Below are 124,922 nucleotides of genomic sequence, written 5' to 3'. Positions count from 1 at the left end.
GACATCCCCTGGTCCCCCTGCACCCCGGGAGCAGCACAGGGTAAGCAGACAGAAAGTCAGGATCTGTGTTGCATAGCAGAGAGAAAGGAGGGAAAGGCCATAAGATCCTGTCCAGAAGGAAGAAAAGCAGCATCAACAAGCTCAGAGAGATCATTTCTGTGACGCATAAATGTCACACTGGCTTTAAAATACTTGGTCAGCTTTGTCCAGCCAGCTCGGCTCTGGCAATAAACACACAGTTCTGCTTTTTAATGTGTTTCCCTCAAACGATGCTCTAGCAACAAAATGTGTTCAAAAAAAAGCTCAGCAGTTGCAGTTCAAGATTTATATTAACTTTTCAGAAAAACAAAACCTCAGAATCAAAACAAAAAGAGCCAGAAGGGACTGTGGGAAAGTTTTTCCTAGATAAACGCGAGGTTAGATTATTCTGCTCCTTCCACCCTGCCAGGGCTGTCGGGATGCCACCCGGAGAGGATGGAGGATGTGTGGTCTAATGACTAACAGGGCCAGAGGAGTCTGAGCCCAGACATTACCAACATACAAAAGCACCTCAGGCAAATCGCTAATTGCCTGTGACTTATTCCCGTTTATCCCGGGGGCAGCAGCTCACTCCCGGGAATGCGGTGAGCATTTAATCAATTAGGACTTGATTGCTGCTTTGAAATCCTGGCTTCCAAAACATGCCGAGGTAATTGCAGAAAGTCCTTTATTATTCCCAGCAGCAGGGACCATGCCATGTTTGCACATATGGATCAGACCCTTCCTAAGCCTGGCTGGTTCCCCCTGCACATCTGGGTGACCTGCTGATGTGGTGGATCAATGCTAAACCAGGATGCTGCCCACCATTAGCTGGAGCTTGCTCTGAACCCCACCACATGGAGCTGTGTGAGGTGGAGCTCGGGCAAGCTGAGCACAGGCAAGCAGAGAACTGTGGCAGTTGCTGCAATGATGACAGAGGACATCCAGTGTGCAACCCCATCCCCAAGGGATGGCACTGGAAGGGATCAGGAGACATGGCTGTGTTCCTGGGAGGAAGGAAGGGACTTGGCATGGAAATGGAGAGAGATGGAGACGGAGATGATGGAGATGGAGATGGAGAAGATGGAGATGGAATTGGTGCAGGCTAAGGTGCCTGTGACCAATGGAAATATCAGTGGCCTTGTCCGAAGCCACTGAAAAAGCAGAACTGTGTGTTTATTGTCCGAAACCGTTGGTTCAAGCTCCTCCTGCCTCCGCTTCGACCGTCCCTGGCTTTGCTTCCCCCTTTGCCTTCTTTCAAGGAAGAGAGAAAAAAAAAATGTTGAAATTGGAAGTCTGCCAACGGGACTGAAATTTCATTTTCCAGAAGCCTCAGTGGCCACACCAAACCCTGCGGGGCCCTGGTGCCCCGTGAGGGTGTGACCCGTGGGGACAGTCGTGCGGCACCGCCGGGCTCTGCAGGGGAATGAGGGGCTCCTGGACGAGGCACCAAGTGGGGTGGCTTTTCTACCCACTCAAGGAGGAGTTGTGGAGACTGGGAGAACTATGGTAGGCACCCTCCTCTTCCTCTGGGGGTTGCTCAGTCTCGAGGGTGTTAGAAGTAAGAGGATGTCTCCAGAGGGGCTCGATTGTTTTCCCCCATTGGCTTGTTGCCATTTACTGTTGAAATCAATGACCTTGGCTACATGGGACTGTTGCCCACCTTCAAAGCTAGCACCCAAATGCCCAATGTGCCTGGGGCAGCCTCATTTTGGGAAGTGCCCAAGGAAGATGACCCCTTTATCTACTACAGAATGTCCTATGTTATATTTTGCCATGGCTCACCGTGTCCAGAGGAGACAACTGAGTTCAGAGCCCGTGCTGGTGACTCAGCCACATGGTCACCACGGCATCGAAGCGAGGAGCTGAACTTGTGGCAGAGGTCTTCAGGCCCAACAGCATCCATGCTCCACCACACATGCCCGAGGTCAGTGAAAATCAACCTTTCCCAGGAAGCTGTTCATCCAGGAGAAAATTGTGCCTCCCAAGAAGAATAAAGCCTCGCTCCTCGCAGGCAAGCTGAGGTGATGTGGGAGAGCTCAGGTGAAGCAAACACTCTGTGCTGCCAGTGTTTTCATGGCAGTAACACCTCTTAGGCTGTCAGGAGGTGCCAAAAAACTGTGTGTGCCTTTGAAACACCATAAACGTCAGGGCCAGGCAAGATGCGTGAATGCAACAACTTCCCGTATTGAAGCGCTGTCTTCCTGCCAATCCCTGTCCTGCTGACGTCTGACAAAAGCCTTGTCAGACAACCTCAGGTCTCAGCCTATGGCCAGTGGAGAACACACCTGCAGGGTGAGTGCCTGGTCGCTCCATCGCCGCAGGCCTCGGAATGTGCGAGTGCAGGAGCAGGGAGAAGCCAGACGAGATCTCCTGGAGAACTGCAACAGCTCTCCGGGGAGTGTGCAGCAGGGAAGTGCCATTGATTCATGTTTCCTAATGAATGGCATTGCCACACGACTGAAAAAAGGAGAAGTGGAACTGTGTAGAGGTTGTCTCAACACCTTCTCCCCGTTTCTCCTCTTCCCCAGCTCTCTCCAGCTCATCCCAGGTCCTGTCTGTTGGGATTCATTTATTTCTCCCTCTTACCAGGCTGTGGCTGCTACTGTTTCTCGTAGGGGAAGAGATATGTTTTAGGATGCCGTTTACTCCCTATTAGCTTTAGTAATGATTCCCCAAGGCACAGAGGAACTTTCTCCAGTAACACTCTTTATTCCAGCAGCTGAGTCAGGACACCTTCACAGCCACGATCAGCACCAGGACCCACCTGAGGGCATCCCTCTGCTGTGACCATTTTATGCCATTCCCTCACCCTCAACAGACCTGTGTCTTGCCAGGCCTGGGGGTGCCTGGGAGGTGGCTGTGTTGTCCTACCTTGGGGAGAGGCACAGCTCCTGCATGGGGGTGGAGGTAGCTGGATTGCCTGGAAAACAGCTGGGAGTTTGAACTTCTCCAAAAGACTGACTTCTTCTGAGAGCTCCAGGCAATCCTCACATGCTCCAAAGCCTCTCCAATGCTGTCTGTCACGGGGGGGGTGATGCAGCCTGGTCATATTTAACATGATCCAGTAAGCAAAGGGGGAAAATAGTATAGCTATGAATACCTCTGACAAAAATGTCCCAGTGTGACTGCAGGCCTTTGTTTCTCAGTCCCTTCCCTCTCTTGTAGCTCTGTGCTAGAAAACCATCCCACCTTTTCTGTTTCCTCCTAAAGGATTGCTAGATGCCTCGGTGAAGAGAGGATTTTGGGGATTCTTCTCGTGGAAGAATCCTTTCACTTTTAGGGGCATACCACAAGCACAAACAGACATGCCATATATATATATATATATAAAACATAATTGTGCACTCAGCTACCCTTTTCTTTCACCTGTAAGCTCACTTCTTCCACACAGTGCCTCCTCCTACAGCTCTCCTTTAACCCAACTCACTGTCTCCACGGGGCTTCCTTCACCAGGATACAGTGAGACTGAACTGAAATGCCTTTGAAAGCCTTTAAGGAGTATCACTCTGCAGTCTGTGGGGTGAAGGAGCCCAAGTCCTGGCTTGTCATCCTCCCATGTAGGTGGGAGACAACAGAGATTCAAAAAAGTGGTGATGAAAAGCTCCCTTGCAAACTCCAGTGCAGTGAATGATGTTATTTTCCATCGGGAAAGGTGCTGCCAGCCTGCTAACAGTGGGAGAGGACATTTACCACCCACAGGACCACCCATGGAGCTGCCACCCCGTGTTGGAGGCATCCTCTCCCAGCTGGCACTGAAAGTCATGTCCTGCCCCCTCGGATAACCCACCTGGGATGGGCCAAGTTCCGCTGTGATCCCACCAGGAGATACTGCAGGGAGGAGCCCGCGCTGGGAAGAGGCTGTGTTCCCACAGTGCCCAAGTCAGCACTATAAAGCCACTCCTCAGGGAAGATTAATAATTTAGGAATAAACTGGAGCCTCTATTGTGTTCTGAGGAGGCTGTTTTATTTACTTATCACGACAATGTCTGAGCCCCTTCCGGTAACGCAGTCAGATTTCTGATGGACATTTGGCACGTTCTCTTGTCCTGTCCCCAAAAAGAGAAGCCCAATTGCTCGGACAGCAGGAGGCACTTGCTCAGGTGCTGTACCCCGTGACTCAGATAATGAGTTAATCCTATTAAGGGTCTAATGTAGTCATGAACAGGGGCCGCTCATGGTCCATCGAAAGCTTAGGAACACAAACTATCAAAGAAAGAAGCCTTGTCAACTGATTTGGTATCTCTCTCTGTAAACTCAGATTTGTTGAATCCACATAGACCACTGGGACCCATTTATCCTCTTCAGTTTTCCTCAGTGATTCCTGGAACTGCTCTGGGATAGCTTTTCCTGGGCAAGCCTGTGTGCCAGCACCCCTCTCCCAGAGTACACATGTGACCTCAGTTCATCCATTTTGGTTGAGGCACCCAGGAGTAAATACTGTGCTTTAAGTTCACGGCTGTCACCAACACCAGATAGATTTTCTGTGAAAAATAAGGGTGTCCTGAAAATGTTGGTGGTCATCTCAATTTGCAGCAAAGGTGTAATAACACACAATACAGTTCAGGAGCAAGATCAAGCTATGAACACAGGTGCAGAATAAGATTAAGAGAGAGATGTGCTTACCTTCCTGTTAGCTAAACTGAGGGGCTGCAACTCCTACGGGAAGTGCTTAACAAGAAAGGAAAGAGTGATTGAAATCCAATTGAATCTGCATGAGGCATCTTTCATGAAACCAGCACACTGAGAGATCCCTTCTGAGAAGCCTTGAAATGGGATGACCTGAAACTGGCTGGTTTACAGGAATACACAGTGCATAGCAGTCTCTCCATTAGCTGGATGGAGGGAACAGCTTAGTCACCCTTAGGGGAACCATTCACGGAGAGATGAAACCTTCACCTCCTGTTGCAACAGAGGAGCTGTTGCTTTTTCCTTGCTTACCATTTATGTCACCACTTGCGCGTGGCAGGTGACTCTCCCCCATTTCCCAACGTGCTTTCCGTGCCACTGAGTCACACCATTGGTGTCCCTGTGGGGAGGTGCCCAAAAATTAACATCTCACAGGGCACGTTGCAAGTACCTTGGCTGAGCAGCCACCGCAGCACAAGAGAGTAGGTATCCATGGGTAGATGTTTGAGTAACTCTGCAGTCTCTTACTGAAACTGCAGCTCTTCACGAGAAGCACATAAGTCCTCCAGGGGCTTGACTCAGTGGCCATGAGGTAAATGCCTTTCATCAGAGGCCAGCTGAAAAGGATACTCATGCTGATCCCAGTGGGTTTTTATCCAGAGGTTAAGGGTGTGGGGTTAGGCTTGCAGAGGGGTTAAGATGTTACTTCTGAGTGGGAGTTAAGGGTGGGTCCCTCCTGTCAAAGTCCTCCTGGCAGCAGCACCCTTGTGTCCAAGGTCTTGAGAATTGAGACCTCTGTGTGAAGGGATTCAAACCCTCATTTCCCACCCCATGTGGCACAGGGTTGGAAGAGATGATCTCACTCCCTCGTGCTGAAGCTGTTCCACTTGACACAGATAAATTAAGTATTGATGCAAGTATTGATTACTGTTGTGCTACGTATTGGAAAACTTATCCTTGTCCTTTCATGGACGTTTTTCCATCTCACTATAATTAGATGCCCAGGCGGATACTCGTCCCCCTGAGGAGATGAGGCTGGGTTTTCACCACGTCCTGTAGGTCTGGCCTAGGGCTGCAGGTGCTGGCTTGTGTTTAGAGACAGTTTGAAGAGCACAGTGAGTGCAAAGGAGGAGGAGATCCTCTGAGAGGCTTACTGTGCATTGGAAATCACTGGCTGGGACTGGGAACACCTCAAGTAGGATGTTTCTAAGGAAAAGATGCGGTCTGCAGGCACCTTTTGGAAAACACCTTAATGCTTTTGCATTTTGGAAGCCCTTCGTGTGCAGGATGCAAACAAAGTAGAGTCAGAGAGTCCTACAAATACTAAAGCCCTGAAACCAGAGCAGAGCAAAACAGTTCCTCCCACTTTGTGGTTTGATCTATGTTCTTTTCAGATTTTGCTCTGAATCACAAGGTTAATGCAGGTCTTACAGCAGAGAGCCATTTTCAGTAGAAACTGAGTAGTTTCAGTTAAAGTGACGTACAAATGCAATGGTTTCATATCTATGAGGCAAAATGAAAAGGAAGTGCATTTTTGGTCAAAATAGCTGCTGGATCTTTTGACCAAAAGCAGATTTTCCAGTGAGGCTGCTGTTAAGGTACACCTGCATCAGAGGTGAATCTGCCTGGGCTACTCCAGAAGCATAGCAACAGTCTGTCCTGCAGTTCTGACCTGGTGTAGTTGGTAATCTCTGGGCTTTTTGACACAAGTCACGGTGCTGTGTCCCAGTGCTGTTCATCGGCATAGGGGGCATTGCCTCAGAAATAGGAAGCAATAGTACAGCCAAATGTTACTCACAGACAGAGAAAATAGAACTTAAATAGAACAGGTTTTTTGTAACATCATGTAAACTAAAGCTCCGTTGTCTGTCAACAAAGTCATCCCTGAGTAATGGCTGGCACCAAGGGAGACAGCCCTTACGTTTTGCAGTTTATCAGCCTCTCTGTAGAGTGAATATTTGCACAAGATAAAGCTTTTTTCTTTCCTTTTTTTTTTTTTTAACCTTTCCCGAAATCAACTGAGAAATGCATGATTTCTCACTAAAAACAACACAACATTCTGCAATTCTGCCAGAATCAATAGATTCCAGCAACGCCTTTGATGTGGAGATGTGCTAGTGAAGCAAACTCACTGCAGTCTGGTTTTAATGCTTTCGGTGTGTGCACTCTCATCAGAGGAGAGTGGAGAGAGGGAGATGAAACAAGAACACAAAACGCATTTTACATGACACCTTCTCCCACCCAGAAGCAGAGAAGCACTTAAACCTCACAGTTCCTCTCTGGATAGTGCTCCTGTCAACAGCTTAAAGCAACATTGCCTAAAGTGGCATTTATCTTTGGGGCTCTCTATCAGATTCCTTTCTGATTTTGTTACGTGCGCGTTCCTCGCTGTTTATGCCATACATGGTTAAAGGGAATCTTTGTTGCTTCTCCACAGGTTACTGCAAGGTCAGGACTGAGCACTGTACATCCTTTCGTGTTGTAAATGTTGGACACTTAATCCCAAAGGCTCTGTCTCGGAGGTGCAAATGCACCTACAAGGGTACCTTCTCTCCAGTCCGCACATAAGGTTACCTCCGTGCGCAAAACCCGGCAGCCACGTGGGATTCCAGGCAGAAATGAGCCAGTTTCTCCCTGCTTTAGGTTTATGTTTAAAGAACTGGTGAGAACTGATTTATCCTTGAGCTGACCTATCTCTGGGAGTTCTGAGACAGGCTAAACAACCAGAGCCTGGAGTGACGGGGATGGTGGTCCCAGCTCTGGCCAAGGGCCACACAAGATGCCCTTGCCAACCCACAGCCCTGCTCCAGTTCCCCCAAGCTGTAAAGGTTTGTCTTGTTTGCTGGACAACTTGAGAACAGTCCCACAGCACTTACACATAATTCATTTGCAGTCCATTAAAACAGGAAGGCAAATCTCTGCTGCCTTTGGCTTGTCAGTTGGCGAGCGTCGGCTTACCTGAGGTGGCAGAGGGAGGTGATGTGATTTAGGTGTTCAATAGTTTCTTCAGCCCAGCTCATCAGACAAAAATCAGGGCCTTGGTGAGCAATACAAACCATTTCATTACAGGTGTTTGCAGGCTAGGCCTCCCTTCCCTCCTCTGTCCCAAGGAGCATCACAGCAGTAGCTGAGGATGCCAGCCTGCCTGAGGAAGAACTTGGGAAAGATGGAGCAAGCCCACCCTTTATGCCAGCACACATGGAGCTGAGTCTGTGTGGTGAGTTCATCCTCAGAAAACCTTCTGTCCTCCACCACTGAGAGGCAGAAAGCCAAAGAAGCAAAGAGCAGGACAGGTGGTGCTTTCTTTCATCATAGAATGGTTTGGGTTGGAAGGGACCTTAGAGATCAGCCAATTCCAACCCCCCTGCCATGGGCAGGGACACCTTACACTAGACCAGGTTGTTGCAAGCCCCTTTCGACCTGGCCTTGAAGGGATCCTTCCAGGGATGGGGAATCCACAACTTCTCTGGACAATATGTTCCAGTGATTCACCACCCTCAGAGAAAAATTTCTTCCTAATATCTCATCTAATCCTAGTCTCCATACAAAAACTCAGGATACCAATGAATTGTCACAATGGGGGAACTGAGTCTAGTTTTTAGGGTAGGAACTAGACTTGTGATCCTCCAGTTGAGGAGATGGAGGAATAACCCACATCAACAACAGATCTGAAGAAAGAAATTCAGAGAAAAGGAAAACACCATGCTTGGTCAAAAGCCTGCATGTTCCTCAGCCCTCAGAGCTTCTCCATCTCCTTGAGGGACCATGAGAGCTTGATTGATTCCTCCAGCTGCAGGAGAGGAGGTGACCAGGGAGCACTTTAAATACCTGGTCAGTCAGTGACCAGTTCTGGTTTGTATCTCTTGAGATTCAGAAGCAGCCTGACAGAAACAGAAGGCTAAGTTGCTGTTTGTGGCACACAAACAGATGTTTGAGAGGAGAAACGTCTCTGCAATGGATGAGTCTGCTGTAAAAGTCATCCCTAGATTTTTGGGAATTTCTGGCAGTTGAATCCCTTCTGTACCAGAGCTGTCTGAGCAAGGCTGAGTGCAAAGTCACACACCTCTATCTCAGACAGATGCCTGTAAATCTGATACAGAAGGCAAAATTAACACCAGGCTAACTGAATTAACTTTAATGAAGTCACTTCTTATTTTCGCCTGTGCACACAGGAGAGAAATGAAGACCTGTAACATCTATTTTACCATGTCATGGTTTTGTAACACTGGAGAAGATGAATATGCAGTAAACCAGGGACAAATGTCTGTGAACAACTTGATGGATAAATGGTTGCATTCTGGGCTGATTTACAGTGTATGTCAAGAGACACAGTACTGCCATTGGTGTTCTGATACACATTTTATACTCATACCAGAGTAAGCAGAAGCAAACAGTGTCCAACACCATTGGCCAAACATCAAATGAGCTCAGACATTCCTGCTCCAAACCTGATTGCAGAGGATAACATTTCCAGAAATTCTGGTTATTCACCCCTGTGCAGTAAGTTTCAAAATAGAATAGAATCATTAAGGTTGGAAAAGACCTGCAAGATCGTCAAGTCCAACCTTTGACTGATCACCACCTTGTCAACCAAACTGTAGCACTAAGTGCCACGTCATTTCTTGAACACTTGCAGGGATAAATCGTGTATGAGCCATTGAAATCTGTCAGTGGGCAGCTGACAGGCTCTAACAACACGGGATGACTGTTATTTTGCATTTAACAAATGGGTAACTGCTAATCCACACACGTCATGGGGAGGAATAGCAGCCTTTCCCCTACCTGAGGAGTCTCCAGGGTTTTTCTCAGTCCTTTAAATGTCTCTATGCACACTGACGTGCCTCTATGGGTGTGCAGTCGTGCCTCTCCACAGAGTGGGACACTCAGTGAGACACGTCTTCATTGAAGACAGGGTCACTTCTGAAGGGGTTGGGTTGTTTTAATCCCTCCCTGACCACAGCAAACATTTAAGGACTGTGAGAACTTCCTTTGTTACTCATGTGCCTGGTAAGGACACACTTCTGAAATAATAACTGCAAGGGATAATAACCCCTAATGGCTGACAGCTGTGCCCCACCAACACTCTTTCCTTCTGTTCTGCTGGGGCAGTCCTGCTCTGGGCACGTTTTGGCACTTTGGCTTTAGCTGCTTCACCCTCCAGAAAAGCCAAGACACTGTTCTATTGCAAAGCCCTGTGCGTGCCTGTGGGTGCACAGCTGAGGGAGACTTCCTTCTGGTGGGAACTCGGAGCAGGATGGGTGCAAGAGCTGCACAGCCACGTGATCAGGGCTTGTAGGCAGGAGGAGGGCGGTGGGAATCAATAAACAGAACAGGGGCACAAATGCACATGTCCACGCTCCCTGGAAATCCCCTGGCTGCCAGTACAGCCTGCCTAGGGAAGAGTTAAAAGCAGAGCTCTGGGAAGTTTGGCCAGATGACTTCCTGATGGAGTTTATACAAGTGTAGCGTGCGCAAGGACGTATGTGCCTACGTGCCACTTCTCCCGGAGCAGCCTGGCCTGAGCAGAGGGAGGAAAAAAAATAATGAAAACATCACAGATGGGTCCAGGCTGAAAACAACCATCTGATGAATGTGCAGGGTCATCACATGCCTCTCATTACAAACCTGCCAGACAAATCTGTATGGTGCCTCCTCTGCTATGTGGCCCCTTTGCCACAGAACAAGGGGGCAGGGGTAGGGGTGAGGTAGGGCAGGGAGGAGACAGAAGAGGACATTAGTGCCAGGAATTCACAGTATCCCAAACCAGATGACAGTTGTTCAGCTCTAAGGACATTCCCAGTATCCAGGGAAATAATGCTGTCATCTGCAGTCACTGGAATTCCAGGGTGAAGCAGGGGTGATGCAGAGTTGATGCCAGGGTGATGCCAGGGAGATTCCAGGTGATGCCAGGGTGATGCCTGTAAGTGCAATCAGGAGGTGTGATGGTGTGCAGCTCCACACATATACATGTATTGGTCTCATAAGACTTACCCTGGATAAAAGTATCAGTGAAACACTAACACAAGCTTGTTTGCATGGATTGTACAAACCTAGGCAGGAACCTTGTACTCAAACTGTCCCCTCTTCCTTGCCATGTGGTGTCTAGATGGCAAACCCTCAGGGTTGCCTTAATATACTCACATGCATGTCCTACTGTGGAGCTGTGACATCCAGAGCTGCTAATCCTGAGGGAAATAGGCTTGTCTGTGCGCAGGAACTTAATTCTCACTGCCGTGATTCTTCCAGGGAAGGATTTGCAAAGGTGGCTGATAAAGGCTTGTTCTGCCATGTGCTGAGGGGGAGCCCTCTGGCCTCCTAAAAGAGAGGAGTGGGGACAAATCAAGGACCATGCAGAGTTGCCTGATTGACCTTCTCTAGACAGAGAAGGCAAACTCCATATTACTTTCATATGGAGTAAATCAACCTTCCTCTCAATTATGTCATTTCTCTAGAGCACATGTGCCTCCTCCTCCTTCAGAGCAGGGTGAGAGGGCACCATCTACGAAAGGATTAAGCACCAGTCCCTTTAGGGATGCTTAGTCAGTGAATCCGTGCTGCTCACTGCATACTTTCAACCTGCTGTCATTTGATAATCTTGTGGAAGGGTTTGCAAGTTTGTGCCGTCTCAGAAATTCCTGCTTGTTCGTTGCAGCTCAGAGGGGATGCTCTGTGCACAGCGAGACCATGGCTGATTTCATCAGGAGGTCAAAAGGAAGGTCTTCTAAAGTGCTACTGTTACAAACCCCACCTGCATTCTCAGGGTCAAGCCGGGTTGCTTGCAGAGTCATCATTAGCACCAATGGGTAAAAAGCTGGAGATAGAATTTACACAAGGTAAAGCAACAATAAATAAAAACAAGCAAGCAAACAAACAACCCTTTTCCCAATAGTTGAGCTGACTTTGGAAAGTAAGACTTGAAAATAGTGGAAACTGGTCATATAGGTAAAATAAGCATTTTATTAATTGATTTCTTTTAGATCAGAATACTAACACTGAATACTCTCATTTGACCATTCAGATTTCAAAAGTCATCTTATTTTATTCACCCTGCCCCTCTTAATTTTTTTTTAATTGAGTCCAAAAATTTATCTTTGACTGGAGCCAAAACAAATCCTAAATTTCAGAGTGCAATTTTTGGAAGGCAATTTTAAGTTTTTACTTGCTTTGTCCCTCTTCTGGATATTCTCATCTTTACATTTCTATCCAAGATCTCAATAATTTCTCATTAGAGAAACATCTTGTTTCTCTAATGCCCAGAGCAAAAGAAACCTGTGGTGTTCCAATCCACAGTGCAGGTAAGGGAATTAAAAGGAAGATGTGTTACATTTTGCACTGGTAGCAAGAAGCCTGCTGAGATGAGAAGCCAGGGAGTTGAGTTTTGCAGTGGCAGATTCAGAGCTTTATTTTCTACCTCTTTGCATTTCACCCTCTCTGCAAACTACCACAGGCTCAAGCCTGGATGAGTAGTATTAGGATGAAGCAAGACAGTCGAAAAGAAGTGATTTCGTCTCGATGCAAGCATTTCACACTGGATTGTCTCCCACTTGAGCTGATGTGTTAAACAGAGCTGTTTACCAGTGTGTGGTATACTTAATTTACACTGCGTACACAGCCTGCATTGCACAGCAGCCAGAAGTGTCCCTGCTCCTGGATCTCTGCCTGAACACAACCTGAGAGCACAGAGTGTGGTTCAGACTCCCTACCTGAACGACAGACATCTGATGCCAGCCACTACAGTAATGCCCCTGTCTGGATGGGGAGGACAGGCAGCACAAAACAATGTGTGGATTCATACCAGATTTATCCCAAAACCAAAGAATCAAATCCATCCTTCCTAAGAAACAAGCTCCCTTTTCAAAAGAAGAAGAGTAATTCAAGGTCAAATACTTCCATCCCAAGCAACATAAAATGAAGAACAGCAGAATTTGGTTGGCATCCTGCGTGGTTTATGGTTTACCAGCGGTGCCTTGGTCTGGGGGAAGAATGCAATGTCCTGCCTGCACATTGCAGAGGCCAGCAAAGCCCTGTCGCAACAGCGCCCGGCAGCTGAGTGACACCAGGTCACATTACATGGGAGCATGCCACACAGAAAAGGTCATACCCTGGGCTCCAGCCCAGCCTGTCCCACTTGGAAAGCAGGTTCTGTACTGGGCACTGACTGTCTTGTTCTGGAAAATGCCTGCTCAGGCTCAGCTTCTGCCACCCGAGCCGCCGACAGTGGCTGATGCCAGTCAGGGAAGCTCTGAACACGCACAGGTGGTAGGGAATAAAAAAAGAAGCCTAAAGGGAGGGGTTGTTTCTTAGAAAGAAAAGAGGAGCAGGCCATTCCTAGTCTGCCCAGGCAGCACAGGGTGTTTCACAAACAGACCTACATGAACTGAAGTGGCTGCCGAGAGCTGCCCAAAAATGAGCTTGTCCCTCTTAGCACAACTACAGCTGACAGCCTCCCTTGCAGGACAACTTCTCCCTCTTTTTCTTCCTTTTGGGGTATGTCCTGAGCCTCTGCAAGCTAAACATAGACCCACAGGGGCTGGCAGATACCATCAATGCCTGGCATTGCCTCCATAGCTGTAACCTGCCACATCTGTGGCCTCCCCAGGATTTGCTGTATGTTACTGTGTTATGAAGCCTGTGTTGTAAACCTGTGTTACTGTGTTATAAATCCTTTGCTTTTTAACTTCTTTATGACTTCTCCCTGTCCCTCGCCCATCCATAATCCACTTTGCAGCAACAGCAGTGAGGTTGGTTTCTGCCCAGCTCCATGAACCCCTGGGCAATGGTGAGCAATGTGGTCCCCGAAGTGTGTCTGCAGGGCACAGGCCAGCATTACCAACCCATAATGGTCTCACACAGCCCTGAAGTGAAAATCAACCTTCTCAGGCAGGAACTGTGCTTGATTTCACATGAGATATACAGGCACACTCTGGCACCTTCTGCAGCCACTGTCACTGGTAGCTGAACTGGTGTTCCCTGGTGGCACTGCACTGTCCTTGCTCTCCCTACCATCCAACCATCAGTATCCAGAGGAGTGTGTCTCCAGCCTCAGAGGGACTCTGCCCTGCCTGATTTGTTAGTTTTGTACCACCAGAGTCTTACTGAGGGATTGCATCCAAACTAGGCTCTGGCTTATCCCCAATGGGTAAAACCCCTACCGGTTTGGATTCTTGTAGACCTGGTGGTCTTGCAGGTTGAAAAGGGAAGCATATCCTCAATTTCCCTGGTTTTGGGGGCATAACCAGGCTTGTGTGGCCAGCAATGGGGTCTGGCACATCCAAGGAGTGGTGTGGTTTAGTGCTCAAGCTGTAACATTCAAAACTTGGCTTAGGGCAGGTAAAAGAAATGTAGCCACTAAACCACTTGGCACTGCCCATCTTTAAAAATGCCCCGTGGCTTCCTCCCCCACACAGGGTGCAAGATGGGCATTTGTACCCAGTAGTCAGTGAGGCAGAGGGGGAGGCACTTGAGCTTCTCACAAGGGCACGTTTCTCACCCAACTCCACCCACCCAAGGGGTGTTGCCCTCTCAGACTGCCAGGCTCAGTGAACAAGCCATTAAGGGAACATGGTGCTGGGACCATAAAATGAGATTTCAGCTCTACATGGGCCACACAATCCAGCACCTGCTTCCACACACGAGCACCTTCCACATCCCCTCCCATCCTTCCTCATGCAACCGCTGTGGCCAGCACAGCTTCTGCACCCCAGCATCCCAAAAACACCTGCCTTCCCCCTACAGACATTTGGTCTGGGACACTTGGCTCAGAGCTTAGGTTGCTTGAGCTGGGCTGCAGACAAAGTCCTGCCCCTACTGAATTCAATGGCAGCTTTACCTTTGGTTTAAATGTGGAGTAAATTTTGCCCTCTATGGTGATAACTTGCTGAGCCCATATCCATTCTCATGCCCATCCTACTCTGAAAAGCAATTTTTTTCATGCCTCACTTTCCCCCTCTAAAGGAAGCCCAAGTTGAAAATGCACCTTCCCCTTCCTTATGAAGTTCTTTGATACAGAGATCTAAAATACAACATAAGAGCCAACACTGACCTTCACTTTCCTTTACCGTGACCAGACGCATTTAGTGCCTATTTATGGCAACCTGGTCATTAGCACTATAAGAACAAATTCAGCAGAAAGAAAGCTTTAAACCACAGAATTGGGGTGTGCCTGGCTGTCAGAACACTATTGTACGCTTTCCTCCTCGCCCTATCAAAAGACAAAAGCTGCATTTGATGACTGAAGACACAGAAACCAGAATAGCAACAGGAGCTCCTCCAGCAAAAAAAAGGAATTCCATATTTCCCGAACCCCACATTTCTCCTTTCCTCCACAGTGCTTGGTCCCCTTGGACCTCTCCACAAGGGGATCAGAGCAAGGTTTTTTCCCCCAGTTTTCAGTTCACCTCTTGCAGTGAACTCAAGTCAGACCTGGGCTAAGCTATTCCAGCAGTGCCAGAATAACTTCTGACATGAGCATTTTCTTTTTTTTTTTTTTTCTGTTTTCAGATAAACAAAGGAGCAGACAGATGATGTGAGATGTGGACAGTCTCTTTGTCAGGCAGGGAGCTGCTGCCACTTGCTGGCATCCCGTTATGTACAAGTGAAAAGGTTCTTCCTTCTGCATTTCATCCCATGGAAGGTTTCAAGGGTGAAAACACATTGAAAGGAGGTGATGCACCTCCTCCTGAGTCCAGAGGAATTTTTCATTTATGGTTTCAGGTTCCCTCATAGCTCTCTTAGCACCCATGGGCCTTGCTAGTGCACATTTCCTTTCATTTTCTCCCTGTGCCTCTTCCTGGAGCAGGGCTGCTCAGTTCTAGCTCTAGAGCCAGAGGAAGACCAGATGCCTTTGCCTCACTGAAATCCAGAGACAGTGAGAACACCTGAGTTAACCAGATCTTTCACAGCTCTCCTTCTGAACTAAAATCAGGCTGGAACAGAACATTCATGTTCAAATGTGGACAACACTGAGATTGCCTCAGGGAGAAAAAGAACCTGAGAATCCCATTGTGAAAACATAATGCCCTGATAGGCTTAGTTTTAGCGAAAAAAATTGGGACAGCAGCTTGATATTCCTTGAAAACACATGCACAGGCAGCCACTGTATGTACTTGTATGTACATTATATATATATATATATATATATATATATATATTTATGATGGAAATGGAAATCCATACCTTCCTCAAAGAGGCACTAGAGTGGGCGAATAGATGCAGCAAGGGGGAAAATATAAGAGACTGGATCTTACCAAGAGAGCCCTTTACTCCAGGTGCCAGATCCTGTGGATGCTTGGAAGATGCTGCACAGTCCAAAAGGACCTCTTCTGGCCCCCACATTTCCTGGAAGAAGAGGCTTGGGGATATTTTATGGGTGACACAAATAAGCTGTGAGGAGGAGATTCATGACTCCCAGAAAGTGCACCACAAAGTGACTGGGGAACACCTTTCTGCCTGGGAGGTGAAACTGCTGTGGACCACATAAATGCACAGGAACTCCATCCTGAGAAAGCTCTGTTTGTTTGTTGACCATCGGTTCAGCTGGAGATGAGATAAAGCTTAATTAATGCAGTCCAGTTATGCTTTCGAGGTTAAATTCTTGACACACAGATAAAAATTATTACAGAAAGTCACTGGCTTACTCCAGCAGAAGTCAAGGGAAGAGAGAACATTTTAACTGCTAGCTCAAAGGGGCATTTTTACAAAACAAACCTTATTAACGAGTTGCTGTTGGCTCCTTGCTCACAGCCTCCATTGCTTGGCAGACCAGTATCACCCTGGGAAAACCCAAAGAAACAATCTCTCAAACATGCCCTTTTGTGACCACAAATATCTATTTTCTGCATTCATTTGCAAATATTCTGCAACATGTAGTCAGAAAGAGATCAAATGGATGTACTCGATGATCTTAAAGGTCTTTTCCAACCTAAGTGATTCTATAATTTTAGGATTCTGTGTTGGAGTCGGCCTTTTATCATTGGGAAAATGTCAACTCATTTACATGTATGTCCACAGAATAACAGTGACTTTGCAAATGTCTTACCAGAAACCTTCAGGGCCATGGTGTCCTACAAATACATATCAACAGCATACTCATTCACAAAAATCTTACCAAAACCTTCCAAGCAGATTCTGATCAAAAAAAGTAACCCATTATGAGCCCTTCTTGTCTTTCACCTGATCTACAAGCACAATGCTGTCCTCTGAGTCACAGAAAATAATTCTTCTTTCTGTTATACTGATCAACCGAGTTCCCAATGAACCCAGAAAAACGCCTTTTTATGAGTCAAATTCCTGCCTGCTTATATCCCTACAGCTGCCAAAATTTTGCATGGTCAAGTGGCAGCCAAATGGAAAAGAAATGGACTGAAATAGGGATGGTGACCGAGGGAGAGAATAATACTCAGCAGTAGGGATGACCACCTCAAGCTCCTCAAAACACCTCTGGAAACAGGACTAAATAACGAAAAAGGACCTTGAAGTTTGAAACACCTCAAGTTTATGAATGGAAGTAGCAATGCAAGGGAGAGGAATAGCTGGTGTAAGTGAAGGGAGAAGCAGTTTGCTGAGCCCTTCCCCAGAGAAAGCAAAGCCCAGAACTCGAGGCTGAGGACAGTGAGGCAAAAGGCAGCAGAAAGGAGAAGAGCAAAAGGAGAGGCTGTGTCCAGAGCTATGGCCACAACGTCAATGGGAGCAAGGCCAAAATGACACTAAATCTGCAGAAGCATCATCAAAATAGCATCCCCCTGACCGAAGCACCACGAGTCTGAGGGTCAGCTACAGGCCAGCTACTGCAGCCGAGTCAGGCGGTTCCCAGGGGATGTGTTCCAGCACATCCAGCTGACCTGGCTCTGGCTCCATCTCCTGCTGTCGCGCCCAGTGCTGTGTCAAACCATCCAACTGGCCCACAGCGCCTTTCAGCGGGACAAGGGGATCACTGGAAGAGCATGTCTGGTGCAGCCTGAGCCAGGGGCCACGTACAGAGTGCCTGACAAACTAGCCCTGCTCTTACCCTGCTGCATTTGTAGCCAGGGAGCTGAATGTGTCCCTCCAGGCAGTGAGGGCTCCCAAGGAAAAGGAGTGGCTGAGAAGAGGAAGGAGTTCAAACCAACCCAAGGATGCTGTCTGTGGAGCTGGCCAAGGGAGCAGAAAGGGGAAATGGGGAGAAATAATGATCAGTTTTGTGACCATTTTTGTGATCAGTGTAATGATCAGATTTGTTTTACATGTGGAAGAGAAGAAATGGAAAGGGAGATAAGTTATAGGTATATAACATATATAGATATGCTAGGATTGCAAATAGTCATTTCCATTTTTCATCTATAACACACACACCCTCTCTCTCTTTCTGCCTATTTTCCTAGGGAAACAAAACACTCCCACCCCCTCCCCCTGACTTTAATAACTTTTGAACTTATTGGCCAGTTCTGATTAAATTTACTAGGAGCCAATGATGTCAAAGTCAACTTCATTCCTGTGAGAGTTTGTCAAGTCAGACAAGGAAGAGAATTTTTCCTATTTGAGGGACTAATATAAACTCACCATTTACCAAGAAACAGAGAACCCATGGCTGCACAAGCCTCTTCAGGGGTGAGGAAGAAAGAGGATGAGGGAGGTGTCCAAACACCAGTAATAGCTCTGGCCAAGCTCATATGGTTGTGGACTTTGAGGCCAGTCAAGCACTAGACACACTGTCATGCTGGTCTGTGTGTTTGGGACACATTCTACTTGCAATGGCATGAAATGAGCTCTCCTTTTGCTCGTAAGTAGGATAAATTATCTTCTTTGCCTGGTCAGAGCAACTCTTGTGGGAACGAAATCATCTTTGATATCCTTGCCTCTCATTGCCTGCCCTTTGTCCCTGGGGGCAGACCCCTTTCCTGCCTCAGAAGCACGAGTGAGCGGAAGGCCATTCGACATGGGTGCTCTCCTCCTGCTTTTTGTGTTGGATACAGGCACTGCCAAAAACCAACCTGCACAAGCCACCGGAATAGGAAAGGAAAGCGTAACAGAATGATCATATGCCTGGTAGGAGGCCAAATGCTAACAGCACACAGCCTGTACGGGTTTGTTAACCTGCTAAAATAACGTAACTCTTTCCCCACCAGCACATTCATACACAGCTTCTTGCCACGACAGGTCAGTAAAGATTTATTCACCAGGTCTGCGGCACAAAGGGTAGGAAATGCTGGCTGGACACTGCTGGGAGGCTGGGGAAAAACACAGCAAACCCTTGTGCTGGTGGTGACCATAAGTGCTTTGTTGCTTTTGCTCTTGCTGAAAGCTCCAGTGGTGGCTATAAATCTTTTGCTGTCGCTTGCGGTGGATATTTACTAATTACAGCATCGGCACGTCTCGTACCAGTTGTGGGTCCTCGGGATAGCCTAGCAAAGGAGCAGAAATAGTTTTGCAACCAAGGCAGGTTCAAGGAATGAATGCCTCAGCACTGCTCTGGCAGCAGTGCTGGGAAGCCAAGGATCACAATACAGAAAACAAGGATGTTAATTCTGCCTAAATAACAGACCGCATTTCCTCCACCCGGCTGTTCTAGGGAGCTAATTACACACATTCCCAAATCAAAGAAATATGAAACAGTCTGCAAACGACTGCAATGTTGATGTGTTGGCAGTCCAAACCATGACATATGGTCCTTCACTTTGCATCCCAGAGAACAGGCTCATGAGCAACGCTCGTTACGCAAAATTATGTCGTAAATAACAGAAAGAGGCTGATTTTAGAAACGTATTTGAGGTAGCCTCCCTCCTTAGCCCCACGAGAAGACAGTCAGTGTTTCATCAGAGCTGCTGCCAGCCTGGTGATAGGTTCCCAAATGTACCTCCCTTGAGGGGGAAGGAAGGTGAATCATATCCAGGCAGGATCCCGGCTCAGTCAATACCCACACACAAACTTTGCTAGGACACCACTCAGGTTGCAAAGTCAAGATTTCGGCACCGACACTCGCTGAGCACCACGTGCACCTGCGTGTGCCACCAGCCCTGATTTGGGAGTGCTCCACTGTGCTCGTCAGCAGGATCTGGACCTCAAAATTCATCACCTGGACCTCCACCGTGGACCTCACGGGATAAGGGATGCCTGCACAGACCACCTGTAGGCCAGGAGGGCAGTGGGGTGAGACATGAGCACCTCAAAGGCTTCCAGACCCGCAGCAGCCACGTGGAGGTTTGTCGATCTGCGGTCCCAGCCGAGGAGGTGAGCGTCACTCCCCGTGGCACAGGTTTTGGGCCATTCCTCAAAAATTAGACTCTCCTCCCTCCTCCTCCTCCTCCTCCTTCATACTGCCCTTGCCTGAGCATTTCCTCTTCCTCCACTGCAGCAGTGCCTCGCTTCCTACCTTTACAACCTGACCTGCTGCCACCACCCCACCTTGGCCCCTGCTCAGCCCCCCAGTTCATTCTCTGTCCCCCATGGACACCCTGGTGCTGCCCAGCAGGACCCCTGAGGACCAGACCAGAGCTCCTGCCTGGTAAGCACAGAAGTGATTTTTCCCTGTGCAAAGGTTAAGGACAGAGCTGATTCGTTTTCTCATTACCCTTGGGACTACAAAACTCAGCTGCACAGAGCAGCATCCCTGCACTGAGCACCTCAGGGTACTGAGATCAAGATTTTGGCCCAGAAGGCAGGTAACCCCGGCTCCCCTGCCTGCATGCTCAAACCATGCTCCTCCTGTCCCCTCAGGACCACAGGGCAGCAGGAACAGGCAAGCAGGAGGGTGACCTGCACCACTCCTCCCTTAAGGTCTTCATTTTGGGCTTGTAATCCTGGGCAATGGATTATTTTTATGTGCACAACACATGATCTGGACACAAATCATTTGCTGGGGAGTTAATTAGTCAAGGAAAGGCTAAAGGGGCATGGTACCTTTGCACTTACCTGCCTTACTGCACACTGAAATCCCAAAGTCTGGCATGCCAAGGGCCACTGGTTGCCCTCCTCTCACCCTGCCTGTGTTTGTCCTTCAAATGGGCAAATATAACTCAGTTAATGGCATAGAGGAAAGCCTGGAGAGGCCACAGGAGCATTGTGCCTCTTGGGAAGGAGACAGCAGATAAACAGGATCAAGGAATTTTGCATAGCTCAACCTGCCAGTTTTGTAAAAAGGAAATGTAGGCAGTGCCTGCAGCCCTGATTCAGAGGAGAAGCCTTTGAAATGCCTGCCAGGCAAAACGTGTTAAGATACAAACTGCTTTTCCTCCATAACAGGGCAGAGTGCAGGGAACAGCCCTCCCTCTGTGGAGCCCACCCTGCGCCAGGCACAGTTTGTGGAGCTCAGTCGGATGGCAGGAGCTCTGGGAGCCAGGCAAAGTGGTCCTCATCCTGCATCACAGGCTGGTGCTGGTGCTGGGATTCAAACAGGGAAGTCCCCTGCAAGATATTCTGTTATGGACCAGACAGAAAGATTCCACTGAGAATTTGTTTCCCAGGAAAATCTTGATTTTTTTCACCCCTCTTTGTTGTCGTTGTTGTTGTTGAAAAGTGAAAATATTTGAAAGGGGGTAGGAAGGGGCTAGATTTGGGATTTTCTTTAGAGAAAGTGTCTGGATTTTTCAGGTTAGTTCTGACACCTGGTCACACAGCAGCAGGTGTATTCTGCTGTGGCTAGGTCTTTGCCCTGCAGGAATATGATAAGAGAGGGGCCACCCTGACATCACATAACTCTGCCCTCAGCAGTCTTGCTCCTCAGGAAGAGAGGACAATGCCTGTAAATTGCCTCTGCTCTGGGACAAGAGAAGCTGCCAGTGTGTCTCCCCAAAACCAGAGTCTTTAATATCCTCTCCTCGCTCCTGGTCACAGCACCAGAGGATAAACGCTGATTTTTGTGAGCTCTCTGTGAGCAAGCACACAGTGAAGCCTGTGAGGGCTCTGCTCATTAAGCCAAAGAGGAAGATATTGGGAGAAAGGGCAGGAACACTGTGAAAATAAGTTGCTGCTGTGGGATCAGCTCCATGGAGCACCAGCCCAGCTCGTATGGTGTCACTGGGTGCCCTGTTGGTGCTCTCACTGGTGGCTCTGCCTTTTTGCCCCTCAGGTTTGGAAGGGAATGGTGCCTTGAAAGCACAGAGCCAGGTTTGGGCATTTTAGTGCAGCTGGGGAGAGGGGGGAGATGAAAATCAGAGCAGAAACCAGCAACAGCCTAAGCACTCCCAGTTTTGCACAGCCATAGGGGAGCTCTGATAGGAACAACAGCAGCATCCACCATCCCAGCTAGAGGACAAGCAGCCTCTTACATGGAGCCAGAAATCCTCAGCAGAGACCTGGGGCAGGCACGTGGGGACAGCAGCTGGCACAAAATGATGGAGCTGGCCCAGGGTTGTCAAGGCAGGACCAACCCCTCTCTTGGAAACATGGACAAAAGGATGAACACAGGAGGTGTGCAGCAGGAAGTGTGTCCCCAGGGATGGGAATGAGACAACCCATGCAAGGAGTGGTGGTATGAGGTGTTGGAGATTTCCTGAGTGCCCAGAGTGCTCATACAGGGTTTGGCCTTGTCCCTATAAGTGAAGGGAAGTGGGGCAACCCTTGGACAGCTTCCAACCATGGAAAATGAGGCTTGTTTTCCTCAACGGGAGCTCCAGGTTGGGCAACCCGGTCCCATCTTTGCAAGAAGGTTGAATCTGCAGCTTTTGCACCTACAGGGCCAAATCAAACCCCAGCATATATAACCACAAAAAAATGTTGCACTACTGGAGTAGCCATTTCTAACCAAGTCCAGCTAAAATGAAGAAAAATCTAAGCTTTTCTTTATTTTTTACTTTTAGGGTTTCTTTTTTAATTATTTATTTGCAGGTAGAGATTCAGAAAAGCTTTTTTCAAAGTTGATCTGGACAACCTTCTGTTAAAACTTACTCTTCTCCTGCACAATTGTCACCCACCACTAGCAAGTTATAAAGAGTTAAGTGAGGAGTCATGTCTGGTTTTCCCGCATCTCATCTGAATTTTGTCTCTTTCACGTCGTATTATATTTGTTCTATCCCTCAGGGTACTCCCATCCTTGGATGAGGTTTTAGTGTGGCTGTTGAATCCTGTTTGGATGGACTTCCAGGCAGACCCAGACAGCTGAAGGCTTGTCTGCAGGGCACATGAGAGGGGACCATTTTGGGGCAGGCACGGGGAGGAGCTGCTTCTTCAGGTGAGGTCTGACATGTGAAGGGTTATTTCCAAAGCAGCCCACTCCTTCCCAATCTCCTGGGCCTGGAGGGCTGTGAGCAACCTGCTTTGCTGGCCCACTCCACAGAGCCCTGTGTCCTTCCAATTGCCCAGGTTCACAGCCCAGCCATTGCAGACCTGTTGGCTCTCAGGAGCCAGCAAGCACAACACCAAATCATCAGGGGTTGGCAGCACCCAGGCCAGGAGGAAAGTGGAAGACCTGGGGTGGAGAAAGGGGTGGTCCTGAGAAGAAACTCAACAACCTTTACTAGTCTTTCTCTCTCAGGTACACTGTATATCGAGTTACATCGTGGCTTAAGACATTAGAGATAGGCAAGAGAAGACGTAAGTTTGGAAGATTTGTCAAAGAAAAGTTAAAAAAAAAAAAATCAAATATCCCACAGCAGTCCAAAGTAATAGCTCAGCTGCTAAAAAAGGTGGAATTAAATAGGTCAAGCTGTAGAGCTGTGCTACTTTATGCCAGCTAAAGGAACTAGCTTCTCATCTGCTAGGCTGTTTCACCACTTGCTGTTCCAAGGATCCATCTCTCTGCTAGTAATGATGTCAAATAAATCTCCACTAAAATGTAAAAATGTTTATGATGATACTTACTGACCCGTTCCTTTATTAAATGAGGACAATAGGATGATGCCTTGATATTTACTAATGGGTTACTCCCATCTAACCTTTTCTTATTCATCCAGATCATCTGTTTTCATTTCATCATTCAATGGCTGCCAATAAAATTAAGTCAATTAAATTAAAGGTCTATTATGTTCTTTCATATCAGGCTGAGGCCTGTTTTCTTTCCCCAGTCAATACTCTGAGAAGAGTTTTGATAGGGCAGCTGGGAAATCTGGAGCAGATTCTCCTCTGCTGGAAATTGGTTTAGTTTTTCAAAAATCAATGGAGTAGCATCAGTTTACCCCAGCTGAGGGCCTGAACCCTGATGTGTAGGAATAAGCCTCAAGCCTGTCTTTGGGCCAAGATTCATATCTGGAATCACTCCCTCATGCAATCTCAAAGACCTTGTCTACTTATCAAAGTGTTAGAAGTTCCTTATAATATATGTGGTGCAGTTACACCATCATCTCCTCCCTACAGAAATATTCCAGTATAAAAATGGCCTTTTATATTTGACTTTAAATGTGAGCTGTTCCCAAGAGGCATAAGTGAAATCAATAAAAGACTCTAATGTCACATAGTGGTGTCTCCATGAAGCTGTCTGCTTTGGTTTTGTGATATAAAACAGTTTATTTTATTTTTTTTCCAGTGTAGACAAGACTTTAATATCTCATTCTGTGATCATTTAAATAAAAAAGCCAACAGAGGAGCAATGTTCTCCATCCAAACAAAATCCCAAGCTCTAGCCTTGAAATGCCATTCAAGTATCTCAAGAACTAGTGGTGGGTATTACATTATTTATATACATTTATTCCTCTGCCTTATTGTGGGACAAATGCTTTGGGAAAAGCTGAACATGCCCCCAACTTGGGATATGGAAGTGAGGGGAGCTCCACTGATTCAAATATCCCCAGCATGACTCATGGCTGGTGGGGTCCCCAGTTCTGCCTTATTTTCTGTTATCTCAGTGCCTCTGGCACGTCTGATAAAAACAGGACAGGGAATGGCCTCTCCTGTGATGGAGCAGGATGGATGTCTCCAGTCAGCCAGTGGGAGATGCTGGGATTGCAGCCAGGGGCTCCGACCCATCCAAGGGAACGCAAGATGTACAAATCCACTTGCACCTCCTAAGTAGTTGCAACTGGGAGATAAGCCATTAGCGGCACTGGGAGCACAGCTTGGCAAGGTTTGGGGGCTGCGGTGTGAGACCAGGCTCTCAGCTTCTCAGGAAGCCTTGGACTGCAACTTCCAGCAGCAGGACTTGTGGCCTGCCTTGGTGGAAACCCCGCACTGCAGCAAACACAGCGGGATGTGGGGATGGGGGAATTCCTTTTCCAGGCACAGGTGATGGCAACTGCTTGTGCAAAAGGCCGTGTGCTGGCACGTGGTCATGGAAGAGAGGGGAAGCTGCCAGAGAGCTGAGGACAACCAGGAGGAGACTTCCCAAAAGGTGTTGGGCTCCATCCCACAGAATCCTGGTGGAGTGAAGGACACCAACTGGAACTGCAGAAATGGTTTTCTTCAATTCTGTCTCACTGGGTGGGGATGAGACCTGCCTCTCTACAGTCCAAAACAACAGTAAGACAAAAGGGTATTGTATCTGTCTTAAAGGCTCACATTGCCCCAAGACACATTTTTCTTCTTGAGTTTTAGTGTCTTGTCCCTAATAATAAAGAAGGATTGCAGATCTTTTCTGTAAAATTCTAATAGGACCAGCAAAAATGTCAGAAATAAACCCAACCAAGACAACATCACCTAGCTCAGGTGACAATCTTGAATTGCTTTTTTCAACTTAAAAGTGGTGAACCTCCCTTAGTGCTCCAAATGCTTTGTCAGAAGTCATCTGTAAATTTTTAAGTCATCATATCTGTGCTGCTGTTATATTTGAAACTCCAGCCCTCTGTTAGCAATCATCTCAAAGTGCACAAGTAGAAAGTGTTTTGACAGTCTTCCTGCAAACTTGGTGGCAAGGTTAGCACAATCCCCACCAAACCTAGACAAACTGTGCTGTGAAAGGAAGGCAAACAAAGACCTGGAAGAGCCCCTTCACAGAGGTTGAGAGAAGAGACAATGTTTACCCAAAAATCGTAAAGCAAACTTGGGAATTAACACTGAACAGCTTTGTGGGTATTTCCAAGTGAGAGACTTTGTAAGCAAAGCTTTATTTGACTCTCTGCTGTCACAAATTCAAACTGTGAAACCTCTTCTAACCCTAATTAACTCAAAATGTTTGACATCTTAGGAAAGCTTTGAAGCACAGAAGGGCTTTCTATTAGCCAAACCTACAGTGCAGTCCAGAAGTTCAAACTTCAAAGTTTTTCAATTTGCATCAGGCATTGTATAAACTACAAGGCAAGCTCACACAACAGCCAGCAACCTGTTTGGCTCCTAGAGTGCATATCTCCAGGATAAAAGCCTTAAAGTGATCTACAAATTTCTAACTGTATGTAGAAAAGCCTCTTTTCAGACCCAAGGGGCATGAATATGAATACAAGAGATATGGTCACATTGTGAAAAGGCAAGGCAGAAATATCCCTTGCATGGTGTTGCAAGGGGGATAGGATAAGAGTTCAGGGTCAGACCTTCCTCTGAGCTAATCCCTTTGTCACTGAGCAAGGGATGGACCTGAGATATCCTAAAGTTTCTTGCCACAGCAGTCCCTACTCAGTCTAGAGACTGGCTAAGGGTAGAAAGTTTAACACTCTGTTTCCTCAAAGAATCCTGTCATTCATTTATGGGTTTCCAGCTCTAAGTGGTCTCTGAAACGATGCAAACAAGATTTGGTTGCCCATTTCCTCTTAATGACCCTGCTGTGTGCAGTTCCATCAGCTCTGTGCAGAGCTAATTTCTGCTGAACAATCACAGCTCAGCTGCTGGAAACCCACATGCCATCCATTTCAAGAATTGTAAAGGTGAACTTCCTCCTGGGAGATCCACACCCCTCCTGTAACTGTCGAATTAATGGAATTACGTTGGGGTAAAAGTGATGCAAATGAAGAGAACACTTACTTGGCAATTTATGTGCTGCGTCAGGAAAATGTTATCACTTCTGACCTGTCAGGGGTATTCTCTGTTTACTGATGCCTTTGTAAACACAGCAGTCATTTCGATGAAATCCTTATGTAATGATTACATCAGGAGAGTTACACCACTGAAAAAAAAAAAAAATCACAGCATTTTCCATCTCTGCTGCACATTAGATACCAGCAATAATGACTTCCATGGCGTTATCCTTGTGCAGAACTGAAGCAGAAGAGCTCAGATTCCTGCGTTTTTATCAAGGCAATGCATAGGTTTAGTTACTTCCAGTCATTCACACTGAAACAGCATCTTGAGGTGCTTTTACTACATTACAGCAAAGCAAGCAGTGTTAGTCACAGCGGGGCCACAAGTCACTAGTGCTTCTCATCGGGTGAATGCTGAGAGCCACAGCCAGGAGAGCTTGGTGTTGGTGAAAGGGGAAGGGAAGGGGATGCTTACACCTGATGTGCTCACAGAAGGAACAGGAGCAGCAGCAGAATGACTTTTCCATATCCAGACATGCATCACCACTGTGACTCACTGAATCATTCACAATGGTGGGTTTTAACAGGAAGGAGGAGAATAAAAGCAAGAATAAACTTGCTGAACAAGATAAGTTTGTATGCAGCAACCTTTGCGATCCACCTACCTTTTCCTTAAAGGCACCTTTCCATCAGCCAAGCAGCACCCCATATTTGCTGAGGAAAGATCTTGCACGGTATCCCTGGCCTCTCCACTTGGTTCTCTTCAGGCTGGAGCTGCCAAGAAGGTCAGCTGCCTATCTGAAGAGATCTGCCTTGGTTGGTCTCCTCCCCAGGCTCAGTCTGGGCCCTGCTGCATCTGGCTGTGGGCACCTCTGTGTGGGGAAGGGAGCACAGTCCCTGAAGGCTTTCCCCTGGAACAGCAGAAAAAAACCCAGGAGCTCTTGGCAGGAAGGCACAACTGTAAGAAAAGAGAGTGATGAGATAATACATGGGTGGTGGTGGGCGTCAGTGAGAGAGAAGAGCAGTCATTTGTCACTCTGATTTATTGAGCAGGGATTATTTACAACCGTATCCACAGTGCAGTGATGGAGCTGTGGCTTTCATGGGGGTGACGTGTCTGAGTTCAGTTCTAACTGCCTGGGGGTTCCCAGGTCACAGGTCCTGGCTTTCCTTTCCTGCCAGGTAGACGTGACACCTGAAGTGCTTTTTGTTCCCCTCCCCTTGTTTGCCAATGGAAAGAGGAATTTCATTGCGTTAATCTGGGAGCAAAAGCCAAGAGAACAAAAAGCAAATATTGAAGGACTGGCAAAAATCACAAAAGCTGGTAGCACTGCCTGGAGTTTGTCTCTTTGTTATCCATTCTAGAATAATTGAGAGAGACTTAACCAACCCACTGGCATAGACAGGGACACACGGTGCCTTGTAAAGCTCAGGGCAGAGAACAGAATACAAACACAGAATTTCAGTGTGAGAGTCTTGTGGATCTAGTCTCTCCGTGTGAATGCCCTTATTCCCTGCTGTGTCCCCAAAATCCTGTGGATTTCAGCACAAACAGGTACTCTTTGAGCCTTCTACCAAACTGCAGGGGAAACAAAGTCCAAATGACAGGCACATGCACATGAATTAAGAAAAAGAGTTTATTAACTGCAGGCAGTCGCCAAGTCAGTGTGTTTAGACTGAATCCAGTAAATGCTGCAGACCAGCCTTGATTCCCACTGCTCCTGGCATTTCAGTGGCAAGAAGCATTTTGTGGTATAAACTTATCCTTAGTTCACTCTTGGTTCTCCAAGACTCTCCTGGGACTTGTTTGATATAACGTGATTGTCTCGATGTCACCACAGTAAGGACCTGTGAGCCACATCCTGCGTTCCTCAGGCATCTGGCACTTTCAGGACTACAGAAATATCCACTCCAAGGCTAACAACTCTAACAAAAAGTTAAATATGCCCTTTCAGAAAAACACCACAGTTGGAGGCTTCAAGTTTTCTCTGAGGTCCGAAACTTTGAAACCAGTTCCCCATAGGGAGTCATGGTTTCAAGGAGGGCAACAGTTTGCATTGTTAAAAATGTCAAGACAAGCAATTTTCCAGGGAATCCCATTTCTGCCTGCTAAAGGACAGCTGTCTTAACCGGGCACAGGTCAGACCTTTCCCCAAGGAAGCACACCAAGCCTAACATCCTCCAGCATCCAAGTCTCCTCTCTTTCACTCCAGTTTGGGTTAGAAAGCATTGGAAGAGGCTTGACTGATGTAAAACTGTAGGAAACAAGATATTCTTAGACACAGTGGTAATGGTAACATGGTATCTTTCCAGGACAGAAATAGGGCAATTTGTTTTGGCAAGAGCTAGTAAGAACAGCACCAAAGATCCTGGCAAAACGAGAGTGAGAGCCATCAGGCAGAGGTGATTAAAATACAGCATAAACCAAGACAATTCCAACAATGTTGTGGGTGAACAGAATGGGTTTTTCTCTGTCTATACATAGACACACATCTATCTATACAGATACACACACACAAATACACACATTCAGGTAGAAGCATTATTCAAAGAGGGGTTAATTTTAAGCTGATGATGCCCATTAGTGCAAGGCACAAGCAGGAGTTTGGAAGCACTTGGAAGAGTTTCCTTTTGTGGGTGTAGAGCTGCTAAGTTGCAGTGTAGAGGCAGCAATGACTTTCTTTCAGGGAGACTGTGCAGCACAGCCCCAGAAGGAAGGCTGGTGCCTCCACTTCCCCACATACCTTTCATCACGAGTCAGAGATAGGCTGCAAGGAGGATTTGCTGCCTTATCACCTCCTCCTCCTGCACCTCTCATTGGAGTTTACATCAGCCTGGATCTGGCCTGGCTCATTTAAACAATGCCATCAAAGAAAATATCCCTGTGTTTTCCGAAGCACAAACGGATTTGGAGAGCCCAGCACAGCCAACAGCCGTGTAAAACTCACTCGCCTGACAAGCACAATATCCCTGATGTAAACCAAAAAAAAACCATGCCAAGGGAAAGCTTAATAGTCACCTGGAAAAAACATTAACTTGAGCTACATCTATTTTTCTAATGGCATATTGTGCATGTAAGAAAACACCCACAAATAATTTTGGGACCAGGGATGTTGCCCCTTCTAATTGTTTTCATCGTGGGGGCCGACAGGGCTCTTACGTGCACTTTCGACTGCCACGGTGAAATATGTGTTCCCTGTTTGTTCTTGTTCTGCCTCTGCAGGAAATCAGAGACTCTGGCTTCCTGTAGGCTACAGATGCTTTATTCTTTGTATTCCCCAAATAGGAAGTCCTGGGGTCATTCTGCCAAATATATGGAAACTTAATTTCATTTCAACACAGGATTAATCACTAGGAAGTGTCAGGACATTGATGGTCTGATAACAAGACAGTTACAGCAGAAAACCTTTTATGGGCACCAGGGTTAAAGCATTTGGCAGCAGACATGAAGCTTTAAGTCTCTGCATCCAATGGGGAAGGAAGGCAACCTGATGAGAATTAACGCCGGCAATTGTGATAGCGGTGTTTTCTTAATGCCCTGTAAACCTCACCAAACTTTTAAGCCTTTTTATATTTTAAGAGGAAGGTAGATGATTGTATTTGATGACTAACCCCTGTTTTTGATGACTAAGCTCTGTGTTTTTACTCTACAAATCAAAACAGTCTGTGATAAAGTTCCTCTCCTTGCCACAGCCTGGCAATGGCACAGCTCCACTCAGTTGAAGGAAAGGCTTCCGATGTGCACCCTTGGAATCACAGAATCATTAAGGTTGGAAAAGACTTTCAAAATTATCAAGTCCAGCCATTAACCCAGAGCTGCAAATTCCACCACTAAGCCATGCCCCTACAAACCACATCTACACATTTTTTTAACATTTCCAGGGATAGTGATTCCACCACTTTCTTGGGTAGCCTGTTCCAATGCCTAACCACTCTTCCACAGTGAGGAAATTCTTCCTCATATCCAATCTAAATTTCCTCTGGCACAACTTGAGGCCACTTCCTCTCACCCTGTCACTTGTTACCTGGAAGTCACAGATCAGTCCCTTACTGCCACTGCATGTCAGAGGGGTTCAGATTTCTGAGGCTAATGGAACACTGGAAAACCCAATTGCTAAATTCAAGTCCAGGAGCAATTAAATGGAGTTCCAAGAGTGCTCAGACTATCTGTTTTAAGCACTGTTTAAATACAGACAATGCCACACTGCTGTGAGGTTAACAATTATTATTATTCCCATTATAAAGGTAGGAAAAATTAAGTACAAACACTGAGAGCTTGATCTGTGCCCACAGAGTTGGGCTTTTTGTCAGCACCCAGAGACTAACAGCATCAGTCATAGAATTAAAGAATCATAGAATGGTTTGGGTTGGAACAGACCTTAAAGATCAACCAGTTACAACCTCCCCTGCCATGGGCAGGGACACCTTCCATTAGACCAGGTTGCTCACAGCCCCATCCAACCTGGCCTTAAACACTTCCAGGGATGGGACATCCACAACTTCTCAGGGACTTCCAGGTCTTTCTTGAATATAATGTCACCTCCTACTGTAGGGGAAGAGACCTGTCTAAATCATAGGACTTTGTGAGGACAGCATGCTTCTAAAAACATCATCAGTTCAGCATTTTCTACAATGAGTAAATAGGGAGTGAGGAATCTTTACAGAAAGGAAGATCCCCTTCACAGAGACCAGCAGGCCTGTGGTGCCCTGCCCAAACTGCTCTTGTGCTATGTACAAATGGAGCTATCAACTCCTCACTTTTAAAAACACACTGCAGCGAATGTTTCAACTTCTACCCTTTTTTGAGCTCATGTGACATCTGCTATGGAAAAGCTGTCAGATCAGCCCATTGTGCTTCACATGCGTCCTCCATCTCTACTGTCTGAAGCAGAAGATGGGAAAAACTGGGTGTGTAGAGGGATTCCCTCTGCCCACCACATGAGATCACCCAGCTGCCACCAAGCTTCCCACGCCAGCAGAGCTGAGAGGCTCACCACGGTCCTGAGCAACCTCACAGGCCATTTCACCAGGCAAGTCCAACACTACGAAAATGTCCCTCCATGAACAAGACTCTAATATCAACACCGTGCCCTCGGGATAAACTGTGGGATGCACAACTGAAGGAGAGGGAAGCCTTGGGGCAAGACTGCACCACTTTTCTGTCTGAATTCAGCTCTGCAAAGCTCCCCTTTCCTTGTAATTAATCCCTGTCTCATTCAGTGATGTAGTGTGGACATTCACCTAAATCCGTTAATAAGCCGAGGGATTTGAGCATGAGTTTAATATTAAACTCACTGTTAAATGTTCTGCTGAATAGAAATGGAGCCAGAAATTGGCTTATGTGCTTTGCTGAATAAGAACAGCTTGCAGCAGTTCAGCATCAGTGGTGAAGGGAGATTACTCTGTGAGAATGATTCACTTCACTCAAGCCCAGACAACTCGGAGCTCCACAAGCCAGATCCCACCCTGCTTGTAAAGGGACTCGAGAACACGAGAGGCTGGAATTGAGCAAGGATGCATATGATGAGTGCTGCCACAAGACACCCAGGATGTGAAAATAACAAATGCAAAAAAGGTTCACTGCAGAGCATTTCTCCCTTGGGAGTCTTCACAAACCTGCAGAAATGCTGCATGAAGAGAGTGGTGACCTTATCGAACTGAGGTACAGCAACTGAGCCAAACCTCCAGCACTTCAGTCAGCTCCACTTAGCAGCTCTTGTGTACACTACAAAGCCTTTACCAGCACCTAAGATGGCTGATTTATGTCAGCAGACTCAGCTTATATTTGGAAGGGGGTGATTTGGAAGATTTATCTTAATGTCCTCCCTGAACAAAAGGAGCTGTGTTCTTCTGCTGCTCTAAATTCTGCTTACTCTGCTTGCTTTCTTGATCCACCCAACCTGGTTTGGGAAATAATGTCTTTTCCCCAGAAAAATTTCAGAACACCAGCTTGATCGATGCAGTGGCAAACACACATAAAGAGGCGAGTCTAGGAGAAATGAAAAATAAAGGTGACAAGAGGCAGGAAATTTGGGACAAAAAACAGGCAAGGAACAGCTTCCCAGTGGTAAATCATTTTTGTTACAGTCAAAACCCAAAGGAAAAAAACCTAAACAGCTTATCACAGAAACAGTCATGCTAAAAGCCTGTCACAGACTGAGTTTACATTAGCAGATTAAAAAAAAAGACACGAAGAAATGCATAAAATGTTGCCCTGAAGGACATGGCCTTTACAGAAATGGCTAGGCTTTGAAGGAGAGAGCAACTGGGGATGAGAAAGAAGCTGAGAAACCTAGATCATAGAATCAAAGAATAGTTTAGGCTGGAAAAGACATTGAAGATCATCGAGTCCAACTGTAAACCAAACACTGCTTGGTCCATCACTAAACCATGTCCCTAAGCACTTCATCATCACATCTTTTAAATACCTCCAGGAATGGTGACTCCATCACTTCCCTGAGCAGTCTGTACCAATGCTTGACAGCCCTTTCCATGAAGAAATATTTTCTAATACCCAGTCTAAGCCTCCCCTGATGCAACTTGAGGCCATTTCATCTTGTCCTATCCCTTGTTACTTGGAAGAAGAGACCCCACCTGGCTACAGCCTCCTTCCAGGGAGTTGTAGAGAGTGATAAGGTCCCCCTGAGCCTCCTTTACTCCAATCTAAAGACCCCCAGCTCCCTCAGCCAATCCTCACCACTGGGCTTGTTGAACTTCATGCTCTTGGCCCCAGCCCATCTATCCAGCCTGTCCAGATCCCTCTGCAGAGCCTTCCTGCCCTCCAGCAGATCAACACTCCCCCCCAACTTGGTGTCGTCTGCAAACTGACTGAGGGTGCCTCAATCCCCTTATCTGGATCATCAATAAGGGTATTAAACAGGACTGACCCCCTGACTGAGCCTTGGGGACACCACTCATGACTGGCCGCCAATGGGATGTCACTCTATTCCCCACCACTCTCTGGACCCAGCCATCCAGCCAGTTCTTAACTCAGCAAAGAGAACACCTGTCCAGGCCATGAGCAGCCAGTTTCTCCAGGAGAATGATGGGGGAAATGGTGTCGAAGTCTTTACTAAAGTCCAGCAAAGACAATATCCACAGGCTTTCCCTCACCTATTCAGCGGGTCACCTGCTCACAGAAGTAGATCAGGTTTGTCAAGCAGGGCCTGCCTTTCACAAACCCATGCTGGCTAGACCTGATCCCCTGGTTGTCCTGCATGTGCCACGTGATGGCACTCGAGATAATTTGCTCCATGACCTTCCCCAGCACCAAGGTCAGGCTGACAGGCCTGTTTTTCCCAGGATCCTCCTTCTGGTCCATCTTGTAGCTGGGCATCACATTTACTGAGTTCCAGTTGACTGGGACCTCCCCAGTTAACCAGGACTGCTGGTAAATGTTGGAAACTGGCTTGATGCAAGCTCCCTCAGTACCCTTGGATGGATCCTGCATAGACTTGTGCATGTCTAAGGGATGTAGTAGGTTGCTGATGATTTCCCTTTGGATTGTGGGGTCTTCATGCTGCTCTCTGTCCTTGTCTTCCACCTCAGGGGACTGGGTACCCAGAGAACAGTTGGTCTTACTACTGAAAGCTGAGGCATAGAAGGCATTAAGTACCTCAGCCTTTTCCTCATCCTTTTTTGTTGGATATTTCCCCCCACCTCCAATAAAGGTAGGAGATTCTCCTTAGCCCTCCCTTGGTTGCTAATGTATTTATAGAAACAATTTTTACTGTATTTCCAGCAGTAGACAGATTAAGTTCTATGTGGGCTTTGGCCTTTCTGATTTTCTCCTTGCATAATCTCAGAACATCCTTGTAACCCTCCTGAGTCACCTGCCCCTTCTTCAAAAGGTTAAATGCTCTTTTTTTTCATGAGTTTCAGTCAGAGCTCTCTGTCCAGCCAGGCAGGTCCTCCTCCCCCTCTGGCTTGTCTTTTGGCACATGGGGATGGCCTGTTCCTGCTGCACCTTTAGGATTTCCTTCTGAAGAATCTCCAGCATTCCCAGACCTCTTTGCCCTTCAGGATGGCCTCCCAAGTAATTCTATCAAGCAGGTTCCTAAATAGGCCAGGGTCAGTCCAAAGTGGCAGTTCTGCTGGCCCCACTCCTTATTTCTCAAAGAACTGAAAACTCTACCATTTTGTGGTTAAAGGATCCTGCTGAAATTTGTTGAGATATCTGTTTCAGTATTTAAATTCTGAACTGGAACAGCCCCCAAAAATTGAACAACATTGTTTCTTCGAGCGAAAGGTTTCACCAGAAGCCCTGTGAAGATTTATGGTGGGCGTATGTGGGGGTACAGCCCCTGGGGGAGGGTGTGAGTGGGTTCCAGTTGACCTCTGAGCCAGCCAGTTTGAGCTGTGGCAAACAGAGTTCTCCTGAGCACAGGAGCTGGCACCAGTGAGGCACTTTCAGGGCCAGACCAAGCCCCAAGGGAGGGCTGTTCTTGCAACGCCACCACTATCTTTGTGCAGCTGTGCAGAGCTGGGATCAGGGAAAGGGGCAAAGAGGCCAGCAGGGGATATACTGAGAAAAAGATGACCAGCGAGCAAGAATTGCATTTCACAGAAAAAAGAAAAAAAAGAAAAAAAGAAAAAAAGGATTTCAACACTTCTTCCCCACTCCATGTCACAGCAGGAATTCGATTTTGCATAACCCCATGAGGAGAGGAGAGAGGAGAAGGGAGTGGGAGAAAGGACAAGGGGAAAATGTGGAGAAAGCTGGGGAGAAGCACCTCACTATCAGGCAGCTCAGGGTGGGGTAAAGCCAGCATGCCTGAGGTCAGACGTGGGGAGCACTTAGTCCTCTGCATGGCTGTTCATTTCCTCACTGTTTAAAAAAACACGTTTATTTACAGGACCTCTCAGGGAAGGGAAGTTCTGTGAATCAGCGTCTGACTATTACTTGCTGACCCAGATGAAGGCACCAGCAACTCGGAGTGCCCCTTTCACGTCGGCTCCCCAGGCATCCTGTGAGCTGTGTGCCATTAGATCTGACCTCACCTGACCCTGCAGCACTGTCATGTTGACACTGAGCTAGTAATGTCTCTGACAGAACTTAGCTGGCCTTGGGGGCCTCTGCTTCCTGCCCTGAAACTCTTCATTCGAGGTCCTCGGTTTGCTGAAGTGCAAAATTTTTCAGCTTTGTGATAGAAAATTCTTCAAAAATGAGGTGTTTTCTTTCTGTGCTTCACTATCCTTGGAGCTTCTCACAGCAACCAAGTTAGAATTATAGCATCACAGAATGGCCTGGGTTGGAAGCTTTTGCTTTTCTGCCATGGCCACTGGAGTCCTGAGACCTCCTTCTCCTCCTACTTGTTCTCCTCCTCTTCCTTCAGAGGCAGCTCCAAAGAAAGGAGGGCCAGTCACTCTTGGAGGCTGGAGATACATGTACTTAAAACCCCTTGGTTTTCCCACCTCTCCAAGAAAGGAAAGGACATCACAGTCCCTCAGTCCTCCAGGGCCTGCCCCTTCACCTTGTTCCCATAGCCCTCTGCTTGTGAGCCCATCTGTAGGGTTGGGGACCCTGAGGGTTCCTTCCTCAGGCTGCCTCTGCTCAGAGGTCTTGGAGCTCAGAAATACCTGGGATGATCTGCACAGGAGGAGGGAATCATACCAAGCGTCTTTCAGAGTGGAGCTGGGGCTCCTTTGAAGAGTCTGAGACCCCAAATCAGAAGCTGGTTGTTACTATCACAGGTGAAACACCTCCAAACATCCCATACCAGCATCCTTGCAGTTACCATTGGAGAGGTCCAATGTGGAAAATGGAGGTGGAAGATGGATAGGGAACAGGACATGTTCCTATTCCATGTCATCCAAAGACTTTTCTTTCAGTGGTATGTGAATACAGTCCAGGTATCCATCAGCTGGCAAAACTCAGTCACCCAAGTAAAATGGAAAGTTATAGGATGTTTTGCCAGAAAAAAAAAAAAAAGGAAAACTTAGGTTCAAGTGGCAACAAATAATTCAAGCAGTAACACCGACTACATTTCAGCAACTTGCTGGTTATTCAGCAGCTTTTGGTGCTATTTTTATTAGCCATAGAGGATGGAGAGGTTATATGATCCTATCCAGGCAACACAGTTAAACACAGCAAACCAGCCTTTTCTGTGGCTTAATTACATGGCCTTGATCCAAACTCCACAGAAGTCAATAAGAATCCTTGCCACTGACTTTAAAGATTTTGTACGACTGAATACTCCCAGTTGGGCTTTAATGGGTAAAAAAGACCAAAGTTTAAGCTGCAAAATAGAGGATATAATCCATACAGCAGGAAAGCTGCAGAAATACTTCCATGCCACAGGCAACTATCCTTGATGAGAAAAAGGAGATTCTGAACTAATGGGAGAGTTTTAGTGTTTGCACCTTCAATTTTTGATTATGGACTTAGGGGATGCTTTGGGATTTACATTAATAATAAACACAGAGGACCAAAATGCATGTCTGTGCATCTGGGAGAGGTAGAGCATGTTGGCATCCAGAACTTGTTTTCTTATTGTGTCAAATCTTGATTTGGTTGAAATGAATGAAAATACTTCCACAGGCTTCAGCCAGACAGTAATTTAGTTTTTTCCTGGAAAGGGCTGGCCCTACGGAAGGAGCACTATAGCACACTCAGGACTGACTGAGTCCTTTTTATAGCTGCTTCTTATTTATAAGCAAAAGTACTTACACTAATGTTGCAAAAACAAATAGTCTAATGTTATTACATTTTAAGGGCACATTAACTTGACAGAGCAGCCAAGTTTGTTGACTAAAGTGATTTACACAACTCTAAGGCCACTAAACAAGTATTTCTCAATGTCTCAGCAGCAGCTCAAGGGAGCAGAAGCTAAAAATGCCACAGCTCAACAAACAGTTCTGTGTTCTGCTGTTGATAAGTACATCATGTTTCTTTGCAAATAAGACTTTAAGGGACTGCTTTAAGGAAAAAAAAAAGAACCAGAAAAACCCAACAAACAAGCCATAATTAAATAAATAACACAAATTTCTAAGTACATACTGTCCTCTTTCCCTCCTTCCATTTCCCTCATATAACTCCATCACGACAACCCCAAAAATCGTCTGCAGTTTGCCCAGGATTCCCTAATTACCTTCAAACTGGCTGCTGACTGGCCAAGGAGAAACCTCAAGGGTGGCCTGTTCAACAGAACAGCCCTTTGCTTGGCAGGGACAGGAAATTCCAGGTGTCACTAAACTCCATTTACACAAGCTGATCATCCAAGGGGCACAGGTTGCCCGAGAGATGCTGAATGTCCTCCACCAGCAAGTGTTTTGGAGGGAGGTGACTGCGTTCAGCACCACACAGACAGGGTCAGCACCTCAAGGGGTGTCAGCTCTAAGAGCATAAAGCCCCCACCTGGCCTTGGGGCCTTATGCATGATTCCAGTCACAGATCCCTGGAATAAATCCCTGTAAAAGGTCACCATTGATTCAGAGTTCAGTCAGGATCTCTACACAGCTCACCAAAGGGAAATGTCCAAGTGCATTGCCAAGGAAGCCATACAGAGCGGAGATAATTCCTTTACATTTAGACTGACAAAACTTCCATAAGAGACATCATTCGACCAAAAGTTCTTGTGCTTTGTATTTGGAACTGGAGGATAAAATTCAAAGTCTTCCATAATACAAAGGTCAAGCAAGGTGATCATAGAATCACAGAATGATCACAGAATCACAGAATGGCCCAGGTTGGAAGGGACTTTAAAGATCAGCCAGTTCCAACCCCCCTGCCATGGGTGGGGTCACCTTCCACTAGATCAGGTTGCTCAGAGCCCCATCCAACCTGGCCTTGAACACTACCAGGGATGAGGCATCCACGACATCTCTGGGAAACCTGTTCCAGCCACAAAGGATTTAAAAAGATTGAAGACTACAAATGCAATAATTTAAAAGATTTGAAAAGTTTTTGTCTCTGCCAATAGTGTTGAAGAAGCAGAATGGGAAACTGTGCTCTGCAGCTGGGCCACAGACAGGGAAAAAACGAGGCAGCACTACACTGTGCTGCCTGTTTTGGCAATTTCTATGGCCGTGGTTTCCAAACAACAGAGATCCTCACTGATGTGTTGACTTCCAGCAGGACTAGCGAAGCATGAACACAGCCAGATTTCACAGCTACAGAAAGAGATGAGAACCAGTGGTTTGTGTCATCCAGCCACATAAAACATAAATATGTCCTAATGGAGGCATGCAAAGTACTTGTCTTACTTCCTCTCCTAAGCCAGCTGAAAATACGTTTTGCTGTTGCAGTAAAAATGGCCAAACCGCTGAACGTCACATTCCAGGAATACATCTTCCATCATATGTAGCCCGCCTATTCCCCTGGGTTTCCTTCTCTTCCCTGTAAGGTAGCAAGAAAGCTTCGCTGTAAAGAGACAGAAGTCTTGCAGACTTGATTCTCACTCATGTCCTTACCATGCATATTCATCACACACCTCTCTCCTGCATAAAGGGACTGCTGGTCTTTCGCCTGCCATACGATCATTTGCCAGAAATTATTTTAAATAGAGCAGATCCTGTTACTTAGAAATGTTTTCTGACAATTATATTCTCTCATCCTGAGCCAAAGTGATACAACATCTGTGCTCAAACTGTTGCTGCCTGAGCCCCGTTTTCCCTCTGAATATGTGGTGAACAGTGAAAGACAGGGAAGGAAAACACCACTTGGAGTAACATTGGCAGCATCTTTATGATGCAGGGAGAAGTCCAGGAGCTGAACTCTCCTTACGTAAACAGCAATAGGGGATAAGTCAGTGCTATTGAAATCAGCATGTCACCTTATTTCAACATCAAACTAAAGATTGATGTGAAAGTTCAGTCAGAGCTGAATCTGGCTCCACGATTTATGGTGTTTTTTTTAACTTAGGAGCCAGCAGGATAATAAAATGTCTCGGATACCTCTTTAATCTGGATCGTTTACATCCAAAATTACATTTAACTTTTGGAGGACGGGAAGGAGGGAGAGTCACAGTTTGAACCAGGTTTTATTGGTTGCATAGGGAACTGCCTCTTGGATGCCTGTCCTGGGGAACAAGACATGGAGAGAGGTTCCAGAGCAGGGATGAACTCTGGCCTTGGAGGCCAGGGGAGATGCAGGAGATGAGTGGGGAGGGAAAAATATGTCCATACAGAAGGGCAAAGGCACTTGGAATTCCCCAAAAAATGTATGCTACAGGGCAGGAGGCTCAAATGAGGAAGGCTCAGGCCAAGCTTGGCACAGGAGACAGCTCGACCCACTGCCCTGCCCTGGAGGGAGACAGGAATGCATCCACAGGCAACACACAGGGTCTGCACAGCTCAGCTCCCTCCCCTGCTCCCTCCTGCTGTGCCCGAGGCCACTGCATCTCTTCTGCAAAGGGTACAGCCCAAAACCCAGGGGCCAATCTTGAAAACTCCGAGAGCATGTAACCCCTGCTTCCAGAGAGGCTGCTGAGGGGCCAGAGGGACACAGGGGGCACTGAACACCCCCAGGCATTCAGCATCTGGCTACTGAGCCACACAGAGCCCCTGATGTAAAGGTCACTGTTATTTTTGGTTCATTAGTGACTGGGCTGAAAACTGCTTCAGTACAGAATTATATCCAAATCATCTTCAGTTCAGGGTGGGGAGGGAGCAAAGAAAATCTCAGTAAATTGCTTACTTCCCCTGTGGGACACACAGCTTTGCACTTGGGTTTTTAAATATCAATTTGCACATTATCTACAGTAAAAACATACACTTATACACAAATATGTATAAAACTCAAGACACTTTCTTCAGCGTAGCACAAAGTGGTCTCGTGTCCCTTCAGGCAGAGCACTGAAATTCTTCTCATGGCCAGATGGTATTCCCTGCCTTTCTCTGCTGATGTTTGGAGAAAGCAGTGGAAGTTTGTACTTGCTCAAGAGCTGGATCCCCTTGGGAACTGTCGAGGGAATTGTGCTACCCACCTCACGCAGGGTCGGCAGGGGATGGACCTGCCAGGGGTGAGGTGAGGCCAGGTGGCCCCAAAACAGGAGTGCTGCTGTGTTTCACACAAAAAAAAGCGAGGCTGTTACCCAGAGGGTGCTGCAGCTGAAGTATTTGGGTGCAGTATCAGGTCTGGCACATCCCAAAGCAGCCACAGGTCCCCACACAGATGTGCTGGGGGTGGCACAGGCACAACGGGTGCGCTCGGACCAAAACCGCACCCACCCACAGCTGCCATGTGGAGTGGTTTGGTTCGCTGGGATGTTGACAAGAGCTAATGAGGCTTTGCTTTATCCGCTTGCGTTTGCTTGGTCTTGGTTATCCAGTGCCAAGATCTTCTCCAGGACACCGTGACAAATACCTTGTCTAATGGCTCCTCCTGAAAAGCCAGGGTTTCCTGCGTCATCACCAGACAGTCTAGGAGGCAGATCCGAGTGATTCAAACAGCGAGCAAATGCCAGAAAGGGGATGATTTCACTGCATTATTGAACACATATTGGACAGATAAGCCTAGCAACAGGGACCCTGTCTGCAGGCTGACTCCCAACAATCAGCCACTGCTGTGTCTCCCTGTCACTCAACCGCATGAATAAATAAATGAACTCCTATAGCTTTTCTGCAATAAGCGGAATATTAGCAGTGGTTCTCAAAACGACCTTTATCAAGGGAAGCAGCATTTATACTGGAGAAATTTATCTAAAAATAAATGATTATCACTCGTGTATACATAGAAATACCAAGGGCAAGATACGACTTTCTATAATGTGAAATGACTCATTTTCCCCCCTGAAGTTTTAGTGAGTGTGGAAGATATGTACTTCTGAGAGTGAATCACTCCAAATGGCCACTGGGTGATTGGCTGGGTCTGAACTAATCTCGGGCAGGAGAGCTGACGCAAGGACCAAGGGCTGTGGGATTTGGAATGCCTCGGCTAGTTGCAGGGCAAGGATGGCAGACATCAGCACTCAGTTGTCACTTGCAAATCTCAAATTGCTTTGACAGGTGGCAGATTGCAGGAGGTGAATGGCTACAGCTTCCAGGGGAACACTTCTTTTCATGGAAAGTGGGATGAGGCCAAGGGAACGGCCCATATTTCTTCCTTTTTTATATGTGCTTGCGTGCACCCTCACGCATAAATTGCTGTGAAAAATAGAGCACCTCTTCTATGGATCAGTCAACTAACCTCAACCCTCATTTATACTTGCTAACTCAACCTCTAAGTAAGAGTTCAAGCTTTCTGGAATTGTAGCTGAATTTCTAGCCTCCAGAGCAAGCCCAAAAATATTCTGGTGAGTTATCCTCAAACTTTGTCAGCACGAGAGAATTCAACGACTCTGCAGATATTCATGGGGGTGTGTGGAGCCTCCTCTCACTGGGTTCAAACCACTTCTGGAACAATCAGTGACCACAGTAGGATGCCTAAAGGATTTATTTTTTTTCAGTCACCCCAGTGAGGTTTGTCCTCTGTGTCATTCCCAGTTGTGGATGCTGATCAGCAGCCCAAGAGATGGCACGGGCCCTGAGGAGGGGTGGCATTCCCTCTCTTCCTGCATGCAGCCAGCCTGGCCAGTATATTAGTTGTGACAGCACCAGGGGAAGAGCTTTCTTCTCTCTTCCCAGTGGCATAAATGGAAATTGAGGGTGGCAGGACTGAGGAGGAATGGCTGCAGTGTGCTAACTAGGCACACAACAAATCCCTGACTCACTTAGGAGTGCCTTCCCTAGGGCATAGGCATTACACATACATAAATATCAGCTTCATGCTGGAGACATGTCCAGAGGAGGGAAGTGAAAGAGAAGAAAGACATGACTTTACAGATTAGCTCGCAGCTTTTTGCAGTCTCCCTTTAAACCATGATTAGAGCAGTCTGATTGCTGAGGGGGGGCAGGATCCCCAGGAATCTCTTGCTTCCAGAGGAACCCTGCAGCCTCCATAAGCAATGTGAGTACAGCTGTACTTGGTGATAGCAAATGCCAGCCATGCAACGTGTCACACAGTTAGAACGGGCTGAAACAGCAGTGGATCAATGCCTTGGAAATGGCTGCACATGGAAACTCGTGCTCTACAATCCTCTACATCCAGATCCCAGCACCAGCCCAGCGCCTGACGCGTGTGCAGGTTCCTCACACTCCCTGAACTCAGAGGCCCACACAGGCTTTAAACCTTTCTGAGGGACTGGGTGTCTTTCATTTTTCACTCCCAGAGGGAGCAGCCAACACAGCTCGCCCTGTGTTTTATAGGAACTTGGTGAAAAATGGTTACGCTGGGATAAAAGCGCTGCTGTGGCTATAAGGCAAAATGAAAATCAAACCAAACCAACTCAAGGAAAACTTGTTATGAAGACATGTTTCCTCAGGTGACAGAGCAGCCAGGCAAAAGGTCTTTCAGACAACAGGAGAAACCTCATTTGACTAACACAGTCTGCCAGAAAAGATGAAATCCTGGAAGAACTTTGACAATGAGAGGGACATGTGGATATTTCCAGTACAGCCGCAGAGATTTTGTGTGACTTTAGTATAACCAAAGTGGTTTAACTCCCCCTTTGAACTCTAACTTCTTCCTTCCTCCAAAGGCAGGGAGATGACAGGAACACCTGCAATTCCTCCCACTCCTAAGGGGCATCAGTAAGGCTAAAACACAGGACAAGTAGGGATTTTAAGCAGATGTTATTTGCTAAAAACACTCATTTCCACTTTGCTAATTATTCTCATACCTACTTGGATGACTATAAATTTGTACATGATTATGAAACAAGAGAGGGATGCAGCTGTAGTTCATCCTGTATGCAAACCCTTTGCACAACAAGGATGGAGTCAGCCCTTCTCCCACTGCAAGAGCTGTGCAGCTGCACAGCCACAGCCAGCTGCTTCTACGGCAGGGAAAAGGGTTGGGATCTCTTAGCCAGCCTCACACAGGAGTTAAACAGGAGTGTAAGCCACTCATTATTTTGCTGCCATGGAGTTTTCCAGTTGTACGTCTCAGTCCCATGGTACCTGATGGCCAAAGCTACAAGGAAATGTCAAACTAAACATAGGAACCTTCCGAATATTGATATATTTGCAACTTACCTTCTTGAGAACAGCCTCAAAAATCCCATATAAAACCCTCAAATTAGTGGAGTCCTCAATAGCTAGTAACTCATATGGTTTCTAATGAAATTAAGGTTTCTGGGTCCTTCTGGGACAAATTTAAACCGTTCTGCTTTTACACTGATGCAGCTTCTCTAGAGAGAGAGAGATATACTGTATAAAAACCCAGACGAGCTGGCTGCAAATCCCACTGCACCCTGGCTCTCTGTAATTTCAGAAAAACTGGGTAAGTGTTAACTACAGTTTGCATTTTCCACCAGAGGACATTCAGAGGACGATTATACCAGTGACTGAGAACAGCTCATAAATTACACAGGTGAGATCTATAACCATTTGCACAGGTGAAGCAGGAGACTTGAACATAACGTGCATATTTAACAGAGACAGGTTTCCTTTCTTATCAGAGGTCACAGCTGATACCTGAAGAGCAAACTCTTTCATGAAGAATTTTGCTAAATATCCCACTTTCAGTGGCTGAGATTCTCCTTTGGAGAATAATTAAGTATGCAATATACGGTCTAAAACAGCCAGGAAAGAGGTTGAAAATGTAGAAAATTGAAAGGAAATTATTTCAAACTGGAGTGCTCTGGAAACTAAGTTATAAATGCTTTTGAGAACCTGCATTTATTACTTGCAATAAATAACTTTTCTTCCAAACACGCCTTTGTGTGAGAGATTAGCAGTGCAAGTGGAGCATATTTCTGCTGTGCAGAAGTTACTTATTTTAGAATAATGGACGTCACAAATTGGCCCTGCATAGCAACACTCATTGGAAAAAGATCACAGCTCCACTTAACACAAAAGTGCAATCTTGAAGCCCATTGAAACTGAAGTCTCTTCACAGGGCAAACACTGAAGTAGCTCCTCATTTGCGTAAAGCCGGACAATTGTTCCACTTCCATACACAAAAAATTGCTTAGATATCTGCTACGCATGGGGAAAGGCTCATTAATCACATTACAGCAAGTGAACATCCCAAGGTTAAATCCCACTGCTGTGGAGGACTTCAGTGGCTTATAAAGTCATCTAAATGGGATTTATATCTACAAATCTTCACGGTGCGATGAAGATTCGGAGCTTACCTTAAACTCGAGGCACTTTTTTTATTTTTCCCCTGCAAGAAAAGCACGGCTCTGAAAAACAAATTTAGATACATGAGGTCTGATTCTCCACTACATTAAGCCTGTTTCACAGCTGTGTCACTGCAGTGAAAATCAAACGAGTAGTACTGGTGAAAAAAAAAAACAAAACAACATAATGATGGTGAGAACTAGCCCAGGCTCTTTTAAAGGCTGCTCATGCAGCCATTCCCTCAGGTGTTCTTCAAGTCCCTTTGGATAGCTGCTGTGTGACAGGAGGATGTAGGGGGAAAAAAGGCTGTGAGATGGCAAACCTTTCCACCCTCGTTTGCTTGTTTTATGGCATTCCTCTCTTGCTGCCTTTGCATCATAACTCTGCTTTCCTTCAAGGAAAGGAAAACAATGAGACCTAGATTTATCCTCACTAAGCAAGATGCCTTTCCTCACAGTTTTTTTTTTTTCTGTGAGAAGCAATTACACCTGATTTCATTCCAGTGCTGCTGACTGCCCAGGAGGATGGCTGGGAGCACGGGATGTTATCCAGCACAGCTCTAATGGGACCAAGGGGATGGTGCTGATTTACACCCACAGAGGATCTGTCTCAGGAGCTTTGCTATCAGGCATGTTATTTCATTTGTGGAGTCTCCACTGGCAGGCACTAAGTTCCCCCTCAGAAATCAGTCAAAACTGCTCAAAATCTCACAGACCACTTCAAAGTCACCTTGAAATCTCCTGTGAGTGAAAAGGGGGCAGCTCCTCTGCTTGTCACCAGTCACATGCTCCCCTGACAGTGCCCACTGCATCCCAAGCAGCCCACACCAGTTTTCCCACACACTCCTCTACAACACCCTGTGTGGGGTCAGATCCACTCTGTCCCAGACAGAGCCAGCTGACAAGTCACACGTGTTGGGCTTTCTCCTTATTCATCACCCCAAAAGCTGCTCTTATGTGGCTGGGCCCCAGACACAGGAAGTCTGAGCTCCTGCTTAAATTTGTTACAGACTCCCTGCACGAGATTAGGGAAGACAGTTGAGCCCTCTGGCTCTCAGTTGCCCTTTTCCCATGCTGACACCACAGCTTGTCCTCTCGTCCACCCTCTCCCTGGTTCATCTGCTTTTGGGGACACAGGTTTTTTTACGTGGCACCCCTGGTAGGACCTGCCCCATCCCAATTCACAGTGTGAAACTCCATTCAGAGCTTAAAAAACAAAGGTGAGTTGCACACCTGTGCCTATATTCTGTTTTCCAGAGTTTGGGTATAATGAGGCCAAGTGGCAGGAGAGCAGAAGGGGGGTTGGGACTCTGCTCAGTGCCAACAGGCCGAGTTGAGAGCTGTGGAGGAGGTTGGCACAAGACAGTTGTGAGCAAGGAATTACCTAAGTCAGGGGAGAATCTGAGGAAAAGAAGGTGTGCACAAACCTGCTTAAAAGAGGGTAGGCCACACCTGTGGCCATGTCTCTGGAGAACTGGGAAGGGGAACGAGGTAGGATGACTGAGCAAAATCCTGTGGAAGAGTCGAGAGTCCTGTAGGCACAGAGCAGTGCAAACACCAGCTTGAATTTTTCACACCTCTCTGATTTAGCTGAGAAATGTTATCCCTCCGAAGCACTTTGTGTCACACGGCTGCAGTGCTCTTTTGCCCAGGACAGAGTGCTCCAAGCCCAGATTTGCCACCTCCTGGGCACATGGCCCTGCAGCTGGGGCTGTGCCCATGTTGGACACTGCCCTGAGAAGTGGGAGCAGGGGTCCCTGTGCTGAGGGTGGGTCTCTGACCACATCTCCAGCAGGCTCTGCTGCAGCTGCGATGTGTGAGCACGGCTGGCACAGCTAAACCACCCTTCCTTAGATTAACAACCCAGGCAGCTGTCGTATCATCCATCCCAGCCCTGGGGTCAGACCCTTTAATTTTAGCAGCCCCACATGCCTTCGGGGCTACTTACGAGGTTAGAAACGGGGGGTTCCCAAGTGAAAGCTGTGGGCAGCCAGACCCACCCTGAGCTTCTTCATTCCAGAGGTGACGCAGCTATAACTGGACATCAGCAGCTGGAAGGCACAGAGGGCTCCATGAGGCAGCCAGGAGGCATCTGCCTGGGGTTTCTGATTTGATTTCCCTGTGGAGGTAAAAGTGAAGTGCCATGACTCCCAGTAAAATGACAAAGCACAAAGATGAACTGCAGGGATTCAGCCAGTGACAAGGTAACGAATGAGGTAGGGAGGAAACTCTACGTGGAGGACTCTTCTGTTAATCTGCAGCTGAATGAATTATGCCTCCCAAAAACACACCCGGGCTGTCCACTGACATCGGGGTGGGCTTGAGATTCTCTGCAATGTCCAACAGAGTACAAGATTCAGCACCAGTCTGAGGGGATGTGGGGCCAGGTAAAGGAATGAGATGAATAAATCACATATTAGGAATAAAACAGGGTAAAAAATTAACTTTGTCAGTGGTGTGGCCAGAAGGAAACACAGGTAAACACAGTTTCTAATTCAGACACTTCCTTCCCTCAAGTACGAGGAAGCAGCCAGACAGGCGAGTTTACCCCACTCCTTCCTTACCATCTCCCACCAAGCTACACTGTATTACATTTAGTTGAACAGCCAGCTCCAGCACTGACCTTTAAAGCACTATACAATCCTTTCTAACCCCTCTGTAAACAAAAGAGCCTTCTATCCTAAGGACAGCCAGCTGGAGACACCCAGGCCATGTCCATAACAGTGCATCAGATGTGTCCAGGTCTGTCCTCTGGCACTAAGGCCAGCCACCATGAGATACTCCTCTTCCAGACTAGTGAACTTCCTTATCTGCCAAAACAAGGCAGTTTCATCTCAAATGTCTACCAAGAATGGTCTCGAGGCCCTGCTGACTTCCAAGCCACGCCTGGGAAACATCTGAAGGACCACAGATGTGCTTTGGATAGATGACTCAATCTTAATGTCTGGGAATGTGCCCTGACATCATTTAATTAAGTTGCAGAGAAGTAGCTTGAGGTGCTGAAGTACTGCAGTTCCAGCCAAAACCAGGGGACAGTTTTAGGCAGCCCCTGGCAGCCAGTCCTTCAGTGGTTTGAGCATCCCAGCACACAAGAACAAAGCAGCTTTCTAAAGATGTGTCAACATCAGTGCCCCTGGAGCATGTCTTGGATGTCTCTTATCTCCTACTGGAGGATGGTGTGGGAGGGAAACATCCTTTCTCACATCCCCATTGCACCCTGGTTCCCACACAGAGGAAACCTGAGAGCACAAGCTGAGCTAGACCCGTGTCACAGCACAAAATGTAGATGCAGCTACAGTGACCCAGAAGAAGAAAGGGGAAACATCCTCCTCTCCTCACAGACTCCAAAGAGCTCTACCTCGCCCTGCCTCTTGCCCCAGCTTTCTGGCCAGTCATCTTCTGTGGCTGGGCCGTGGAGTCAACCCTGAGCTTAATTGCAGAGATGACAGCAAGCAAACTCCCTAATTAATGTCAGCCACGTCAGCCTGCTCAGCAGGGAGCTGCACACATGCCATGCATTTTTGACATCCCTCCGTAAACACTGGTGATGAAACATGATAAAGAATGCCAAATGTTTAGCGCTGATAGGATGCCCAGACAGGTTTCAGTGCCTCTGGCAGACAAGGGAGAGGGTGAGCTCCTTTTCTTTGCCATCACAATAACCCAGCAGTCTCACTAGAATCGTATCTGCAAGATCTCAGAACTAAGCAGGATGTCCTGTTCATAAATCAAATCCCAGCAGACCTCTCTCTCTCTCTCGACAGGCTTTTCCCTTCCTGGACTGGACTTTCTGGAAACTTAACATTTGAAATTCTAATCCTGCAAACATTTGTACGCATGTTTTCCTACCTAGAGGCCCCATTATTGAGGTTAAATCTATGCACAAATGTTGACAGGACAGTCCCGTGCTTGGAACAGATTTTGTAATGTTTCTTTTCAGCAAGTTACCGATTTCTAAAGAAGTATCTGTATTTTTCCACATGACCTCATAACTCTGGGGCAGAAAGAGAACTGTATACACCCACTGAGTGACTTTATAATCAGTCGTCTTAGCTGCCTTGCCCTGCACCACATTTGGGATGTGCCCTATGGAGTACCTCAGATATTTTTTGCTCAAGTCAGTTGCACTTCCCTCCCTATTATTTAAGCAATAATAGCTGATGGGGAGGGTATTTCCTGAGAGTCATCTGGAGAAAATGAGGTCTCTGCCTGGGGCCCATAATTCAGCGAGGAATGTACCGCCAGGATGTAAGTCCCACCCTGTCCCCCTGCACTGGGCCCATCATGTTACAGCAAGTGGCTGCTTGATTTGGGGTTTTCAGGTGCAAAAAAATACGTCAGACCTACATTTGCATTCTCTTTGGTGAGCTGCTTCTCAGGTTTCCAGAGTGACTGGTGATTTTGGAGGCACAGAGAGATGCTCCACTTCCACAAAAAGGGAAACTTTGCCCCGAAGGGTCAGCGAATCGTGGGATGTCAGGCTGCAGGAGGGCAGCAGTACAACAGGCACTATGTGCAATATACAACAGACAAGATACACAGTGGGTGTAGTATTGTTCTCGTGTGCCATGTATTGATTGCTGGGGTCTCCACAGGACACACAGGAAGGCTCCATGAGCAGTGGGGGCTGCACTCTGCACTTGAAAATAGGGACAGTTCTGCTTTAAATAGGGACAAATTTACCACTCCGAGCCACTGCTGTGAGCCATAAACTACCATCCATAAGCAGGGTTTCTGGCTATACTGAATTCCCAGAAAGCTGCACAGCAATCAGAGCACACAGAGGAATCTGTGTAATTATTTTATACCAGCATTTCTTTGACTGATGTGTTTTTTTGCTTTTCACAGAACCTTTTCTTGCTTAAAATTGCTAGGAGAACAGGGCTTATTTCTTCTTAGCAGTTATATATATATACACACACATACACATGCATATACATACACAGGTATGTATTTTCTATTTTCTTTTTTCCTAACAGAGAAAGAAGAAATTAAAAGAAGCCACGTGGATTTTTAAAACCTTGGATTCAAATCTGGAAACACAGCAGTAGTGGATAAGCTGGGGAGAGTTTTATTAGCTTTATTCGTGTGAACTGTGAGAAAGAGAAAATATTTTTGCAGATCTGTACCTGTACAAAGAATGTAGAAGAGCTCCAGCAGCCTGCAGAACTCATTGCCATAGGATAGGAACCTGTTCCCTGTCTGTGTAGGATTGATGTGGAGTATTTGGAGCTATGGGATATTCTCTAAAATCACTAGTTGCTGCTGCAAATTAGCACACTTCTCCTAACTTTACCAGAGAGATGTTGCCAACAGGTGAGGTTTCAGCTGCAAAAGGTTCCTGTGGACACAGGGACCAGGACTGACAGGCCATGGTTTCACAATACAAAGCCATCAGCAGCAATGCTGGCTCAGACAATTAACACTGCCCTCCCTTCTTGTCCCCTGAGCCATCCCCTCACACTACCCAGCACCGTATTCTGAGGCACCACACTTTGAACTGGCTTAGGAAATGGATCCAGCAGAAAAGTTATTAGGAAAAACCCACAGTAAAAAATCCTTGGGTTTTGACCCAGTTTAGGTGTCTCACCTGCTTGAGAACAGTGGCCAAAAGCAGGTGAGCAGCACGAGAGAAGGCAGCTGAGCCCCAGTGCCAGGCAGAGGTGAAGAGCTGAGGGCATCCTGTGCTGCCGAAGATGCCACAGGGCAAAAGCACAACCTGGCCGAGCTCCCCTGGCTCACCATGACCAGGGCAGCTGCATATGATGCCTCTCCTGAATGCCCTTCCAGCCCGCAACCACCTGTGTCTCAGGGATTTCCTGATCCAGCTGCCACGTCCATAACCCTTCTGGTGACGCTCAGTGGATTCTCCTCCACAAACTCGTCTAAGCTCCTCCTGGATCCACACAAGCTTCCTTAGCACCTACAACACCACCATAAGGGAGAGAGCTGCTCCATCACCAGGTCATGGGATGGAACCACACAGCTGTGTGGCAGAGGAGTGCCCAGGCAGGAAATGTGTTCCTCCTGGAGGACTCAGCAAGGCCCTGCTGAGGGCAACGTGGCACAGACTATGGGTCAGGCTGGTACCCCCACTGGGCACGATGGTGGGGGTTTTTATGGGACAGGAGAGGTGTTGCAGTGCTTTCTCCAGCCAGAGCACAGGGCAGTGGCCAAGGAATGTTTGGCAAAAGCCAACGGGCCAGCTCATGCTCCAGAGTACAGATCAGAGCAAACAACGGGGCTCAGGAACAAGTGTTCCATCCCCCTCCTCCTCCTCCTCACAAGAAAAGTACCTATTCTCCAGACTTTCAGCACTTTCCTTGAGAGCATTTGCTCTGCTGGAGACATGACTCTGGCCTGTGGGTTGTGATTTTGCCTGATACAGCTGCTGCTGTCTTTGCACAGTCCCCACCACAGTGGAAGCAACCTGCCTGTGGAAGACACAATTCTTGCTGTTTCTTTAGTGCTGATCGATTGCACATTTTGGGTGGGAATGTCTGGATTGCTGCTGATGTGAGTTATGGCAGAGTGTCAGGTCATTAAACATCCAGAAGGTTTCAACTCCCTGCACCTGCCACTTGAACAGCAAATCCTGGCATTTCACATTTCCACTGGACAAAACTTTAAGCCCTTTACAGAAGTTGAATTTTCAAAGAGACCAAATCCCCGTGCATGGCAAAACCAGCAGCATTTCTATATGCACTTCAGTTTGTCTCTCTTTATTTGAAATTGCATCTACACCCTAGAATGGCTGAAACTCTGGATGTACAAATCAGTTGAAACTGAGTCACTGGGCTTGATAAAAGCAAACAGACGTCATCATAACGGGAGAGAAGCCCCACTTCAAGCCTCAACCATCCTGCTGAGTTACAAGATTAATTAGAGGAATGTATGAAACTGAAATGAATAAAGCAACCATTAAACATGCTGCTAATATTTAAAGAAACTTGGCCAAAAAGAAAAACCAGCTAGAGGACTAATGTTTAAACTGTAAAATGTAAATTTACAGTGTTAACTTACTCCAGAATGAACAAACAAATATTTTAAGCAGGAAAGAAAAAAATGCACATACTTTCAGCAAACATTGACATCTTCTCACACTGGGGAAATTCTTGTCGTGCTTAACCCAACTGTGACACAATGCTTTGTAATAATTATCCATTGCTGAAGCTTATCAGGGCTTGCTGACAGCCTGGTGTTCCTGTAGCACATAGAGAAGTGCATATTTCACCCCATTTATCTTGGACACCAAGCGTATTTAATCCATCCACCGCCTTAGGAGTCCCAAGTGCCTGTGTGCTCAGCATAAACCAGTGACTCACTTGGGGCTACAGTCAGTCTTTGTGGAGCTGACAAATCTATCAACTCAGACACCTAAAGTAGGGCAGCATGAGTATTTACTAAATATCCATCTCAGGAGCTGAGGGTTTGGTTCCCCACTTCCAGTTTCACCACCGGGAAAGCCCCTGTAAGTGACTTCCCACAAATACTCCAAAGATTACCCAGACAGGAGTCAGGGTTTCTTTTAAATCTGAAAATCTGTGCTGCCTCACAAGCTCCAGTGCTGCTGGAAAGTGTATCCTGTGCTGAGACTGGGGAAGAGGAAGGGTGGATGGTGATGATGAGGACAAAGCCTCTTATCTGGGGAGTTGTGACACAATACTAGGCTCTGCTTTCATACTCCCAGGGAAAAGCAGAGGAAATTTTGTCTTAAAACCACCTTCAGAGCCCATTAAGAGTTGTGCCAGTGCCCACAGCCCCTTTCATAGCAGGGACACCCCATCTTTCTGGAATGGACCAATATGAGCCACAGGAAAAGATTTTACTGGCAAAATCATGCTGTGCACTGAAGCTGTGGTGACACCAATATTCTGACTCTCAAAGATGCTCTTCAGGGCAGCTGGAAGACTTTTTCTAGATCGAATTAAAATGTGTCAGTGACCACAAAATACGTGGTACAAAGAGCCAGGCAGATGCTGATGTTCCAGCAAAACATGGAAGTCTGGTTTACGTGTAGTTATTGATGCAACAGGCTTGATTCAAGCTTTACCTGTTTCTGCTCTTTTCTGTTCAGAGTTTGTTTACATCAGGTTACATTAGTGGGCCTGTCTTTTGTACTGATGTAAAGAAGGGATACCACCTCCCACTCATCACAGTTCCTTTTATTGGGAATAGCAGTTAGAAAGTATTATTTATCCCCAGAGAAAAAAAAAAACAACTGTTATAAAATCTCAGCAGTAGAACCTGAAGGTCTTTAGTTATGCCTCGAGCTCTGGTCTGTAGTCAAAAAATTGAAGAATATTATTGAACAAGTCAACTGATGCATGGGGAACAATGAGGAGACAGGGAAGAGAGTAAGGAAGATAAGCAGCCATGTTATACTCTTCTCAGTTTCAACAGATCCACATATTCAAGCCTCAGAATGTAATTTTCATGCTGTCTCTAGGCATAAGGATAACTGCTCTTCAGGAGCTACTTTGTGTGTTAAACAAATATGACATTTACAGATTGTTTTCTCTCAGTATTTATTTGTTATGTCCTGAGCTAATGACCTTAAAATTTGCTCTCTCTGATGGCACTAGTGTGAGACGATTTCCAAAAAGCATGAAACTGCAATAAACTGTCAAGTTTGCACAGGTGCATTAGAGATTAAGAGATCAGCCACAGAGCCATTAAGATCTGTGGCAAAACGCCCAATGGGACCAAGATCAAACCTTGAGAGTGTTTTTAAAAATGTCATCATTAGGAGAGAGATGCCTTGCCCCGCAATCCCAGGAGCTCAACATGATGCTGGATTTTAACCATACCCTTCTGCAGCTGCCAGAATTTCCTATTCATCTCAAAATAGATGAAGGAAATATTAATTCTTCTGGAGCAAGGATCAGTGGCACATTTCCACTGAGATGCTGGTATCCGCTACAGAAGCCTTGAAATTCTTTCTCACCTGCAGGAAGAGGCTACCTTACAGTTGCAAGAAACCCATTCACACTCATTGCACAGGGATATATTTTTACCTACTATGAAAGACTCTGAGGAGCCAGGTCTTGGGAAAAATCACACTGGCCACCAAAAGGTGGTTTTCTCTCTGTGCAGACACATGAGCTTCATCCTTACCCTACTACCTTTCCTACATGGAAGGACTCTGGCCCAGGGAACTTCTGCTAATGGTGTGGCCAAGGGCCAGGGTGATCCCCTGAGGTGCTGGTCTGCACAGAGAAGGTGAGAAAAGAAAATAAGCAGTGTTCAAAATCTCCCACTGCTTTCCCTGATCTTTTCCTGGAAGGACAGGCAAACTTCATTTTAACTGCCTGGGAAAGAGCTCCAGAGCATCCCAACTCCAGGAGCCTCCAGGCTTGCATGGGCAAATGAAGAATCCTTGGCGGAGCAGGAATGCAGGCAGAGATTTGCTGAGCAGTGCTCACATGTGGGGTTGACTCTGCATACGTGATAGGTAAGAAGCAGAGTGTTTGTAATGGCTTGGGAATGCCTTCTCTGGAAAATTACATCATTGATGCTGAGGTTACATTTTGCTTCAGTTCTCTGTTGGCAAAATCCCATTTCTGTCCTTTTGTGCTGTTAGTCTTGCTCTATATCATAAGTCTTAGCCCACAAAGGACAACAAAGAATAAAACCTAATCCGACCTTTTTTTCCACCCCAAACTTTCCACATTGCTTTTCTCAAGAGAAAACCTGGGATGTTCAAAGAAACTCTCACCCTGTTGAGCACATACTTTCAGTTAGCCGTCCAAATATTTTTGTAAGATAGAAAAGCCAAGCAGGAGGCGGAAAAGACCAGACCTGAGGGCACACATGCTTAGCAAGCTGAGTCACCCCCGAAACCCAGCCAGCTGCCTGCACACAGCTCCTCTGCTGCCCAACTGCAAATTAGTTCTGGCCTTGTGCAGAAAATTTGCTAAACAAGACATAATAGGTGCTAATTCTGTAGCATTTTATTGTCACTGATGTTGTCCTCATCTCCTGCCACTGTGGCACAGGACCTGAAGCCCTGCAGTTGACAGTGTTATCTGCATGATACTGAGGGTGCTCTCTGCATGCCCATCACACAAGTCCAAATCAGATCAGCATCAGGTCTAGCACTGCTGACAAGAGACATCTCTATCCCAGCCAACACAGCAGTTTTCAGACTTTTTTCAATACAAAGGCCCAAACACATTTTCTAGTGCTTAATGGCCAGGAGAGGAAAGAGCAGAACAGAGGGAGGTGCCTGTCTTCACAGAAAGGAGTGAAAAGGGCAAGAAATGGAAAAATATTCCCATCATCAGACAACTATGAGAACTTCTTCCCCATCCCTGTTGTTGCATACTTGGCCTTGGCTGCTATTCTGAATTCAAGGACACTGAGATTTTCAGGGTAAAAAAAACCCAAAGCATCCCCTGCAGGGCAGAGGAAGGAAGGGAACCACTGTGAGCCCTTGGGACAGGGTCTGGATAAACAGAAACTCGCAGCACCTACCTGTCTGCCTGCCTTCCTCTCTGCAGGCTGTGGACATGGGGCAGACAGAAGGCATCCTGCCACAACTGGGCAGCTCCTGGTGCCCTGGCTCTGCTGCTCTAGACAGACCAGGTAACTTTATGTAGCACTCAGGTCACTGCTGCTGCTGTTCTCCCTTCTCAGTTCTGCTCTATCCCCTGCTGCAATCCCACACTCACTGCTGATGTAGAGAAGCTGAAATATCAGCCTGGTGGGTTAAGACAGGATTTGCAGCCCCTGCAATAGAGGGGAACATCACTGCAGTTCCCCTGCTGTCAGTTTATCAGAAATACTGCCCAAAGGTACCAGCAGCTCAGAGGGATGGGGAGGCTGCTCCAAGACCTTGTGAAAGGAAGGAAGGGATTTTTTGAGACCCGACAGGGAGATGAGGGCTGCAGGGGCAGCACAAAAACGTGCTGTGTTTGAAGGCGGCCTGGGAGATGTGCTGATCCAGAGGCAGAACAATACTGCAGACTCCAGCAGCTTCTCCAGGCTCCTGCTAGCAGCAGGAAGAAAATACATGGGACATTTTCCAGTTTCTAAGACACACTCCAAGTCTTAGGTTGCCTGCTCCCTGACCATACCTTTGCTTTCCAAGGAAGTTGAGTTCCTCAAGAATGAACAGATTCAATATTCCAAAAGCATCCTGCCCTGACCCCTCCAAGGGAGGGAAGGGAGTCAGGTCTGCCTGTGCTGTGGCACAATCAAGTGGACACAAGGGCCTCCCCAAAGCCTGGCCCACAAAAAGCAGAGCATCAGGGCCACAGGCAGTGCAGCCACAAACAGTGCTTCTGCTCTGGGAGAGAGCTCCCCAGGGAACAGACCAACCTCTTTGCCCTGCTCCAAAGGATGAGCTTTCCTTGACAAACGCCTGCTTCCTCCCCCCCTCACTTCCTTTCTCTCTTCCTCTGTAAATGGAATCTCCTTCTTTCTACGTCACTGTGCTTAAGGGTTGAATCCTTGAAGCAAGTTTCTTTTTTTCTCTTCCTCTTGGTGCCAGAATACCCTTTGTCCTTTTGTCTTCCCTCAAGATATCCAGAAAGGATTGCTTCATGCTCATTTAGCATTTTACCTTCTCATTTAGGATCTTAGGATCCAATTTAATTTATGTGAACTCTCCTGGGCTCACTCTCCTTTTGGCATCTACATAATGCTTTCATAGCATGAGCCCAAGAGAGTTTACACAAATTCAGACTGCTGTGTGCAAGTTGGGCTGCAGATGGGCAGGAACAGCATGCCCAGGGCCTTCTTTTCCACTGAGTTCTCTGTAACCTGGCAGGAGCAACATCTCCTGGGTTGGAAAGGACTTGCAGAACCTTGCAAAGATGGGTCCTCTTGGAAGCTTTCACAGTTTTCCCTCAGTACCACGGGTGGACTATCAGGTCAGTACAGGCCACATCACAGCTACACAACCAAATCCAGAGCCAGTGGGAGGCTGGGAGCAGGAGCTTAGGGATCCTCAATACCTCTGGCTCCTTCTTCTCCTTCCCTCTGACACCCAGTACTTCGAAAGCAGTACTAGCCAAGCAAGATGAGAGCCTCCTCCTATCTGCCAGACACTTTAGTCACTGATCACAAAGACTTTTGCAATCCAAATAAAAGCAGTCAGACTAAGGCAGGAAGGCGGAGAGTTATCAGGAAAAGAGAACCAAAGCAAAAATCTAATTTGGAGGATTGAACCTTCCAGCATACTCCCTCTGAAATCAGGAATGCTCCAACAGAAACTCAGCCCCTGAGCAAATTTTGTTCATGTGGCTTACCGGGGTACACAGGGAGTCTATGACTACACAGGGAACTGAATCCACACCCCCTGAGTCCCAGACAAGCCCAGCAGCTATACCCTCATCCTGCAGGGCTGCATCTCCAGCCCCAGCAGGAACCATGGAGACAACATCTCCTGGCCACCAATGGAGCACAAGCTGTATGATCCTGTGCCCACAGAAACTGAAAGGCAGGTCTAAGAAACTAAAATTTAGTAGCAGCAGAGCACTTCAGTGGAAATGCTTAGTTTGTGTAGTAATCATTGCTTTTTTTGTGGCATTACAGCAGTGCCTTAGAAACATTTTCCTGCCCTTTCCTCTGTGCTTTTCTTGCGGCAGCGAAAACCTTTCATCAGTGAGAAGGTTGCCGGTGGGCCACCCCCTGCTGCAGGCAGCCGGTACAGTAGCAGCTTCCTATCACTTCAGAACCCTCCATTATAATTAAAAATTAATGGCAAATGCACTTTCTCCCTTTCTCAGTCCTGAAAAATGTGAATCATTCCGGGGACAAAAGCTTGTGGGATACCAAACGCTTTCCGTTAGAGGCTCAGTACGTCGCTCCGCGGCAGCTCCCGCATCAGCGTCGCTGTGCTCTCATGCCTGTAATGTGCCCTTGAAACCTCCCCTCTCCCCACGCCACTGACAGCAGCACTATTGTTTTTAGCAGCCCAGCTTTTCAGCTGACTGCAGGATCCCCAGAGGCCATCCCCTTTTTCCTGACTGTGCTCCAGGTTGCGGTCTGTGCCGTTTGGTCCCTCGGCATTTACAGCCAAGAGGGCACCTCCTTTCCCTTGGCTTCCTCCCCTGAGATCTGTCTGCTGCCAGATGAGCTGCCTGGGCACTGGAGACGCTGGCTGTGCCTGACAAGCAATCTCTGAAGGTTTCCAGGGCAGTATTACACGCTGTCAGCTTTGTTAGAGCTGAAAGCTCGGCAGTGAATCAGGACTGCACAGGACACCGTTGCTAGAGAGGCTTCCTGAAGGGGCTTCCTTACTGGAGCACGGGTGAGTCACCACACTCAGCTGCTCTTGTCTCCAAGAAATTAAGCTGCTGCTGCACCAGGGTACTGGCGATGTTCATGAAAATCATCCTGAAGGAAAAAAAAAAACCAACAGTTACTGCGACACAAAGAAGAGAAAGGATGTTTGGGAAGAAGAGCCATCGCTGTCGGTGGCTTCTTGCTGCTGAACAATTTCGGAGTGCATGCAGAGCTCTGTGTCTCTGTGTCAGGCATGGGAAGAAGTGTCTGCTGCATTTTCCAAAATCCTAGTATCCCTGGTATCCCACATTTTCTGGCACAGGTAAGGCCCTGGTGCTTTTGGTCATCCCTCCAAAGTAAGGCAGCTCTGGACACTCATTCAGGTCCATGTATCCCAGTGCCCCCCAGCTGAGCAGAAACATGCTGCCCCACAGCTGAGCACTGCTCAAATCCCAACCATATCTGTCCCCAGCCCTCCAGTCACATCCTCAGAGACTTCACTCCCTCTCACCACTGGCTCCCAGCCCACTCTCAGGCAGAAGGGGCCAGCCACAGCCTGGGGTCAGGAGTGCCTGGCTGTTGGCTGTGGGCTTCCCAGGGCTCTGCTGGGTGATTATGGCTTGTCTAACCCTCTTCCATGGCCACTCATGCTGTGGAAGCAAGAGATGTTTGCCTTGAAAAGCTCCAGACAGCCCACACATGACACAGCCCTTTTGCCAGAAAATCTCCCTGATGTTTCCTCCCAGTGCCATCATCAGCTGCGTGGAGGAGCTGCCCCCAGTGTGCCAAAGCTGTCTGGCACCTGCTCAGCCCAGCCCTGTGGCACCTGCCCAGCCCAGTCACGTTTAAAAGCAGCTGAGGAGGCAGAAGAAGACAGAGTGAAGTCCTGTGGGTCCTTGAAGCCACACGTGACAGTTCCTTGCTGTCATCCCACAGCTCCCTCCAGGCCCAGCCTGCTGGGGCTCCCTCCCCCTCCACCAGTTCTGTGGAAACTCCCCTTTCAGCAGAAGCTGCCTTTCCACCCACCCAAAATCAGTCCCTTCCCCATTCACTGCACTCCTCACACCAGGAAGCCCCACTGGGAGCTCCACAGCCCTGTGGGCAGGAAAGGCACTGCCTCGAGGGGCCCCAGTCCTGCCTGCCCTCAGCACCCCAGAGCTCTGCTCCTTGCCTGGACTGGCCTGGGGACCCAGCCCCCATGTCTCTCTTCCCTTGCCATCACCATGGCATCACCTCATAGTTCTTCCTCCTCTAATCCAATGTTCTGGCACATGCCTTGGAGTACTGACACAGATCCAGACTCCCACCACAGGGACTTGGAGGACTTCTCACCCCATCAGGATGCCCTGACTGTCCCTGGGCTTTGGACACCCACCATCCTCTCTTCCCCAAGCCAGCAGGTACCAGAAACCTACAGCCTGAAGAAGTGCTCCTGAAGACCTTGTGCTGCACTGAAGGCCCCAACCAGCCCTACAACAGCTGTGAAAACACCATGAACCAACAGCAAGTCCTCTGGTAATGCTGCAGCACACCGCTGAGCAGCCAGGGGCTGGTTGCATTCACCGGCTTTCATACACACCATGGCTAAGCCAAAATGCCCTTGTGGTTGCCCCATCCCTGGAAGTGTTCAAGACCAGGCTGGATGGGGCTCTGAGAAACCTGGTCTAGTGGAAAGTGTCCCTACCCATAGTAAGGGGGTTGGAACAAGATGATCTTCAAGGTCCCTTCCAACCCAAGCCACTATGTTAATCTATGAAATTTATTCTGGACACCATAGACCCTGCTCAGGAGGAAGGGGTACAGATCCAAGAACTGGGCTTTTTTTCCTACATTCTCCATTTCCTGTTCTGTGCTAGTACAAGGTGGCTGCTGCACTTTATTTGACGCTGGCGGTGATATAACCACAGAATCAAGGAGGTATTATCTCTGCAGAGAGCTTCAAGCAGCTCACTTGCTCTCCCAACACCCAACCCATTCTCCTGCCTCAGTTCAAAGCAAGACTCAGGTGGCATGAAAGCTTCTTAGGCAGCTCAGTCAGACCTGACCTGTTTCATCCACCTGGCAGAACCACCCCCCCCAGGTCACACAACACCTCACCCCACGCTGAGGCTCACACCAGCCTTGTCCTCAGGGATTGCTGCCTCTCCTGACTGCAGCCCAACAGCACAGAAAGTGAAAACCATGTGCATTCAGAAGAACTCAGCACCTGGCATTTGGAGAGCTTTAACTGCTGTCGCGCCCACAGTAAAAATTATAGTCCCATAAATTACACGTGTAACTACAGTTTGGTCAAAGTCTTTTCAAGGTTTCCGACCGAGCAAGTTATAGGTTGTAAAGGTCATCATAAAGCACTGGAGAAGTTAAAATCTGTTTTACCACAGGAGTTCTCTAATGACTTTTTATCAGCTGTAACTTGTAACTCACGTATACGACAAGCAACCTGCAGTTGCCGAAGTTCCTGCACACAAACCAGGAAAATTACAGAACACCACAGTCATGGCCAGATGGAGCTGCAAATGAGATGCTGTGAAGAGAAAGAAAAGGGGCAGCTGTGCTTTGCATATCTCTTAACTTGTAGTACAAGCCTTGGGCAGGGGTGACAGAGGAAACAGAGGTTCCCAGTAAAATTCCTTTCTCCTGCATCCTTGCAGGACTGGAGGCTGTAGGGGAGATGAATCATACAATATTGCAAGACTTGTAAAATCTTATCAATTCTGAAGTCCAATTTGTGCTAATCAGTGCATATCACAAGTGCAAATGATAACTCAAAGGAGCAGTTGAATGGTGCAACCAGCTGAAATTGAATCATCTGAAAAGTTCACTTGTGGCCACAGGACCAAATCGCCACCGCTTTCCATTATTCCTCCCATTTTTCCTTAAGAGGGACTTACTTCCCTCTCTTCAACAACCATAACTGGGCAGCTGATTGCTGTTCCCATCCAAAATCTCACAGTGCTCTTTGGAGATGCCAGGCCACTCATGCACAGGGCACAGAGCCACAGGGGGAACTCTGCCTTCACACTGGGCCTTACTTTCTTCTGCTGAGCTTTTCCAGTTTCTTTTCAGCCGGCCAAACATTGACCTGAGATACCACACAAAGAACTGGTGGGGCAAAACATTACATAGCTAAATTTCTTAAGTTACAGGAAAAAAGTTTAGTGGATCCTAATTTATTTTCCTTTTGCATCTGATTTATTGCCAGCACCAAATGTGAAGAGCCAGTACCTCCCAGGAGCATCAGCATGGACATCATTTCAGTGCTCTGTATATAGACTGAAAGGAGCCAAGGTCAATTTTAATCATGCAGATAAAACTGTGAGTAAACTCTTTCTTCTAAGAGTTTACAAAACAGATTTTTCATCTTTTGAGATAGCTCAGCATGAGAGTCAAACTTTGCTTTCAGTTATGTGGGTATAAATCTGGAGTAACTCTGATAATCTCAAAGGAACACCAAACTCACGTTTTCTCCTTCACTGAAGGTCTGAGATTGTGCAACAGAGGAAACAGTAATGCTAGATTAACTCTGGACTTTGAACACAGCTACTGAAACCAGAGCTTTGCCAGTGTGAACCCCCTTCACTCCTATGAGACAGTAATGCAGTTAATCAATTACTACACAGAAGAATCCTAACTTTTCAACAGGATCTAGAAAAAGCAACACTCCAAAGCCGGTATTTCCCAAAGCACAGGCTGAAATCTTGATTTCAAATGGGTAAAACTTCCTAATGGTCCATGGTTTCAGACTGGAGCAAATTAAAAGTTGAGATTTACACTGCATGTGTTGACCAGTCTTTAACTGCAGCAGCCCTTTGTAGTGTCATATTGTGTCCTGTGTGCCACCCATTGTTCAACTTCATACATAAAGCTTTGACATGCTCCGAGTTTTCAGAGCTTCTGTATCTAGAGACTTTCTTTTATTCATAACCTGTCAAAAAAAATATGTCTTTCAGGGGAGAGGAAGATTCAAAGGAGATCCACAGCTATTTTACAGCCTAATTTCTAGCACTAACCACACGAAGACAAATTAAGCCTTTAAATACTCTTCTCCTCTGAACAGGGATTTCTTGAGTTTATCAGCACACAAGATAATGGCTCATGGTACAATCTGCCACTAGTAAAATCCATCTTATTTCACTAAAACATTTAAATATGAGACACTTTGATGATATTTCAACATTCTGAAATGTAAAGGGTTAATTAAGGCTTAACCCTGACTTCTATCCACTCACCTTCAGCACAGTTTGACTCCAGTGACACTTTTTTTCTCCAACCCAAAAACTATTATGAATTTGCTTCCTTGTAATAACAAGTTGCCCTCCCCAAATGTTGTCTTTTTTCTTTTCCATAAACCCACGTAAAGAATAAAAACTATAACATTAATTGTGAACTTTTTCTTATTTATCAGTCTTGCATAAGGATACACTTGGTACAGAAAAAAGACTTTCTCAAGGTCAGTGGATCGTTTGACTCTGAAGAAAAAGTCCTGGCAAGCTACACCTGAAAATAAATTCACCTGGGAGACACTGAAAGACTCATCATCAGACCTCAGCAGCTTGCTGGGGAAAAACTGTGGTGTCTGAAATCACCTATTTCAGCACAGCTTTAAGTGCTGACCATGCACTGGGCACACAATTAAAATGAACAGTCGTGATGGTTCTGTTTCCTGATTTCACAAGGAAACAAGGTGCAATTGCACTGCCAGTCCCTCTCATAACACTGGATTTGTCAGTGGCCCATCACCCCAGCTTACTAACGTGGCCATCCACACTGACCCTTGTGTGGACTTGGTTTCAGGATGGGAAGGGCAGGGAAATTTTCAAGAAATATCTCAGGGCCACAGGACGCGAGGCTTCATCAGCTCTTCTGTTCACAGAATTACTTTTTTCTTTTTCTGTTATTTACTGGCTTCCAAAAGTTTGATGAAAGACCTTTGTGAGCAGATAGCAATTAAATGGAAAGTGGATGCCCTTCAGTGTTTCTTAAAATTGAACACTTTCATGAGTTGATATTCCAGGAAATTACCAATTATCATTTTGATCCCTTTAGGATTAAACTCTAGGAGGATTAACTAGGATAGCAAGATAAGAAAACAAATCCAAAGAAATCATGCTTTACAGAAGATTTAGAGCCTTCCAAAAACCTGCACTTGGTAAGTTCAATGCAGTGTTTAATCAGACACAGCAGAACCCCAAGCAACCCGCTCATGTGTGTGAGATCTCTATCTTAATCTTCATCTTACAGCCCCAAATCAGACTGCTACCATCTGTAGCATTTGAGCCAAGTAATTTTAAGCTGATTTGTTACATTTCTAACTCTGAACACTCATCATTCTGCAGTCTAATGGGAGATGCCCTATACCTTAACTTACACATTTTACATTGGTCTTCCTCCAAAGCTGTCTGTCAGTCACAATATTTAAATCCTAAGTGTTTTCTATGTATTTGAACTTCACATTGTATTTTGTTAATACATTTGTTCCCAGCTGAGGTGCAATAACTTTAGTGTGGAAAAAGGTGCTACCTCAGCACTGCACTTCTCATTTGCTGTTCCCTTGAACAGCCTCACCTAACTGGTCCTGTTTTTGTCATCACAGAAATGGATGCTATTTTTTTCTTAACAAATTGTGAATTCCACCAATGCCAAGTACACAAGTGTTTGCATCTACCCCTGAGGCAAGAAAGCTCTACTCAGAGGCTCTAACAAACACCACGGTTGAGAGAGGAAGTGATGCTGCTCACGACAGAGCAGCAGTTCATTTCAGTCTCTTCTCAAAACACAACTACCATGGGCAACAGCAACTTATTTCCTTTCTCAGGACTTTTCTAAAAACAACAGCTCAGTTTCTAGCATGCCTGGCAGCCACAGATCTGGGTAACTTGCAGGTAAGAGTGGATCTGAATACAAATTTTGAAACCAGAATCCATTACATGCTACAGAATTTCAGTTTTCTTTTATTAGAATAACAAAAGAGAGGTGAGAAATAACAACAATAAAATTGGAAGTGGGGTCCATTCTGACACAGAAGAGTTATGAAAGGCAGCAAAGTTTTCCTCCCAGTACAATAATTCTTCAGGATGGACTAAAAGGATTTTTATCACTGCCATAAACTATGTATTATCAGTGAATGAGAAGACTCTTTTACTCCCTCCAGACAGCAAATTGACAACATAACCTAGACCATTTTGGAAACCCATCATCAACAAAATCCTACTCAAAGAAATTAAATCTGTCCCATCTCTACCAGATCCCCTAAGATTATATTTGGGCAGCTAAAACCCAACATGTTTTCTCAAGTGTTATTTCAGTTGGGTTACCTAATTTCCAAAAAGGATTTTGTCAGAGGAACTATAGGCAGTGGTCTTTTTTTCAGTCAAGCCCATCTCCAACAACTCTTGCAGCACAAAAATATAGGAGAGACGTTAGCAGTTGGTGCCATAAAGCCCTTCTACGCTTCGTACTCAAATATTTTAAGATCTTCAAGTAGTTCTTTTGCAAGTGCTTGCAGATCTGCATTGCGGCTCTTTGACAGGGCAAGGATGCGCTGGAATGGCAGAGTATCCCTCATCTCGGGAGCTGTCCTGGCCAGGACTTCTGGCTCCAGGATCACCGACTGCAGGAGCCTCAGAGCATGAAGGCAAACTTCTGTGTCTGGGTCTAAAAGCAGGAAACAAAAACATCCAGGGTTTGTTACGAGTCCAAAAAAGCAGCATTAAAGGTCTGCAGTGCCATTCCTCGTGACCCACCAGGCGGACAGGGAATAACCCAAGGGTCATAATTCCCAGCTGGCATTTGGTGCTGGCTGGTTGGCTCTAAGAGCAACCTGAAAACAACATCTTGATCCTCTCTCAGCAGCCTCTGCTCAGCAGTGTTTGGGAGGGAGAGATAACCAGGAACCTTTCCCTTGTTTTTCAAATGCTGAAAATACTATAAAGCAGGGAATTTATCTACTTGGATTTATTCAATCAGTACCCAGGATGTACTGTTGGATGGAATCCAATTTAAGAGCAGAACAAGCTACATCCCATGATTATTCAAACTTAAAAACCAAACAGACCAAGGAATCAAATCTGCAGTAAATCATCAGGCTTTTCTTTCATTCCTTTTTCTGCGAGCCTTCAGATTTCTTCAAAGCTCAATAAAATATTAATCTTCATAAAACTTTTTAGTAACCATGTATCAACCTTCCAAGTATTTAATTCAGTCTACACAAAACTGAAATGGGTACTGGAGCTAAGCACTGCTGCTCAGGAATGCAAGCAAAGACCTTTGACTGACTTAAGCCAGGAAGACGTGCAATAACTCCACTGCTAAGAACACAGGATGCATTTTTAATTAACTGAAACATTAGGAGCATTATATTTTAATCATTCACAACAGTCCATTTGCATTACGGCTTTATCAAAAGCACGTGGGAGAAAGACTTCTCTATTCTGTATATTCCAAATGAAAATGCCTAATATATTTTTATGGCTGAAGTAGTTATTTGCCCCACGTGCCCTGCATTTTTAATGTGTTTTTCATTAGCATACCTAGTCTTCAGCACGCTTTAGAAAAAGCATTGTGCAGAAACACTGAGAAAATTAATTCAGATCCCTTTGTGCACAAAATCACCAGAGAGGCCAAAATCTCACTGAAGGAGCACAAATGCAGTGCAGTGATAAACCACTCTGCACTGAGGGTGAAGGAAGCATTTGTTGGGCTGAGGTGAGTTCTTTCCTTTCCTGGCTTATTTAATACCTAACACTGGTGACCTGAAAAAGGACTGAGGAGAATTATTCATTAAAGCACAAGGGTTGAAAGCACCCAGGGGGCAGAGAACAGAATGTGATGGACAGTGAAGAAGACTATGGCTTTAAGCATGACTGCTAAGATGGGGATTTTTAAGTAATTCTCAGTAGCACATGGCTGAAGTACAATAATAAAGATTGTGACATCTGATCTACACCCACAAGCCAGGCACTCTCTCTCTCTTCCTCCATTTTCCATCATAAATGGAAAAAATCAACCCCCTAAGAAAGGAGTTCTACTTTCTTTTGGAAAACCATCAATAAAACCCCAATGATAAGTGCTGCACACCCCACAGAAGTGGGCACACCCATGGTACAGCCACTCCTATTGCTGACACCCAGGCTGAAGGCTCCAAGGAGTCTCTTTCCACCATCATCTCCAGCATGATGTGACTTTCTGAGTGAAAAGCAGCCACAACCCAGGGAGAAATGCTGCAGCTCAGCCTCAGAGACAGCAACACTTTATGTCCAATTTTCTGGGCAGCAACACTTCAGTGAATCCTTTTAAAAAAACACTTGAGTGCAAGTTTTGGCTTTCAGACTTATTCTGAACTAATCAAAATATGACTAAAAGCCTCAAATTCATTCTCTCATTCCTTCCATTTTTGTCTCCATACCTGTCACAGTTTTTTCAGTTTTTAATGCCTATTTTTTTGCCACATATAATGTTTAAACTCTGCACACATCACCTACCCCCTTTTTCTGTACTTAGAATTCTATGTTTATTCACCAGAAATAGCAGCCACAAACTAAAGCCCCAGAAGAAAGAAGTTTTGGGGAGTGAAATTTACGTAGTTCATTACAATCTTACTCCTTGTGACATTATTCCTCCACAAAATAAAGCCATTAATACTTGTAATGGCTTGCAGTACTGCTGGGAAGCTTCATATATGTAAGATGAAAAGAGGTTTTTTATTAATACTGTTACAGGCATCAATGTTACTTTATCTGCAACTGTTTGAGGGCTGTAGAAAGTAAAGAATTGATCAGGGAAGAAGCGTTAGCAGGGGAGCCAACAAAAGTGAGGAATTGTAGGAGATCAGGAAATGATTTCCAGCTTGACAAGCAAGGACATTTTCCAGTAAGAGCAAAGAGGTTCTAGGAAGAACCTCCAGCAGCAGCCAGGGAAGCTCAATGGCTTGAGTCACTCAAATGAAGAACAGATCAGGCACGTGGGCACACAGCAAAGGAAGGAAATGATCGTGCACCAGAGGATGACTTAATACACATTTAACCTCAGATTGCCATTGTTTTGAATGTATTCTGAGATGTTCCCAGTTAAATAAATACATATGCCTTAAAATACACTCCCTTAGGATTACATGTGGTTTTGAGAATACTACTTATTACGGATAATCATGTTTCCTAAGAGGATTTAAAAAAAAAAAAAAAAAAAAAGGCAAACCATAGAATCCTTTCGCTTGTCTCCAATATCATTAGGGACTTTTTCTAAAAGCCCTGTCTACAGAGCACTCAGGAAAATGTAAGGAATCTTCATTATTCAGCATTATATTTATCTCAATAGCTTCCAGATTTAGTCATTTCTACACTAGCTGAGTAACATTTTGTTTGTACAAGATCAAAAAAAAAAAAAAATCCTTTTAGCTGTAATCACATCACTGCATCACATCCTCCCAACAACCAGCACACGCATCTCCAGTTAAAATTTCAAAACTATAGCCGTTATTTCTGGGGAAGAGGGGGAGAAATCAAGCTGCTTGCCTCAGCCAGGGATCACAAGCGTAGCACAAACCTGCCACCACCACAAGATGCTGATGTAATTTTACCAAGGTGTTGAAACTGCTGGAGTTTGCTGACGTCCTGCCAGCTGCCAGCTCTACCCTTTGATGTCACTGGCTGTCACTCACTGACAAAAGTACCCGATGGCGTGGACAGATTTTAGTCACATCTGTCATTAGCACCAAGCTCTCAGATGAACCGTTCCCCGCAGCAGGGTTTAGGTAATGGCATTACATCAGTGCTGAACAGCTTAACCACAGTTGCCTCTGAGCTGTGTGAACTCAATTTACACGTGGCCACACCACTCCCTGGCCACCTGAATGCAAGGTTTATTGCTGTTTACAGCTATATCTGTGCAAAAGAGCAGAGGAGTTCACAAGGCCAAGTGCAAGGTTCTGCACACGGGTCAGGGCAATTCCAGGCACAAATACAGGCAGGGGGATGAATGGATTGAGAGCAGCCCTGAGGAAAAGGACTTGGGAGTGCTGGTGGATGAGAGACTGGAAATGCCCCAGGCATGTGCACCGGCAGCCCAGAAACCAATGGTGTCCTGGGCTGCATCCAAAGCAGTGTGGGCAGCAGGTGAAGGGGGGATTCTGCCCCTCTGCTCTGTCCTCTGTCCTCGTGAGACCCCATCTGCAGCGCTGCATCCAGCTCTGGGATCCCCAAAATAAAGAGGAGGTGGACCTGTTGAAGTGAGACCAGAGTAGGGACATAAAGATGATCAGAAGGCTGGAGCACCTCTGCTGTGAAGACAGGCTGAGCTGGAGCTGTTGAACCTGGAGAAGAGAAGGCTCTGTGGAGACCTTAGAGCCCCTTCCAGCACCTAAAGGGACTACAAGAGAGCTGGACAAGGACCTTGTACAAGGGCATGTAGTGATAGGACAAGGGGCAATAGCTTTAAACTGGAAGAGGGTAGGGTTAGATTTAATATTAGGAAGAAATTCTTTGTGTGTGTTGTAAGGCACTGGCACAATTTGCCCAGAGAAGCTGTGACTGCCCCATCCCTGGAAGTGCTCAAAGCCAGGTTGGATGGGGCTCTGAGCAACCTGGTCTAGGTGGAAGGTGTCTCTGCCCACAGGAGGGGGGTTGGAACTGGATGTTAAGGTCCCCTTCCAATTCAAACCATTCTGTGATTTTACAATTTCAAAAGCTTCCCACCACTGCTGTAGGTGTCATTCAACTCATTTACTGTCTGATTCCAGCAGGAAGGGGGGGATCTGCCATTCAGCCTTTCTTTTTTATGAGCCTGTCACACTTATCTGTGTTCACAGAATATATCTAACACAGACAGCCAGGGCCACAGCTTCCCCCAGGTGAGTTCCCTTTGCTTTGCCAATGCTGAAGCAGCATCTGCAGCAGCAGAGAGTTTCCCAGGCATTTTTGTACTGCTGATAGGTCTGAAGAGATAAGAAATGTTGCAGTAAAGATGCTCTGTGGGGAAGGAGCAGGGAGAAAAATAACAGGTTGAAACGTGGCAGAAAAATAACAGACTGAGCTTTGCTGCTGTGATTCCTACAGACACAAATGCCCTTTCTCTCTGCAAAATATTTGCCCCAGCTCCTGTGTGACAGCTGGGTTTCCTTCAGTCTCCTCCCTGGCCAGGTGCCTGCTCTCACGTGGAGCTCAGCTAACAAGAATTCCCCACTCTCCTGTAAGGACAGCCACGCTGCACCCAGCTGGAGTTCCATCCAGGCAAGTAGCTGAGTATGGAAAAGGACAAGCATTCAGCAAGACTCCCCCTGGCCTCTCCTCCAGCCTCTCAGCTCACTGTGGCTCGGGGCCTTCCTGCGTCAGAGCTGACATCTTCACATTTACAAAAAGGGATGTGATTTAAAGGGCAAGAAGGCAATCCCCTTCTTAAGATTCATTGCATAGTCCAAAGGGTATGAGAGTGTTGAGCACTTGAAAGACTGGAAACCTGAGGTTTTGATTTATGAAGGAAAATTTGTTTTAATACAGACATCAGTTTATAAATATGAGGGTTCTGTTTGTCCAGATGTCTTTTAAATAACATGCTGCCATGAAAATAACCCGAATTTTCAAAAAGTCTCACAGCCATAATGAATTCAGGCAGAAGAGCAAGGCATTAGAAGCCTTCAGGGTTAGTCATGAAAAGCAAATATTGAAGGGTGCAGGCAGCAAAATGAGAATGTGCTTCATACAAGCATTTATAATAGAGACCATCATTTGCAAGGAATTTGGATAAACGAGGTTAGATTTCCATGTGGAAATGTGGTGGAGGAAACTCAAGGGCAAGATCTAAAATTAGTCATACTTCTCTTTTTGTCTTCTGTTTAATGAAGTACCTGGAGCAATTTCCCAGCTACAGACCAGAAATGTCACCAACATAGTGACTCTGAATTCCACACTTTCTCATGCATCCGAAGATTTTTTAAACTGCATTCAAAGAAATGGAAAGTGGGAAAAAAAAACAAAATAAAGATGCACAACAATTAAAAAAATACAACTAACAAAAAAACGCACCCAAATGAACAAAGCAGAGAAGAGCCTAGACTCCTTTTCTCCAGCACTCATTTGTTGGCAGATGTTCTGCATGATCAAAAATGAAAAATCTGGTCTTTATTATTAATACGTGAGCTGACTGTGTCTTCTTATTCTTCAAAAGATCCTTGGCAAAGTCCCAGTCTACCTCTTTGGGAATTACAGGACGGAAGTCTTATTGCATCTATAGATGGAAAGCACCAGAAAAAAACCCTGACAAATCCCAGGTGGATTTCTACCCAAAATGATAAAGCTTCTTTTTCTGTTGCTGAGGATGGGGCTTCTTTAAATCTGAAAGTTATGTGAAACCCTCAGTCAAGACATCAACACAGGGACAGCAGCTGATGGAGGAAACTAAAGCTGCCTGTTTTCTCCAAGATGGGAGCAGCTGCTCTGCAAACAAATGGTGCTCCATGAAAAGAGAACTCTGTTGATGCCACAAGCTGCTCCATGGACAGAAATCTGAGTCATCATTCATGTGTTTTATGCTGGCACCAGGCTGGGAAGATGTAAGGAGGCATAGATGATACCTACACAGAGGATATTCTTCAGTGATCAGTGTTGCTTATTAAAGGGTGCCCATCTTTTAGATGGTTTTTAAAAGGCAGAAAAAAACAGAAGAAAAAGATAGCCAACTTCATAAAGTGCTAAAACTACAGAGATCTGCATTACCTTCAAAAAGTGTGTAAAACATTTGGTTTTCTCCTGTGATCAGTACAGCCTCCAGCGGAAAGAGCTATTAAGAGTTCTTGTTAGTGGACATGAAGCCAGCTCATCCACATTTTCCAAAGACAGTAGGACAGTTTGCTGTTCACATTCTTACTCCACTAGAAGCCTTTATTAGATTTTTTCTTCCTTTCTCTTCAATCCATGTATTCAACGTCAAGGCATGGTTCTGTCTCTTCAAAAAGCCTGCGAGACAACTTGAATCAAATCCCTCTTTGCTTCAGACACAACAAGGGGAAATAAAGAATATCGAGTCAATTATTTGCTCTCTTTGCTCAGTGGGAAGGACATTCTTCTTGGGGGACAAGGATGGGCAGTCTGAGAATTCCAAGAAGGAATTTGAGGGATTTATCAGCTGCGTACAAGGCAATGGGAGAAAAATGGGTCTGATGTATCTGCTGAGGTCACAGACACTTGTAGACTGATGATGGAAAAGCAAACAGGATGATTCTCTGGAAATGAAAAAAAAATAAAGCAAAGGATGATTTCTGGGGCCTCTCTTAGTGGGAATGCTGATAAAAGCGTACAAAACTGTGGAAAGCTGAGTCATCTCATAAGCCTTAATCAAAACACTCTTTGAAGAAGCTTCCTGCAGGCAGGCAGCATGTACAGGATACTCTGCCAGCACAGTGTAGAGCTCTGCTCCTGCGTGGAAAAAACAAGATCTTATGCTCTAGCAGCTCCAGGTGTTTATAAGCTGAATCATGGCCAGCAGAGGCTGAAGATGCTGGTCAGGGAAACAAGACTGGGAGGAAGCTACTGAATTTTGCAAGTTGAAACATTCAGAAACAGATTAATCCTAGAGAAAGCTACGGAGATCCCATACAAAATGATGGGAACAAGGCTGGGTCTTGGATCTGACCTCTTACCTGATATACTAACTAATCACCTCTCTCTCCCTTGACAGTAAACAGACTTCCTCCAAAGTCAGGAATCTGAACCAGCAGAAGTGGTTTATCTGAGAATCTCCCTCCTTTGTTGTAACTCGAGAACTTCATTATCAGAAAGTGAAGGAATTAGCCATGCCTGTCTTTCCTTTCTACAACCCAGCCATACCCAATTAACACTTCCAAATTGCAGAGAAGCCTTTCCATTTCTTATTTGCATTAGGAGCTGCAAATTAATTACAACTGTGCCCCAATTTTCATCCTCTTGTGTGACCTAAGAGCCCTTTTCAGACAACTGACTGCATCAAATGATTATCTCGTTTCATCACAACATTTAGAAGGGCATCTTTAGGAACTCAGACAGGATTCTGGAGGGAGTTTTGGATTGGTATTTTTTGACAGAACAGCTTATGAATATATTAGCCAACATGAAGTAAAAGGAAAACCTGGACTAACTTATGTTAAATTTCTAAGCACAGCTGAACAAAGGACGACATATTTGATGTTCTCCGAGGATATAATTTTCCTCAAAATATATTTAAAAATTCTATAGAGTTGGTGTTTTCCCTTACAAGGATTACTTAATTTCCTGAGACCTCAGAAGAGAGAGCCTGTGGCATTCCACAGCAGGAAATTATTTGATGAAAAGCATGAGTAGCTACATTTTCTGTAAAATAGTTATGGGAACTGTGAGCAATACAAGTAGCTTCCACTTTAGAAACCCAAACCAAAGCTTCAGTATCAAAATAATTTCTTCAAAAAGCAGAAGCAACCCCTCTCACTCCAGCTGCTGTTAGTATTTTACCAGTTGGATTTTAGCAGGGTTTTGCATTGCAGCACAGAGAGATAATTAACCTCTCCAGCCCTACGAACTGCACACCAAAATCTTCCCACAAAAACCTGAAAAAGTCAAGACAGAGCAACTCCAGCAGCTGTTCCTAGGCAGGAGAGTGTCACAGCTCTGTCCTCACTGCTGTCCTTGCTGTCCATCATGAGCTGTGCACACACTGGCAACGTCAGTCTCTGCTGGCTCCTGCTCAGGGATTTCCAGCCTCCCAAAGAGCAGAGCCTGGATGTCACTCACGTACCTGACAGAGGCAACACGAGTCCTTGATGTCCTTCAAGTCCTGCACTGGCCAAACACAGCTGGGAATAGCACTCAAGCCCTGCAAACCCAAATCCTATGAGAGCACAGGGCCTCTCCTCAGCTCCAAAAGGGTCACTTTTGCAATGGGTCAGTGTAATTACAGAGTTGGTTTCTTTCCCCAAAACGTGTACATTTTTCTTTGTTAAATGCTAGTGGACTGATACGTTGTTTCCCCTCAGGGTTCATTTTAAAGTTGGTATGTGAAGACACAGGTGGCTTTTTTTTTTAATCCACTTAATCAAATTTCTCCATTCCCTATTTTTTAATTCTTCCACCCACAAATTTTATATTAATGGAATGTTACATACAATGCCAAAAGTTCTGTGGGAAGTGCACACCTCCCTCCAGCTATTTGCCCTTTTTGTTTACTTTTAATCTGTCACAAGCTAAGCAGGTTACAGACATAAATTTCTGGTTTGTTATTTGCAACACCTATTACAACTCTACGAAACCCAGAAAGTCACAGTTCAAAAGGTTTTTAGAGCAACTTACCATTCAACAGCCACCAAAGCAAGGGAATAAAACCTGGACTTTCACTGATGTACTTCAAGCCTTTCAAGTTGATGCTCACATTGTAAAGTGACATTAGCATTAGCCTAGAATTGAAAGAAAAAAGATGTGAGGGCCTTTGATTTCTTTGCATGTTTTAGCATTTTTTGCCACTTGTGTCAGGCACGTACTGATGCAGAAGCCCGTGCTAATAATTTATATTTTGGTAAAGGAGAACAGTTTCAAATCATATATAAGCAATGTTGTGCTTGTTTCTACTGTTTCTACTGCTAAATCATGTATTCCAAACACATGGAAAAATATGTTTTTCACACAGCCCCTGCAGCTCTTGGCTTCCAGAACACAAGCCCTGACAAAGGAGCACAGTCATAACTCCCTACAAGCAGGCAGACTGGAAATGCTCAATAAACCAGTATCTTATAATGGCAATGTTAACATTTCTTGAGAAGGTCTTTCACCCTTAATCTGTCTGACATTTGCAGTTAGAAATAAAGTGACGCAAAAAGGTACTGCTGTGTTTGTATTTTTGTGTCACTTGTTTGCTTTGTGCAGACAAAAGGGACTGGTGGTGGTTTTCCAGGGAAGAGCTGAGGTTTTGGAGTGTTGGGAGATGACATAACCCACCTCACAAGCCAGTGCAGTAGCATATTAATATCTAATAGCATATCTAATCAAACACACTCTCCTGGGCACAACATAGAAGCATTTCCAGGCCCTATATACCACCTTCATCTCTAGTACCTGCACATTTTAGTGAGTATTTTTGGCAATAATTATTGCAAAAGTGCTTATTGAAGCAAACCCAACACACATAATTATGGGATAAACAATACTTTCTGGTTTGGGGGTTTTTTTTAACATGGAGGGTGCCTTAATCATGCACTTCATAATCTTCCTATTTAGGCAAGCCAAATTTAATTAACATCTTGTACTACTGTATCTGTCAATCCTTTCTTTAAAATCTATAAAAGCACAGCTAAAGCCCCTTCTTGTCTGTCTAATACATGGGATTAGTACATAAAACGTGCTAATATCTACCAAAGTACATATTTCTTCTGGCTACTTTCAACAGCTACATAAGCAAAGTTAAATGTTCTTAACTATTTAATTATAGCAATGAATAATTACGTATATGTTTACTGACTAACATTTACAAATGTTGACCAAACCCTACACCAATGAGAAGAAAACCTGAAGTCTTTCACATCACTGCTATTTCAGAAAGGCAAGGACACCCATGAGATTCCAGTCCCAGCACTCATGTGGATGCCTTGGATATATTTATTCCATACGACTACAATGGATATCCTAGCAGTTTTGGAATAAATCATAGGTTCTCCATGTATTTTTTTTATTTATATATTTGTACAAGTAAAACACAGGATTGCTAGAACTACATAAGAGAATTCCTCTTTATCAGCTTGCTCTGATACTACTGTGTGTAGAATTAGAGTCACAGTTTCCCCTGATTTGTCACACAGCAATGAAAAACATTTTTTTAAAATAAAAGCTAGAAAACAATTGTAAAACCTCAAAACTAAGCAAAGGCAAACCATAGCCTTTAAAATAATAAGTCAAATATTCTTTTTAACTGATTAAATTACAAGTTGATGTCCTCCCATGTAACACCATGGTGTTTTTGAGAAAAATACATTGCATTTCCAAAATAATGAACAGACATTTTCAGCTGTGAGGTGTAGTTTTAAAAATGTGTCTGTCTGTGTGTATATGTATATAAGTGTATGTGTAAACATTATTTATGATAATTCCAGAGTCCATCTTCACATAACTTAGAAATTGCACTACAATTTATGGTAATTATCACATCCTTATCTCACAACTGTCCTTCATTTTGTCCTGCCTTATATTCCTTATGGTAGAGAGAAAAGGGAGTTCTACTGACATATCTGCTTACGAAAATGCAGATTAAGGTTAATAAGCAGCTAAAGAAACTTAGAGGCAGAGAGTAATTTAAAAACAAATCAACCAACTCCCCAAACCCTTCTTTGCTGGGCTGGGAGACTATAAAATTCCCCAAAAGGACAAGAAAAAAAATCCAGTGTTAGTAACAGGTTTTTAGAACTGAACAGTGACAAGACACGCAGGGAGCTCACGGAAAAAAAGGAACCTGATCATGGACATGAAAGGCAAACACAGAGGAAACATTTTGCACCAAAAGATTTGAGCAAATTAGACTCCCTTGTTCAATGACAAGGCCATGAAGAAACATCCTTTCTGGCATTTGCTCTAATGTCAGAATACAGCAATTTTTTTATCACATGACAAGTTCAGAGCAAGAAAAGAAAATGTTGGTTCTGTGGAATATCAGAAAACATTATCACTGCACTGAATTCAAGCTACTGTAACATATGCTTAAAATTTCTCACTTATCAACTAACTTGTGCAACCTCTTTTCCAAGCTTCCCTCCATTTGTTAGCCCAAGAATCTGGCCTGTGTTGAATCCCTGGTCCCTGCTGAATCCCTCACAGGATTGTTTATGTTATGTATATTTTACCAGTAGTGCTGTATGGCAGCCAAGTTTATATCACCATGTGTAATTCTTCTGCAAGGCAGGCAGATTTTGAAATATAATTAAAACCAACCCAAAACATAAATTCAAAAGAAAGGACCTCAAAATCCAATTACATCATCCAATTACATTAATACAAACTGAAATGATAAAGAATAGTTTAACTGGATCCATATGCACATATTCAGTTGAAATTGAGTGTGTGTTTGTGAGTGTGTGTAGGAATACTTTCCTCTCCCTTCTCTCAAAGTCCTTTTTTTTTTAATTTACAGGTTCTGAAACAGTATAGGTTCTCTTTTCATGGTTGGTTTACTGTTTGCTTTCTTCTGTTTCATTTTACACAAATTACCTTTTCTTTCTTAAGTGGAGGTTCTCATACAAATATTTCCATTGAGGCTTAAAAAAACCCAACACCTACTCTTGACCTTCAAGCCCAACACTTGGGAAACACAGCAATTAACTGATCAAGCCACTACCTACAGCACAGGCTGTTCAGCTTTCCCCTCAATACCCAAAAGGGAAAGACAAACACCTCCAGAGGGCAACTTGGAGGTTGACCCCCCCTCACATGAGCAATCACCTGACAGCACCATCTCCTTCCACTGACTGTGGGAAGAAGCCCAGGCAGTCAGCAGATGTTTGACATCTCCCTTTCTGATAGCTGGGGTTAGGCCAGATAAAACCTCTCCAGAGTGAAGACTGAGCCTGATTCCGTGCCTATCCCATACAACCTGCCTAAATGTGTGCAAGGACGTGGTCAGGTTACTGTGGCTGCTGTTTGTCAGCAGAGCTGTGACAGCTGGCTGGGGTATGAATTGTTTGTGTGTGTGTGTGCCTCATTTATGAAAAAACATCACAGTGGCTTAAACCACCTTCCTGACCAAATGAACCAGGTGTACAGGACCAGTGCCCACAGTTTAGCAGATGAGCCACTCATTAAGCCAAGGTAATTTGCTCAGTCAAGGCCATATACCCTCAGCTTGTAACACGTCTGTGGAAAAGGCAAAGAAAGTAATTTATTTAATCTCTTCACCAGCTGAAAACTACTTTCCAGGATCCGAACTGTGTAACACAGCCTTGCCTTTATGCTGTATCATGAGGCCCCTTTAAAGGAATTATCTAACTTTTAACAAACTTTAGCTTGTAACCCTTACAAACTAAAAGGTGTGGTGAGTCTGGCTACTAAGTAGCCTAAAATAATTTAATTTTTGCTCTTAGCAGATTCATAACTCACTTTCTTCACAAAGCAGATGTGGCATTTTACAGTCTTCATACTGGAAGGGAACAAATCTGAGTCCCACATTTCCCACATATTCTGTTTTCAAATTCACATCTTCTTTATCTGACACTCAACTCACGACCCCCCTCCCAAGGTAGAAGGGGCATCCCCGCTCATCTTTACAATATTACGGTGTTTAAGAAACTTCCAAAGAGACAAAAAAACTGGATAAAGCCTTGTAGCCAACCCTAGTATAGCTGCAAGGAATGCTACCAGGAGAAGAGCTTCCAAAAATTATGTTTCCTCTCCAGGAAAGGAATGATGGGAAAGTGGGAAAACTACTGTAATCACTGTGACCTACACTGCAAGATAATGCATTTCACTTGAAAGGGAAAAACAAGAAGTCATCATACACTTTAAATTTGTTACAGAGTCCTGGCTTCATGTCTCCCAGGAGGTGCATCATCGTGTCCAGTAATTCCTGACTTGAGCTAACCAAGAACTCACGGCCACACGCCAGCGCGGCCACATCTGTGAGAGAGCACAAAACAGCACCATAAAAACCACGTTTCAAACAAAGGTTTATGATAATTATCAGGACTGCTAAAAAGATATGCTGCTGTGAGGAATGAACTATGGCATTTATATAAACTTCAAACTACATTCACATGTATAGCAAATACTGAAGCAGCAAGTTACACCGGTAGAGCTCCTTCCTAATTCTACTTTGGTAATTAAAACATTTATTCAGAATGGCCGGTGTCCTAATAGCAACACAGGGAATTATGAAACAAAAGGCTCTATTCACCTGCAAATAACGTGGAACTGAAGCAAAGCTGACCATTACAGGTTCCACTTCAAAGAAACGAGATTGCAGATTGTTTTACAATTGCTCGATTCAATATCCTCGGCACATTACACAACCAAAGCTCTTTTCCCACCTCTCTGCAATTGTGGCATTATTCTAGCACAAACCAGAAAACAAAATTATTTCCAACTACTGCTCCAAAGCAGACTTGCCATTGGTATTTTTCCCTTACACCTGCCCCATACTTTAGGGCATCCTTATGTGCAAGAGGTGTCTTCCAGCAGCCCGAGCTCCTTCGTGCCGTGCAATTGGCCAAACCTCCTCCAAAACCATGAAGCAGAAGTGTAAGTAACTAGTGACAGAACCTGGTAACCAGGTACCTGGTACAGCAGATTAAACAGGTTCCTGTTCCTGATTCCTCCTCAGATAGAACCCCAATTTCCCCTCCCCACCTCTCCCACTCAGCCTTTAAACACCTTCTTTTTTCAGACTTTACTTTTGCTATCCATTTCCCCCCCCCCCCCAATGAAGCAGTTTGAGAGAATTGGATTCCTCCTTGGTACAGTGGCATAATGCATCACATATTGATTTTATCACAATCTTTAATGGCCCTGCAACAGCTACAAATCACACATTCAGAAAAGTTATTCATGCAAGATTCACTTATTTGTATAAATAACCACAGCTTCATCTATCTTGCATCATGCCATCAGTGGCATTTCAATGGTTACACAGTTCCACAAAAATGCAGATGATGCATCAACCCTATTTCTCACAGCCTTCCAAGCCAAGGGGCGTCATACTATGACAGATTTGTGGCTTTCTACTTATTTTCTGGCCCTAAAAACAAATACTTCGCACAAAAGTCAGGTTTATTACCTTTTACTTTTCTCAGGACAGCAAAGGTACGGTCCATCTGACAGCAACAAAATATTTAAGCAGTTTCAAAATACTTAGTCCATACCTTAAGCTGGGGCTGATCTACTCACATCATCTGCAATCCCTACATCTTGAGGGTGTTGGCATTACTGGCAATTCAGAAAGCAAATTGCTTGACATTTACAAACAAAGGTGAGCATGCAAGACCAGCAGAATGGTCCTTGTTTCACTCCTGATTAAACAGATGTATTAGGTAATTTCAGAACTCAATGGCTCTTACCCACCTAATCCTTAACAACGTCACAGACAGCACAGAGCCTCACAGAAGTGGCAGTAACAAAACCTGCTAGAACTCTAAAAGAACACTGACTAAATACTTAACTTTGAAAAGCTCTATTTACAGCAGCTTCTTTGAGGCAATATAGATTCCCAGTACATGTGGATTGCTGTTCTGAGGGATAACATGAACTTACTTGTCACAATCCCTGCCAAGGCTAATACAAACTGGTTTTCATCAGAATCCAAATCCTGCTGTTTCATGTCTTCACTTAATGACTTCACAAAGCTCTCCATGGTCTGGGCAGTGATTGTGAAAAACTTTCCTGCTTTACTCTGCAAGCACGGAGGAGAAACAAGGTTACACACACTACAGCACCTGTGATTATTAGATGCTACAGTAAAATCAGACCATCTTCCAAATTATTAACACATCCAGTTACTCAAAAAAACAACGAAAAATACCAGGTATTCACTAAATGATGTTTGATCCCCTAAATTCGAAACAATTACATCAGAAGAAAATAGGAAACGCAATGCTACATTTACTTATAAAACTAAAGCACTGCATATTTACCTCCTAAACTCACAATAATATATATCAACCAGCAGAATTAAAGCTTATTTTCAAAAGTGAGAATATATCTCTTGGCCTTGCAGTAGCTGCACCAGGTGTTTCACATTTACATGAGCTATTACAGCAGCTTTTGTCAAAACCAGCTGAAGATGGAGACTTAACATGAAATTCCTAAGAAAACCAACAAAGTACCCAGAAAAAAAGATAAGAAGTGAAAGGCAGAAGTGCTTTAAAAAGGGAAATGGAGGTCTCTCTTGGGTCACAGGTTGAATTCAAGCCACCAATGTCACGTGAGAAAGATAATCATCACAAACAGGAGCACACAAACAGGAGTACAGCCTGTAGTTATGTTACAGTCTTTTCCTCTCAGCTGGAATACTGCTCCATTTCCATGTCTCAGTTGAGGAAGCAGCCACTTGGTACAAAGCTCATGGCAGGTCAAAGAGCTTGGCCAGAGGTGCAGCCAGAGTCCAGAAAGAAGGATGAAGAGACCTGTTTCTGTTTATTGGTAATTCTGACCAGTAAAATATTGTTGGAACACTACTTCACACAGAGTATGAAGGTCTTCATAACCAAAACAGTGTAGCAGAGAGCCTATAATGCTGGGTTTCCCAGTGTCTTTATTAATTTTTCCATTTGTTTCATGAAACAGCTGAAACTCTTAGTCATTCCCAGCAGTGATCCAATGGAACAGTTCAGGAAATGCCTGAATGTTTATTCCTTTTTCTAAAGCCAGTGAAAATTTTAATAGCTTTTCAAAATTACTGCTTTCACAATACATGCAAAGCTACTGATAACATGTATTTATTCCTCCACTGCTGCACATTCACCACATCAAAGACGTTCAGTTGCTGTGGGGTGACTCCAGGAGAAACAGGGCACAAAAAGCAGGCTCAGCCAACACTCAGTATCTTCTGAAGTGATGCTGTGGTCCCAGAATAACAGCAATGAAGGGATCATGGGCAAAGAGGATGGAAACAACTGCATTTCTGCATGTGCTGGATGTAGTTTTTATATTTATATGGACACCACACCTCAAAGATGGTAATTTTAACACAAGCAGTGACCACAGTTCAATAAGCAGAAGGTGCGAGAGGAAATGAAGAGAGTCTACTATGAAAATACATATTCACACGGGAACATAAGAGAGTAGTAAGCACACTGAGTAGTTGTTATTTTGCACAGAAAACAAGGAAAACCTTCTCTGCTGATCTCCTGAGGTGCCACTGGTGTCGTCTCCGCTGAACCTCTTGTCCAAACAGCCATTACTTCACTAGTGCTGAGGTCCGAGGAGCTGCAGCACAGACCCATCAGGTTTATAAATAGCAAACATTGCATACTCTGCACAGTGTCTTATTAGCTTGACAGTATTTTCATGAGACTGAAGAATGTCTCACCCACAGACATTGAGATAAGGGTGGTTCTGAGAGCAGCCATGACGGTGCTTGAGCTCAGATGGTGCATGAACCCTTTGCTGTCCATGTAACTGCTGCGTAAAACCATCAGTTAATATGAGAAATTGCTACCTAAAGTCATTTGTCACCACATCAGACAACTGAGGTAGCAGAACACCTTGTAGAATCCCAGATCTCTCAAGCTGAAGCAAGCCTTAGTGTCATTCTGAAATCAAACCTGCAGGTTGCATTTCCCTGCGAGAACCTCGTCATATAGGGTTGAAGCTTTTTGAATGAAATCTAAAACAATGTCATGGGAATTAATTCACTACTTTTTTGGCACATGCAGGTAGGAAACCTTGAGAACTCTCTCTCATGCTGCTTCTCTGGATGTTTCTTCAAGTTCTCTCTAGGAACATTACACATGGGCAGAAACGGCCCCCAGTGCCTCGAAAACTTAGTTGTGTCACATTTCAAATCTGCTGCTTGAGTTTTGATTTTCCCAGCCCATATGGACACAAATGGTGTACTGGTCACTGACACCATTTCAGTCCATTTGCATTATAGGACTGTAAGAAAGACCTACTTCTGTATTGCTGCAAATACAAAAAAAAAAGCTTGGGCATTGTTCCCTAAGGCATGAAATGATTCTGAACTGATGCCACCTTCCCCACGCACTTAAACATCAGCATCCATTTTAAAGCACTCTTGGTGTTCTCATCCTTTTCTGTAGTTCATGGCACCTTCTCAGGGGAGGGGGAAGATGCTACAGGCTGTGAAACTTGTCCCAAAATAACCCAAATCAAAAACTCTGTATGACAAATTTCCCATCATCTTTTAATGACCTGACTCATTGCCAGTTATAATCTGTGGCTGACACAATTCCACACAATCCATTTATGTTTTCCTAGTAGTCTTGTTGCAAACCCAGGCACGTTTTTTACCACGTTATGTGCACCATCACAAGAAAACGAAGCCCAGAAACGTTGCCATGAGCTTCACCAGAAGTACAGCAGTTCAACAAGCTCTAATGGTTGCTGGAACTGACTACAGGAGAACTATTTTGCATTTCAAACCAACCTAAACCCCAAAGTATTGCATCTTCACAGTTATGCTTTTTATGTTTATACAAATCTTCAGGTAACAGTTTTGTTTTTACCTAATTCTACTGAATTTTAATACCTAAGAATGCTTTCAACAACCTGCCTTTTGTTGTAAAATTTATCTGCTTTATATAGTGTTTTAGGAGACTTTTTTTCCTTAGTAACTGCTGCTGCTTGGATCTTGACTCACCAGAAGTTATCACCAAAAGGCATCATTGTACAGCTTTCTAATGTCCAATATTGTTGTAATTGTATTTTGGTGCATCCAAACTAGAACACCTCTTACAAACACACTACTTTATGACTTACTATAATGAACTAATCCTATTCACTCAGCTGCTCACCATGCTACTGAAAAATCAAGCCAGAAGAAATTGTGGCTTCAGTTCACTCAGATTAAATACAGCAATTCCTTCTCATGTTGGCTGTGTCAGGAATGAAAATCATATTTTTATCAGGCTTGTTCCTCTGATCCCTCCTAATTCCATCAGCTCCACTTGGCAGTGAAACTGTGTTAGTTGTAATATTACCACTGTCATCAACTGTTGTTGTTTTGGGGTTTGGGTTGGGTTTTTTTTGGTTTTTTTTAAATAATCTACCTGTCCAGATTTAACATTGAAGATTTAATCAGATCCCCTAGAAGCAAGGCTCTCTTAAATTTCCAAGAGTTATGCAAGTATTAAGGCAGCACAAACACTTAAAGTAAGTTGAGAATCGATGGATCTGTCTTCCTTCCATGGAAATAGCTCCTCCAAGCTCCCTACAGGCATGGAAACTCCTGCATATGCCCAGGAATTATTTTCTCCTCTGTTAGCTCGTGAAGATATTTACATTGTGCTGGCTGTAGCCTTGCTTCCAGTTTAACTGTGTGTGGTGGAAAACAGACAACCCTTGTTTGGAAATGTGAGAATTAATTACTTCATTTATTCATAACACTTCATAACTCCAAAAATTCTTAAATGAGAATGGATGAACATGCAAACCAGAAAACATTCTTGCTGTCCAAAGAGTTTCTGAAATATATCCTGAAAGTGTGACACACAGCAAGGTCCTTATTTTAAAGGCCTGACAGCATTACCAGGGGTCAGCATTCACCTGCCATACTTACTCCTCCTAGAATGGTTTTCACAGCCTCCTCGTTGCTGGACACCCCCCACAGCAAGGTGCAAACAGCAGCCCCCATCTCTGTGCAATACTCTGCCTGCTGCAGGAGCTGCTGCTTGGCCTCGTTCAGCTGCTGCCGTAGGTCCAGTTTCTCCTGGAATAGCACAAGGAAATTTTGGTTGCACTTCCTATCAGCCACAAGTTTCCAGCCCAAGGGACAGAACAAGACATCATGGCCATATATGAAATGGAGGGACACCCAGAGCAGTGGCAGACATGTACCTTCTCCCGTGAGCTGTGTCTAAGCAGCCAGGACATTGTGGAGGCTGACAGTAACCAGAAGCCTGTCCACAAGGTCAAACCAAGTGACCCTCTGAGACTGAGTGGCACCCAGACAAGCCTGATAGGAGAGTCATCTCCTCCTGAGCAAACAGCTCCATGTCTCCTCAGGAGAGAGGGCATTTCAGCATCAGGGGACAGCCTTCCCTGATACCTTACAAGAGATACTGGAAACATCTGACAGGAAGGGAGGGTTGCTCTGTTTTTCAAAATTCCTTTAGCCAATATGGCTAGATATCTAGGATAAATACTGTTGTCTCCTCCAAATTTTTTCTATTGGTATATTCCTGATCAGCAAAGTAACACAGAGTCCCTGGAAAAACATATCTAAGGTTTGAAGTTTGGAGGGCCTTTCATATCAAGAAAGCTGAGGCACCACTGTGCATCCGTCAGGCTGGATGGGGCTCTGAGCCACTGGTCTACAGGAAGGTGTCCCTGCCCAAGGCAAGAGGACTGCAACTGAATGATCTTAAAGGTCCCTTGCAACCCAAACCATTCTGTGATTTTATGATTCTATCATCACCTAAGTGTTTCAATTTGGCAGTACTTCTTCCCAATCACATGAGAAGCTGGCTGGAAGAATATCCTGAGACCGGGTATGATTCCAGGTCTCACTGCCTTCCAACCAACTGCCACAGGGGTAGTGAAGCTGCTGCACTTCTCAGCTTAGAGCCAGCACAGACAGGGAGAGCCAGGCAGGGATTCTGCAGTCTGTGGTTTCTCAGGGTGGGTGGGAGCTCCCTGCTATCTCCAAGTAGGGTGGTATTAGACAGTGCTGCATGGAAAGACAAAGGCCAGTCAAGAAAAATTATGCTAATTCACATATTAGAAGAGAGGAAGAAAGAAAGAGAGAGAGATTTGCAGATCACACAACATCAAAAGAACAGAAGGATCTTACTCTGCCCACTTTACAGACATGGGATTTTCAGATTCACCAGAGAAAACACCTTCCTCAGCCCAGCCTCCCCAGCGTGTTTGGATATCAGGATGTGAGAAATGAGAAGGAATCTTTTCTGTGTAGACTTTGAAAGCACCTAAACAGAACAAGACTTTCAACCATATATTGTCATCAAGATTTTGAAATCGTTGTCTTGTAATTTTGGGGGTTCACCTCAATGGTTTGTGAGAGGGTTTGGAAAGAACAGAAAAGCAAACTCACCTGAAAATTTATGTAATGTGATATCAACCAGCACAAAGCTGCCTGTTCTCTGTCTGTCAGCAATTACCTGCTGAGCCCCCTGATCACACCTGACAGCCTGATTTGTGCTGCTTTATCGTGCTGCTAATGGAACATGCAGGCGAGGATTTGTAAAGTTCAAATTAAATTTATCGAGTAGATTTCTGTGCATATTTACTCTCTGGAGTCTCTTTCACCTTACAGATTAACACATGCAAAAGACTGATACTTTCTGGTGATTTCAAAGGCACAGTCTCCCAGGAAAAGTCTCCTATTTCTTAATATTTTGATCGTTTTTAAGTAAATTGGCCAAATTCTGTCTTTTACGTGACTCATTGCCAGGCCTATCAGCTTTTCTGCAACCATATGAATCAACAAAATGTCCACAGGCATCTTCCTACCTAATCCCTATATTCTCCCTGTCCTTCCCACACTGTCCTTTTCTTACGAAAATGTATCTTTAATACATTTTATTTGCATTTTGCATTTGGATGCTAGTAGTGAATAGTAAGACATAAAACCCAGTAAATACCAAAGCTAGATCCCCCAACAAGGACGTAAAGCCAGCACAAGAAATGCCAGAATTTTTAATAGATCAAAAACAGCAACAGAACAAAGATATGAGGCAAGGGAAACAAAATAGTACATTCAAGAGCCAGGAAAATAAACGGAGCCTGCAAAAGCAAATAACCAACTGGAAGCAACACTCCTGAGAGTTCACAGCACAACCCAATCCCTGTGCTGTGCAACACCACCATCTTCAGGAAAGGGTCAAGGCACAAGAACACAGCAGTGCCCAAGTATGGAACTACAAAAGGACAGACAAAGAAGACATCACCCAAGAATAACATGTGCACTTCAAGTTTTGCTCAGGTTCAGAAAGCACAGCAACTCCCTGATCAGCGACCCAGCTCTGCACAGAGATTTTGGAATGCAAAAATGTTGATTTATGATGGTCTCAGAAAAGGACACTGCTCAACCAGAAAATGCATTTACTTTATGTTTGTTTCAGTGAATCATTTCCTTTTCCTTCAGAAGATAAATATTTAGCAAATAATTCAGAAACTTTATGGAAGGATGCCTATAGCAGAGCAACCAAATGAAAAACACCAGGCAAGTGATTAACAGGACTAAAAATCACATATATACACACACCATCTTCTTGTAACCTGAAGAGCTAAAGGACTTCACATCATAAGCACAATCTGCTCATACCTTCCTGGCATATAACAGAACCCATTGTCTAAATGCTATACTGCACAACAGCAAAGACATGAAGAGAAGAGCTTTGATCAGGAACACCAAAACAACTACTCTATCCATGCTTTAAGCAAAACTCATCCAAAAGAAAACACAAACCCAAACCACCTGCCATTTATTTAATTGTAGTGTTAACAAGATTAATGGGTGGGACCCACTTCATTAATATCTAAAGCAGCAACAGTAAATCTTACAGGGATTTTGTCCTGGATGGTTACACAACCGAGGATGTGGGTGCACAGCAAAACTGTGTATCTATTGCTGAACTGCAATAGCTACCCCTGCTTTGAAGGAATATCCAGATAGACAACTATTCCATCATACCAAACTTCATTCCAGAATGGCTTGTCCATGCAGAAGTTCACTAAAACTATACGTCCAAACTCTTCATTTATTCCTTTTCAAAAATGAAATGATTTCTGCAGATTCATCTATCTCTGTGCAATCTCAGCTGTAGAACTCCAACAACACCAGCTTCTGCTGAAGATGGCTCCAAGGAAATGAACTTTTGCAGCAAATAATCACCACTGATTCTCACAGACACCCATTTGAACCCCGACTGCTTCACAGAAGACCCACAATCAGAGAAGTCACTGTCTTTGTTATTCCTTCATTGTTCAGAATCTCCTCTCTCATAATCACTAAATACAATATTGACAGAGCAAAAGGAGCCCTGTAATTGCTCTTTGATTCGCAGATGTACATGGCAATTGGATCAATATGTGCACTGAGAAAGACTACTAACACCAAAAAAAAAGGGTGCATAGCTCACAGAAAGCCAAAGAGAGGCTGGTTTCATTCTGTACATTGCATTGCTTAAATTATCTTCTATTGTCCTCTTTGAAAATACGTTATAGTTACATTAAAGTCAAAAGAACTGATTCTGTGAAGTACATTTTCATACCAGCTATACCACAATCTTCCCAAATACCCAATGTTTTACTTCAGCATGTTCATATAAACCAAATGCTTGGTTTTTAATGTCACATACACCAAAACAAACCCTGCCAAGAACCTGTATTTTGACCCCATACAACCACGCCCCACACAGCATGGACTGTGAGAGACTCATGCAGGTACACAGGAGTTTTGTACCTCAGTGGTTCCTCTGTTTGTACACTTTGACTACTTTTTGGGACTGCATCCCACAGTATTTTGCCTAGGTACAATATTGACTCTTTTGCTTGGAAATACCAAAAGGGGAAAAACCCATCAGCTATGAACTTTTAGGTTCATAATTTCCTCACCACCTGACTATATGGATAGAAATCCCAGACTGCTTTTCATGTTCATGTCACAGAATAAATCCTCAGTCTGAAGAGCAATAATTACTGCTTTTTATCATTAAAACTCAAGCACAGAGATACCAAATTTATGGCAGCAAATCTACCTTCTTCTCTCTCATGCAATCTGCCTGGGCCGTTTCCAGACGGGCTTTGAAGTGTTCACAATCCATTCTCAGCTGCTGAACTTCCTCCTCTTTTTTCTCCAGGTCTGTGACAGGATAAAATCAAGATAAACGAAGTGACACGTTATGACCAAGGGGCTGCACTAAGGAAAAGAGAATCCACCAAGTGCAGCTTTCCCGAGGTGCTGTGGCTGTTTGCTTGTGCGAGATCACCTCCCCGTGGCTAAACCGGGATCTCACCATTTGCCACATCACAACACTTCTGAGCAAGTAAATGAACATGTTTCCGATTTAAAAATGGGAAAGACTGAAATAATCACATCCAGCTGTAAAATACAGCGTGCTGATAAGGTTTGTTAGAATTTACTAATTTTTCTGCTTTGTTTTAATGATGGTTTTCATGAAAATTCAGTGAGTGGAATTTCACTCAATTCAGTGAGTATACTGAAAACCTAAGAAAAATACCAAGATCATTCAAAAGTGTGTGTTTCAATATATAACATAAAACTTCTATAAACAGTAAGAATGAAATGCAACTCTTCGAAATATTTCAAATTAATGTTTATAAAGTATTATAAGTAATCTATTCTACTGAAAGGTGTCCTCGCCCACAGCAGGGGGTTGGAACTGGATGATTTTTAAGATCCTTTCCAACACAAACTGTTCCGTGATTTTATAAACTATTTAAACTTTATGTCAGTTATAAGCAAGATTTATGATTCCCTTAAAAAAGTTAATTTTTTACATTATCAGAAATACATTCCAATTTAGACACTTTATTTTAGTGAAGAGAAATCAAGTTAAAAGTCTATTTCACGATCATGGTGCCAGTTTTAAAAAAAAAATCATTTTGAGGGATATTTTTAACAATAGTTGTGTATTGTATTTTACTTTAAATCCCATAGTCCTGGATGATTAGTATTTATACTGAAATAAAGGAAATACGCTTAAGTAGTTCCAAAAAGTAATGTCCAAACAGCACCTACTGTAATTTTGGTTAGCTTAAAAAAAAAAGAACAAGTTACAGCCCATTTTGAGCACCATACACTTGATCTTGACAGTTTGGTCTATGGTTTAATGCTTCACATACTTCCCCTTACACATGGTCAGTATTTTTTAATGTGGTTACCAAAAATCATAAAAAGACAATATCACTAAAAAATTATCCAAAAAGTCAGTCCCATTCACCTCTGACTATTTGGGTGTGAGTCTTAAGTAGCTGACAGAAAGATGTCTTGAGCCTGAGCGAACCTGTTTATCAATAGCAGCCAAGAACCTGTTTATTCTGGTCAGGTACATCCAGTGTCCCTTCAACAAAACAAGCTCTCCTGAAAGAGAAGAATCACTTCCAGCCTTTGAGAGGAGGGAATCCAACCTGAATCCAGCCAGTAGACATACAAAGGTGCCACATCCTTCACTGTCAGACTTAAAAGGTCCTGGAACAAAACCTGAGCCAGAAGGGGAACAATATTAACTACTGAGTGTTAACACAATGTAACCTTTATTTTTAAAAGTGCTTCAGATAAAAAAGGATGTGTCAACATCCTCTAAGGTATCGTGATGTTTTATGTCGAAGGAAGAAAGAAGGATAATACTGGAAGCTGCTGAAAAGAGCCCTACTTGTCTGTGCCTCATTTCTGGAAACTCCCCTACTATGCCCAGTCAGCCCTCCCAGCTGCACCTTTGCTCTGAAGAGAAAGAAGCAGCTTTCACTGTCAGCTTGGGTGAGCAAAGAAATAAGAAATGGAATTCTTATACAAAGAGGAAATATGTAACTTTGCCACTGCAGTGGTAATCAGGCTCTAAGAAGAAGTGGCATTTGCTCCTGAGACAGTCAGAGACTCAACAGTAGAACAAGGCACTGGGCACAAGAAAGAAGAGGAGGCCACATTTCAGGTGTGAAGTAGACTCATTCTCATCCATGCAAGAGATTTTCTGGACCAGAGATCGAATCTCAAAGCTCTGGGACGTGGAGAACATAGTACAATTAGGATGAATGCTGACAAGTGATGGAATTCCAATTCTTCTGATCCAAAAGCTGGATCTAGGTTAAATGCTATTTTTAACACTTCCCCAGTAGACTGAGTTCACAGAATCACAGAATAGTCAGGGTTGGAAGGTTCCTCAGGAGATCATCCAGTCTAACCCCCTGCCAAGGCAGGGTGACCCTGGAGCAGGTGACACAGGAACATGTCCAGGTGCGTTTGGAACATCTCCAGAGAGGGAGACTGCACCAGCTCCCTGGAAAACCTGTTCCAGTGCTCTGACACCCTCCAAAAAACTTCTTCCTCATGTTGAGGTAGAAACTTCTTGTGTTTTAGTTTACGGCCATTGCTCCTCACCCTGCCACTGGGAACCACTGGAAAGGCTTTGGCATCATCCTTATGTTCCACTAAACGTAACACAGAAAGATTTTTGGAACTGTTTTTCTAAGTTTCCTGAAGCCAAACACTCTCCCTGAGGAGGGTAGCCAGAACAAAACACACCTTTTTTTTCTAAATGAACAATTACCCTGACAAAAGCCTTAATGAAGACCCTGACACCAGCCTGAAAAGTAGGTGTTGGCTGCACCAAGCACTGCCAGCTCAGATCTCAGACACCACTCAAGGGAACCTCCCGTAGGAAATGGGTATCCTACTGACCCAGACACACCAGTAAAACATGCAAAGATCTCAAGGTTTCTTCAAGCTATTCAAGACTCCATCTGTGTCACAACCAAATGGGCCAGAGGTGTTGAAGGTCTCTGACTATAATCTGTAGTTCTTGAGGAACATGAGACTTTGCCAAGAAGAGGAGGAACTTTGTGTTCACAGTGCTTAGAAAACTGCAACAGCTGATCAAAATCTGTGGAGAGATGTACAAATCACACATTAGGCTTCTGCAAGAACAACATGAAAAACATCTCCAGGAGCTGCCAGGACTCCTGCAAGCTTCACATGCCACACCAAGAGACTGTATGTAATAAGCAGCACCATTCTGAGAGTGAAGGCTGCTTGTGTCCCTCTTATATCCAGCCTTTTGTGATCTGTATGCTCCAAAGCCTGCTTTTGTCTTATGGCATGATGCAGAGGTAGGAGCAGATTGGAGCAGCAAAAATCACCACTTGACTTGTCCAGCTGCAGGGGCAAACAATGGCCAGAGCCTGAACAAATATTAAATGACCTCATTAACTGCAAGAGAAAACTCTGCTGTGACAATATACTCTCTAGAGTTCAAAGGCTGACTCAGCCTCAGGTCCTCCCCCTGAGGACCCAGAGAATGCTGGCCAGACAGCAGAACATTTAAGGAAGTCTTAAAATCCCCCATGTTGATTCCACAAACCTGCTGCTAGAAGACCCTGACAGTGTCTCCTTGATGTTTGGCACAAGGACCATAAGAAGGATCAGTGAGAGAAATAAGCAGTTAAAAGAAGGATCTGACTTAGTCGAGGATCTTGAACACTTAATGCAACTGGAAACAAGGTCTTGATGCCTTGCAACAGCACAAAAGAACATTTCCAGATCCTACATCTCTGCTTGTGACATGGATGACATGTCAACTAGCAGTAGGAGAGGTGGTACAGCCTTCCCATCTTTGTTAGGATTTGATGGCACGGAAGAATCTTTCCAAAATGTGGATCATTGAGACAGCTGGAAGCTCTGCCCCAATGTTATTTGGTCAGAAACAGGCCTGGGGGCTCTATCTTACTCTTTCCTAACTAGCTGTAACAAACTAATTTTCCATTTATCACTTGATATTCTAGAAGAGACAACACTCCATGTAATCTGTCTCACTGCTTGTCCTGTGTCTTTTCAGGTAAAACCAACTCCTAGGACAAGAGCTGAATTGTTACAGCTGCATGGAAGCTACAGGCCAGGGATGGAGCTGGCTCCAATTTGGTCCTGATGGCATGTTAGGAATGGTGTAATTGTTAAAAAATTAATGCACAGAAAAACATAACACTGAGAAACTGCTTGTGCAGACAGCAGTAAAAACACTTTTATTATAGTCTTCAACTTTTTTTTAATTAATAATTTCTATAGTAATAGAAATATGCACACCAAAAAACAAGATAGGTCAAATACAATGATGTTGTCTCTTCCTTTAACTTTTTATCCACTGCTATTTACCATCATTTTAAGTTTTTATTTTTCTGTGCAAAGTGACTTTTTGAAAACTAGCATGCTTTCACCTTCTGTCAAAGGGAAAACATTTTTTCCTGGTACAGCTCCCCTTACAGCCTCAACTAAGTATGTTTTTATCCACAATAAAATATTTTTAAAGATTAATTTGACATATCTGATTATTTCTAATGCAGTCTGTAATTTCCTTCACTACAAACACGTTAATTTGCTGAAGCAGCCACTGGACAGCAGAGTTTAATCTGGAATAACTCCACAAACTCTACAACTATTTGTAGGGGCACAGCAGTTTGTTCTAAGTAGTTTGGGCAGAAACTGTAAGAGACTGTAACATGGTACTACTCACTTGATTCAATAGCATCCAGTTTCTGGAGTGTCCCCAGGATATCTCCATTCACTATTTTGGGTAAAAAATCTCGCAATTGCATAACCTCAGTTGTCAGCCTTTCCAAATCCCTTCTTCTAACTTTAACAAATTCCTCTTTGGTCTCAGCCTTCTGAAAAAAAACATCAAAACAAAACAAAAACAAAGAAACCGAGAACCAAACGGAGACGCTGTTACAGCCTTGCGGTGCTTTTCTGCTTGAATATTTTTTCTATGACAAAAATATTCCTCTGTGTGACATAATTTCAGAAATTCATAACCTTTTAAAAGAGAATAGTCCAGTAATTAAACCCAAAAGTCTTTGAGATGGACCCTTTGCTGTAATCTAATTTTTGCCATTCTGGCCTAAAGTAAGTCATATTACCTCTCTGTATGTTTCTTCACCCAAAATGTGTGCAATGCACCCCAGAGTGCTGCAAAAATTAACACACAGACATTTTAAAACGTGAGCAGCCATGCATGTGCCAAGCTGTTGTTTCATGAGTGTTGCAAAATATGATAACTCAGTTTTTTAATTAATTCAAATATTTGCAAGATCCTCAGTCCTAAATTACAACAACTCTTCTGGAGGAAATTGCACTTTGTCAAATGAATTTAGCTTCTGTGAAGAGCAAAAATTATTTGCAACCCAATCCCACATAAATAATTTAAACCCGAGGTAAGACAGAAAATGTTTACTGGTTTCCTCTTCTGCCAAGCTATTGCTTTAAAATAATTTTAATTCCATATTCCGATGGAATGTGTGTTAATCTTGAAGTTATAGAGCAATTTTTGTACCAAAAAACTCCTAAATTCTAATTTCTGATGTACATGCACATGCACACTGCTGGATCTTAAAAAGACTGCCACATACACTGACATAAAATAGGTTTTAACGTGTTTTCACTAAAACATCAATCACAGAAGCTTTCAAAAAGCAAGATTATAACATATCTTAGTACTGTTTTGTACTTGACTGAGAATTAGACAAACGGAGGTCATCCTTTCTAACCATTCCCTATAATTCTGTCTTTCTGCTTCCCTACTTCCTGAGGTTAAACTTTTCCTTTCAGTTTTGCTTCCTACTCTATTTCTTTCCCAGCTGTCTTTCAAAGCCAGACAGTTTTGGTTCAGAACAGGTCAGTCCCACCTTTCCTGATTCAGAGAGATCAAAACTGCAATGAAAATACGGAAGATTTTGCTTTCAGCTGGAATTACATGCTCTAAGTTGCACTTAGGAAGTGCCTGTGGCAAAGGGAGTACGGTCAAGCACAACCACGTGACGTGACCCAAGAAAAATGCAACTCATTTACGTCTCATGAAAGCATGGAATAAGCACATGGCAACAGGACTTTACAGAGGAAAACCATCTGCATGTCAGCAACCAGAAAGGACAGAGACAATTCAGTACTGCTCAGAATTAGGGAGCACAATTTGGTGCTTAAAAGCATAGAAGTAGCTCTGTTCACTTGCAGAAGCTAAACTCAAACAAAATACATTGTGAAGTACTGGGATGGAGATATGAAATATATGGCAAGGAGAATATTCTGATTTACAGTTCCCACTGTAAGCAAACATCTTTACAGTGCTGCAGCTACAATGGACAAGTTTTATTTTCTCTGCTTAAGCAGCTACTCAGCATCTCCCTGCACTACAACAGCATGCTAAAAGCAAACACAGACAACGGGAGAGTTTTGTGCCCAGTTCTTACAGTAACACCAGGTGCCTGGATGTAGATTTGACTCCAGTCCTCGCAGAGCTCTTCCACGAGGGTCAAGTCACCCAGTTATGCACCTGAGGTCACAACCTGCGTGGTGTGAATCCTGTGAAGGGAATCCCCCTTCCCTGTCTGGCAGTGGGATCTGAACAGGGCAGAGCTCCCAGGGAAGGGAATCCCCTTTCCCCACCTGGCAGTGGGATCTGAACAGATCCCAGCTGGCGATGGATACCCGGCATGGAATCGCTGCCAGCCCTTTCTCCACTTACCCCCCGCCACCCCAGGGTGCCACTGGCACCGCTCCACAGCCCTCACCGCGCTCCCCTCTCCCCGCGGCCCCTCAGGGCCCCACAAGGCCCAGGACGCCACAAACCCCTCATCGGGACACCCCACAGCGAACTCCGGGCCGGGCTCAGCCCCATGCTCCGGGCGGGCCGCTCGCGATACCTGCGCGTCGCCAGCGAGGCCGGCGCAGCGCCACATCGCGACAGAGGCGACAGCGGGGACAGAGCGTCGTGCGGGGGGCGGGAGGGACTGAGGCCGGCAGGGACTGAGGGCGGGACGGGCCGCGCCGTGGCCACACCCCCTTCGCACTTAGTGGGCGGGGTCGGGGTGTGGGCTGGGCGTGGTCTCCAGTCAGGCTCCGCCCCCAGCCCCGGCCGGAGCGGCCCAGGGAAACACCGGGACAACGCCGGGATAACACCGGGATAACGCCGGGATAACACCGGGAAGCCGGGAGCGGGAGCCGGAAGCCGGGAGCGGGAGCCCGAGCCCGGCCCTGCTGCGTTGTCGCTGTGTTGACGGCTCCAGCGGGTGACATTATCGAGCGTACCTGCAGTAAATTCGCGGAAGACACCGAGTTGAGCTTGTTGGGAGTGTTGATCTGCTGGGTCTGCAGAGGGATCTGGACAGGCTGGATCGATGGGCCGTGGACAGTGGTGTGAGGTTCAACAAGGTGAAGTGCCGGGTCCTGCACTTGGGTCTCAACAACCCCCTGCAGTGCTACAGGCTGGGGGAAGAGAGGATGGAAAGCTGCTAGGTGGGAAAGGGCCTGGGGATGGTGGTCATCAGTCAGCAGAACATGAGCCAGCGTGTGCCCAGGTGGCCAAAAAGGCCAGTGGCATCCCGGCCTGTATAAGTGTGACCAGCAGGAGCAGCGCACTGATTGTGCTCGGCAATGGTGAGGCCACACCTCGAGCTCTATCCAATTCTGGGCCTCTCAATTCAGGAACGACACTGAGGTGCTGGAGCAAGTCCAGAGAAGGGCAACGGGAGCTGGTGAAGGGTCTGGAGAGCAGAAGTCTGATGAGGAGCGGCTGAGGGAGCTGGGGGTGCTTAACCTGGAGAAAAGGAGGCTCAGGGGGGACCTTATGGCGCTCTACAACTCCCTGACAGGAGGCTGTAGCCAGGTGGGGGTCGATCTCTTCTCCCAGTCAGCCAGCGACAGGATGAAAGGACACAGCCTTAAGCTGGACCAGGGAAAGCATACGTTGGACATTAGGAAGAATTTTTTCACAGAAAAGGTGATTAAACATTGGAATGCGCTGCCCAGGGAGGTGCTGGAGTCACCGTCCTTGGAGGTGTTCAAGAAACGGCTGCACGTGGCTCTTCAGTGTCTGGCTGACAAGGTGTTGGATCAGTCACAGGTTGAACTCGATGACTTCAGAGGTCTTTTCCAACCTAAATGATCCTGTGGGGTCCCGGGAGCCCCAGGACCTCCCGCGTCCCCGCCCCGCTGAGCTCCCGAACCGCCCGCGGTGTCCCTCCCACGACGCTCCCGGGGCATTCCCGGCGCCCATCCCGGCGCTCCGCCTTCCCCGCGGTGACGGCAGAGCGCGGTGCCCGTGACGGCATCAGGCGGAGCCCGGCGCGGCGCGGGCAGGACGGGCCCGGCCGGGACAGCGACGGGACGAGGCTGGACAGGGACAGGACGGGGACAGGGACAGGGACAGGGACACGGCCCGGCCATGGCTCCCGCCGCCGTGCAGCCGCCCGAGGTCCAGTTCGCGCAGCGCTTGGCCGCCAACGAGAAGCGCATCCGGGACCGCGCCCTCAAAAAGCTGCGGGGCTACATCGGAGTGCGGACCCAGCGCCCCGACGGTACGGCTCGGGGGGGGAGCCGGGACAGGGACAGGGACAGGGATAGGGATAAGGATCTGGGACAGGGGTCTGGGACCGGCCCCGGCGCCGTCTGGGCAAGGGGAGAGCGGCGGCCCCGGCGGGCGGACGGGATGGGGAGGGAACCACGTGCGTGCGGAGGGCCGAGTCCCGCCTCCTGTGGATTCTTTTCGTTGTTATTCTTCCCTTTTTTTTTTTTAATTTATTTATTTATTTTGTTAGTTTTCCTTTTTTCTATTTTTTTTTTTTTTTTTACTTTTACTCGTATACCTCGTCAGTAAGAAGTATTCCCCCCCCGCTGCTGCCGCAAGCTCCCCCAGCATCCCCCAGCTGCCCTTAGAGAAGCGGAAAGACTCGTGTTTCCTCGCCCCCTGAAGTGTCTCCGGGCACTGGAGAGGCTAGAGGGCTCGGGGAAGATCCCCTTGGACCGCGGGAGGGTCTTGCTGGCAGCATTAATATTCCCGGGATGGGAGCGGGGTGGCTCACGTGCTCCCGTTCGCAGGAACAGGATGTAAATGCACTGAACTGATCCAGGCTGGAAACAGCCCCGTATGTGCAGCATAAAGTTTTATTTTCAATTATTTCTGTGAGGTGGTAGTTGCCTGCTTCCATGAGTCATGTTCAGGAGCATTGGAGGGAATTGAGGAAAGCTCAGGAGTATTTCTGCACTTGTATAATTGCTGTTGATTCTGTGTTACCCGTCTGGGTTACTCATTACCTCCACATTCATGGTATCGAAAGCTTTTTTTTCCCAAGTTTTTCCAAAATTCCTGCTTGGAGCTGTGTACTGGAACCTTAGATCCAAGAGTTCAGTGATGTCCCTGGAGACAGTTTCAATCTGGCAATGCCAGTCTGAAGCTCCCTGCACCTGAAAGTGCCTCCTGTGCACTCTTTCCACATGGTTGCAGGTTATATTATATAATTGATATAGATTAGATATAGATAGATTATATTATATAATGTATCTATCTATAAAAGTATATATAACATCTATGATATATAATATATAAATAAATAATTGTCATTTTCTATGTAAACTATATATTTATAAGCTATTTTATAAATTATTTAATTATATATATATTTAAATTATATATTACTACATAGTGTGTCTATATTTTATATATTGGTATATATTATACATATTATTTATATAGGTATATATTTTATCTTTTTATATGTATATTATACTTTCATATTTTATATTTATATATTTTATAAGCTTATGAGGTCAGTCATAGCACTGTGTGAAGTCATGGATCCAGCTCAGTAAACCTTCCTGTTGAAGTGATCAGGAGCACAGTGCAGAGATCTTCAAGGGATCTTGGGCATCTCCAGTGTTTCTGGACTGCTGTTTCCAGCACAATATGGTGTAAGCTGGACACGATGAGGAAGGGAAGCTTGTCATGAGCATTTTCAGAGCACTGAGTCTGACCTCATAAAGTTTCCTGGAGCATTTGGGAAACTGTTATAGAGGTTTATGCATCCACACCCCTTTGGCTTTGGGGAATTAGCCTAGACCTGATCCTGTGAGCTAAACTGCACCTGGAATGCTGGTTGCAGCTGAGTCAATTCCTTGAAAAGACACTGAGGAATAGATGTTGTTTCTTCCCTACACAAATAGTATTTGACCCATTAGCCACAGAGGGAAGGGCACACAGAACAACCTTACAGGGTCAGGCCAGGGAGCCAAACAGCCCATTATCCCACTTCTGACAGTTATCAAAGACCTAAGGATAGTCTGGGGACTAGTACAACCAAGTGTACATCATATACCTCCCAAGTACTTTCTGACCCTCTAGCTGTTTTTAGCTCTGGAGACTTCCTAAGCTGTTCATGGCTTCTCTGTGTTTCAGTAGTGCTCTGTGCATCCCACTGCAAAGTGCAGATTCCTTTGAGTTTGTGGAAGCAGCCACAGGATGGACAAGAATGCCCAACTGAGGGAAGAGGCTGCAGGTGCAGCTACTCCCTTAAGACATTATGAACCCACCACTGGGGAACTGCTCAGTTGGGATGTGAACATTTTGCATGTTAAAATCAGCACACCATGACGTGCAAATGAGCAGGAAAAAAAGGTGACTTATTTCCAGAGCTCTTAGATTTACTTACTGTCAAGTACTATTCAAACTCATAGTATTGAAGTAAAGGTTTACTTCTTTCAGCTTGGAGAGAAAGCATGTTCAGGAGAGAGAGTTTTTTAAAACTTATTTACTAATTAGCAGCCTTATATCCATCCAGCATTCTGAGAGGATGAGACTCACAGCCCAGGTAAGATGCCCTAACTTGAGGAGTTGAGAACATGCTGAGTTTTGAGGGAAGTGCTGGAGTTCACCTGATGTTCACCTCAGTCAGGTGTTTCATAGGTAGGACTGCTCAGAGTGGTCTCTGCTGGGGAAGCTTCTCCAGAGAGCCAGAGCTCTTAATTTCCAGCGAGAAATTAAACTCTGTGGAATGCACAGAACTACTGAAGTCATCATGTGTGCAGGTGAGCTTGGATGAGCACCTTATTCCTTGGAAGAGATCCATTTTGGTTTTTTTTTTTTTCTTATTAGCTGCCTTGAAGGAGAAGAGCATGCTGTACTCTGCCACTAAAAATAGGAGGGTGTGTTTATAAAGGAATTGATGGAAGAATAGTAAAGGGAAATAACTTAGTAAAAGAGGAAAGATTGCTGGGTGGTTTTCTGTCTGATAGAGCTGCACTTACTTGGGCCCAGATCTAGAAGGCATTTACATAGTTTCCATTGAAATGTGACTGTGTGGATCTCATCCTTGGAGACTACCTAGAATAGGAAAAATTGCAATAATTTTAATGGTAGCAATGTCAAAGCAGCCTAAGTGCCAAACAGAAATGCTGACGAGGCTTGCATTAAAGTATCAGTGAGAGTAACATTACTAATCCAAACCCCACACTGGGGGACAGAGTTACAATCATGCCCTAAATCCAAAATCTTTCTCAAAGTAGCTTTAAGGTAAAGAAGGCCTTCAGTTTTGTGCACTGTGGTTGCTAATAACAGTACATTCAGATTTAAAGTAACCTTGCTTGAATGATTATTGTTTTCCAGCTGTGGCTGGGGATGGCACATAAAGTTGAAAAACAGAAAACACAATCTTGAAACTACTTTTTGAGTGAGTAGGATAAGAAATTTGTTCTGAAACCTTTTGGCTAAAATCCTATGTCAAATGGACACAGGACTGCCCAGGACACTTTAAAAAGCCCTTCATGTATGAAAAGCAACCTCATGGAAAGTCTCTTTTCTTCACCAAAAGGTTTGTCCAGCCCTGGAACAGGCTGCCCAGGGCTGTGGTGGAGTCCCCCTCTCTGAAGGGATTTAAAAGATATGTAGATGTGGCACTGGAGGACATGGGGGCCTTGGCAGTGCTGGGTTAATGGTTGGACTTGATGATCTTAGAGGGCTTTTCCAACCTAAATGATCCTATGATTCAGTTCTATGGACTGAGCCATCTCTATGGGCAGCAAATGACTGTCCCATGTCTCTGTAGGGTTAATGCTGCGTGTGAGGGTCAGCCTGCTTCTTACCAATATGTGTATAGCATATAATTCTGTTAAGAAATCTTATTAATTTTATTATTTCAGTATTTTGAAATATATTAAAATATTAATATTTCAAATTTTAACATTTCTATATTTAATTTTAATAAATAATGAACTAAATTGTTTCATATTTAATCTTACCATTACTGTCAAATCTAAGTTAAATTTATAATTAATGCTTAATATTACTGAACTTGTTGCTTCCTACATAGCATTTTGCATATTTCCCTCGCTCAGCTCTACTTACTTTCTTTTTAACTAAGCACAACTGCAGACAATTCAACTAATGTGTTTGTGGGTTTTTTTTGTCTAAGTGATGCAGTACTGATAATTGCTTTCAAATGAGTTGGTCCAAGGAGGAGGTGCACAATTTAGATCTAGCGCTGGGTCTCAGGCTTTTTGATTGGGAGACCCCTGAAAGTTTGTCAAAAGTGACAATGATCTTTTAGGAAGAGATTTGAGCTTACTGAAGATGATTACCTTTCTAAAGTGATTTTCTTGCAATTACTTGGGAGTACTTAATAGGTCATAGTTTGAAAATAGCTGTAGTAGGTCATTGTAGCTGGCTTGTAACAATATACTGTTATAATTTTACCTCTCAGGAGCATAGTTGATGTCATGAAAGATCCAGTTTTTGAGCAGCTATTCCTGACAGTAGAATTTTATTTCCCATGTAATACTTTCCTTCTTTGATGTGGGAATTTAACTAGACTTTTTATACTGTCAATAGTGAAAATATTACTTGCTAAATATTGTTATTAAAATTCAAGTGTTACTACATCTCAAGACTAACTGTATTGGAAGTATTTTCATTACAGTTGCTGAGGGTTTTTGATTTACAGTTTCATACAGAAATAAATGTGTTGATTGCTAGGAGTTTATTCTATCAGAACAAGCCCTTAGTAAGGAATAAAATTATTGATAAAGTGGGAATTTACATAAAAAAACCCCCAAACAAACCAAAAAGCCATATCGGTTATGTTTGAGGATTCGCACATCACCTCTCTTGCAAAAATAGTTATGATGCCCTCATTAAAAATGTCTTTTAGACTTGGTGCTAAAAATATGCCAGAGAGATTTATCAGAATTATCTTGGTATTCATCTCACCTGTGGTTTCTTCGAAATCTTTTTTACTTTGGCACCAGGTGGAATCACAAGTTGCCTTCTAGTTAGTGCGTTTACAGCAGCAACCAACATTTACCCAAGAGATACAACAAAACCAGAGAAGAAGGGGAACTGCATGAAAATATTTTTGTGAAAATGGGGGCCTTTTTTTCATTTCATTCCAACTTGTTCTATACTGTAGGTGGCTTCAGCCAGGAAGAACTGCTGAAAATATGGAAGGGCCTCTTCTATTGTATGTGGATGCAGGATAAACCTCTGCTACAGGTATAGTAACTGTTTGTATATTTGCTTGAGTGTGTCTGGTTTTGGAGTCCCAGCTCTCAGTAACCTCACTTCATCAGTTTTCAGATCACTCATCCGTCTGAACATTTATCTCATACACGGCACAGAACAGCTCCACAAAGACCTGTCTGAGAAGAGTGCCCCTAAAGTTTTATATCATTTGTTAATTCAAATACACGGGATTTCCCTCCTGCTAGTTTAATTTTGTCTGCTGTCAGAAAGATGATTTGTGCAGAGATCTGGTGAAATGGACAGGTTTTGATACCCCTGAAACTTCTCTTCCAACTGACCTAATCCCAGTGGAAGGGTAACTGCAGTACTAAAGCAGCTGTTGAGAGAATATTTTTCATTTTGAGAGATGTTTCATGAAATTTTTACTTCCTGTTTTTTCTAGTTGTGTCTTTAGTGAGGAGACCAAGCTCTGACCTGTGCTACACTAACTATATTTATTTACTTTTAGGAGGAACTCGCAGCAAATATCTCACAGCTTATGCACGTGTTTCAAAATACAGAAGCTCGTAAGTGCTATTTAATTATTTAATGCTTTATTAAGGTACTTTAATTTTTGGTGATTTTTAGGCCACTACCACAGTGCCAGAATATAGTCAGACAGATAGGGATGCTCTTTGGTTTTTTCATTTCCTTTTTGTCCAGCTGGTGTGTGTGATTGCATTAAGGGAAGCATGAAATGCAGTTTGTTTGTGGCTGTTGCAGAGGAAGAGTTGTATCTCCAGTGTGATAAGGGGGAGACTTTGCAGGATGGATAGCAAAACAAACTTCTTCCCTTGCTTCTCCATTCTGCACAGACTGTTCTGTGTATTTCCTGCTCAAAACCAACCTTGTTTCACGATTGTTAAGCCTCTAATAATTCAAAATGCACTTGAAATACAGTGCTCAGTCAGTGCTAAAACTTGCATGGATAGAAAAGTGTGCAGAATGGATATTTTGCTCTCACTTGTTTCATGTCATGAAAGATCCAGTTTTTGAGCAGCTCTTACTGACAGTAAAATTTTATTTTCCATGAAATACTTTCCTTCTGTGATGCGTGAATTTGACTAGAATTTTTATACTGTTCATACTGAAAATATTATTTGCTACATATTTTTGTTAAAATTCAGGTATTACTACATCTCAAGACTAACTGTATTGGAAGTATTTTCCTTATAGTTGCTGAGGGGTTTTGATTTACAGTTTCATACAGAAATAAATGTGTTGGTTGCTAGAAGTTTATCCTATCAAAACAAGCCCCTAGTAAGGAATAAAACTATTGGGAAAGTGGAACTTTGCTTAAAAAAAAAACCAAAACACAAAATGGATACAAAGCAGTCCCATAATTAAACTTTATAAGTAGATGTGTGTCTTTTCTTGTGCTGCTCTCAAGTTTAATTGACTTCTTATACCAGTCTCAAGCATGTCTTTCCATAGCTCCGTCCCTGTCACTGGGCAATTCCCTAGGGAACTGCATCCCTTTCTCACATGGAAGGGATTTCCTGAGATTCTTTCAGGTTAGCAAGATAACCTGTTGTGCCAGACATGCAGGTATTTTTCCCCCCACTCTCTCCCAGGACACCTGTTCCTCCAGACATTCTGGCAGACGATGAGCCGCGAATGGACTGGGATAGACAGCCTGCGCCTCGACAAGTACTACATGGTAATAGCACATCTAAAAATATAAATCTGTGTTTTACCTAATAAGTTTTTCTCCCAGAAGAGATGTGGTGGTGGTGGTGGTGTGCTGGAAGGCAGCTTTGCCTGAATGTGCATTTATGTATTTTGTAAGACAAGACAAGGGACCATCCTCATGACTCATTGCAAAAGATACTTGTTTTAAAGGCTGACACTCACCACTGCAAATCTAAAAGCCATTGCAGTTTATACAGTGCTCAAGTGCTTTCTTGTCTGCCTTTATAACATAGTGATTATTCTCATAGTATTTATATTCCATATACAAATCAATCTCAAAGGACACTGTACCAACATAATTATTTAGATCAGACTGCTTAAAGACTTCTTTATGGCTCTGTATAAAGTAATTGTAACTAGAGCTTTAATTTTCTACCATTAAAGTATCCACTGTAGTACATTCAGCTGTCTGAATTCATTCTATAGGAAACAGTATATTAAAACAAGCAGTAAAATCAGTGAAAGAAGAATCTTAAAAGACCTGCTTTTGTAAGGAACAAAATCCCATTAATCTTTGTCTTTGAAAAAAGTTAATTGCAGCACATTCACTGCTGATTTTTGTTTCACAGTGGTTAGCAGATACCAGTTATTTCAGTAAGTTAAGTGTTTTGAGCCAGCTGAATGTAGCTATTTTACATATGACTGTCTCTTAGTGCAAGTTTCAAGTTAATTAAATTACTATTGTTGTCTTCTGTCCCATGTTGTTCCTTCAGTTGAAGCTGTGAGTTTTCTTAGATTTGGCAGCACTTATGGAGAAATCAGGGTGATGGAGCAAGAGGAAGCTGATAGTGGAAATGGTCATGGATGTTTCTGTGCTTAGTATATCAAAATAGTTTGTTGACTTTTGAGCTTCACAGCATCCTTCTGTTGCTTTAAATCCTTCTGTTGCCTCTCAAAATGTTCAAGAGGCAGCTTCCACCTTCTTGCTACAAAGAGGTTTACTAAGAAGTCTGTTCTTGTTTCATTGACAGTGACTCCTTTGCCTGTTTTCATGAACAACATGTATAACAAACTTTGTACTTTGCAGCTGATGCGTCTGATTTTGAGACAATCCTTTGAAGTGCTGAAAAGAAATGAATGGGATGAAAGGTAAGGAGATTCCTGAATGGAGTTGCATCATAAAGAAGTCACCCAATTTACCGTAAATCCAATATATTTTCATTTAATAGATCCTTTGTTTCCATAGGTGGCTCTGTTACGGAGTCTTAACATTAAAGTTTATTTGTTCTTCAGATCACTTATGTAGTTTAGAAACAGTCAGGTGTTACACTTCTTCAAGTTAGATACAGTATTTAGTGTATTTAATTTTCTGACTTAGCCAGAAGAACTGTCAATACAATATCATCTGCAGAGAGATTAGACAGGGAACCTTCATCCCAGAAAATATGGAAAAGGAATTTGTTCATTTGTTTGTTTATGTTGTTTTTTCTGATTGGTTGTGACTTTTTTTTTTATTTTTATTTTACTGTGTTTAATCATGGTGACTTCTCTTTTGATAAGGCAGAACTCCTTAACTGTAAACTATCTTCCTGTTTATTCTGTACATCAGTGATTTGGATTGTATTATACTCTATCAAAAGGCAAATGATTGCAGTCACTTGCCCTATCTAGAGCTCTTGTGCCACTTCTAAGCCTTCTGTCTTTAAACTGATGGAGAGATTTAAGCCTTTTAATTGAAAGTGCTTGATAAGGTTATCCTTTCTCTCTCTTGCCTTCTGAAATGTGGAATCCATCCAGGCATGTTTTTGTGGAAGAACAAAGGAATGCAAAGCTGAAGTGCCCCACATTCCTCCTGTTCCACCTTAATTTTGCATTGAGTAAATGCAAAAGGTTGAAGAGATGAAAATGTTCCTTGACAGGAGCAGAAGGTGTGGGAGGGGGTTTAATACAGCCAAAGCCTTTTTTCCCCACACAGAGACATGATCACCCAAGGTTTCTTATGGCTTTGGGAAGGATGGCCTGAAGGCTGTTCACCACCAGTGGAGGCAGTGTGGGAAGAGAATCTCATGATTCCTTTCTTTGCAGAGTGAGGGAGCTCAAGAACTGCCTTTCCCTCCTAAATGGAGCCTAGAAGCTGCCTGGCATGTCTTTCATTCCTCTTTTCTTTTAAAATGCTTTTGAAAGAAGCTGTATTGAACTGAAATAATCTTTGTGGATTTGGATGCTTTGAATTCTCTTTGGGACTGGAAACGTTTGTTCTGGGCAAAATTGTAGGAAGTGCCAAAGAACGCCACGGGAGAAATCTTGGGATATAAATAGCTTCACTTTCCTGAAAGATAGCAATGATAGGCCTTGGGAAAAAGAAAAGAAAAAAAAAAAAAGAAATGGGAAAAAGTCCCAATTGCTGCTCAGCTGCAGCAATGAGAGCATGTCTCTGAGCAATGTCACTCCAGCAGTATTTGTTGGTACCCCAGAAGTGAATAACTGAGCCACAGAGCTACTCGTACACATCTCAGTCAGTTCTGGCTTGAACTATTGGAATGGTGACTTTTTTTATGCCTAGTTTAGCTCTCACTCTGTTCTTCAGTGTAACTGTTTTGCTCCAAGGGACAGTGAATGACATGATTTAACAAAAGCAAAGTCTGCACAGTTTAAATGAGTTTGAGAAGGTTCAGTATTAAATTTAGTCCTTGGGTGTTGACCAAAATGGAGATTGTCTCATGGAGACAATCATGTCTAACTATCATCATGTCTAACTGTAAAGGAAAATTACTGGCATCTCTGGCTATGTAGAAGACCTGTATCTAGAAACTGGGTCTCATTTGTGCCTCTATAGGTAGATTCTAGAAAAAAGGAAAGTGGAGGCATGTTACTTTGAATTTTACTGCACTGACTGTAGCATCCTTCCCCTCACAGACCCAAGTGAATGAATTCTCTTTATTGTTATTTCCTTCTTTCTTTTATTCACTTCCCTCTATTTACCACCACTGGCAACTTCTATCTGAACAAGTTATGTTCTTTCACGTTCTCTTCCCTTATCTATGTTCACCTCAACTTCCCACCTACAGCTTTCTCTTATTCATCATTAACAAGGGCAATTTTAATTATTCACAATAATGCCAGACCCAGCTTTAGCAGTGGCACAGTTCCATCTTCAAATGGAAGGGTACAAGGTGCTGCCCATCAAGGATGGATGTATGTGACAGCTGCTCAAATGGCAGAATTCCTCCTCCTATCCATCAATAACATGGCATAATAACCTTCAGCCAAAATTAAGGTGTGAATTCTAAAACAGTGATTTTCATTGTAGCAAACTGAGTTGAGTGGATTGTCTGATGCTGCAAAATCATCTCAATCGTAAGGAGTTCTGATCTTTTTCAAAGTTTGTTTTAAGATGTGAAAATTGACCTCTGGATTTATTTCTCATGAATGTTGGATATCTGTCCAGAACTGTAAAGAGCTGGTAAAGCTGTGAATGACTAGAGTTTGTTTTCAAGGCAAATAAAGCATGAGCAATTGAATATGAATATCTTCTTTTTTTTTCTCTTTTCATTTTTTTTTTTTTTTTTTTTAGTCTAGTTGAACCATTGCTGCAGCTACTAATGAAAGAAGTTATGGACCCAGACAGCAATTCTCCCACTGGGATAAAGTTACATTTCATTGATATCTATCTGGATGAATTGGCTAAAGCTGGTGCAAAGGAGGTTAGAAAATATGTTGTCATTTTCTTCCTGGTTAATGTTAACCATAGCATGCAACATTTTAGAAGAAATGTCATTTTTGCATCATGTATTTTTTAACAGTTTTAATTGTAACCTAGACACATTGAGTAAGCATGAAGAAAGTGACTTACTACAAGTTATGCTTTTACTTTTATTCATGTCTTTGACAGTGAGAATATGGTAGTTTCTCTCAAGTTCCTGAGTACTGCAATGCTGCTCCAAATTGAGGTTGGAAATAGCAATAGAAAAGTTAGACCAGTTTCATTTGTTTTTTTTCAACAGAAGGGACTTAGTGTCTTCTCCCTTGTGTGAACATGTTTTCCAGTCTTTGCTTTTGCAAAACCCGACATCAAGCCTGCTCTTGGCTCATTGTGTAACACCTAAATAGAGGAAGAAAGTGAGCTTTCAAAGCTGTCTGATATTTCCTTACTGTTGCCTGTGCATTGTGCAGTTTACCCTCCACATCCAGTTGTTGGGTTTGCTGGTGACAATCTGTCTTGTTCTGCTGTATGTTGCTGTTGCAGTTGCCCTTAATTTTGGCTGATGTTCCAGTTTTGCAGCAACTGGAAGCCTGTTACTGCAGCTGTTGCTGCCAAACGTCTTCCAAAGAGCATTTCTCCTGTCCCTGCACTCTGCCTGCAGCCCCACACTCATCCCAGACTCCTGCTCAGTTACCTTCCCTTGTCTCTGGCCTCTGAATACTTCTCCTAGCAATGGGCAAAGCTGTTAGCAATTTTCCATTTGTATTCCTTGCAGTATTGCAAGCAATCCTGCCTGCAGCTTTTGTGCTTCTGGATTGTGGAGCGTGAGAGAAAAGATCTCTGCAACAGGGAAGTGCCTGTACTTGGAGCCCAAATCATTTCTGCAGCTCCACAGACACAAAACTGTAGCTAAGCCTCAGGATTGAGTCCCCTCGACTATTTGAAACCACAGATGATGCTCATAAATTGAATTCAGGGAAGGATATTTATCTTTAGCACTACTGTAGCTGACAGGGTTTTGGTCCAAGGAGTCCAGTTAAGAGACATCCAGATCTTATTCTTGTGTGCTACAGACCTTCTTTGTGAAAGTGCATGAAATTATTCAAGCTTTCTCTGCTTTATGTTTCCATAATTAAAATAAGAAGCTTTGTTATATTTTTGTACTCAGCAGAATAAAATCTGCAGGACAGTCACTGTTTTTATAATACTTCCAGGGAATATCTGGGAGTTAATAGTAGCAGTGGTAACAAAAAGTCCCTAAATACTCCTGTCAGTTGGACTTAGTATACTGAAAGACTTTGTTAAAGAAGATCCCCCAAACACCAAATATTCAGGGAATTTGGGTGTACACATACAACATTTATTGTACTCACTACTTTTTTCTTTCTCATCATGCAGCTCACAGCAGACCAGAATCTCAAGTTCATTGAACCTTTCTGCAGACTTGCTGCCAAATCAAAGGAGTAAGTTTAATGAAAAGACAAATATTTTTTAAGAATTTAGAAAATCTGAATTTACCACTCCACATGGTAATAAATGGATTGAAGAAGAGTCTTAACCTCAGAATGTAGAGAAAGAAGGTTATTTTAGCAGCCATGTGCACAGTCATTTGAAGATAACTTGTGTTTATCAAAGGTGTAGGTAATCATGGATTTATAACGACTATAACCAACCTCTGTTGGTTAATATATCTAGTTATTTTATTTTTTTAACATGCATAGAGCAGCTGAGCTGGTTGTCTTCTTTGTTGTTGCAATGTATTATAGAGCAACATATAAGCAGTGAAAATTAAGAGAGGGACATTAGCATCCTGTTTGGACTGAAGGACTTCTGTTTAAGGAGTAACATGTTCAGTTCCCTCATCTGAAGAGCTAAATGTTCTTCCACTTCTTTCTCTGTGTCCCTCAAATTTCCACTCTTTTAATGTGAGAGGGGAGGGTGTTTACACTCCTGCCTTTCAGCTCTGTCCCTGCTCTCTCCTCACACAGTCGGTGTTTGCTGCACGCTGTAGCCACCGGAATCTTTGAGCTGATTGTGGATCAGTCCCCCTTTGCCATCGAGGACCTGATGAAAGAACTGGGCAGCAACAGTGACGAGGAGGATGTTTCTGAAGAAGACAAACAGGAAAAGGAGGAGGTGCCTAAAACCAAAGGTGAGGAGGAGGTTCTAAGTTGCCCTGGTAAGACTTGACAGGATTGAAAAATCTGCTTCTGAAAAATACATTTCTGCTCTGTTCAGGGGGTTGTAAGGATAATTGTGTTTTCCTGTCTTCCCTCCAAATGTGCTTAACAAAGCTTGCACTTTTGGATTTACTATCTCAAACAAACTAAGCATTAATACTCAATCTTTTTTCTATAATTGCAGACAGATGTTTTTCAAGAAAGTCAGTGCAGAGCTCTGAAAAAACAGAGCATATTGATAAAAAGGCTCATAACGGGATTGGGACTGTTCTTCAGGTTTGTGGCTTCTTTGCTCTGTTATTGATACTCCTCTCTCTTCTTTTTTCCCATCCCTTTCAAAAGGTACAAAAATAAAGGGCATTAATGGATAAATATTACAAAATTTTAATTCCCTTCTGATTTAATGTAAGGTGATGTTAATGTAATGTGTACTCTGTGAGTTGTAGTAAAATAAATCCAAGTCTAAATTCTAAATTCTTCTTTCCTCTCTCCCATGCCTTCTGTTTTCTGCCTCTCCCTGTTTCAAGAGTTAAATGCCAAGTCACTGTGGGTGGTGAAGCAATCAGCTCTAAGTTTCATTGACAATAAGGGGAAAAGTAATGGATGATGGGACACATAGGAGTGAGAGTAATATGCTACAATTTGGGTTTTCTAGACCCAGTGCAGTGTAGTGTTTTTGACAGATCCACCCATCAAACACACATACAGGTAGATACACTTCGTGCTTCTGTGGCTTTCAAGCAAGAATTAGGACATGACACACTTTAAATCTGACATTTAGCTAAATATTTATGGGAGTTTTGAAGTAGGTTGAGCAAGAAATAAGGTGAAGAATATCTGAGACAGTGATACTGAGTTCAGCTGTTCTGTTAATGAAGCAACCATCTGGAAAAGTCAGTATATATGTGTGAAGGGGGCGTAAACTTCAACAGAGAAAAATATTTTGGGTTTAAAAGAAGTGGCTGAACTCAATACTTGAGGTGTTGGTAACATGAGTTGCATTGGGTTATCTTGCACAAATAAACTTGTACTTCCCTTCTGACAGTTTGATTACAAGGCTGTTGCTGACAAACTCTTTGAATCGGCGAGCAAGAAAAACACACCTTCCCGGAACAGAAAGCGTCTGTACAAGCTGGTCAAAAAGTGAGTTCCGTGGAAATACACCTTGAATGTGCCACCCTGTCCTAAACAACTGTCACTTTGCTTTCTGTCCACCCTCAGTTGTCCCAGTGACAATGTCACGAGAGCAGGTCACAGTCCTGGATGATGTGCATGAGCTGCCTGAAGCCTTTGCTGCTGTTCCTCACTGGTGCAGCTGCAGCCAGCTGAGGTTTTTGTCTGCACAGGGTGGGTTTGTGCTGCAAGGATGTGACATCAGGTTGTGTGTGATGCAAGGCACAGATATAGAAGTGTTAAATTGCTGTTTTCTCAGTGCTTTCAGTGGTTTGGTTTGAGTTTGGGGATTTCTGAGGCAGGTCTCTTCTGAATGGGCTCTTCCTGTGCAGAATATGTTGTTCCTGTTTTGACAAAATCATAGTAAGTACAGTGATACTGTTCTGCTACTGTTATTATTAAACCAGTAATACTGATTTGTTTTTTCTTTTCTCCCTCCCTCCCCACCTTCAGGTTCCAGGACTTAGCAGAAGGTAAGGACAGATACAGTAATTAAACACCAGACAGAGACAGTAGTTTCTTTCCATTAAAGGATATATAATGTTCCCATACCATGTGTATTGGAAATATTTTTTTTCTTTTTTTTTAATATGTATTTCAAGAATATTATTGTAGGGGGTTGTGGGGTTTTTTAAATCTCTTTAAGATACATTACATGTTTTTGGTGAGATGGTCAAATCCCCCTCACAATTTGAGCAACCCCATACTTTTTCCTTAATTGAAGGATGATTATTTTTACTTAAACAAATAGGAATCTGTCGAGTGATTTTCCTTCAGGTTCAGTGGTGAAAAAGGAGTTGTTTTTTCTTTCTGTGGGAGTTCTGCTGTGTATGAACAGCATAACTGTTCATAGAAATAAAACTATTAGTTTTCTGATACCTTATCCTTCCTCAACAGGAATCTTCCCCCAAGATATTCCTGAAGATGTTTCTACAGATGAAGACGATGATGATGAATTCAGCAGGCGAAGGCGAAAGAAAAAAGCTGTCAAGCCTTGGAAAAAAAGCGAGTTGGAAAAAGTAAAAGGTAAGGCAAGATCAACATTTGGAAGAGAGACAATCTGCAGTGTCTTGAGCAGTTTGGCCAAGTGTCAGATACAAGCTGTTCTGAAGAAGGCAACACTTGTTCAGAATGTGCTGATTTGTATCCTGTTGCGATGAAGGTTAAATGTGAAAATAAGTTCTCTTTGAAAGTGGTGGGAATTCTCTGGCCAATTTTGAGGCAAGCATTACCTCAGAAATTTCTATCAAAAGCAGAACTGGAAGCAGTTGTTTGCATTGCTCCTTTGAGCAGTTGCATTTAATGCAGGAAAACAGAAACATGTCAGTCTTAAAACAGGATGACTTAGAATATAAGAATTTGGGGGTGTTTCTTGAAAGGTGAAGAGGGTTAGTGAGAACAAGGTGCAAGTATCTGTAGCATCATGGCTTGTACTGATGTGACACATGCCCAGCCATGCCCAAAAATATCCAACCAAACTATTGAACCCCTGAGTTGCCCTTCTGATGGGCTGGACAGGTGGGTAACAACAACTCTTTCTAGAAATACTGCTATAAAAAATAGGGTTGCCACAGGGAATGATTGGCAGAATATTAATTAGGACAGATGTCAGTGGACTGCAGTGTCCTGACCAGGCCTAACAGTAAAACTGTTATGTGGATTGATAGCAGGAAAATGGTACACCTGTTTCAAAAGAAAAGAAAAAGAGCAAAAACAGGATAGAATTAACTTGTTGTAAGTACCTTTGTGTTTCACATCTGTGTTATATGGTATTCTTTTTGTGATGGATTTAGAGGATAAAGAAGAGCTGTCAAGTGTGAAGATGCCATCAGTTCCCCAGAAGAAGAGGAAAAAAAGGAAGAAGAGGGACAGCCCAAATGCTGATCCTGGAACAGCTGATGGAAATTGTGAGAAGGGAATAGCTGAAACATCTGGATCTAATGTTTCTAGCCAGGAAAAGGTGCCAGAAAATATCAAGGAGAGGAAGAAAAAGAAATTGCTACTAAATGAGGCCAATGAGACCACAAATGTAGCAACTGACACCAGAGAAAATCACAGTATCTCTGCACAGAACAGTCCGACCGATGGAGAACAGAGTAAAAAGAGTCAGCTGAAGAAAATGAATCCAAAAGTACAGAACGTTCCTGCGAAACCAGCGTGTCAGAATGGACCAGCTAATGCCAGTGCAGCAGAGGGTGTCAGCCCATCTGTCACACCCTTAACTCCTAAGGCTGTGAAGAAGAAACAGAAGGCAGGGGCTGTCCTGGTGAATGGGGATCCCCTCCTGCAGCAAAGTGACAGGAAACCCAACAAGGAGGGATTGCTGGGGACCCTGCCAAGAAATGCAGGGTCTGAATCTGTGCCCTCCGGGAAGGTCACATTGAAGACAAAGACAAAGCTCGTTGGCTTGGAAGGGATGAAAGTCTCCAGTCAGAATGCAGCAACCTTGAAAAAGAAGAGAAAAGTGAAAGAGGTGCTAAACTCTGTCGAAGCCAACGGGATTCTGGAGACTGCGTGCAAGAAAAGCAGGAAGGGGGTACGTACATCTCATTCTTTTCTCTGCCTTCTTCGTGAGCTGCCAGGCTCAATTTCAAATTTGGCTTTAGCTTTCTGAGTGTGGGGCTCAATGGGCTGAATGCTCATGTCATCGTGCATTGTCACCAAAAAGAGCTTAATTCCCTAGAAATCCACAGCTGCTACAGTCTCATGCCCTCCTGTGCAATGACACTTCAGCCTGAAGAACCCATCTAGCTGAAATTTGGGATGTTACAGGATGGAGTTGTTTTCCTTTTTTTTTTTTTTTGTCTTTTGGTTGTTTTTTTTTTTGGTCCCTGGGTTAATTATTCTTTTGCATTGTGTCTCTGGTTGGTCTCACAGCATGTTCACGAAGGGCATATTTTGGCAAAACAATGAGAAATCGGAAGATGGGGCATCCTTTTTGCAGCAGCAGCACACACTTAGATTAGTATAAACTCCTTGTGAAATTGCCCACAGCAATTCCAGGAGTGGCTTCTTTTGCTCCCTCACTTCCCCATCTTAAACAAACTGATAGGGCTGTCTGGGGAAAGCATTTGGGGAAAGATGGAACAGAGGATGTGATCCTGTGACCTTTAATGTCATCACTGCCTGTATGATCATATTCATGAGCAGTCCAGTTTCTTATAAAGACAATGTTTTTTCATTAGGAAGGTCTGATTGTAGTCTGGTTCAAAAATGTATTCACTGCAGTTTGGAAACAACCTATTTTTCTCCCCCACCTCTACCTCCCACCCCTGTTTTCTTCTTGGTGATAAGTAGAATAAGGTTGATTTTTCTCAGTGATTTGAGAGTCAAAAAGCACTTTTCACTGTATATTTTTGATAGTGTGGCTAAAAGAGAGAGTGCAGGGGTTGTCCCCTCCCCTGCCACTGAAGCTCTTTTTAACTGCTCACTTTCCATGTACATATTCACCCTAACACTTTTAGGGGTTCAGTTACATTCCTAGAACTCTTGCTGGCAGTCTCACTTTAGTGGAAAGAAGATTAATAAAACATAAATGAGATTCTGAATACAAAACAACTCCATCTTCCTCTGACTTAAAAGTGCATGTTTCTAGCCCATCAGCTCACCTCTGACTTAAAACTGTAGGATTAGTTAAGTAATGCAGCCTGGTAAATGAAGTTGGTATAACTCCTCAGCCCTTCAAGGGAGAAAAAATGCATCTTGAAACATCGTTTAAATAGTAATAAAATAGCTTTGGCATTTTCTGTTTTTTGATAGTAAAGTACTGAGCAGGAAGAACCAAAAACATCCCCACTGTGCAGACTGCATTTCTTTCACTGCAGGGCTTCCAAAGCAGGAACCATTGGCTTTGTCTCCTGTAGTCTAAATCTTCTATGTTGCATACCTTGTCTTTGTCTATAAAAATGTGATTTCTAAGAAAATATGATTATGCCACCCCCATCTATTTCTATAAAACTTTACTGCAACTGACCAACAGGCTCCAAGACCTGAAATAGATTCAAGATAAAAAGTTCCTGGAAACTTCAAAGAAATGAGTTGTTGGCACAAATTAATGTAGGCATTGAGGGGAAAAGCAGCAGCACAACCCCAGTCCAGGTGGTTGTGTGTGTTGAGTGGGAGCGGGGGAGGTGGAGAGTAGGAGAGATGTTTGGGAGTCAGGAAGAGAGTACTGGGATAAGAAACAGGAGGGCAGGGTAAAGCTAAAATGCACAAATGTGGAGGAAATAAAGCTTTGCTAATTTTGCTCTCGTTGCTTGAGAAATAACATATTGTTTTATTTCCTGGGTTTAGTTACATAATCCTGGCCTTGTGCCCAGTAATGAGGGGCATTTTTTGATTCTCGATTTCAAGGGCAACACACACCTCCAAAGAATTAGCTTCAAATCCTGAGAGAGAGGAGGAGGAGGAGAAGGGGAAAAAACAGACAAGATCAGCATTATTTCACAGGTGTATCCAGATTTCAGGAAGCTAAAAGTCTTGTGATTTTTCACTTTATTGAAAGCACAAGTGATCTTCAAATCAAAAGAGGCCATATCCCCTGGACATTTTCCACAGCTTGTCAGTGAACTGCTTTTGGAATTTCACATCTGTAGGTTGATGTAAAGCATAACTGTGGACTGTAGTCCACAGGTATCTGACTGGTCCACAGTCTGTAGACAGCAGGTTAGAAAACTCTGCCAGTACAGGCCCTAAGAATTGCCTTCTGCTGGAGGGAAGAATTACTTTAAATGCCACAAGAGTATGAATTTGAGGCAGCAAACTAGAAGCAATACACAATAGCTGGATTTCTGAGAGTGTTAAAGACTTCATACTCCACTTTATTTTTTTCTCCAGAGTCTCCATCTTAGCCCAAAGCTGGGTTTGTTCATTGGTTGTGTATCTTATGCATCCAGAGGTACCACAGAATAGTTTTTGCTTCTGCTCAAGGGAAAAAAATCACTTGTGTGCAGGAGAGCTGGATCAATCATAAGGCAGCCTCATCCACATGGAGAAAACCTTGTTTGTTTGCACTCTGATGGGCCTGGCAAATCTGTTACTAGTTCTTCCGTCTGTGCTTTGCACTGATAGTTTCCTATTTCTGTACAGAGCTTGCCTTAAATTTCTGCTTTCAGTCGTGCTAATTGCAAAATTTTGTCTTAAGAGTTGACCATGATGATGAGCCAATGTGCTAGGTGTAGTTAATTGCAGTACTGTTGTACTGAAGCATTTTTCCCTTTCCTTCACAGGAAAGCAGTGATGTTCTGTCACCATTAAAGAAAAAGAAAGCAAAACCAGGAAGTGATTTTGTAAAATTTGAGAAAACAACTTTAGCAAAGGGAGTGTTCTTCAGGAAGGCCAGAAGCGCCATCTCTTCCACCAGGACATCCTTGCAGGTGAGGTGATCTCACAGAGGGACAGGCACAAGTCTCTTCCCAAGAGACCTGCCCCACCAAAGGGTGTGACCTCACTTTTGCTGTGTTTTCCACTCTTACCATGAGCAGATAAAACTGGAAATGCTGTTGCATTTTCCTGTAGACAGAGTCACATATGGCTCCAGAGTTTCAGAAAATGAGTTGTAGGCACCTCTAAAACCTCTTCTTCCCTCCCCTCTGCTTTTAAAAGTACCTTCTTGTTGAACACCCACCATTCTGAGTCTGCTCATTTTGCAAGAAAGCAAAAGCATAAACTGACTTTCAGTCTTGCAGAGGGACTTTGAGCCTCCATTTCTTCCCATTTGTGGAGATTTTAACAGCACAGGGCTTCAAAAGACTGCCCTCTTTTCTGAACCTTTTTAACAAGGCTTTTCAAGCCCTCTCAGCACTTTGAGGCCTGAGTGCAGTGGGGCCACTCTATTTAATACACAAATATGTTCTTGTTTGTTGTTGAATTATGTAATGACATTAAGGAGAGTATGTGATTTCTCCACAAATGGAGTATGTTTGCTTTTGGCTAGAAAAACAGTGCTATCTTAGCAGGGTCAGTGCAAGAGGATTGGGGCAGTTCCAAACCAGATGAAGGAAGTAGGCTGCTTTACACTGGTGGGATGCAGGTAAAAGAACTCATAGCATTGCTTCAGAAATCTTATTTTATTTCATGTCTCCATTTTGTTTTATAGCTGAACAAGCTGCAGTCACCCAGCTGCAAAAAAGTCACATTTGGCTTGAATAAAAACATGACTGCTGGTGAGTCTGATATATCTGTGAGTGTCCACAGTCTCTCTTGTGGCTGCGGGAGGGGGAAGCTTCATGCACTCACACACACCTAGAGAACACCTCTAGAACAGGATGATTCTGATCCCTTTTTTGTTGCAATAATTGTATATAGTTTACAAACCCTCCTTTTCAGAGGAGATGGGAAAGTTTAGGACATTCAGCCCAACAGCTAGACTTGAACAATTCCAGGGTGCTGCATTACTGACCTGCAGAAGGAGCCTCATAAAAGGAAAACTGCAGCAGAGTGATGGAGTCGCCTTCCTGAGCTGCCTGTTTGCAGGGCACCTCTGAGGGAAACACGTGGGTTTCACAGCTTTCATTGCTCACTTGTTTCCCAGGACAAAGGGTGCTGATATGCTGATAAGATCAGACTTTAACATGGCAAAGTTTCCTTTTTATCTTGGCTGCCTATGGTTTATTGATGGTCACGAGTAGATAAATGTCACTTCCCTTCTGTAAGCAGTGTTTTCCCTGTTTAATAAATGTCTTGCTCCATAGCATAGAATTGTATTCCATGTATTCATTTAGCTAATTTTTAACTCACTGAGGTGTGCAGTAAATCAAGTTTAAATTGAGAACAGTATATTTATATGTCTTTATGTTAATACAACACAGCTGCACAAAATGAAAGATAAGTGCCTCTGCTGGCAGAAGGGATGACCTTGAGAACACTAGAGCAGTGCTGTTCAGCAGTCAGAGCAGAGACATTTCTTAGCCATCATCATATTTTAAACTCAGGAGTAGTGTTCTTCAGGATAGCTGGAACACTTGTGTCTCAGGAGTAGGCCCAGGGTCTCTGGTGGTCTGTGGAACCATGGGAATGGTTCACAGCCTCTCAGTGGATTGCAGCAGACCCTGTTCTCCAAGGGACTCTGCTAAGAGATGTGCTTCACCACCATCTCTTTGTTTTCTCTGCAGCCTTAGGCTTCTGATCCTTAGTGGAATTAAGGCTCTAGGGCAGACTTGCAGGGCTGGGCAATTCCACAGTTGTTTGACGGGACCAGTTGTTCCAGCAGCTGCATTTCTTCTAACTCATTGGCTTGTTTTTCAACAGAATTTAAAAAGACTGACAAAAGTATATTAGTGAGCCCAGAAGGACCCTCCCGTGTGGCTTTCAATCCTGAACAGAAACCTCGTCATGGGGTGCTGAAGTCACCCACAGTTACCCCAGCAAGAGAACCCCAGATGAAGAAACCATTTACTATGTCAGCTAAGAAGAGACCAACTGCTGTGGACTTCTTTTAAACCAACAGATGTGGCCTACTTTTGTACAGGACATTTTGCTAAGCTAGAATGTTCTCTGGAGGTATTTTGAACTTCTTTATTTTTTTAAGTTAAATACAAATTGTATATACAAAATTCTGATTGTGACCTGGGTCATTGCTATTTTGAAACCACTTCAGCTGTATCTTGAAATACTTGCTTTGTCTATTTGCATAAAAGAAACAAAATCCAGTCTCTGCTCAGGTTTGGTCTACAAAAAGTATGGTCTCTGCCCATGTCATTCCCAAGAGACTTGTCCATTTAATTAAGGAATGTTCAGGGTTTGATTGTTCCAATGATTTTTTATTTTTTTAAGCCAGTGTAAGACAACTTGCACTTCATGCTGTTAAACTGTCTTTCATTGGATAGGGCTTAAAAAGGAAAAAGGCAATGTGGATTTTAAGCCTATGTGTGTTCATTATTTTAAAATTTTACTCTGTCATTTTTCGTGTGTCACCCTTGGCATCCTGTTAATTCTTCTGGAAATAATGATTACCTCATGTCTCTGTTTCATAACAGCTGGACTTGAGTAGCTTTACAGGTAGCAAGCAAGCTTTCCCTGGGATAAGAAATGCCTCGCTGCTCAAGTGGTCACTGCTGCAAGTAAACCTTCACAGCTGGTTGCCTGCTGAGTTGGGGACAGCCACCACATTATTTTCAGTAACACAAGTGCCAAAGCTGGCTTGTGCCTGTCACATTGTAAGCTGGCTTCTTCCCTCCACTGTAACTGAAATCGTGCTCTTGCGCAGGAGAAATCTTTGATATTTCCAGGTCTTTCCCCCCACCCCCGCTGTTGCCTTTCCCGAAGGTCTGACAGGACTCCTGTTTTTCTGCTTTAGCAGCTGGTGTGTCACCACATGGTGCCAGAACTCAGATCTCATTCAGTGAATGAGCCTCTGGTTGTACTGAAGCGAGCTAGATCCGTGCAGTGCATCTTTGGGTAGGACACACGTCTCTCTGAAATCTTTGGTGCTTCTCAGTACAGGTGAAACTTTAAAGCCCAGGCAGCTTAGTTTTGGTTTTGATGTAGAACCAGAAGAACTCTGTCTGCAGCGTTTCTTGGCGTTAAGTTTTTATTTGGGTATTTTATCACTACCCTGCATGTTTTGTTTTTTTCTTTGGTAAAGAATGAGGTGCCTTTCCATGAGAGACCATTAATGTTCTCTTTGGGGGAACAGTGAGGAAAGGGAGAGCAAATGAAAATAAAAACTCTTTTGATATGATTGGAAGACTTGAAATTTTTTTTGGAAGTTTTGCTAATGCAAATGAGGCAAAGGCTTTGCAGCAGATCTCTACATTAGAGCTCAGCTTGAAGGCACAACCTGGTGCCAGAGCAAAGCTGTTCCTGAAGCTTCCCCCCAGTTCTGGAATTCTGTAAGAGAGAGGGTGGACCTGCTTCATTACCTTGTCGTATAGTAACTGGATTATCAGTTAAATAAACTGATAAATGTTTAGCTATTTCAGCCAGCAGAATTACATTTTGTGTCATATTTGCATACTTCAATACTGTTTTTTACCAGTCCTTGGTGTTGACTGTCCTCTGCCAGACAACTCCTCTTAAGCAACTGGATTGAAACTGTTCTTCTGTAGCTTATCTAGAATTGCTTCAAAATATTGCTGTACTTGCAGATTGCTGGTTGGTCTCAGCTGCTCAATTCTTATCCATCCCAGTTCTTGCACTAAGTTTGCAACAGTCCATGGTTTGTGGTACTGCCAGAAAGTCACTTTGCTCTTGTCTTTTCTCGTTTACAGTGAAGGACTGAATTTCATTTGGTTTTGGTTTTGTTTTAGGCTATATTTGTTTGACTGATCAATAAAGAACTCTGGAGAATACACTGATAAAATTAATGATACTTCTTTGAGCAAGTATTGCTCATTTATGTTTTAAAAAATTCTCATTGTATATTAGCATAATGGATTTGGGTTTTTTTTAACAAGGTGATGGTAAGTAGGGTGTGACAGCCTGTTCAATATGTTGTACTGTTATTTTGTACTGTGGGTGAAAAGTCTATTGTGGAATATGCATAAAAGCATTTGTATGTGCATGGTTGTTAATGCCTTAGGTTGAAGATGCCACATTCCTCCAAGGATACAGATGCAAACAATCAGTCGGTGGGTCTGGTGTGCACAGAACAATCCAGGATCAGGACACACTGGGGTTTGGTTTAGGTTTGTCTGTTTTTGGTTTGGTTTGGTTTTAATACATATAACTTATTATGGAAATGTATTTAAATGGTTGTCTGGATCCTTTTCTGTTGATCCATTGAACCTGTTGCTTGTACAAATATTTTGTTGCCCACAGTGTTAAATGGAGAGGCCAGAAATGGCAATCAGATTTTGATCTATGATTTTAGTGATGTGATTGCTTGTTGGGATTCATCTTTAATCCATCTGTGCCATGAAACTGGTGGAATGTTTTGTAAATATTACATATATAGTGTGTATTGTCTTCAGTGGTGTCTGGAATTTCATTCAGTACAACTTTACCAACAAAACTCACTGTCAGTGCCGTTTGATTGGGTTAAATTGAATACAAATAACCCAAAATATTTGGATAGTGACAATTCCAATAAACACTGAAGACAAAAACAAATGTGAAAGATGTAACATCTGGGATATCCACTGCACAGACACAATGGTACTGTAAGGAGATGTATTGATGGGAAAAAAGAAAGGAAAAACTCGTCCAATCTGTTTGATGTTGCTTCATAGAGTTTTTTTTCATAGTGTTATTCCATCTTTCCAGCTGCCAGCTATGCTCTGAGTCACAACTAATGTGACATAACTTTTAAAGGACAATATTTTGTAATGATTGTCTCTGCATTTTGTTATCAATCTGATCAACTTTCTCAAACTCTTAATAGTTGATAATTCTTTATAGCTTCAAGAGAACTCAAAAGCACAAAATGAATTCAGCAAGGCAAAAAGTTGAAGTTGTATTTAAATTATTGGATATGCAAGGTCTTTTATAGTCTATGAAAGCTATGAGACTTGGAAAGCATCAAATGCCTTTTGTCATTTATTACCTGTGCTTAGATTTAATTATAGGCAGAAAAATATCATTTTGTGTACCTCTGCAAGAGCATTGTTAATACAAATACAGTGTCTAAGCATTGACATCATTTAATCTAGACCAATAAACCATATTTTTTGTGGACATTGTATGTTGGCTAAATCTGTAAATTTGGGAAATGGGAGGATAGCATCTGGGGGGCCACTTGAAAGTACAAAAAAAGTTGTTCTTGCCCGTGTGCACCTGCTCCCTCTCTTTTTATGGTGTAAAAAGCCAAAACTGATGAAGACTCAGACACATTAGGAGTAGGTTTGCAGTAGGATATACCTGTTCATACACCTTGAACTGCTCCCCAAAGAGAGCAACACCTAAAAGATTGCTCAGGAGAAGCAAGTAGATCACACACTGTCATTGCTTGACGATAAAAATTGGTAATTGGAGTGATAACATGGCAAGATGTGTACTGCAGAGGGCCAAAGCAGGTAAGAGATGGACACTGAAAGCTGTTGGCCTGTTTGTTACCATCAGCATGCCCCATGGAGTTATGTGTAGAGAGGAATCCCACAGAGAGCTGCATCCCCACCTCAGGTGCTGACAGGTCCTGCACCTGCTCAGGATCAATTACAAAAATTAATCAGGGTCTCCTGACAGGCACAGAATTTTCAGAAATGCAGAAATAATTATTCAGACAAAGAAAACTGATCTATCCACACCAGTGGCACTAGTGAAGTTAAAACTTAAACCTCCAGATAAAATGGGAACAGATTTCCTTCAGAACACAGTCCTGTAAATGAGGCCGGCCCGGAGCCTGTGCAGCGTCCTGAGGGAGCGACAGGGTGTGGCTTCATCCATGGACATGTTAATAAAAGATGCTGATTTTCTAATCATGGTCATCTCTGCCTGATCCATTTTGGAAGGAAGGTACCAGAAATTTGAAACCCAGTGGCTGCACAGTCGCTGTGGCCAAGTCTGTGTCACTGGTAAAGACATTCCAGAGCCCTGGTCCCAAGTCTGAGCCCTGAGGGATGCCCCTCATCCTCAGCCTCCCCCTGGACAAGGAGCCACTGGCCACAACTCTGGCTGCATCCCTGCATCCAATTGCTCATCCCCTGAGTAGCCCACCCTCCAAACCCAGGGCTCTCCACGTGGAGATCAGGATGTTGTGTGGGACCGTGTCGAAAGCCTCCCAGGGGTCTGGGCACACCAGGGCCTGCAGGTCTGGTGGCTGGTCTGGAGGACCACGGGCAGTCTCTGAAATAGGAGCATCATGCACCTCTCACTCCCAAGGCACAGGAGTCAGCACAGGCAGCAGCTTCTCCTGCCTTGTGGGAGCGGGTGAAGGCAGCAGGGGCAGAGAGCCCTGGGCCCTGCCCCACACAGCCCCTGCTGCCCCCTCAGCCCATGGCCTTGACCCCTGGAAGCCCTCAGGGCTCAGTGGGAGGGAGCAGTGGTGGAGGGCAGTGCTGCCAGTGCCAGAGAGTTAGGAGGAGCCTTGGTCTAGGAGAAGGAAGACGTGTGGAAATGCTACATGGACCAAGAGCTTTCCCAGTGGGAAGATGAGAGATTGGGGCTAGCATGCTGGTGAATGTAATACTCAGCACAAAAATATGCATGCGGGGTCAGAAAGATAAAGAATTAAACTGAACTGATGAAAAGAGTTCAAGATCTTCTTAATGACAAAAAGCCAGACTTCTCTAAATCCAATAATTCTTAGAATTTCCTTCTGCTGTTGAATGCTTAAGTTCAATGAAGGCTTGATCAGGCTCCAGCCTGGACCCTTCCCTGTGATCTTGCTTAAAGGAGGATACAATACTAAATTAGCTCTCTGTGAGGAAATGTTGCTCTTTACTAAGTAATGGGGATGTGGAGAGAATCCCTGATTAAATCCTACCTTGTTGAGACAGATCTGTGAAAAAACCTGGACGTGCCAACAGTTAGGCTCTTCAGGGAGGTGAATTCCAGTCTCAGTTTAGGGAGCAGATCTTATTCCAGTCTTGACCCATCTTTTCACAGGCTTTGCCACTGTGGTAAGCGTCTTGGAGACATCTGCTATAAAATGAAGGCTGAAACTTGTAAACACTTGTATAATCCAATAATGTGTACTTGCCTCTGCAGAATATTGTCATGGGATAATTTTATTTCTGAAAAGAAAGTGCTCAAGCCTTTCCCTGCCATTAATCCCTTTGAAAGAAAGGACAGGAATCATTCAAGATGTCTGCACTGCCTTCCAATAGCCTGTCAGAGAGCAGAGAGTGACCACTGTTTCTTCCTAAGAAATCCACTCAGGAGCCCTTTATGGCAAGAGAGGAAGAAATTGCTCTTTGTTGTTCACAAGCTGCAAAATTGGCCACTGAGGGCCTGAGCTCCACAGAGTTGCTTGCCAAGAGTAGAAAACATTGTGTCGCACTGTAAAGCCAGACACAGGAATTTGCAGTTGGCCACTGGCATGTTCAGGGCTTGCACATGATACAGAAATTTTTGCTGATTATTTCTAACCAGCTGTGGGCAATGATGTCAACTGCCCAAGGAACTTACAACTGCTGCTGATAGTATTGCACAGCTCAAGTATCTGCCAGGACCAGATGGCTACTTTTTAATTTTTGCCCATTTATCTCACGCAATCTTCACATCTTTTTTATCAGTTTCCTTCATTTAATTATAGAGATTGTTAGTTATCCTGGAGAAAAATCTTGTTCCTAAAGAAGAATCTCTAGTGTTTTTCACTATGTTGTGCCAGTAATTTTTCTGTAAAAAGTTCTTTCTTCTTCAGTCCCAGAATACCAAATTTACAAAGATGAAAAGTCCTCATAAGAAATAATCTTGTATGAAGCATCTTGCATTAATTTAGGTGGGGGAGTGAGTCCAAAAAAATGTTCTGGTTTCTGGCCCTCCCTTTCCAGAAGTGTAAATTCAGATTCTATTTCACGCACGCAACTGTTTTGCTCACGTTATGGTAATGGTCTGTAGTTGGGTTCTCATTTTATCCCTCTTGCTTTTCCTAGAGTTTTGGGGGACTTCCTTTGGACTCCTGCTGTTTGCTGAGAGGATCTTAACCTGGGTTCCAGAAAGGAACTGATCATTACTCACATTCCAAGAATGGAACCTCATGATTGGTGTTCATCAAAATTTTTGCAACTTTGGCTATTTGTGTGAATTGCAGTTCTCTGTATGTGTTGTGTGTGTGTGTGTGCACTTTTAGGCTTCTCTTTTCTCTATTATTTTTTTAGAGACCTTTTGGGTGCTAAACCAATGCTGTACCAGTAAATGGTAAATCTAGCAAACTCAGGATCACTTTGAAACTCCTGATGAAATTTTGAAAGTCTGGTATGAAATCTTGGTCCCACTAATGTCTGCTAACTTCATTCTACCGTTATGGTTTTGTACTAAGGAGGAATATCCAGGAGACTTTCAGAACTACATAGGTTAGACTTCGCTACTGGTCACAATGGTCAAAACTACAGGAGGGAGGAGAATTGTCCTCTAATAACAAAGAAAAGCAAGAGCAAATTAGAAAGGAATTTCCACCCTGGGACAGAACTAGCCCCTCTCAGACTCCTGAAATCTGTCCTCTATTATTACTGCTATTTTGCTTATTAGGGAAGTTAGAATAACTGGAAAAATTAAGTAGCTCATTTCTGAACTTAGTGTGTTTCATTCAGGTTTTCAATTCAAAGCTTAATTTAAAGTAGAAAATCTTTTTGTAGCCACTGAAGGAAAAGAACAAAATGAAATCACCATTGCCCAGGTAACAGGACTAGAAAAAGACATGGTATTAGTCTTAGCATGTACACCCTGCAGCTTGAACTCAAATGCAAATCTGTTCTGTTTCCAGCACAGCAGTGGCCTGGCTTCCCACTGCTTTGTGTGCACATTTCCCTAGGGAATGAGGGAATAAGCTATGTAGTTTTGCCAAGCCGTTATCCCTGAGTAGTGGGAGCTGAAGCAAGTGACTCATGACTGCAAGACGACAGCATGTGATGCAAGACACGCACAGGACAAACTGCTGAGAGATGCAGTTCATGGCTGAGAGGTTTATTCCCACTGCCAGGAAGGGCCTTGCTCTTTTCCAGCTGTTATCATGTTTTATAAAGCAAATATGCAGTGTGTGGCATTTCTGACCCAAAATCTAAGTCAAACAATTTTCAAGGTTAAATATCAAAAACCAGGTATGAAGTGTCCATGAAATTGAATTATTAAAAATAGGGAAATATCACCAATTTCTTCACACTTTCCCCAAAGATGCCTTAAAAACAAAGCAAAACAAAAACATTTATATTAATTTTTCTAAAGCTGTTATCATGACACATGATATTGCCCTGTAACTCCATCTCCTATGCCTTTGTTTGCATCTCCTATCCCCTCTGGTCTGCTGCTGGAAATAAACTGGTTGGCAAACAGATAGTTGCACTTACTCTGATACCCTTTAATGCTGGTGAATGGTTATTCAAGGACAAACAGGGTTAAATGGCATTAAACTACTAAACTAATGAGTTGCTTTTCTCCAATATTATGTAGTGGATACTAAGTGCAATAGAACTGCATCCTGGGGGTGCAAACATGAGTATTCAGGGCAAAACTGCAAGCTGATCTGAAGCACTTCAGCTCCCTTAGCCAAGCAAAGGAGGCCTCCTGGCTTTCTTTAGATTAAATAATTCTGTTAAATGGACACTGGAACCTAACCATGCACCAGACATCAGCACCAGCCAAAATATTTGTGTGTAGTTAGTGGGAATTGTACCAGCGTAAGGAGTGCTTTAGCTTAGAATTAATTTCATAGCAGACTGGTCTTGCATGTTTTTTATAAAAAGGCGTGTTTTAGGTTGAGGATGTATTTCAGGAGATGAGGATCAAGAATGTCATGCTATACAGTGCTGTTCAGCTGCAGCAACTCGTGACAGCAATATGGCATTTTAAACAGAAGTTTGTTATCACTGGCCTGTCTCTCAGCTTGACACCCAGCCCCTTGGATGACACCCCAGAAGCACTTCCAACAATGGACGTGAGGATTGCAAGACTGGGCCTGATATTTGGAGGTAAAAATGCTCAAAATATATCGAGATTTGTCAAATAAGTGAAAGAGAACAGATTCGAGTCAGAGGTGTAAGTGAATAGATAGCCCACTTGATCTTCTGATCATCCCTTAATTTTGACAATTCCTGACAAAGTTAATCATTTTAATACAGGCCAAGTGAAAATTTGGCACAAAACAAGGACAACGGTCCCCTCCTACATCAAATGTTGCTAACAGCTTATGATTACTATCACAATCATAAATTGGTGCTTTACAATCTGTCTTAGCAAACATTGAACTGACAAGCAAAAATCAGTGTCTTAAAATACAGA

The 124,922-nt window shown here is 44.2% G+C and overlaps 2 protein-coding genes and 2 long non-coding RNA genes across 16 annotated transcripts; 1 reads left to right on the top strand and 3 right to left on the bottom strand.

Annotated features, from left to right (window-relative positions):
- Positions 1-8,767: 8,767 nt before the first annotated feature.
- On the bottom strand, positions 8,768-27,775 carry LOC135410344 (uncharacterized). Of its 4 annotated transcripts, none has more exons than XR_010428639.1 (7): positions 27,101-27,775; positions 26,440-26,581; positions 17,654-23,026; positions 15,894-16,418; positions 11,396-11,458; positions 10,789-10,962; positions 8,768-10,565 (listed from the first exon to the last, which is right to left on the bottom strand). It is a non-coding gene; the product is annotated as an uncharacterized LOC135410344 (long non-coding RNA). The 4 variants fall into 4 exon arrangements; XR_010428637.1 differs by having other exon boundaries at positions 10,789-11,458; positions 15,894-16,182; positions 16,354-16,418; XR_010428638.1 differs by having other exon boundaries at positions 10,789-11,458; positions 17,654-24,990.
- Positions 27,776-63,695: 35,920 nt separating this feature from the next.
- Positions 63,696-93,933, bottom strand: HSF2BP (heat shock transcription factor 2 binding protein). 10 transcript variants are annotated; one of them, XM_064646972.1, is made up of 9 exons: positions 93,799-93,896; positions 93,346-93,441; positions 91,617-91,767; positions 87,132-87,235; positions 82,970-83,119; positions 78,985-79,123; positions 77,238-77,355; positions 73,057-73,160; positions 63,696-64,426 (listed from the first exon to the last, which is right to left on the bottom strand). In XM_064646972.1, the coding sequence occupies exons 3-9, from the start codon at positions 91,696-91,698 to the stop codon at positions 64,218-64,220; spliced, it is 906 nt and encodes a 301-aa protein (XP_064503042.1). In that variant the 5' UTR covers positions 91,699-91,767; positions 93,346-93,441; positions 93,799-93,896; the 3' UTR covers positions 63,696-64,217. The 10 variants fall into 10 exon arrangements, with proteins under 10 accessions (XP_064503042.1, XP_064503044.1, XP_064503043.1 ...); XM_064646974.1 differs by having other exon boundaries at positions 91,617-91,764; XM_064646973.1 differs by having other exon boundaries at positions 93,346-93,428; positions 93,799-93,816.
- A 1,208-nt stretch (positions 93,934-95,141) lies between these two features.
- RRP1B (ribosomal RNA processing 1B) lies at positions 95,142-119,723 on the top strand. The gene is made up of 16 exons (XM_064646965.1): positions 95,142-95,451; positions 100,330-100,412; positions 100,891-100,948; positions 101,996-102,081; positions 103,141-103,202; positions 105,628-105,757; positions 107,155-107,219; positions 107,745-107,908; positions 108,121-108,212; positions 108,982-109,079; positions 109,563-109,582; positions 110,007-110,135; positions 110,903-111,645; positions 114,338-114,484; positions 115,207-115,273; positions 116,358-119,723. Exons 1-16 carry the CDS (start codon positions 95,319-95,321, stop codon positions 116,546-116,548), a joined length of 2,268 nt encoding a protein of 755 aa, XP_064503035.1. The 5' UTR covers positions 95,142-95,318; the 3' UTR covers positions 116,549-119,723.
- On the bottom strand, positions 108,708-114,343 carry LOC135410342 (uncharacterized). The gene is made up of 2 exons (XR_010428635.1): positions 112,718-114,343; positions 108,708-109,453 (listed from the first exon to the last, which is right to left on the bottom strand). It is a non-coding gene; the product is annotated as an uncharacterized LOC135410342 (long non-coding RNA).
- Positions 119,724-124,922: the final 5,199 nt, after the last annotated feature.

Source organism: Pseudopipra pipra, chromosome 2 (genome assembly GCF_036250125.1).
Source record: "Pseudopipra pipra isolate bDixPip1 chromosome 2, bDixPip1.hap1, whole genome shotgun sequence".
Lineage (NCBI taxonomy): Eukaryota > Metazoa > Chordata > Aves > Passeriformes > Pipridae > Pseudopipra > Pseudopipra pipra.
The sequence above is the reverse complement of the archived record's forward strand: the minus strand, read 5'-3'. Positions and strand labels throughout refer to the sequence as shown.

Coding starts and splice junctions, on each gene's coding strand:
- RRP1B (XM_064646965.1), top strand. CDS start 95,319: ATGGCTCCCGCCGCCGTGCAGCCGCCCGAGGTCCAGTTCGCGCAGCGC. Junction 102,082..103,140: donor GCCTCGACAAGTACTACATG/GTAATAGCACAT, acceptor TGTACTTTGCAG/CTGATGCGTCTGATTTTGAG. Junction 108,213..108,981: donor GGATTGGGACTGTTCTTCAG/GTTTGTGGCTTC, acceptor CCCTTCTGACAG/TTTGATTACAAGGCTGTTGC.
- HSF2BP (XM_064646966.1), bottom strand. CDS start 93,834: ATGTGGCGCTGCGCCGGCCTCGCTGGCGACGCGCAG. Junction 91,768..93,798: donor GCCTCGCTGGCGACGCGCAG/GTATCGCGAGCG, acceptor GTTTTTTTTCAG/AAGGCTGAGACCAAAGAGGA. Junction 73,161..77,237: donor CTCTGTAACAAATTTAAAGT/GTATGATGACTT, acceptor TTTCAATTCTAG/GCTAATGCTAATGTCACTTT.